General features: G+C 43.5%; 2 protein-coding genes and 1 long non-coding RNA gene across 22 annotated transcripts; all 3 read left to right on the forward strand.

Annotated features, from left to right (window-relative positions):
* Positions 1-7,760: 7,760 nt before the first annotated feature.
* Positions 7,761-15,324, forward strand: EIF5 (eukaryotic translation initiation factor 5). 5 transcript variants are annotated; one of them, XM_083837314.1, is made up of 13 exons: positions 7,761-7,889; positions 8,060-8,255; positions 9,543-9,740; positions 10,276-10,555; positions 10,813-10,894; positions 11,117-11,289; positions 11,666-11,777; positions 12,462-12,601; positions 13,089-13,247; positions 13,470-13,631; positions 13,911-14,075; positions 14,315-14,449; positions 14,929-15,324. In XM_083837314.1, exons 4-13 carry the CDS (start codon positions 10,484-10,486, stop codon positions 15,019-15,021), a joined length of 1,293 nt encoding a protein of 430 aa, XP_083693440.1. In that variant the 5' UTR covers positions 7,761-7,889; positions 8,060-8,255; positions 9,543-9,740; positions 10,276-10,483; the 3' UTR covers positions 15,022-15,324. The 5 variants fall into 5 exon arrangements, with proteins under 5 accessions (XP_083693440.1, XP_083693441.1, XP_083693437.1 ...); XM_083837315.1 differs by having other exon boundaries at positions 9,597-9,740; XM_083837311.1 differs by lacking the exon at positions 9,543-9,740.
* A 10,920-nt stretch (positions 15,325-26,244) lies between these two features.
* LOC310900834 lies at positions 26,245-33,902 on the forward strand. Its single transcript, XR_014585410.1, has 2 exons — positions 26,245-29,290; positions 33,407-33,902. It is a non-coding gene; the product is annotated as an uncharacterized lncRNA (long non-coding RNA).
* Positions 33,903-39,790: 5,888 nt separating this feature from the next.
* Positions 39,791-105,833, forward strand: MARK3 (microtubule affinity regulating kinase 3). 16 transcript variants are annotated; one of them, XM_083837316.1, is made up of 20 exons: positions 39,791-39,886; positions 50,314-50,352; positions 56,021-56,212; positions 62,124-62,177; positions 69,011-69,059; positions 69,744-69,809; positions 72,026-72,096; positions 77,551-77,607; positions 78,486-78,722; positions 78,825-78,944; positions 79,654-79,753; positions 79,981-80,093; positions 80,881-81,034; positions 82,810-83,027; positions 87,768-87,871; positions 92,520-92,684; positions 93,402-93,659; positions 96,062-96,088; positions 101,094-101,138; positions 103,353-105,833. In XM_083837316.1, exons 1-20 carry the CDS (start codon positions 39,806-39,808, stop codon positions 103,696-103,698), a joined length of 2,496 nt encoding a protein of 831 aa, XP_083693442.1. In that variant the 5' UTR covers positions 39,791-39,805; the 3' UTR covers positions 103,699-105,833. The 16 variants fall into 16 exon arrangements, with proteins under 16 accessions (XP_083693442.1, XP_083693452.1, XP_083693450.1 ...); XM_083837325.1 differs by lacking the exon at positions 39,791-39,886 and adding an exon at positions 41,849-42,470; XM_083837326.1 differs by lacking the exon at positions 101,094-101,138.
* Positions 105,834-122,107: the final 16,274 nt, after the last annotated feature.

Raw genomic sequence — 122,107 nt, forward strand, 5'->3', positions numbered from 1 at the left:
CTCTGGGCGAGGTGCTGCCAAACAACCCTGGAAACAGCTCGTGTGTTCTTCCTGAGTACCTCTGCATTCACGGAGGGCAGAGCGGCTGTGAGCAACCCTAACAAGTCCCACAGTGTGGCCAGTGCAGGGAAGATGTAGCAGATACAAAATCCAGGCAGAACTGCACGACTGCAAGTTGCCATTAATTCACGCACCCCATGACTCCATCAGGCACTGATGCAGAATAACTACCGTGCTTGAAATTGCTAATGCAAAAAGGGCTTAACTGGCACGTCAAGGGCACTAGTGAGAGAAGAACAAATTAGACTCCCTGGGGCTGAATAATGTTATACACTAGTGATCTCTCTAATACGCACACGATCATTTTGGAATCCTTAAATCAAGCCCTGAAAGAGTTACTGCACCACAGCGTTCACAAACACCACCTCATCTAACAGAGTTGTTGATACTCTAGTTTCCCAGATGAGTGTGGACAGAGATACTAGACACAAATCATGTTATTACCATTTATTTTAGATCCCTTTAACTCTATGAAAAGGCCTGTTTCAGGAAGTGTTTTTGAAGTTTGTTTCCTAAAACTATTTCTGGTTAAAAGCTCCAAAACGATCAATACGGACAAGATTTGTTTCCTAAAGAAACATAAAATAACATCCTACAGCTTCAAGACGCAACTCGGCCTCCATTATGCATTTGAACATTCATTGACCTAACTGCGTGTGTTAAGAGCTTTCAAAAACTGATTTGGAGAAACAGTTCAAGGCAGTAATATTCCTGTAAGAAACTTCTGCCTCCAGTGTGTCCCCTGGGTTATTCTCAAAAAGAAAAATCTACATAAGGTCAATAAAATCATTGATGTGGATTCACATTCAAGGGTATTTTCAGCCCGGTTTCTTAAATAAGGAAAAATAAAATGTCAGCTTTAATTAGCCATCACAGAATCCACATGGGCCGATGCCAGCCTTAATTCACTCCACCACTCTTGGAAACCATGTGTGTTATCAGCTATATTCATATTGTTACTGGTTTGAGTAATAGCCTTAGCATACATAACACCTGGCATGTGCAAACCATAGAACAAAGTTGCTGCCTCTATTTTCTTATTTTGAGTACCACACCTCTTTTTTTTTTTTTCAGTTTGGCAAATAATTTACATTAGTAATATAAATATTTGAGCTGCAAACCACCAGAGCATTCAAAGACTTTGGCACTGCATCGCAGCCATGTATTATTTGCTTCATTACAAAAGGTAATCCCTGTATTTTTATTAAGCAGCTGCACCAGCTGTACTCAAGCTCAAGGCAAAACATACCAAACAAGCAGCAAATTCTAAGTTACAGCCTACAAATTCAGCGTTATCCGCCTAAAAGCCTGCAGTGCCCTGCAAAACACCTTTGATGTTGCAATACAGACAAGTCTGCAAGGGATATAAAATCAGACTTTGGAGACAAAACTTTTCCTGTTATCTCTCTAGCTGTCTGTTTCTAAATACATGACTCTGCCCTCCTAGCCAAACAACTCCTTTGAAGGTTTAGTTCTGGAGAACATGAAGATTCTCCTTTGCCTTTAAAGCAGACCTTTCTTTGCTTTCGGCACAAGCATCAGGCATATCTTCTCCTCTACCAGATCTCCTAGCAGAAGCATGAACATAATCATTAGCTGTTCCTCAGCACTGCCTCCAAATTCCAACTCTCCCAGCAATGTGCTCATATTATTTTAAAGCAGACACTCCTCCATGCTTGAATGAACAGAACAGAACAGCAAAGGAAGATGTAATTTGTAGTGCAGACCCCTAAAAACTAGCTCAGCAGCCACATGCTTCTGAACACAAGGGAAGGGATTAAGAGCATTTAAGATCTCTAAAGTGTCCCCAGACTGGGAAGTTTCTGGAGATACAGTCTCAAAATCAGAGGCAAAAACACACTCCTCTTGGGAAAAGTGGAAAGCCAATAGGTAACTCTAAGCAGTCGTTACTCTTTTCTACTACTTAAGAGTCAACATCTGCTGGGAAATCAATACTGGTAATCACAGCACTGGTTGCCAGACCCTCAGAGACCAAAGGAAAAGGATGGGAGAGGATCTATATGTGGAGGTGATGGCAAAGCACACGACAGCTGAGGAGGACCCGAGCAATTTGTTTAATGAAATGGAAATAAAAGTGTAAATCACTAAAATGCTACTAGAAGAGAGCTTTAACTTAACTCACAAACACACAGATTTTGATGTCTGAGACCTGACTATGACAAGCAGCATGGAAATGTAAATGCAGTGGCTGCTAATGAGCATAATGAACAGGCAGGCAGCTCTGACAGCAGGTTCTCAGCTGGAAGCTATATTCCTCAAGGACTCCTTATCTTCCACATCCACTTCTTTCAGCAACCATATAAATGTTGCTGGCAGGTTTGTCAACCACAAGCATGCAGCTGCTGGATAATGCTAGTATTTGCCAGGTAGGCCTGTAGCCAAAGCTGCTACCTGGACAAACCGAGGATACTTGGCTTCTCTGACTCCTATCACCAACGCTTCCGCCTATTGCTGAGACACAGGAATAAAAGACGGCTCACTTGGTCAGGACATCCCTCTTTCACAGACTCCCAGGCCGTGCTGAATTCACCTCCTAATTGAACTTCCACCCCGTTTGCACTCCCCATTCATTTCTGTGAGTTTGCCTATGTTTATTTGCCTCTTTAAACACAGTCTGGTTTTATTTGCTCGAAAGGATACTTTATTTTGTCCTGTCCTCCAAAGAACTACTGTCTGCAAAATTCCCAACAGACTCCTCCCCCAGACAAAGGACCAGCCAAGCGCAATGCCAAAGGTAAAGGTACACTACTGAAAAATCAGGAATGGTAAAAATAACAAGCAAAGCAAAGCACTCATAAATGTGTTAACAAATAAAGGAATACCACAGTGAAAATCTATATTATCCTAGCCAACAAAGACAGCAAGACCACTCTGATAGTCATTGAGTATGCATAGCCTGATAGCTCAAACATCCATTTTTCTAATGCATTGCTGAAGGCATGCGCTGCTTAAAATCCAAAAATGTGTGCTTAACAACGTGGGGGAGCTGCCAATCCCCAGGCACTGTATTATTGCTCGTGGGTTTTGTTAGGAAATTCATACTTGCACAGAGAACGCCACTGAGGAATAGCCTGTGGTCAGGAGTCCACAACCACCCCATGACAGCCTTTAGCCCTTCTCTCAGCACACACAAATGGGTATCGCTCATCTCTTCAGGAAGCTTGCTAGTTTTTCCAGATGCATCAGTTGGTCTAAGTAAAGATATATTAGTACTGTTACTTAGGAAAGGGCATTCCGGCAAACAAACATCCAGATGGAGTCAGGATATTATCTGCCCAACTTAGATTTAGATTTAGATTTAGATTTAGATTTAGATTTAGATTTACATTTACATTTACATTTACATTTAACAATGCCCTCGGAATCCACTCCCTATTCTGTTTAATACAGCATGGTGAACTGTACTCGCTTTTGAATAGTTTTGGTATAGACAGGTAGTGCTCCTCAGCAGGTAACCCCGTGTGTGGGTCTCATACTGAGCAGCGCTAGCTGGAGAGGCAGGGGAAGGCTCGCCATCCCTTAGCACTGCTCCCCTCCCTGGTATTCATACCTCTCATTGCATCCTGATAGGAAACAATGGGATACAGAAAAAAAAAAGTCCATTTCCCTTAATGTTTACAGCTCTCAAACACTAGTTTATATTCTGCAGAGAAAGCTGGCTGCTTCTCTTTGCTGAGGTGCCTCCCTTACGCACACAGCCACACGCTGCAAGAGAAAGAGGGAGGGCAGGAGGGAGCTTCATGGTGTCTGATGAAATATGAACAACAGATTTGGGGCAGAGCCTGCCTCATGCTGCCAGCAGAACACCGAGCCCTTCTAGTGCACTCAGACCCAAACATGAGCTGGGATATTTTAGCACTTCTGCATAGATATAGAAGCAACAAAAATAACTACTGGAAAATAATGGCTGTATGTGTATATTGCTCTCATCATTTTTTTCTTCTCTGTTTACTAACTCCTGATCTACTAATGCGAATAGCTAACCATCACATTACAGAGCATGGAGAAGAAGGCATTTTATGAAGTGAGTCTGCACAAAAGATGAACAGTGTGCTTGCTGCAGGGCAGCAATTATTGCAGAGCTCCTGAGCAGTAAGAACAGAACAAACCTCTGCCCTTGTCACTGATCAGGGTCCAATTCTGCTCAAAAGCACGAATGACTGCTGAACAGTAAGGTCACAGCTATTCAATGTATTTATCTTCCAAATACCAATCCTGAAGGAATTTGGACTTGTGATTCCACAGAGGTTGCATATTCAAATCTGGCATGTAAATAATTAAACATTCTCTACACATTTCCAAGACAGGCAGAAGGCAGGGTATTGCTATTCAGGGTTCAGTGTAACTGTACATAATCTTGGCCTTCCATCTTCTGAAATTCCTATAGATACAGCAGTAGCATGTCTGAGTTGCTTTTGCATATCAGTCCTTTTCACTGTCAGGAATCAGCCACATTCGAAGGCAACCACATCGCCCTCCCCGACAGGCTGCGTTTCAGTGCCTCCCAGGGCCCTGCCGCAGGAACACGGGGAGCCCAGAGACATAAGGCACAGCAGAACCCACAGCAGGGGCAGCACCGTGTGCCTGGGCATCCTGCAGCAGCAAAAGCTGCGAAGATGGCACAACGAGGAATCACGTCCTCAGCTTCTCTAAGGCTTCCTGCCCACCTTGGAAAAAATATCAGCTCTGAACCAGCCACTGGAAGAGAACATACGCAGCTTACAGCAGAGAAAAAATATTTTTCAAGACCAAAGTTACCAGCTGAGTATTGAAAGGGGGTAATGTTTATAGCCAACCTCATCACAATGACAAACTAGCTGAAGAACAAACTGCAGACAGAATGCACGGTTGTCTGTGTGAAAATATAAACACCTGTGATTAAATGCCAATTTCTGAAGATTTACATTTTAAAGACACATTAATTCTCGAATGTTGGTTTTGCTGCCTTATCGCAGACATTAACTCTTTGTTATTTTTTAATAAAAACTAAGGCAACATAGAAATAACTTGAATAGCCCAAGGCTGAACTGAACCATAATAAAACATTCCTGTGATAAGGAAACACACTATGAGACCCACTGCTGAAAACTTCCTATTCTCAGACATTAGGCCACTTCCAAAACCTGACTTACTCATGCCATTTAAAATGTCTTTACAAGGGAGGGTTATATATAAAAACTGCTTAGTTTACATCTGTGAAATGCAAAGCACAGAAGTGGTTGTATTTTGAAGGTCACAAAAGCAATGTAAACTACGAACTTCAGGATTCGTGCAACCATGACATTTTAGAGTGGGAGGAGGATATTTTGTCTTGTCCAAGCCACCAGATACTAAAGTGAAAAAAACATAAATATTATGATTCAGTAAAAGTATCTGGGATCCAACATCAAGTATTGGTGAATTTTTCCGGTGAGAAAAACAACAACTGGGGACTAAGGAGACGATAATCCACAAGTTTAGTCTATTTTGTATAATCCGAGAGAGTATTTTCTGACTTCATCTGTATGGGACTTGTTGTTTGAAGAAGGAAGACTATCTAAAAAGGTTACTCTTAACTCAATGTCAATTTATATACTATAAAACTTTAAAAAATCCTTCTCTATACTACTAATCATAAATCTTCAGAGTTACTCATTATGTCAAATAGCACCAAATCCAGGGGCTCATTTCCCTTTTGCTGTTCAATAAAGTGGTGTTGGCAGTGGTATGCTTTAACACTTGCAATTTATTAACCTCAGAGGTGTTGTAGCATGAAACTAAAGCCGCAGAAAGGAGGCATTTAGCAAATTATACATGCTGCATATTTTTACAGCAAAGGAGTTCCTGCTGTGCTTTGCTTGCCTCCTACTTTTTATGATTATTTTCTCTCCCTCATGATAACTTCCAAGCATCACATACTTTGGAGAGATACTTCCTTATTTTGTGCTAACACTTTCTCATGTTTAAAAAAGTGTTACTTTCTATTTATCAATTACGGAATCACGGAACGGTTTGGGTTGGAAGGAACCTTAAAGATCACCCAGTTCCAACCCCCTGCCATGGGCAGGGATGCCACCCACTAGATCAGGTTGCACAGGGCCTCATCCAACCTTGCCTTGAAGGAGGCAAGGAGGCATTTAAAATATCCTGATTTTTAACTTTTTCAAATGCAGATAGTGAAGCCCAAGACAGACTTAACATGATGTTTTACAAGACAACATCCTGGCTACAAAGACTTGTTATTCCATGGGCTGAAAAGAAACATACAACCAGGGCAGAGGCCATGGTGTAGAGGATCTTGTTAGAAAGTATTGGGGGACATGAACATTTATTTCTTCCAGGTTTGTTGCTCTGCCGCTCTAGTTGAAAGAACAAGTTTTTTATTATTGTGTGTCACAGAAAGTGTCCATAACAATAGCCCAGCTTTTCTTTTATGATTTCTAGGAAAATCTCATTTATCAGTCACCTTAGTATTTAAACGCAGTATTTTTGCGTATCAGACCAAAAATGTTCAAGGCATACCTAAAGGCTCAATATAAGGGGTTTGCTCTGACCACGCCAACATGTTATCAAAGTCAGCTGGGAAAACTGTTTCAAAACTAACTTAGGGAGAAATTTAGAGTATATGACATTATATAATGTCGCTACTCATTTTTATCTTCGTTACTTCTTTTTCCCTATACACCCACATAGCCATCAAGAGGCTTCCCAACACTGTTCATTAAGCCACAGTGACAGGAACTGGAGTCTTCTTGTTCTGCCTGGCAGTATTGAAAGAGGTAAGAGAATTGATTGATCACTTGATTGGTAAAGTTTAAAAAAGCTCTTTGCCAAAATTATTTGTGTTCTGAAACATCCAAAATATGTAATCCTGTCATATTGGAGGGCTGGAGATGGAAGACATGGAAAGAACAGAGCACAAAAAAGGACCCATGTTCCTGCTTTTAAAACATATAAATCCAAACTTGCTTTATCTAGGGTGCTGATTAAGCTAAGGAGGTCTAGCAGCATTTTATATTAAGAACTGAAACTAGGTGCACACAGAATTTGAATTATCCTTTGTAAGAGACAAAGGCAGCCCCAGCACCCAGAGGTATCCAAAGCTGAGTCGCTATGACAGGGACAATAAATAGGCCTTTTCCTGCACACAAAAGCAGGCCGTACAGGAAAAACACAATGTATTCAGCATTTTAATTGTTTAAAAGTGTTTGTAACACAAATTAGCTGCTGCGATGCCAAGCATTTGGCCGCTGCCCGTCTATGACGAGCTGCACCCCCCCCAAATTTTCATTCCTACAGCATTGCAGGTCGTGCTTTCAAACAAACCACGGCCCCGGCCTGGTCAGAGCACCCTGCCACGAGGGCCGGCGGCGATTTTGTGTGGAAACCGAGGCGAGAGAAAGACCAGGGCCCTCCCCGAAGGGGTCTGTGTGTTTTTGGAGGGTGCTTGTGGGGGACACGTGTGATGGCGTCTCTCAGCACAACGAGGGGAACGGAGCACGGGAAAGGAGCCGGGGAGAGCGCGCAGCCCCCCTGCCTCAGCCCGCCGCCCGCCGCCCCTCAGCGCAGTCTCGCGAGAGCCGCCCCGCGTAGACGCGATGTCCTTTGGGGCACTGGCGGGGGGAGGGCGGGGGAAGGGCAGCGAAGCGAGGGGCGGTTTGATTGACGGCGGCCTCCACCAGTGGGCGAAGGGCACGGCCAGCCCCGAGCCAATAATTTCTCCCCGGAGCGAGCGGCGAGCCAATGGGGGGGCCGGGGGGGCGGGGCGCGCCGCTGGCTGATTGATCCCAGCTTTGGCGTTGTTCAGTCAGAGCGAGAACATTCTAGAGGTGAGTACGGGGCAGCCATTGCCGGGGTCCCGTCAGCCGCCCCCTTCTGCCTGAGCTGCGCGCCGGCCGCCGCAGCTCCCTCCCCCCTTCCCTCTTCTCCCCCCTCCTCCTCCCCCCTCTCCTCACAGGTGCCGCCGCTAACGATGCCCCTGGTTGTGTCTTGCCCGCAGATTGTCCGGCACTGCTGTCCCTGCTGATAACGCCCGCCTCAGGACGCCCGGACCCGGAGGCTGCGGCGTCCGCCTCCGCCTCCTCCGCCTCCGGCTGGATATAAGCGCCCCCACGGCCTCGTTCTCCTCGCACACTCGGCTTCGTCGCAGCCCGGGGCGAGCAGCGTTGGGTTTATGTCTTTATTGGACGAAAACGGTGAGCGTTTGGGCTGGGGAGCAGCGGGTGAGGGCGGTTGGAAGGACGAGGTCGGTGCGGGGCGGCGGGCGGGCTGGGGCGCCGCGTTGTTGACGGGGGGTGTATTTTTATGAAGAAATCTCCGGCACCCTTTTAGAAGGGAACATGGAGATACCTTCAACAACGATCGCTCGCCCCTTATATTTTTTAATTTCGTATTTTTTTTCAATTTTTGGGGCGGATTATTCCTTTGATTGTGCCCCCCCCCAGCTCCCCGCGCCATGCGACGAGACAAAATGGCGGCGGCTGGGCCGCGCCTCCCCGTGCTTGGGGGGTTGGGGGTGGGGAGTGGGGGACGCTTCTTTTGGGGGGGCTGTGCCGCAGTTACAGCCTCGCGGCGGGGGGCAGGGGGCGCCCGATCGGCAAGGGTTAGCCCTGGGGAAGGGGAGGGAGGCTGGGGGGGCGGCTAGGGAGCGTCCCCCCCTTCCTAGGGAGCGCATGCGTGGCTGGAGGTGACACCCACACCCCCCCCCCCCCGATCTTCTCTGGGGCTGACTCAGTGCTTAATTGCTGCATTTATGAGTCATCGCGGGCCTGAGCGGGGCGGGGAAACGGGGCTTTGAAGCTGGGAGGCTGTCTGCCTTCCCGCTTCTTCGGCTCTGCCCAATAAATATGGGGGGGGGGGGGGGTGCTTGGGATGAGGTGGCTTAGAGACCAGGAGAGGGAGCTTTAGTCTACAGCAGACAGACAAAAGCTGTAATATGGAAGGAGGGGAAACCACGCATTCTAAAAAGCTTATGCTCAGTCACCAAGATACCTGCTTCCTCAGTGCCTCTGCAAGCACGTGGTCAGATCACATGCTGGCTCTTTTTTAGACATCCTGGGGAAGGTAGCCTTGTGCTTGGAACAAAATTCGTGGTGCAGTTTTTGCTGAAGGGTAAAACTGCGTCAGGACTAATGCAGAATACATGGCATACACAAAGCACGCTTCTTGTGAAAGGATTTGTAAACCTGGCCAGAGGGACTCGGACTGTGTGGAATCGATAGGCACGCTCTTACACGTTAAATACTAAGGAGGCTATTTTCATGTGTCAACACATCTGCCGTTAATGATAACATGATGACGTGTCAGAATAACCATGCTGTAGTCAGGGTTGCCTGTCTAGTCACCTCAACCAGTTGTGGTTTACGTAATGCTAGATCTGATTATAGGGACACGCGTTAATTTAAATATGTAAATACTGCTTAAGGCAACTTTAATAATAGGATTCATCCTCCTTCCCCTTCCTTCCCCCCCCTTCCCCCAAGAAAAAAAATCAACTGGAAAAGCTGCTGCACTGCTCTGTACCTCTGCATTGCTAGGCTTTCTACAGTGAAGCAACTTATGTCAGACTTTATCAGGCTTATTGTTAAGTCAAAACTCAACAGAAGCTGCTATGAGAATCCATAAGTGAGAGGGAGAATTACCTAATTTTCAACTCTTTTCTACTCCGATCCAAAAAACTGGTAAGCCATGTAAAAATTATATGGGGCTACAGATTGCTGCTGCTTCATCTCACTGACATTTCTCAACATTCTGACGGGCTTCGGTTTATGTAATAGGCTCGTGCTATGATGTGAAATCTGAAACCGTTCCAGATTTTTCTCCCACTTCTCTCCCCTGCAGCCTGAAACGTACCACGTGACCCTCTCAGTGCAAGAGCCATTGGTCTTTGTAAATTGAGCAGTGTTCTTTCCCTTCGTTATTGATCATGGCACTCCTTCAGGAGTTAATTGTGCAGACAATATTCTTAAGCTGTTCAGTGGGTTCGGGGTTGTAAGAAAGGAGAGGGTGGAAAGCTCTGTGGTGTAGGTGAGGCAGAGTTACTCGGCAGTACAATTCAAGGCTATTGTCTTAAGCTTCACAAGTTGATGAAAGCCATAGCATAACGAACTCTACTTGCCCTTTCCAGAAATAGTTTCTTATGTTCCTTTGTAGTACGATTTCATTGGTGTATGTAAAGATAAATTTCACTTTTTTTCTGTTTATTAACACTTGCAGAGCTGTTGCGCAGCCACTGGTACCTGTATTGGGGAAACATAGCATACAAGCAAGAACCTTACAGCCTCAGTGGCGAAAATTTTTTCATGTCAGAGACCGAGAACTCTTGCAGTCGTTTATGTCATCCCGTCTTCTCCAGACAGAAGATACCAAAAAACTGCAATCAAAGATCTCTTCATCTTATTGATAAAGCTACTAATAAGGCAAAATGTCTGTCAACGTCAACCGCAGTGTTTCAGATCAGTTCTATCGCTACAAAATGCCCCGTCTGATTGCCAAGGTAACTTACTAACCATTAGTGGTAAGTAGGTAGGGTTTCAGGTTAGTAGCTCTTGATGTAGCAGAACTGAGATAATGACACTGAATTTAGCCAGTCATAGGGAGGGGGTGACTGCATTTTTCTGTCCAGAGTAAGTGCACATTAACTCTTCTTAAGAAGACACTTCAAAGCAGAACTTAGATGTAGTTAAATCAAGAAGTATACATGGGGTTGGGCTATTGTGGTCATTTAAACTTAAAAGCTTTTTTTTTTTTTAGGTTGAGGGCAAAGGAAATGGAATAAAGACGGTTATAGTCAACATGGTTGACGTTGCAAAGGCGCTTAATCGGCCTCCAACGTGTAAGTAGTCTGCAGTGACACAGCATTTTTTTTAAGGCTTTCACTTTTGTTTCAAGTGATAGTGTTAAATAGCTAATAAAGTATTAATATTATTTCAAGACTTGTAAGAAAAAGCGATTAAGGAAGAAATAATGATCAGGAAGGAGCAATGGCATATCTACTTGCAGTTCAATCAACAATAAAGACCCAAGGACTCCATTGATTATTACGATTTTTTTGCAGATCCTACCAAATTTTTTGGTTGTGAGCTGGGAGCACAGACCCAGTTTGATGTTAAGAATGACCGTTACATTGTCAATGGATCTCATGAGGCGAATAAGTTGCAAGACATGTTGGATGGATTCATTAAAAAATTTGTTCTCTGTCCTGAGTGTGAGAATCCTGAAACTGATCTGGTGAGTGCTCTCTTTCTGTGTTAATGGTAACAGTACAGAAGTGGTGCGTTGATGTTTGTGAAGGTGGTGCAGTGTTAAAAGCTGATTCAGATACCAATGAAGAGAAATCCAGTGACTTATCTCTGTTAGTTTAGTTAATTTCTAATTTTTAGTTAGTGAAATGAAAAGAAATCTAAAACCCATCCCAGGTTTTAGATTTACAGTTGCCCAGAACTTCGGAGCTAAATTGCGATGTTTAAACTCAACTCTGTTAGGGCTGATTAAAGCATGTAAACCTCTGGCTTAATCGTACGGAGATGATAAATAGCAGGCTTAGGTTTTAATGCATATCTGTTCTCTGAATCGTATTTTAACTGGAGTTTGTTCTCTCTTACAGCATGTCAATCCTAAGAAACAAACTATAGGTAACTCTTGCAAAGCCTGTGGCTATCGAGGCATGCTTGACACAAACCATAAACTCTGCACGTTCATTCTCAAAAACCCACCTGGTAAGTGGGTTCCTTTATTTGAGGGGAGGTGGTAAAGGGAACCTCTTTAGTGTGAGTGCTGTTAGTAGAAGAGCAAATGGTTAGTGTCCAGTAACTGTAAAACTGTTCTGGTGTACTGCTAGAGTACATTTGTGGGTTGGGATGAAGTATCTGTGTTCGTAGCTTAAATATGAGCAGTCAGTTCTCTTGTGTCCTTCTCAAGTAGCAGTATCTGCAGAATTTTTTTGCCTAAGTAGGGTGAAATTTAGTAGGAAGAGTTAATCAGCAGGTGCTCACTGCGGGTTTCCATTTAAGTCCGTGTGAAGCGGAAGGATAGTGTAGTAAACGTGAACTGTAATGGAGTTGTTTTTGCAAGCAACACTCTGTAGTAAGCATTTGGTTGCCTGCTGCAATTTAAGCTTGCTAAATTAGAAAAGTCTAACCTATTCCAGGGATCTCTGCTTCGTGAGGTCACTTGTTATATGGACTTGGACACCAGGATGAGAAACGAGACTTTCACTAGAACCAGGGGTTTTATGAGCTGTGTAGATTATCCTGTGAGTGCAGCTGGAGACGGGCACTGTGCATCACCTGCTGTGAATAAAAGAATCTGGATCAATTTACCTGGGGAATCTGCAGAGGTGTTATTGCAGGGAATCTATGGAATCGAGAAAGCTAATACACTACACTAATGTTCACTTTCAGAAAGTGGCGACACTAGTACAGGGAAGAAAGAAAAGGAGAAGAAGAATAGAAAAGGCAAGGACAAAGAGAATGGTTCTGTGTCCAGCAATGAGACACCTCCACCCCCACCACCAGAGGAGATTACTCCTCCACAGGTTGTGGTAAGTAGAAGGGAATGTGGGGAGATGAGGGTGGATAGTGTTTTGCTCTGGTTTGAAACATCAGATTCCTTGCTAGTCAACATCATATCAAAGTTGTACTATAAGGAGAAGTTAATCGCTGCAATAGAAGTATCCCTGCACATCCATTATAGTAGCTCTACCAACTCCTCAGTATGTGTGCTCCTTGCTAAGTGACAGCTGCACACTCCTCTCAGGAGACCTGGATTGTATCTAAATGATTGTAGTAGATACTGATGAGGCATGGCACGGTAACAACAGATGTCTACAGATGCACACCTAGTTACTTCTACTCTTCTCCATCAGCCCTTTCTCCATCTCTGACCAGCTGATCATAGTGTAACTTTTTCCTTCTGTAGGGAAGAGTCAGAAATACTCACAAAAATGCTCTCAGATCTGTATCTAGAGAAAACTCAACCTATTAATAAGTTTGTAGTAACACTGTATGAATCTTTTGTTGTTGTTTTAGGAGGAGGAAGATGATGATGATTGGGGTGAAGACACAACAGAAGAAGCCCAGAGGCGTAGAATGGATGAAATCAGTGACCATGCAAAGAACCTTACACTTAGTGAAGACCTGGAAAGAACAGTGGAGGAGAGAGTCAACATACTGTTTGATTTTGTGAAGGTGAATATTTATTTATTCACTGTTGAGCTGTAGTTTTGTAGAATGCTAAGAAGGAGATGAAGAGCAAGCTGCTTTTATATACACACACTGAAGTCTTCCAACTTTAGGGCTTAAACTCCTACAAAAGTACTGGTTCCACCATTGGTTGGGAAGCAAAGAGTTTATTAGTGTGTTAATGCAGGCTCCAGTGGCTTTAAAACATCTATCTGTACTATGTTCTAGAAAAAGAAGGAAGAAGGTGTCATTGATTCTTCTGACAAAGACATTGTAGCAGAAGCAGAGAGACTGGATGTGAAGGCCATGGGCCCTCTAGTTCTCACTGAAGTCCTTTTCGACGAAAAAATTCGTGAACAGATAAGGAAATACAGACGTCACTTCCTTCGTGTAAGACTTTTCTTGTTCTGCACCCAGTGTAACAACCTCATGTGTTTGAGATAACTATTCGGGTCAGTTCTGGATTGCTTTACTAGGGGAGAGATGACTTTATTGTAGTTTTTAAACCAGTACTTCCCAGCTTGGGATAAGTGCTGTGAGGAATAATACAAGCTGTTGTAGATTTTGCTGTCTCATTGAACTGTAAGCAGAAGCAGCAACTCATTCTAGAGAAGAAGCAGCATAATTTATTTGCTCTTGCTTTCCTTTTTTCCCTTCTCGCAATTCTAGTTCTGCCACAATAACAAGAAAGCTCAGAGGTACCTTCTCCATGGCTTTGAGTGTGTGGTAGCCATGCATCAGTCTCAGCTTATTTCTAAAATACCACATATTCTGAAGGAAATGTATGATGCAGATCTTCTGGAAGAAGAAGTCATCCTTGGCTGGGCAGAAAAGGTGAGTGGTAGTATGTAATGTGCCGTATATGTTAGGCACCTGCTTCTGCCATTCTGGTAAAATCTTCTGGGCAGATGTCTTCAAACAGTCATGTACTTCAGAATGATTATCTGGGAGAAATGTCTTTCAAAAATGGCTTGTTCAAGGTAGTGGGGTGAAGTTAGGCTTGGTGTATTGCAGTACGATCGCATACAGATTTGGCTTAAACACTAAAGGAATTTACATACTCGGTCTTTCAGGCCTCAAAGAAATATGTTTCAAAGGAGCTTGCCAAAGAAATCCGTGTCAAAGCAGAACCATTTATTAAATGGCTAAAGGAAGCTGAAGAAGAATCTTCCGGTAATGAAGAAGAGGATGAAGATGAAAACATAGAGGTAGGAAAGGCTCGCCTCCTGTAACTCCAGAATTACACTGCTCTGTACACTTCGGGGCACTTTGTCTTAGTATACTATAAAATAGCTCGCTTAATGTATTGCTCTGCATGTCGGCAAGTATAAAACCTTATGTCTTAGAAGAGCCAAGGGGGGGTGTTAGAAAAGCTGATTAAGGAAGAAATAGTTTTCCTCACAGATCAGACCAAGGTGAAATTTGGTAGCTACACTCAGCTGACTGCATGCATGTTTGCTCCTCTCTGTATTACTTGCTCCTGGTTGAGACCCTGCTGCTTAAAGACATGCATGTGCACCTCTAGTTGCTAAAGACAGGTGTGCTTGGGAGTACACACTAAGCATTCCTGACAGGTAAGGGGAACTCTCGACCAGGTAGATGTTAGCAACTCCTGACACTAAAGCAAAAGTGTTCTCTAGCACCCACTGCCATTAAGCACTAACAGGTACATCTCTTGTCTTCACAGGTGGTGTACTCTACAACTGCCAGTGTCCCTAAAGTTGAAACTGTGAAGCCTGCAAACAGTAAAGATGATGACATTGATATTGATGCCATTTAAAGTGATGCAAAGTAGCTTCCAGCATAATCAAACTTCTCTGCGTTTTCTGCCAGAAGTGTGACTTGTATGTGCGCAAGCTGAAATGGCTTAACATCCTGCTACTCTTTGTACTCTAAAATGTATCTTTTTACTGTGACTGGTCTTGTGTAACTAAGCCTAATACCAAGGAGTCAGCACGTCGGTGAACGGCTCTAGTTTGCGAATGGCATGTTCTATTTTGTTTTTCTAACTTGTGTTGGACACATACTTGGAGCACATTTATACAGTTGTGGAAATAAAGGATTTGGTTTTGGTCAATCTTCACTCAGGGCTCCAAACTTTGTTTCTTTTCCAAGTAAGTATACAACCTGGTGCAACTTACATCATGGGATCAACATTGCAATGGGGCTGGGTGTGATGGCTCTGTCTTGGACTGAAAAAGGAAGTTTGAGAGAAAGTTACTTAAAAAATACATGCCTGGCACAGGTGTTTACCAGAAATCACTAAATACGGGTTTCAGTGCTTGGACTAGTTACATCACTGCACTTGTGCACTGATCCAGGGGAGTGCCTGAATACCTGGCACTCTCCTAAAGTGATTTGAGGATGAGGAAAGGAAGAAGGTGAGATCAGTTCCCTTGAACACAGGAAGCCACACCGTTGACCTGCATAGCCATGGGAGTGACCTTTGCAATTCTAAAAGAACAGTCTGAGGATTAACGTTTAGGAGTAGACTAACTTTTGTACCTTTAAATAAGGAAACAAATGACTGAGCAGTAGCTTTTGACCTGGGAGAAGCATAGGTGAAGGTATGCCTGTTAAACAGCTCCCAGGGCCTGAACACTCTTGTAGCTAGCTCTTGGTGTGCCCTGACACCATGACTTTTCTCATCCATAACTCTGTTCTTCTGAAAGCAGAATTACAAGAAAAAAAGCATTTTATTCCTATGGTGAGATTTGCGGTTGTGGCATACCAAGGCCATGCAATGACCTGCTTTTTCTGTCAGCTTTAGCAGAGTTTAGGATCAGATGAAGAAAAATGTTTGCTGGCTACAATGGAACGGGCAAGAGCTTCAGGTTTTCCTCTGTAATGCAGTGGAGTGTAGGGCTGTCAGTGTACTGTTAGGTTGCGTGGGATCTGGGAATCAAATTGTCATTTAGCACTAGCACACCTGGCAAACCATGTTACAAAGATGGGCTGAAGGTGCAGTAGGTGATGCGTTCTTGTCTTCCTTTACACAGGTATTTTATTGCAATTGTACAAAATGTGACTTTAAATACAAATGCGACTAGTCGTGGGATTGATTTATTTTTTATTCTAAAAGTATATTTGTTCTTGCTGCTTAAAAACAAGGTTTGTATTTCAAAACTACATTGTTAATTCTGGCTGGATTCAAAAGGTTGTAGTAAATGGAGTTAGTATCAGGCTGGTGCTCAGTCACTAGAGAGTTCTACAGGGCTCCGTTCTAGAGCCAGTTCTCTTCAATGCTTTCATAAATGATGCTAAAGCTAGGCCTGGTACAGAGATCTTGACAAATAGGAGGGCTGGGCAGAGGGGCTCACTCATTAGGAGCAGAGGGGCGGACGCTGAGCTCTGCTCTCTGGGGACAGCGACAGGACCCGAGGGAACGGCATGGAGCTGGGACAGGGGAGGGTCAGGCTGGGGGTTAGGGAAAGGTTCTGCACCCAGAGGGTGGTCGGGCACTGGGACAGGCTCCCCAGGGCATGGGGGAACACTGCTCTCGGGCATGTGGTCTCATTTTTGGGTGGTCCCGTGTGGAGCCAGGAGTTGGACTTCATGACTCTTGTGGGTCCCTTCCAACTCAGGATATTTTGTGATCTGATCTATGATACTTCAGAGTGGAGTTTCAGCCATGGTCTTCATGCTAGCTTGTATCAATAGGCTGGACGGACCTAAGCAATGCTCAGAAAGAGGAATTCACAATTATCTCCCGGCCAGGTTGGTGAAATGGATATAGGACTTTCCTTTCGTAAGTGGTTCCCCCCGGCAGTCACTTAATGTTTCATTGGGAGGTGGGTGCTTGTACATTGGCAAATTCCCTGGGCAGAGGTTTGAGTTTGCTTTGCCTTTCTGAGCAGAATTTCTGCTTGTGAAGGAAATGAGAAGCCTCGCACATTCCCAGGGTCACTTGTCATCAGTAGTGCTGAGAAATACTGAGGCCCCTTAATTCAGACCACACGAGAGTTCTCTGCAGGATGGGCAGTGCCATCTCCGAGTTCATCAAGCCTGATTCCTAGGGAGGGTAAGTCAGCACCGTTTACCAAAGTAATCTCTCATTCCACGCTGACAGTTTGAGATGAGGCTTTGCAGATCCGGGTTGACTCCCTGTCCAGAATGTGACTGGGAGACTTGTTTGAGGCATGGTTGATGTGGGGCTGGCTGTTACCAGCTGTGATACCCTGAAGTCTCAGGGTGGTGGTAGTTTCGTTTTGGAACGGGTTTGATTGTAATTGTAGGCTGCCACCAAAGGGGATTATCTCTTTTTTCCACCCCAGACTCAGTGGCCAGCAAGTTAACCTGTTCCCTTCAGTAGGGAAATTGGGAAATACTTTTCTACGGGATTAGCGAATTGATGAAATCCTAGCAAAGCTGTATGAGGTAGGCTTGGTGCAAACAGGGTGGGAGCATTCAGCGAGTGTTCTTTCTGTGGTAGCCCACAGGGGGATCAGATTAAGCGTACAATAAAGCTGTACCCTCATACTCAGATGTGTGGTTCTACAAATGATGCACCCACCGCTAGCAGAGGGCGAGACTCCTGGTGCTGTGCTGCACTTCACATCCCATCTTCACACACGTATTGATGTTCCCATCTCAGAGGGTTAACTGGGGATTCCACCAGCTAACAAACACGGGTGTTCAGTTTGTTAGCATTCCTTTAGGGAAGGAAAAAGTCTGACTTAGGAGGTTTCTGAGCCTTTGAATTTATTGCTGCTGCTATCTGATTACAAGTAACGAGTACAAATTCAAAATGCAGCTTGGTATTCAGATGCAATCTTCTCGAAACTTCAGAGAAACTCCCGGTACCTGGAGAGGAAACCGTAGGTGTTGGGTGACCTCCCTCGCTCTGTACCATAGCGAACGCACTGATTTCGCAGGAGGAAAGTCTAGCAGCAGGTCCATTAGCTTGGCTTCATAAACCTTCATCTTCCTCCACGAGCCTGCGATCTGGAGCCTTAGCACACCTCAACAGCCTTCAGCAGCAGCCAGCACAACGGGAGCAGCTCGGCTGATGGGCTCGCTTGGGGCAGCACAGACGAAAGGAGCTCAGAGGTTTGAACCGGGGTGTGAAATCCTGATGGTTGTTGTATGTATAAGAAATAAAATTGCTTGTTTTCACTTTTAGCAGCTAGAGTTTAACATTTTTCATTAGAGGTCAGGGCCTCGCTCAGCCAGATACGGTAGCCGTGTATACCAGGGTGCTCTTTGCTCCCAAGAGTGTGTAGCTCAAGGCTTGTAGCGAGGCAGTGGCTAAAGATAAGGGAGAAGTGATTTGAAGTGGTTGCAGTGGCATAATAACACACTCAGTGCTTATATTCACCCTTGCTGTGGTAGTGGCTGTCCCAGCCAGCACAACCACAGTGCAAAGCTTCCCAAGAGGTCATCTTTACAAACAGGGTGCAGTTCGCGCCGTGGGGTCACTCGCAGGAGGCATTACAAAAGCAGAGCCAGTTGTCTCTGTGCGCTCTGTGTGACTTCTCTACCTCATGCTGTTCCCCCCACCCCAGCCCCTGTCATTCAGGGAGGTCACGGCGTTCTCTACAGGACAAGGATATCTTTGCCCTGTCTTAACATAGCAAAGCGAAAACCAAATTATCAGGCGCGTTGCCCAAACGCATTCCTGTGTCCTGGTCTTATTTTTATGCACAAGACTATCCTATCCTTCCTGCTCAGAACTTCCCTGTTCTTTGGGCTGAGACGCTCACTAGGAGATCCTAATCTCCGCCGATGTCTCCAGCTCAGTCGATACGTTGCTGTCCAGATACGCCACAGAGTTAACAAGCTGATTTATATCCGATGGGGTAATGCTTAGCACATGGGAGTGTTCCAGTTGTGCAAGTTCGACACCTTGATGTTTGAAAAGCAGAGGTATTAGAGGAGAGCAGTTGATATGGCGATCTGTAACAAAGCTGTCTTCTCATTTGTTGGCTGCCATGCAGCAATAAAGATCACGGCAGTTCTGTGTCCCCGGTGATTGGAAGTGGCAAGGACAGAAATAACAGAAGTAGCTGACCCACCAATTAGTTTTCCAAAGTGTGGCAGCTATTTTTTTTCTCAAACACTACTCAGAAAGAGCCTTGGAGGCTTGCTGCTGAGAATTGACTCCTCAGCATTCGGTAACACCACCGAGCCATGGAGCTGTAGAACAGACAACCCAGAAGGAAAGACAATAAAAAGCAGCCTGAAAACATTGCTCTTTAAAGTCTTATCTGTGAAACACTCTGTGTGTGCTTAACTTTCAGCTTAGGTTTTATAAATTTAGTGGAGTCATTGAGACTGATTACTTATGTGCTCGGCAGGCTGATTGTGTTGTCAGCATTTTGAAGACACTCACCTTGTTCCGTGGAGGTGCCAGAGTCTCCTGACGTGGAGCTGGTGAGGAGCAGTTGGAAGAGTCTGGTTACGCAGCAGACCAAATTCTCCTTGAGGTGGTAGAGAAGTGTAAAATGGCAACAAGCGATCAGAGAGAAGCAAGCTTTCCCAGGGCACCAGCACATCTCCACAGCCTCCTTCCAGCTGTTCCAACTGACATCCACCACGGACACAGCCCCAGCACTCAGGCGATGCTGCCTGTAACTCAGCAAAATTCTGCAACTCCTTTGTGTTTTTCAGTGGAAAAAAGACAACGTCTTGGGTTAGGAACTCACGTAAGAGGGGTTGTTGTTGTTAGTACAACAGGGAACCCTTCCTTCTGATGTCAGGGAAAAACATTTCATGTTAAACCATCTTTCTGCACACCAGCCTGTCTACTTGCACGTGTTTCGGAACTGCTGTTAATTAAATAGCTAAGTCTCTTTAGTGATTTGGCCTCGGCAAAAAGCCACCTGCTAGGTTTCTGTAAACAGGATGCCATTAGCTTCCAGTGACGGCCCCACGGGTCCGCACCGAGGAGCAGGAAGCCCGGCCGGCAGGGCACAGCGGGAGCAGCGAGGTGCGGGGCTGGCACAGGCACACGCACAGGGGTCCAGGACTGCCACAGCTCTGCCAGCAAGGAGGAGGACCAGGCACGGCCTCTCCCAGCTCTTTCTCGCCCTGCTCCCCTGGCAGTGCTCGGATCCAAGGTTACTTGGCTGCACGGTATCAGAGCTGGCCCTGAACACCAGCAGCTGAGCACCAGCAAGGTGAGGGGAGAGGCTGCAGAGCCTGTTCCTGCTCTCAGGGCCCCAGCATTTTCTGAGGTTGCAGCAGGAGAGTGCTGTTTTTTTTCCCACTTCTAATCTTATCTCTTTACCCTGATGTTAGATGCATTTTGTGCGCAGTATTTTCTTTCTCAAGAGGGGAAGAGATGATGCAAAGGAGAGCTCTGTTTGAGGCTGGGGTCTGAGCACATCAGCAGCACGTTGTGAATGAGGGAAGCAGCAGCACCAGGAGCTCCTCAGTGGGAAGTCTGTGTGGGTGTTTGCATTATTCTCTCTGAATTTTTGCTTGATACTTACTGATTTTCATATCGATCTGCTACTAATAAAACCCAGCTAACAGCATTGACGTCAATGGAGTTAGCCTGGATTTGTATCTGTGTCATTAAGGAAGACATCCGGCAGCTTTAGGGGAAATGTGAAGAAACGTGTATTATCCCATTCCTGCACTGACAGGGAACTGATAGTTGAAGAATCACTCTTAGGGACGAAATTACAGGTGTATAAACTGTCAACAGAGTTGAATCATACAGAAAAAGATTAAATACAGAGGCGATGGCTTTTTCACTTGATCTCTGCTGCTGGGAAAGCTGGATTTAAGGGCTTCTGCCTCCTGCCTCAGCCTGCCTGTGTCGGTGTTCTGCACCACAAGCAGGTGAGCTCGGTGGTCCCAGCTGGAAATGCCTTGGCTCAGAGTGGCCACGGTTGGGGGGCAAGCACGTGAGGGGCTGAAATGGGAAGCAGGAGCATGGCTGCAATCACAAGAGAATGCCACCCTGTGGGGGAAAGTCACGGGATTTTAAATAATCTCTTTTAGATTCTTTTTTATCACCTGATGCCTAATCCAGGAGTTTGCATTTTCCATGCTTTCTTCAGTATCAGGACGGGTAGATTTTATTTTCCATTTACTCTGGTGAAAGACTTACACGTAAGATCCACAATGCAGAAGGGGTGGTTTTAAAAGTTGTTGACTTTCAGTGAACTTTTGACAAAATCAGAAGGATCAGTTTAAACAAGACAAATGGTGTTCAGACTGAGGCTGGACGTGCATCCACTTGAGCTGCTGCCAGAAATCCAGGAATGCACCTCTTCCAGAGGAGTGAAGTCCCTGCCTAGGTGGAGTTGTACAGATAAAAGGAAGGGAAACCTTTCTGTAGTGAAAGCAACCTGGATCTTACCTAACAGATGTCACAGAGGACAAACACTTTCATACTGCAGCCAAACGGAGTAGCCAAAACTTCTATTAAGTAGTATGACTTGCTGAATTCAAGACACCAGAAATTAAAAACAAAATAATTTTAAAAATGATAAAAAGTAGTAACATATAAGCAGAACTAATCTTTTGTGCAGTTCTCAAGCTGATTAAAAATAAAGGGGGTGAGGCGGGTGACGAGTCCACCTAGTCAGCTCCCGGTCAGTCCTGATGCCAGAAGAGAGGAGAAATTCCTTTGGCTTTGACAAAACAAAAGGCATGGGAAGAGAGAGGTGCCTACAAAGCCTCCGAAGGCTCTGGAGCCAAACAGCCGGCCTTTCCCCCATAACCACTCTTGGTGAACATCCTCACTTGCATGGACCTGGAGATTCCTCCAGTTTTGCAGCACGAGGTTGGGCACGAGGGTGCAGCAGTGCTCAGGATCAGACCCTGGAGGGAGCAGGAGTGGAGGAGGCTCAAGGGTGGCCGGGCACAGCACCACGGACACAGCCGGCTCCATCCCGGTCCAGTGTGGTGGAGGAATGAAAGGTGACTTCCCATTCTGTAACTCAAACAGGCTTGTCCTGGGCGAGGGGGTGGTTTTATCTGAATCACCGAGGGGGAACGGATTGTTCCTCGTGGGAGGAGACGTGTGAGAGCAGGTACCTGTCTGTTGTAAGAGCCTTTTCTGGGGGCGTTTGGTGATGCTCGCTAGGGAGCTGCGGTGCTTCGTGAGCGCAAGGTATTAACAACTGCAGGATCTTTTTTAACGTAGTCTTTTATGATATTGTCACCTCCTTTGTTCCTTTTTTTTTTTCAGTGCTGGGGGGGTTGGGAGTGGAAGATAGAAGCGGTGGTATCATTAATACCAGAAAACCTGTTCTGCAGGAAAACCCGCAGATGTGTGCCGGATGGGGAAGGAGTGGCTGCGCTCATGACACAACCTGCCGTGCACATAGCTGGCCGGGAGGGTAATGAGGGATGGCAGTCGCCTTTCTCTGACCTCCCTTCCTTATCAGCGCACACCCACCTTCAGCCTCGGATCAAAGAGGCCAGCTGCTGTTTGGGGCCTCGCTCGGTGACCTGTGAGGAGCTGCTCCTCTCGGAGGAGCACAGTGCTTACGCTGCAGGGATGGCTCCTTGTGGCCTGCTCTGCCATTTCCCACCCCACGGGACTTGCTCTGCCGTTGTAAAAAAAGGCTCTGTCTTGGTCCAGAAATGGGCAGCGGCAGGGGATTTTGGTGTCTCTCAGTGGGACGCTTGTAGTTAACAGAGACTTCATGTTATGGAGGTCTATCCCCTGGGATGTACCTGGGAATCAGAGAAACCATTACTCCTGGGAATTTTCCATGACCTGCTTTCCCTCCCTAAATTCTGACAATACCAGTGACCCACTTCCCATTAACGTCCCCCAGGCTGGAGCAGAGGACCCAATGTGGGGGCTCAGCCGGCACCAAATCCACCCGCTCAAACCCACAAACACATGAGCCAGCACTGCCTCATCCTCGCCGACGTGCCGCGGGGAGCAGACCGCGGTGGGCGACGGAAAGGGAACCAGAAAAGGACCTGACACAGCTGGCCCCGCTGCCGCCCGTGCCCCTGGGCCCCCCGCTATGACCCAGCACCGGCACAGGGAAACCCCGCGGCCGCCAGGGGGTGCCCGTGCCCCGGAGCCGCCGCCCCAAGCCCCCCCGACCCCCCCGGGCCCGGCTGTAACCAGCGGCAACGGCGAGCAAAAAAAAAAGGCAAAATAAATTCAAAATTTCAGGAAAAAAAAAAAATCATTCCTCCATTCCTCCACAATTTTCTCACCCCTGAATATTTTCCAGCTCCGGAGCTACCGGGATCGGTTGCCTCCCTCCCAGCCCCCACCGTGCTCGCTTCCCTTTCAAGGCATTTTTTACCTATCTGAGGAATAATTGCAAATTCTCTGCTAGATGGGGAAGGGGGCTCCTGGCACCCGCTGGCAGCCTGCATGGGGAAGCAGGGTCACACCTGCTGCAGGTTCCCGAGGGGTTTGGGGAGCCTGGGGGTGGGAAGGTGGCACGGGTGCTCTGTCACCAGCACCCCAAAACGCCTCTCCGGGGGGAAAGCTGCGGGGAGTGGGGAGCTGCTTGTTCTGGCAGGCGGTGGATGGAGATAGGGGTGGTGGAAATCAGCCTCTCCTGTAAGATGTGTCATGAAACCGCTCAAGGGATTCAGCTGCCTCTGCAGCACACGCAGGCTGTACATCAGGAGGTGTTTTCTTCTGGGAGGCATAAAGCGCTGAGTGCTCCACCTGGGAAGGAACTGCTCGCTGAGCTCCAGCCTGTGTCGTGCAGGCAGCCTGGATGATCTTAAAACCCTGCTCCGTGTAACATCAGTTCACGTGCTCTGAGGGCAAAACGATGCCCTTTCTGTGGGAGGACACTTTCAGGCTGTGCACAGCTGGCTTGTTCTTGGCAGGACATCGTCACGTCCCCACAGGGCCGAGTGTGCTGTGCTGTGCTGCGGGTGCCCCAGCTCCCAAATCTTTTTCCAGGTGGCACACTGGGTGAAGGAGCAGCTGCACCAGTGGCACTTGCTTGGATGCTTCCCCACACAGCTCTCCGGTGGAGGCAAGGCAGCCCCAGTGCAACATTCAGGCACCTCACTGCTATGGCTGACCACAGAAGAGTGTCCTCAGCCTGTCCCCAAAATGGGCTCAAATAAGCAGGAATCAGTCACCGTTGCTAGCTGGTCTTGGGAAGGGATTGCTCCATACTGCACTGGTGCAGCATCACCTCCAGCACTGCGGGCAGTTTGGGGCACCACAAAATATAAAATAAGACACAGAACTATTAGAGAGTGCCCAGAGGAGGGCTACAGAGATGGTGAAGGGTCTGGAGGGGAGGATGTGTGAGGAGCGGCTGAGGTCCCTCGGTTTGTTCAGCCCCGAGCAGAGCAGGCTGAGGGGAGGCCTCATGGCGGCCTGCAGCTCCCTCACGAGGGGAGCGGAGGGGCAGGCGCTGAGCTCTGCTCTCTGGGGACAGTGACAGGACCCGAGGGAACGGCATGGAGCTGGGACAGGGGAGGGTCAGGCTGGGGGTTAGGGAAAGGTTCTGCACCCAGAGGGTGGTCGGGCACTGGGACAGGCTCCCCAGGGAAGTGGTCATGGCACCGAGCCTGACGGAGTTCAAGCAGCGTTTGGACACCGCTCTCAGACACAGGGGCTGATTTTTGGGCGGTTCTGTGCAGAGCCAGGAGTTGGACTCGATGACCCTTGTGTGTCCCTTCCGACTCAGGATGTTCTGTGACTCGGTGACCAGCAGCCCCAGGAGGCGCAGACAAGGGGCTCGCTCCTGCCTCGGCAGCGCCTGAGGAGCCCCCGGCCGCTGTGCGGTGCCGCGCGAGGCGCAGGCGAGGGCAGGGCGAGGCTGGCGGCCTGCAGCTGGGGCCTCCACACGCGGCCAGCAGGGACACGGGCGGCTGGGGGAGAGGGACAACCTTCGGGAGGCAGCTGGTGGTGTCTTTGTGGGGCTCTGGGAAACAGAGAATAATCCTTCCTCATGATAAATGAGGACAGCAGGGTGTTTTGGGTTTGGTTTTGTTTTGTTTTATTTAAATGTGTTGTTGTTCTTTTTTTCTTCTTTTTCTCATCTCTATCTTCTTTGAAAACATGCATAGCCTGCATTTCCTGGGAGGGCTTTCAGGTGACTGTCAGCCCACTGAATTTATGGCCCTGCAGGTGTCAGAGAAGCAAAACCTGATCGTCTGAATCTGATTCAGGGAATTTTAATGTATTTGAGTATCGCTGGATACCTGTGAGACCCGCTGTGTGGGAAGAGGCTGTTTTGCCCCCAGTTTCCCAGCCTTGCTCTCTGGAAGAGGTGGCTGCTCCCTGGACGCTGTGCTCCTCGGGGCCACCATCTCAGCAGCTTCACCACACCCCTGCTCCTTTGCCTCTTGCTGCCCAAGAAACTCAATACTTACATTTGAAGGGAAAACAAACAGACAAACAAAAACGCTAAAGCAGAGACCAGTTGGGTATGAAAGCTGAGAGCTGGGTCTCCAAATCCCTATTTTCATGTTTGCCTCTGAAACATTAAACCCACGTGGGGACATCAACACTCCCTTTGTCTCGGTTCTCTCTGCTACATGGGCTTTCTCCTCCCTCTCCCTCTCGGGGAGGCTGCTGCTGAAGATGGCGTGTTTCCCCCTGCCCACTCTGCCCCCACCTCCCCAGGCTTTGATCACAGCAGCTGTGGAAACCAGACTTTGAAAACGCAGTGATTTCACAGACGTGTTGATTAGGAAATGAAATTCCAAGAAGCAAATGACAACCCAGCTGTACTGCCGGGGTCTGTGAGACTGGAGCTCCCCACCAGGAAATGTATTTTCATATTTTTTGACACATCCAGGGTGTTGTATTATTAATAAAAAATGCAGACAGAACTTCTTAAGAGAAAATGACTTCCAAAGAAATTGCTTTTTTTTTCTCCCCTGTGAATCTGTAGTCTTCCTTGAAGACAACTCAGCCCTTTCTCTCTTCTGCAGAACAAAAATGCAGCATATGAACAAAAATGAAACGTACATTTATCCCAGAGCAGGGAGCATCTCTTGGGCGAGCAGAGAGACTCCAGTGATTTCTCTTCCCTAGCAGGTTGTTAATCGAGGTTTCCAATTTCATAGGAAAACGGATTTAATGGAGGACGGAAAGAGGGCTGGGGACCTTCGTGGTTAACTCTAAAGAAAAATAACCCCAGCCTTGCTAACCTATGAGGACCAGATTAAGTCTAGTCCATCCACCTGGGGGGGAAAGGACTGTCTGATGTGGTTGCCCCCACGTCAGCTGTAATGCCGCAGGAGGACTCTGAGACTTTCTGATTCAGAACTCTCCAAATCCAGCTCTGAAAAACAATCTTTTGTTTCCCTGCCGTCTGGATTAATAGCATTGTGCATTTCTGAGTGCCCCTGACACTATTTGGAGTATATCAACCCAAGGGAGGGGTGTTTTGTGGCTGATTCTTCTCACTTTTGTTCCTGTGAAAGCAGTAATTGCCCTCAGTGGGGGTTGAACATGGGCAACGTTGCACTCCAGACCTAGGACAAGTGGGATGCCGAACACAGCCTGCCGAACCCACCCATCCGAGCAACAAGCCAGGCAAGGAGGCTTTGCAGTAGTGCTGTGAATGGGGTGTGACGGGGCACATATCACAGCCAGAGAGGCTAAAGCATATAAAATGAGGGGTAATGCTGGCCCAGGCTGGAAGGATTTCATCCTACTCTTCTCCAGCTGTCATTCAGAGATATCCAAGCAGGCTGAGTCTGACCTCCAAACACAACAGAGGTAGACAACAGCCTTTATTCCTGTGGGCCTTCTTCCCCACCAGCACAGAAAGGGTGAAACTATTTCTCTCCGTTGGCTGCCTCCCTGCTCTTGGTACTGCTTGAAAATCACTCCACAAATTAAAGCCAGGGTTCAGCCCTTACAGCTGGAGCTTGTTCTGCATGAGGTGCCCCGCTGGGAAGGGATTTTTCATGAAGAGCGGCAGAAAGCCCATTTTGTGATCCCTGGTGCCCGTGCTGCGGCAGCCACCCCCTCCCTCCCGCTGTTCCCACAGATACATCCCCAAAATGTGGGCGGCCGGTCCCTCTGCAGTGTGAGAAGTGGGGGAGAAGTGACCTGGTCCCTGCAGAGGGCGGGTGACACCGCCGGCACCCCCAGCTCGCAGGTGACACCTCCAGCACCTCACTGCCGGCAGCAGGATGCCGGGGAAGGGAACATGTGCCAAAGCAGCTCGTGAAGGCACCTTTTTCCTGACAGCGTTACGTCCCCCCCAGCAAGACGCGGCTTTGACCCATGGCCACAGCGTGGCTGTGCCCATGGTGGTCTGGCCTCACACAGCGGGGCTGGGGGCAGGAGCTGGCCCTGGGGTTACAACACGGCAGAGCACTGGGCTATGGGGCTCCTGCAGGCACCATTGCTATCCGATAATTGGGCATAACACCCCAAAAAGCCAAGGTGCTGATGGATGGAGGCAGCCAGGAACCTGTGCAAGAAGGGGAAATTGCAAGCCAGGTGGTGTAATGGCTCGGCGGCAGCAGCAAGGGGAAGAGGCCGGATTCACCTGCAGAAAAAGCCACCCCGCCTCGCCCTGCTGCCTGCAGCGCGGTGGCTGCCCCAAGTGACGGCTTAATCACAACATCCTGGGGGTGATTAGAGGGTAGGAAGCACAGGTTCAGCTCAGCTTTTTATGTGTGGGGTTCCTAAACCCTCTCTACAGTGAATGCTCCAACCCATGTACACCTGGGGGACTTTGACCCACAGGAGCAGGCATTACTGAGTTTTCCAGGGGCTGCCCCCTTCCCTGCTCCCATTGCTACCACCTAAGTCACCAGCCAGTGAGGAGGCGAAGGCACGTGCATGTTTCAGTGCGTGTATCATTTTTAATGTGTTTATTTTTAGCTTGTTTCTGCGGCCGGTAGAGGATTCCACAGGAAATCCTGCAGCCAGGGGATCATGAAAAGCTCAGGTTCCCGATTGTGTTACATACGTTAACAGAGATGTGATCTATACGGTTTTTATAAAAGGCAGCTATAAATACTTCCTCCAGCTGCACCGATATCCCCTCGTCCCTCTTCCCTCCACGACACCTGTTGACACTCGTGTACCAAATTAAGATTTGCTGCTCGGAGGGGAAGGGACACCCTGGCTCCGGCCCCGCGGCGAGGCGAGGCGAGCCGTGTCGCAGCACCTGGGCTATGAGAAGAGGCTTCTCTCATCTCCTCGCTGGCCCTGTGGTGCTGCCCAGGATGCACACGGTTGGAAAAGGCACTGCTGGGAAGCTGCCACGGGGGTTACAAACTCTGAGCTCCATCCTGAGACGCCCCTCATCACCTACGCCCAGCAGACCCCAGAAAGAGCAGAGGGAGCGCTGTGGGGACCCCGTGTCGACATTTTGCCTTTCACAAGTTAGGTGGTGAAAATCCCCCTGCCAACTGTGAGACAGAGAGCCTGGTGCAGGAGGATTATCTTAGAGATGCGTTCAGTTCAAAGTTAAAGAAATTAGCAATTTAGCCCTTTGCTTGGCAGCTTGAAAACACGGGGCCTTCTGCACCTGGAGGAGGTCTTGGCTGAGGGATCGGGCTTAAGGAGGGGAAAGGAAAAGCAGCATTTGCTTCCTCCTCTCTGCTCCTCCCTACTGTCGCCCCTGTCAGGACTCCCGGCAGCCCTTTCAGCTGCAATGTTCTCCAGCAATGCGAGCAGGTCTGTGTAAGACTGGCACCTTGCTGACTCACGCGCCGTGTCGCAGCACGCCGCTCCCCGCAGCCCTTGTGCAAGCTCACCGGGGCGGCGGGCGGCCGCAGGAACCCTCTCTGCCTCGTGGTTTGAAGCCACTGGAAGGACACAGGCCACGTCTGGGCGGCTCTGTTCCAGTGCTGTCCGTGGCTGCGGCTTGGTTTGGTTTTTCAGCCTGCCAATATTTCAACGTGCACACCGCAAATGGAGCATGGACGTCCCGGTCCCCCAAGGGAGAGGTGGATGTGGTACTCCGGACAGAGACTGGGCACTGGTGAGTCTATGGGAAACGTCTGCTCCCTTGGAGGCTTGAGCCCATCCTGCCTTGTGCTAGCATCTCACAAAGAAACCAGAGGCACTGAGCAGCACGATTCAGCCTCAGGTGCTGCCTTGTGACTTTAGGGCCAGATCATCGGCTGGGACAAGTCAGCGTAGCTGCACCGAAGGCAGCGAGGATGAGCAGGTATTTTCCTGGTGTCTTGCCAGTCCTTGATTCCTGTCCAGGGCTCCACACCTACCCCAGCCTACCTCCTGGTGCAAAAGTGCTCGGTTTGAGTCATCCGGAGGATCCGCAGCCTGGCTCATTAACTGTAATGAAAAACAAAGTTAATAAAACTCTTCTCGTTCGTGCCCGCCAAGGATTCGTCTCCCAGCATATAGCTGCTCTGCGGTGGAGTGACAACATATTGGGGCTGACTCTCAGCTCCAGGACTCCGCATTTAGACTAGTGTAAAATCACAGTAACACAGGCATCAGACTCATTATTTATGATACAGTTTTAAATTATACAGTTTTGCCCCCTCAGTCCGTAGCTAGAAATCACCACTTCCCACATGCAGCATATGCAAAGTTTTATTTTTAAAAACGTACTTCCATCTTTTGAAAGAGTAAAGGCAGAGCACAAAAAGATGAATTAATATGACCTGTTATTAAGTTATGAAATGCTTACAAGCCCACAAAACCATTCAGCATCCTTAGGAAAGAACTGAATTGCAGGGCCAGGAAGCTGCTGTGTGGCAAGTGGCACAGGTACCAGCATCCACCTGCAGGTAGCCAGGAGTGTCTCGCCGTGGAGCCAGCACGGGGGACGTCAGGAAAAGCTTGGGAGGAGCCAGCCAGATGTTTGCTGGGACCAACAGGGCAGGACGACCCACACGAGGTGTTGTAGTGGCTGCGCCACACGGCCATGAGGACTGAAGCTGCATGAGCACTCCCTGGCCTTTGGGGAGAGCTGTGGGATGAAGAGAGAAAGAGAAGTGGGTGTCCAGGAACAGAGGGGAAAGGTCTGGGGTGGGGGTGGGATGGACGAGGAGGAGGAAGTTGGGATACGGAGGTGGGTGGGAGGCAGAGGTGGGCCTCAGAGGACGTAGGACAGAAGGAGGGCACCTAGTCCCCATTAGGAAGCGTCTCCTGCAACAGCCGGGCCGAACAAGCTCTTCCCATCTGCACTTCCCTGCCACCAGCTGAAGCCTGCTGATCCCGAACCCTGCATTGGTCCGCAACCCAAGAACCTTGCGTTGGGGCCCGACTCTGCCCCAGCCCCATCACCATGCTGTTTGCTTCCCTGCAGCCCAGGAGTGCCCCTGCAGACGTGCAGGCAGCCTTGAGAAGGCTGAGGTTACCAAGTCAGCCGCTCCGGAGTTAGGAAACGCAGAAGGAAGGCTGCCTCTGCACGTTTCTCATTTCGTTATTTCCCCAAGGCTCCCCACCCAGGCTCCTCGCCACGCTCCAAATGGACGGCTCCCACCTGCAGAACCACAGCTAAGCAAAAATCCTGCTCAGAGAGAGACCTGAAGTAGCCCCGTGTGAGCCCTAAAGCAGTTTAACTGCTGAGCTTAGGGTAAATCAGCCCACTCCGCTGCGCTAATGCATGCACATTGCTCCTGGTAGAGGCACCAGCTCCGGCTCAGCACCGCCGGCGTATCCCAACGAGCAGCTCCGTGACTCTGCAAGCTGCCCAGAGTGCTGGCTCTGCCCGGCGTTTACGGCTGGTTGCACAAACGTCCCCTGGGCTTCGGTGTCCCAGAGCTTCACAGTCACTGCTGGGCTGAGCCTGGCTACGACTGGGTGAGGCAGCACAGCCGGGGAACAGGAATGAGGCGAGATTTGGGTCAAAAACTGTCCCTGTGCCCTGGAGTCAGGCTGCAGTCCCATGTGCACCCCCTCTCCCCTGCTCCCTGGCCTCACCAACTCCCGCAGCAAAGCAAAGGGGATTCCTCTGGAAATGCAGTGGGATCTGTAATTAAAGCCTGGATCCTTATGCGCGAGCACAGCGAGGCCACATGCCGGCTGATTTACTTTGTAGCTTGAAGAGCGTTCCTTTAATGTAGGAGGGTTGTTGTTGGTTTGTTTTTTTTTTTAACATGCACAAGCAACATAAATAGGACTTCATCTTTTATGTATTTCCTTGTGCCTTCCAGACCCAGAGCTCCTCTACATCATTCTCTGTTTTGATAGATGCACTTACTAGAAAAAGATGTAAGGATATTTTCATTGCAGTACATCATATTCACATGCATAAAATATTAAGAGCAGTAGAGCTGAGCCCAAAAACAATGCGGTACTTTAGAAAATAGTATTAGTCTTTTCCTCAGGTATTAGAGAAAGTGATAAATCCTCCTCCGTTATGCATTACAGCCTCCACAGGTTCCCAAGGGGTGCGTGTGTGACACAGGTAGCGGGAGGGTCTGTTATAAAGGCAACAAGAAGGTTACATATGCACACAGAGAGGGATATAAATATATTTGTGTGTGTATATGTTCTTACACGGCGTTTGTCAGCAGTGCTGCTCTCTGCAGAGGACAGCATGCATTTCCAAAGTCCTGCCCCAGTCTGCACTGCGTCTTCCCATGGAGGATGTGGGAACCTGGAGGACACATGGGGCCACAGGACACGGCAGCGTATGGCACACCGCACACACGCAGCAAATGTATGGAAAGAGTACGTTTTCTCTGCCTTGGAACAAATATTTTGAAGTTTAGTTTAAGCTCCCTTCTTCTCTACCGAAGGGCTTACAGCCCAGGTCCTCGAACGTCCTCCAAACGTCCCCTCTCCTCTCACTGCAGTTGGACCTCGGCCCCAGGTGAGCTCAGGCTTGGTCTCAGGTGGTTGCAGCTGATGCCTCAGTCCTTCAGCAACATCTCCTGGGGCCAAGCGCCCTGGCAGGTCATCTGAAGGTTGCTGAGGCAGTTAGTACCAGAAAATAAGAACTCAAAGGTAAAACGTCAAGGATCATACCCAATGTAGAACCTCTCGGTTCACCCTTCCTTACGAGAGGGGTGAAGTTACTCAAAAGGAAAATCTTCCCAGGATTAGTGTCTGGGTGTTTTTCCATCCACCAGCTCTTTCCCCGTTCCTCAGGCCCGTGTGCTTTTCCAGTCTGTCAGATCTTCCCCTGTGTCCCGCAGGTTCCTTCCCTCCCTGCTCTCCCCCAGCCGGTCCCTGTGCCGCTGAAGCTGTGCTGCTCCCAGCCTGTGGCAAGCACCGCGCGGGGCAGGCGATGCCCATCGCCCACCTTGGCTGGAACCCTTCCACCTGCTATTGTAGATGCACAAAAGTGCTTTCAATGGGAGTTGTTTGAAAAATCAGAACAAACATTTGCTGAATCTTCAAAAATCTGCAAGTCCTTTTCATTCTGCTGACTTCCAGAGAGAGGAATCTCTCCTTTGTTCAGAAAGCCTTACAAAAGGCTTATATGAAAAATTACGGGTGGCTCTTCTTCGTGGGTGTTTTGGTTCTCTCTTCTTCCTTTTTTCCACCTTGCTACTGAAAAAAGAAAGGTAACTATAAAAGGTTTCTAAAGCATTAAAAGTCATACCTCTGAATTTCTCACCAACATTACTTCCCTTTTCAAAATCAGCTCCAAAAATCTGAAACTGTTATGAAAGTTTTTAGAAAAATTTAAAGGGACGACTCCTTGACATCCAGGTGGCTCAAGCTACAGTAGGCACAGAAGAAAGTCAAACCAGAACCAAAATACGAAAACTCGTTTATAGGCAGAGAATGTGAGTGGGAAAAACATTAAGGGTGTTAACAGTCATATTAACGCCATGTGCAGCATCTCCTGTAAACGGGTAGGGGAACGTTGCTGTTGGCAGTCTTGGGCAATGCTGGGAAGTATTTACGGGCTCAACGGGATCCTATGCTTGTAAGGGTAAGTCCTGCCGGCAAGACTTATTGCTCTGTTGTAGAGAGGTGATGGAGAAGGTAGGTGGCAAAGGGGACATAAAGGCACCCCCGTAACAGCCCTTGTGGGACACAGGGAGCCCTCGGCTGGCTGCGGCACCCTGGGGCGCCCCAACCCTGCCCCCAGCAGCCTGTGGCTGCTCCTGCGGGAAAGGGGTTTTTGTGAATGGTGAAAGGAGACTTTGGTCAAGAAAGTCCCAGGGGAAGCACCAGGCTAAAACAGGGAAGGGCAAAGGTGGAGGGAAGGAAAGCAATGAATGGTAATTAACACAATATGTTTGTGAGTGCGTTTGCCTGTAAATCATGTGATTCTGTAGAAAAAGAAACAATACAAGATGTATAGAAAATGAGAAAACTCCTCGGCTCTACGCCACAGGCTGAATTTTCTCCACAGGGAATACCTGCAGCATGCACGGACTTCACTGCCAAAAGGAACGACTCATTTATCAGGTTTATATAGCGCCGGGCACTTCGGGCAAGTCATACAGAGCCATGTGATTCATGCAAACCGCAGAGCGAACCCTGAGACTGTGTCATCAGTGAAGAAAAGCTAAGCTGCGACTGGCACTCCCGGCCAGGAATAAGCAGGGTCTCTGCCCTGACTGTCTGGGGATGACGACGTCCCAGGGCTCCAAGCCCAGAGCTCGCCAGGCTCACGGCAGCGGCGGCAGCGAGGAATGCAGCCATCGTCAGCGCCGTCCGACACGAGACCACAGTGCTTGAGTTGATTATTTGTGTTTGTTTCAACAGGGACAGTCCTAATTTTCAATTGCTGGTTTTTATTTCAATAATCAGAAAGCACTCCTTCTAATTCATTTTCCTCTTTTCTTCTGTGCATCTTGAAAACAGCACTGTGCTCAGATGATAAAACATCCTCTTGCTCTCCAAAAGTGTTTTTATGTTCTTGTGTGATGTGAATTCTAATCAGGACTGTGGCAACAGCATTAATCTGATATTTTCCCAATTCCATTTGAAGCTGTTGACCTTCTATCAGATATTTTCAAATCAGCAGCTCTTTTTTTCCTATGAAACAAGCCCAAAGATAATATGTATTTCTCACCTCCTTGGTGCTCTGAAACTGAAAAAAAAAAAAAAAAAGTGATGAGGTTACTACACATCTACTGTAACAGCAGGGCTGTTGCATCGTTCATCGTTTCGCAGGTCGCTGTCAGCATTTGACGAGAAGGGAAGGCAAAAGGTGGTTTAGTACTGGAAGAGCAAAGGTGCTGAGAAGCTGGGACCATACACAAAATCCACCTGTGCTGTGCAGCCCTCTAGCTGGTCTGCTACAAATCATTTTTTAAAACTCATTTGTGCACTTAAAAAAGACGTTTTGTAGTCTTGGTGCTATATCATGATAGAGAAACTCAAGACAAACAGGCAAAGTAAATCCTCCTGTGATTTTGTAAAGGTTGTTCACGACTGTAACATTAATTCATCGTTCAGAAAACCTTCCCTTCAGTGGAATACATAATGTGCCTGCCTTTGTCAGGCGATTATTGGGGATGTATCCCCAACACACCAACGCCGCGCTGCAGCTGTGTGCGGTCACCGATAACTTTCTGGACACCAGGGAAGCTCCAAAGGAAAGTAATTGTTGTGGAAGTTTATGAAGAAGGTAGATAGAAAGATGTAAGTATTTATAGGCCTGTCTCCCTGACACGAGTCCCAGCAGTACAATGGAATGACTCACATGGATCCCGATTAACAAAGAGGGAAATATAATTAATGCCAATCAACAGGATTTTATGGGAAGGGACCCTTTCAAACTGACTTGTTATCTTTTACTGAGCAGATTGCAAGATTGAGCGATAAAGTTAACGAAGCTGATGGGAAAAAAAAAAACAAAACTTCGACTTCTTTAAGGCCCTTGACTTGTGGCAGCAGAACACGTTGAGTGAGAAAGCATAACGATGGGAACGCCGTGTGGCACGTACCCAACACCTAACCGATGGCCTTACACCACCACTGTGATGCTCCTGGAGGGGCACTGGGGACACCCCAGGTGGCAGACACTGCTCTCTGCTCGGCTCAGCTTCCTCCCCAGCCAGGTTTTGAACCCTCTGTCCTTGCAGCCCTTCCCTTTGCTCAACCCCTGCCACCAGCTGGCTTTCCTCCGAGTTATTTTCCCCCCAGCCCTTCCCCACCCCAGGATGCTGGTGCGTTGAGTGAACATTCAAGGTGGCAATTACTTATGAAACCATTTTTTTATTGGCAGAAAAAATACCATATGGTGTTGTAACCCAGCACAGCTGATTCTTGGTCGGCACCAATTCACATTTTTATCAAGGTTCTTGATCTGCACCAATTCATGAGTTTATCAAAGACCATAAAGGAACAGAAAGGATTACTGATAAGCCTTGCAGATGACCACAAGATGGAGAGAAGTGGAAATTAAAAGATGTGTCAGTGGGGCAAAGTAAAACAGTTTGAAAAACTGTGTTCAGGTGAGCGATACACATTTGAGTATGACCAAAAATCACACTTGTAGGAAAAATAAAGCACACTTTGAAGGCAGGAGACTCCGTGTGTGTTGAGGGGAAGGGTCAGAGATACTGAAAGGGCACTTGAGTCACGGCCAAACGTATGTTTCCAGAGTTCAGTTACTGTATCCAAAAGGGCTAAATGGGTTCTTTGACTGGGGCATCAGCAAAATAAGTTATATCACGTCTGTATTTGGGCTTTGTGTTTTTACAGCTGGAATACCATGTTCATGTCTGGTATCCACAGCACAGACGGACTGATAAGGTGGAGACGAATCAGTGAAAGCACGCATGCTAATGCTTACAAAACTGAATAGGGTGAATTTTGGTGACAGACCTCAGGATTTAAATCTCTTCAGTTTCTTAAAGAGATGGCTATGGGGTGAGCCCAGTCCTGGTTGGGAGTGAACGTCTGATCATCCAAGAGACAGATGTAGGAGAGATCCAGTAGCTGGAAGCTGCCGTTAGGTATATTCCAAGCAGAAGCAAACGTTTCTAAAGGTGAGGGTGTACAACGACAGGAACAGTTTTCCCAGATTGCTCATGGCTTCCTTGCCCCTGGCAATATGCAAATGAAGATGAAAGATTTTTTTTTTCCCTGAAAGATAAGATCTAAATCAAATGCAAGTTACTTCAGGGAAATCTGGAGAGGGACTTCAGGGCTTGGTTCTGCCAAAGCTTTGCAGATAGCTCGAGCAAGAACCTGAGACTTCATCCAGGTCACCTTCAGAGACCACTGCGCTCAGCCCAAGTTCCTACCTCAAAGCACACTGTCACATAAACAGTCCGGGCTTACAAGTGGGTGTGCTTGTGCACTTAACTCTGTGCAGACACACTTAGAGGTCTCTGGAGAAGTGTGTAATCAGCAGGGATGGCAGCTGAGAGGCTCCCGGACCATTGATTCTCATGAAGGTGCGTGTGGTTATCACAGGCGCGAGCTGCTGGTTGGACGCCCGATGCTCTGGGCTGGAGACAGAGAAGGAAGCTGTGCCTAACATCTTCTTGGCAAGTCTCTCCTGGCAAAAACAGCTCTTGGGGCTTATGGTGGGCCCTGGGAATTTCAGCTGAGCTGCGTACTTTAAATTAGCCTGTCGACAATTTTAGACGTTCCTTTTTGAACAAGCGTGGGCAATACCTTTTTTAGATAACCTGTGCCCAGAAAGCCTGGAATTTATCTCACTGCTACCAAACAATTGCTTCCCACTAACACTCAGGCACACCAATTATTAATTTGCGCTTGAAAACATTACATGTACTAGAGTCATCTATTCTTTTCCCATCATTGTGAATGGAGTCTTTGATTCAGTACTAACCACACAGGAAACGGTGTAGGAGGAACAGTAACATGCCTGACTCAGATCGCAAGGCATCCGAAAGGATTTGTGTTTAAGATGCAGCTCTGTTGGGGTCATGCACTAGTAGGAATAGAAGAGGGTTGTTATAAAACACCTATTTTAGCTTCATAGAGTCGAGTTCAGAGCATGACTGCCAACTGACTCCTTGTCCTTGTGTTTCCTTTGTAACCTGCAAGGCATCAGGTTTATGGAAAGCTAGGGAGATATTTTTTATTCTCTCACTTTTTTCAACACTGACCTTGTGCCAACCTGCCAGAACAGGCAGGGAATAGTGCAGTTCATGCACTTGACAGCAATCCCATCGTGAAAGTTCACACCTTGGGTACCGTGCCATATAGCTCTGCAGGCAAAGCTTGGCCTGGCAGGTAAGGAATTACATGGAGCTTGTGATCCAGGAACCACCACTGCTTGCTCCTGTTTCCTCATATTCGCAGCCCGGTGCCTGATCTCTCTGATATCTGAGGTACGCAGAGCAATTGTGCTGCCCCAGCCGTTCTGCTGTCCCCAGGGACTCAGTCTTTCCCTGTATGGAAAGGCAAGCTTGGAAGTCAAAACTGCATGGAAGAAGTCTAAGGAATAAGTCAATACACAAAATCTCATCCCACCTTTCAGCTCTCTTTATCTGCTGGTGTGACAGTGTGGACGTGAAGGTGAGGAGGCAAATCTTTTCTCTTTCCATTGTTTTCTCTGCTGTCAAAAACACATTTCACCCTGGCCTTGCAGTGGGTTGCACTTGGGCCTCATTATGATTGAGTGTGGACTATTGATTGAGGTTGTAGACAGTAATCAGTGCTTTTCTATCAATAGCTTTGTCACCACCATTTTCAAAATCACACATTTCTCCTTCCTATTATAAAACACTGTTAAGATTTTCTTTGCAAGTTACAATTTTGAAAACACATACAAATAATGCTTTTAGCTTTAAAGGCAACTCCGATAATGAAGCAGTCCTGAAAATCATCCGCTAGATGGAATAATCTTAGAATTTCTAAGAAACAAACAAATAAACAAACAAACAAGGCATCAGAATAAGAATGCATAATAGCGGCTACATTCCTGTGGCTTTTAAAATGTGTTTTTTAAAGGCTTGAAGAAGCACCAAAAAGTCACATCAGATTAATAATTGTCAGTCTAAACTGGTATTTTTGTATAACCAAAACTGATTTAACATTTCGGAAGATTCCCAGGTGGTGTATACTGTCACAGCCGCAGTGCAGGACAAGGCAGCTATAACAATTACATTAGCTGATTTTCCACTTGCCTCCACCAGCTGATGTCTTTCAGTCCCCAGCTTCTAAAGTGAGGTGAGGGGAATATAAATATCTCAGTCAGTTCTCCATATGTAATCGCTTTTCCAGAATTAACACTGAAAAAAAACCATACATTTGAATACATTTAAATAAATCCTTGCATTTTGTCCAGCAGTTGTAATCAATTCCATCATTTTTGCTCTGATCACAATGTTAAAGTAAGGATCTACTATGCACATGCAGTGTAGTATTGAGAGATTCTTTGTGACTAGCAGTGACTTTTAATGTTCAGAAGAAAAAAAAAATCTAAATGCTTCCACATAATGATGTTGTTTTGTATCATATTGTTTTCTTTTGTTTTCCATGTGTGGCGATAGCCAAAAATGTGACATAAAATGGCACCTTAACTAGCAAAGCTGCTTCCTGTGTGTCTTTGAGTCATATTCTCCAACTTTACTGACAAAAACAAGTTTTTACAACTGTTAGCATGATAGAGTCACTACAGCTCAAAGCAAAATTTGCAGCCTATTCTGGGTAATATATAACATACAAGCATTGTCATCTAAGTCCCACTTACGAAACCACTGTCACTATCACTAGCACAAGAACCAGAAAAAACAATTTGACTATTAGATCTCTTTCTGAGCTTTCTGAATGTTTAGATAGGAAAAAAAAAATCACTTTTTGATTTGTGAATATTTATGGGCAACAAAAAAACAGGAATCCCACGCAATCTTATTATTTTTTTTTTACTATGTCCAAATTTCTAAGATATTAATACACTTTGAAATGAACTCATCTGTCTAAACACGAGAGGCAGAATATAGCAACAATGAAATAAAAACTAAAGTAGCTGTTATGTAATTTGTCATTTCCCGGGCAGGTTTTGCTACATGGGACAACCAACACTAATCAATGTTGCCATTTATCGGCCATAAAACAGCAAAATGAACTGCTGTTATTTTTGTGGTCTCAAGCATTTTCTTCAAAAGTTCTTACTTCAAAATCACTTTGCCAGTCGGAAACATGACCCTGAAAGAAACAAACATTCCTTCCCCCTCAGCCTCTCTTCCCTCACCACCCCCTCCACAGCCCCTTTTTATTTGGACAGCGAGCCTTAAATGTGGGCTCTACCGAAAGCAACAGCAGAACTCCTACTGCATCGATGGGTCTAGGACTTTCACCTAACTCTCCAGAATTATACAGCATAAAATCTGATCTGTGTCCATGGAATGGCAACACAAGTGGATATAGCACCATACTTTAATGTCTCTTAGTTTATGTTTGTATGTACAAACAGCTCCAGTGAATTCAGTTCACACTCTGAAAATCACTCCCAGGCTTTGCTGCTTGCAGTTCAGCATTCCCATGCTAGCTACAGTTCCCAAAAATGCAGGATGAGAGCATTCATCTGGTTAACAAACAAAGTAAATCTCTGCCTATTTTTACCTTTTCCTGACTCTGCCATAAGTCAATTACCATTTTTTTTATAAACAAATTCTAGAGAACACATTCTACTGGCAACCGAAAAGAAAGCGATGAAGAAGCAGCCCTGTGGCAAACACGGAGAGTCAGGAGATCTGGATACTTTTCCTGGCTTTGCTTCAGGCTTTGTGCCTGACCTTGGCACACCAGATAGAGGCAACTCCCTCTCCGTTCCCAGCGCAAAGGGTCCTGCCTGCTGCGGAAGGAGAGCGGCTCCACCATGGATGTGTACAAGCCGAGTATATATGCACACAGACGTATACATGTGCATATGTATGAACACAGATCGTTTGCACAAGAGGTAAGTATTCTTCAAATTACCCCAAATTCCTGTCACTGACACAGAGCAAGGAGTTAACTTAGCTTGGGGGCAAGCAAGGAAGATACGACTCTGTGTAAATCCCGAGTTTCTCCTTCCTCAGTTGAGGTGGTGTGGAGTTTTCTGGTCCTGATGATAGAGTAACAGGCATGCAACTTATTTATCGGGTAGTGTTCAAGGGCTATATTTCCTTGCTAGTGTCTCTAAAAGTGAGGAAAATATTACCTACATCGTAGGATGGATTTCAAGGCCAAGCTGGTAAATATTTATAAGAAGCATAAAGTTTGTCAGATAAACTATGCTTTAGAAAGACAAAATGTTATCGCTATACTGCCAGATCTCCAGAGATGCCAAGTTTCTACAAATCCCACCCAATCCAGCATTTTTTTCTGCAGTTTTTTTCTGCCTTTTTTCCAGAAAAAAAAAAAAGAAAAAAAAAAAAGAAAAATAGATGTTGTTTCTAAATGAGCTATACACCGAATACACAAAAGTTACTTTCTTTTCTCATTTTTTATTCATAATTGTACCTTCTCATAACATGCTCTTTCTTCCTTGTAAACTTGGAAATGACTGTGCAGAGGAACTGCTGGGCAGATGAAGCATGTTTTGATAGCACAGGCTTCCACCCTCCTCCAGCCAACGAGCCATTAAACCCGCAGTATTTCTCTGGAGCCTGTCTGCGCCAGGTTAGATCCGCTAACACCAGCCGCAACCCTTCCCCGCGTGTGAGCTCCCTTCTTTATCACACTTGTGCACACCCTCTTTGGGGCCGGCGGTGATCAACAACAAGGATAGGCTTTGGCAGTTGGAGGCTTGAGGACCAAATCTTGGCCGTGCTGTTTGCTCTGAGCACCGTGATAGAGCGGACGAGTTTCCAGAGGGAGAGCGGTCCTGGGTATGAGCAGCAGGGCCCGTCCCCACGTCCCTTGGCCAGGCGAGGACTCGCTCCTCAGGGAGGTGTTATGGTCCTTCACGCTGCACACGTCTTCCTCACACACTGCCTCTCCTTCTGCCCTGCTCCTCACAGAATCACAGCATGGCCGAGGTTGGAAGGGACCTCTGGAGGTCATCCAGTCCAACCTCCCTGCCGAGCAGGATCACCTAGAGCACACTGCACAGGGTGGCACCCAGGCGGGTTGTGAATATCTCCAGAGCAGGAGTCTCACACAGGAGAGAGACACAACCCGTGGGCAACCTGTCCCAGTGCTCTGTCACCTCACAGTACAGAAGTGCCCCTCAGATGCCTTATGACCGGACGAGGGGGAATGGGCTAAAGTTGCGCCAGGGGAGGTTTAGGTTGGATGTTAGGAAGACCTGCTTTATCAAAAGGGTTGTTAGGCATTGGAATGGGCTGCCCAGGGAAGTGGTTGAGTCACCATCCCTGGAGGTCTTTAAAAGACGTTTAGATGTAGAGCTTAGCGATATGGTTTAGTGGAGGACTTGGTAGTGTTAGGTCAGAGGTTGGACTAGGAGGTCTCTTCCAACCTAGATGATCCTAGATGATTCTGCGATTCTGTGATATTGAGCCAGGACCTCCTGTTTGTGCCCGCTGCCTCTCGTCTTGTGGCTGGGCACAACTGAAGTGAGACGGACTCCATCCTTCCGACACCCCCCCCCCCCCCAGATATTTTTATACACGAACCAGGTCTCCCCTCAGCGCTCCCTTCCCCACCCCAAACAGCCCCATCTCCCTCATCCCAAGGGGACGGGCTGGGATGGCGATGGCGGCCCGGGGAGGGGCAGGACCCGTCCCCCCGCGGCGGCACGGCACCGCACCGCCCCGCCCCGCTCCCTGCCGCCCCGGGGGGGGGAGCCCGGGCTGCCGGCGGCCCCGCTCCGCCCCGCCGCGGCGCGGCCCCTAGCAACACGCCGCCGGCGCCGGCCTCCCCGCGGCGGCCGGGCGCGGGGCGGGCCCTTCCGGTTCATGTCGGAGCTGGGCTCGGCGCGGAGGAAGCCGGGCGGCCATCTTGGCTCGGCGGGGAGCGGCGGGGGGCAGGCAGGGAGAGGCGGGCAGGGAGGAAGGCAGGCGGGCGGGCGGGCAGGGAGAGGCGGGCACCCACCGCCCGTCCGCGGGGCGCTGAGGCTGGGCCGGCATGCGAGCGGCGGCCGCGCGGTGAAGAGGGGCTGCGGGGGGGCGGAGGGTGGGGAAGGAGGAGGAGGAGGAGGAGAAGGGGACCCCCTCCGGCTTGCTCGGGAGCCCCCCGGCCGCCCCTTCCCCAGCGAGCCGCTGCCTCGCCTCGTTCTTCCCGTCCCGTCCCCTCCCCGGCGCCCCATGAGGCGCCGCCGCTGAGCCCCGCGGAGCCCGGCCCGGCCGTCGGATGAGCCCGGGGGAGGCGGAGGAGGGGATCCCGGGGGGGATCTAGCTCGGCCGCCGCCACGCCGCCCCCCGGTCCTTCATGCTGGCTGCCCGCGACCACCGGCTCCCAGCAGCAGCAGCAGCAGCAGCCGCAGAAGCCCGGCCCGGCCCCAGTGCGTGCGCGCCGCCCCGGCAGCGCTGCCTCCCGAGCCCAGGAAAATGTCCACTCGGACCCCGCTGCCCACGGTGAACGAGCGCGACACCGAGAACGTGAGTGCCCGGGGCAGCGCCCCGCCGGCCCCGCTTCGTTCCGGGGAGGTCGCTGAGGGGGGTGGCGGGGAGGGGGTGTGGGGGAGCCCGGCCGGTGGCCCCACGGACCCGCGGTAGGCAGCTGGCAGCCCCTCGGTTTGGGTCGGGTGGGCTGGGTGACCTACATGAGGGGCCTCGTCCCTGCTTCGTCTGCAGGGCGCTGGGTGGGAATGACGCCGGGCGGCTCGTTGTCACCTGTTCGGGTGGCAGTAAAAGGTGCCTTTTATCGAAATCAGCTCCCTGTCAGGGAGCCTTCCCCCCCCCCCCTTTTTAAATTTATTTTTCTAGACGAAGATAAGGTGTAGGAATCACCGTTTGTTTACCAGGCTGAGCCAAACGCTGTATTAACAATCACACAGGTCGCATGCTAAAAAGGAAGGGGGGGGGGAACAGTTGTACCGCATGAGCAGGCAGCCAAAAATGAAGCCCAGTGGGAGCCTCCCTTTCTGCACACAGAACCGTGTGGCTCCTGTGCTAAAACTCCCTCCATCCAGTACGTCCTAGCTCACCGTTTATCCCTTTATTGCTTGGGGAAAATGCGATTGCCTATGCAGAAGGGAGTTGTCAGTCACCGTGGTCGAAAACGAGTTGATCGGTGAACTTGGCGGTTAGCTTTCTGTAAAGGCTGTCTGGTATTTTTTTTTTACAAGTCAGATGCTTAACTTGACTTGGGGGGGCGATTTTTGTGAGGTCCTGCGTATGTTTTTGTCTGACATAAAAAGTGTGAACGTTGGTTGAAGATCAGGAAAAACTGTTGGATTGCTCAGACCATAAACAGTCCAAGGAAAGTGATGGTAGCCCCATTGTTTAAAACAAGACCAGACAAAGCGTTGGAAAACATGCTGCATGGAACAATTACTGCATTACGAGGGATTTGGATTTTATTGACATAATAGGCACTTCTAACTTCTGTGATCTTTATTTGTTTTAGCACTAGATTCAACCTGCAGGCTAAGGGCTGCATTGAACAAAAAGCCAGCTAAGCATTTTTGGTTGTAAAATCTCAATGAGCTTCCTGCCTTGTGGAAGAAAATAATTAAAGTACTATGTGGCTCTTCCTATGCCATGGGGAGAGGTGATGCAGCATACTTCAGAAAATACTTTACAGAGTTTATTCAGATAATTATTTTAGTCTAGAAGCAAACCTGGCTGAGGTCTTCAGGCTCCACGTAAATGCATGAAGGCCACCCAGTAAATCATTTTTAAAACTGTTCAGATCAGGTTCTCCAGCGTAGTTAGCTCTGACTCCACGACAGGTAACTCAGTGGTAGAAAGGCTTAGCATGTGCTTGAGGAAATACATGGCTCATGAGCTGTGTGTTCTCCCACTTGAAGTTAGGTTTTACATATCCTCCACTTAAGGCACCTTGTTCGCACTTCAGAATATTGGTCTAGCACTTCTCTTTGGTAATCTCCATAATTTAACATACAGGGATTTTCTTGCTTGCAGATGAATCGCCTTAGGTTTTGATTAAGGCATATCTTTCAACTGCAGTAATTTGGGCTGCTGGCCACAGGAATACCTGTAGGTATTGATATTGACAGAGAGTGATTAATCTGAGTAATTGCCAGATCTGTTGAATAAACGCCACGGTACAGTGCTGTATCCCTCAGAAAGCAGGCTCTCCTGTTTTGACCATCAGCTATCTACAAATTCACCAAAATGTATCCTGTCCTGCCTTGTTTACATTGAAATCCACGCTTTGTCTGAATTACTGGTACAGCTGGAAATGGATACAAAATTACCCCAGGTCTATTTTTTTTAAAATACAAAATGTAACACTCTTGATGCTTCCAGTAATTGTTCTTCCACCCCAGAGCTTGATGTGCTCTGTTGGCAGGTAAATTGAGCCCTTGACATTCTCTCACTTGAGAAGTTAGTTAACGCTCCTACGGCTCTTTGAAGCTCAGGTGGGAAGAGGCTTATGAAGTGCCAAAGTATTCAGCCAGCCTTTGGGCCGTGGTCAGGGAGCCCCTGAATGCCTTCTCGCTGTTTGGAAGGTTACAGCTGCTGACAAAGCCTTGGCTGGTGTTGAATCTGATTCAAGTGTACTGATCATAGTTTATCCATGCCTATACTTGCAGTTTTGAAAATGAAGTTAGCCTCCAGAATGATGGTGAACATAAATTATCGTTGCCTATGCTTGCACTTAACCACGTTCAGCAGTTGGCAGTTCCTGTGAAGTAGTCATGGTCTAATTGTCAGTACTTTTATTTTTTTTTTCTTTTAAAGCAGTGTATACCACTCCTTATCGAGACGCTTCATGCATACGCTGCTGAAGTGGAAATACTGTCACAGTGACTTTCCCCAAAAGCCACTAGCAGCTATCAAGCCATTAGTGCCTTTGAGATTAACGAATTTGGCTACGAGTCACCTGGTTTTGAGAGGCAAGGCATCCCAGATGATCTGTGATCATAGGAACTTCACACTTGGACAGTTGGAAGCTGGCTGTTTGCCTGCAAATGAGCTGGCTCCTCACCACAAAGGTGGAACAACTCCTCGCTGGTGTTGTCGCTTCCAGCAATGGCTGCCAGCAGCTTAGGGGACAGAAGCGAAGGAGAGGATCAGATCTTCTCTGTCATCTGCAGCATTACATCGTGCGTGTAGGAGAAGCAACAGAAGCAGCAGAGACCTCCTTTGTCCAAAACCAGGAGTGAAGGTAGATGCAGAAGAAGGACCTTTAGGTGACAGAAGAGTGAGTAAACCTGTTTTACTAGTGATGAGGAAAAGAGGAGATTGATGGAAGAGGAAGGAGTTTGGAAACACAATGAAAATAGGTGGTGGAAAACAAAAGATAAGAGGAGGCACAGAGGAACATATGCATGGCAGGATGGAGGACAACCGGTGACAAAGAAATAGGAGCAGAAGGAACAAGGTTTTGGACCATAGGACAAATATTCATTAAAGAAAAAGTCCAGGAGTGGCAAGGTGATAGAGAACTGTAGATAGAAAGAATGAAAGACAAGTGGTATGGAGGTTGGTTTATTTTTTATTTTTTAAGAGCATGAAATAAAAAAGAAAAAACGTAGGCTAAAGAGTTTAATTTTCATTTGTGTTCATTGCACAGCTGTTTTTCTGGGAGGGGAAAGGTAACTGCTTTGAATGTTAGTTCTAGACCAATCTGAATTGAAAATGTAAGTAATTTGAGTAAAAGCGAGACTGAAATACACTCTTATCTCCGTGACTGTGCCTAATGTGAAAAATTTGCTATTGAAGAATGCCAGTGTGATGGCAACTGTGCTTGTACAAGCCCATACAAAAGGATTCTGTGCACTGAAAGTATCTCATTTAATTTTTTTATTTAAAAAAATAGTGAAGATTAGATTCAAAAATTTACTTTTAAGATACTGCAAAGGTTAGCATTACCTCTTTATTACCAATTAGATATGAAATGCATTAGAGCATTTGCAGACGGTACACAAGCTTGCATTATTCTATATATTATTTATCAGACTTCTCCTGTTACAAATAGATCTGTAATCAGAATGTTTTCTTCCATAAGTGATTTTTTTTTTTTGTAAGAAGGGGGTGAGGAAGTGTGCCTGTGGCCAAGAGTTGTGGTAGACTTTCTTTTACAGAGACAGCTACCTTGTCTCTTATTTTCCACCAGTTACAAAAGTTCTGTTTTGAATTAAATTAAGTGAAGGTGACAAGATAACTAGAATTCAAATGTTTTAGGAATTAGTCTGGGATGTATTTTTTTTTCTATTTTTATCGTCTATATTTTCTTTTTAACATTTTCAGAGAGCAGGAAATGGTTTTTGTGCCTTTCTTAGTGCCTGCGATACCTGATAGGCTCAGCGCTGCGGTGGTTGTACTCAAAAAATACCTGATCAGGTGGTGCGATACTGCACTTCGCTGACTGCTAGCATTTTCACGTCTTGAAGGGGGATGGTTCGTTCTTCAGCTCTGCTAAACAATCTGTGCTGTATCATTTAATCATTCAGTTTCACTGTCAGCTTGACCAGTGTAAGGCTGCTGCAGGGATCAGTCTTGGCTGCCTCTTCCCACCTGTGGTTTGTGCCGGCAGTAATTATCATGTAGCTGTACAACAGGTCTGGTCAGCTCTGTGATCTGACTAAAACTAAGCCTCCAAAAAAAGGGGTTTTATCCCCATTCCGTGTGGCTGCAAACGCTGACACAAAAGAGAAGATGGGATTTTCCAGTTCAGGTGGGAAAGGCCAGAAACATTATTTGGGTTTTGTTTGCTTTAAGCCAATGGTAGTACAGCACCTAAAGGCTAAGATAACTTAAAATAGGGGTTTTCAAAAGAGATGACTGCAGTGGTGCGCCTTTCACAATTTGTGTTCGTGTCTTTCTGGGAACTAACTTATTTTTTTTTTAAATGTTATTTCAATAGCTAAGAAAACTAAGCTATGGAACCTTACCCCAGAAGGAGCTCAGACTTGGTGTTCTTATGTTTTATCAGCACCGCTCAATGTGACTCATGTTTTGACCTTAGAAGAAGCGGTCTGCACAACAGAATACAACTACAGAAATTACTGAACGAAAATAAACAAGAGGAAATATGGTTTTTAGTACACTAAACTTGGTAGACTTCTTTCTAGGCTTTCTTACCAAATAGCTTAATATCCTTTACCTGCCCGATTCTCTATTTTAATTCTAGTTGAGAAACGCTCCTGTTGATGTAAGCAGACAGTTCCCATGAGCTGCACATCTCAGGTGACTTAAGCCTAAGGAATTCTAAGAGTAGAGGCATTTGTCTTTCTAGATCTCCATTTCATCTGATACAGAAGTAGCGTGTGTCTGCAACTTCCTCTTCTCAGTCAAGTAATGCTGCCTCGTGGGTGTCAGCCAGATCAGAAATGGAGGTCACCTTTTTTTTTTGGCTTGTGGCCTGTCCAGGTTGGCTCCACTTAATGCAGAGATCACCTGCCCCTAAAAATCGTCAGAGTATGTGTGGGGAGCAGGTGCCTACTGCTGTTAAAAGATAGACCTGAAAGGTATTGAGTATGCCTGTGATAACACTGCAGTGAGCCTCCCGGATTCAGCCCTTAGGTATGTAACAGTTCTTGGCCCATACAGCAGCAGCTTGTTGAGCTCTGTGTGTGTGTGTACATATAAACAAAAATTAACTTTCAAATGAAATTTGTTCCTGCAGGGATAAAGCCTAAGCAAAGTTTTCTATCTGCAAGCTCAATGTGGTCTTTGAAAACCAACCGTGAGGTTTTTTTTTTGTTGTTTAGCATGTAATTACTGACAATGATGATTCTGGAAACAACTTAGTTGGCAGTATTGTTGATGAAGGATAGAATATGGTTGGCTCTTCAGCTATTATTCCCCAGGCTGGTGTCAATAAATATCCGTTTTAATCAGCAGTAAAGAAACTTTGGCTTGAAAGATATGGTAAATGTCAGATCTTGATAATGTGAAGCAACAAAAGAGCTTTTAGAAAGCTTTTCAAACCAGCCCCAGACTTATCTTTTTGACTGTATAAGCAGGATTTCTTCACTGTTGTGTGGTTCAGCACTAATCACAGAATTGCAAATTCCCTCTTTCATACGCTGCATAGAGTATGAACCGAACAATATCGAATGCATCAACGCAGCGTGTGGCAGGGAGAGGTGCAAAGGACTCCGCACGTCGGCGAAGGGAGCGTCTTGCCTTTTCCAGAGGCTGTCAGCACTCATCCGCCGGCCCTGTCCCTGCCGGGTCTGTAGGGTCAGCTCTGTCTCTTAGCCCTTCGTGCGGGTTTTGGGGCCATACAAGCTGAATGCAAGCCTCTCGTTAGTAGCATTCCCGCTGTAAAGCAGCAGTCTCTTGTACAGCAGTCCCTGCTGTCAGCCTCCGCCAGGCTGCCCCGTGCAGGGAGGTGGATTGCTGTGCTCGGCTGGGTTTGTAGCTGCCTGGTCCTGACACATTTCTCCCTTTTTTTCCCTCTTTCTTTCCTTCCCTCCTCCCCCTCACGCAGGGAATTGGGAATGTGTGCCAAGAGGTACGGTCTGTGTGTGCTAAAGACGGTATTTACTCTCCAGGTTCTCCCTTTAAGCTGGTTGTTTGACAAATATGACCCAATTAAAGCGGCCGCTCATTTTCATGAAGTGTCATACCAGTTAAATAAACGAGGACAACGGGCTGAGAACTGTGCAGTGAATCCTTCCCCTTCTGACAATGGAAGCATCCAAATTAGCGTTTTCTCTCCTTTACCAGCTCTAATGCATTCACAGAAGGTCTGTTTATCTCTCTTGCTGAGTTCTGACCCTCTCGATTGTTCCACTTGATCCCAGCAACCGTAATGGTTATCACTTCAGTGAATAAATCTGCCTTTGTGGATCGGTAACTGGAGTGCCACGTCGGGTAGTATTTTCCTTTGTAAGACAGCATTTAAAATTTCATGAGATGGAAGCCATGACTGTTCCTCCTTAAGACTGATTATGTAGCAAGCCAGTTTAAAAGCTGTCTTTTAATGATATGTGCTGGAACCAAAGAATTGGTTACACAAACATAAGCAGACAAAATCCACCTCCATTGGTGTCCTGCTTCATGCTCTGGTCAATGGTAGGAGGGAAGTAAAAAACAGGATGAGCATAAAATATCCTTACCTAGTTATCTTTCTACTACATTATTTTCCTGCATTTCCTATCTTCTATAATATTTTACAATAAACCATGATTTAGGGATTCCCTTAGCAGTGATTTGTATTTAGACAATTGTGGCTAAACGTTTGCTGTGAACCCTCTTAGTGGTTACTAGAAATTCAAGTCTTTGTTTTGACTTTCCAGTAGAATTCCTTCATAAGCAGTTGCAGGATGCCTTACTGTGCTTTTTCATGGTTATATCTGCACAATAAGACACTCCCTCTGTGAATATTTTTAGGGCTAACCTCTTTTCTCTTACACTGAGTAGTACTCAGCAGTCTGTATGTTCTTAAATATTTCAGTGATAAATGCAAAGTAAAATACAGTACACTATTAGGATGGGCTGCAGTGAAATTAGTCTTCAAATATTTAATTTAAAATATATTGGTGTTTTAAAAACCTGTGATTTATGTCCTGATATGTTTTTCTATAAATGAGTGCTATGAAAGGTGTGGGGGGTGAGAAATTCCCATGTATTTATATGTTGTGTCCAAGTTCAGGTAATGAAGAGATGTGCTCTGTTTCAAATGTTCATCATGTCCTGGAGTGTTTAGATTATTAACATTGTAAGGGATAGGCTTTAAAAGTTGTTTTTTTTCTTCCTTAGTATAAGTAAAAACGCTGAATCCGATGAGACTATCATGGTTCTTGCTAGTCTGACAGCTCTCCAGGAAATTCTATAATAGCATTTCACAGCATTTCATACAAATGTGATAACAGCTAAGGTAATGAACATTCCTAGAGATTTTGGTAAGATTAATTTTTCATAGTTCAGTGGGTTGATCAGAAAGTAATTTTCACTATTGTGTACTGCTTTAAAAATATTGATGCTATTTGTCCTCCCTGATTTAGAAAGAACGCTTCCTATTTACTATCAATAAACATGGATTTTTGCATGTCTCCGCCATTCTAATTTCTTAATGTTTTTCAGCTCTTCACATGGATATCAGAGGGTCTCTTCCAGGTGTTTTCTCAGCTGTTGGCACCACCTTAAATATTAGAAGAACTTTGACACTAGTCATCCCCTGTCCTGTGTTTCTAATGCTCTGGATGTTAAGAAACCTCTAAACGTGCAGTTACTGGATAAAGCTAACACCTGCCAAAGAGATCTCGGTTACCAGCACCTTCATACCTCATTTGCTTTTTTACTTTCTTTTCTTTTCTTTTTCTTTCTCTTCATGCTAATCATTATCTGGCTATGAAAGGATGTCGGCTCATCATTGGGGGAAGGCTTTTGCGAAAAGGTGGGTTTTGTGTTGTGTTCCAAATGTAGTTGGTCTTAGGCTCAGCCCCTCCCTCGCAGTAAGGTCTCTCGCCAGTGGAGATGTTTTACCTCATTTCCGAGTCCTTCAGGGTTGAGTAATACAGGGTGGGGTTGGGGTGGGGGGGATGGGGGAGAATGCGTGTTTCTGAGAGAGGTTATTTCATTGGCTTGAAGTTTTCTAGCTTTTTTTTTTTTTTGACAACCCTCCTACTATGTGCAAAAAAAAAAGTCTTTGAAGTCTTTAAAAGATTTTAAAATTGAACATGATGCATACCAAGATACAGAAGAACATGCTGTCTTGCTGTGAATGGAATTCAGAAGACTCTTCTTTTTTTTTAAAAAAAAAAAAAAAAAAAAAGGTGACACTGGCTAGCCCAGGGCCACACAATGTATGCAGTTTCCTCGCTTCAGTTCCCATCTGCAGCGTAGTAGTCTCTCCTGCATTGACTATTGCATGAAGAGAGGTATTTTGGGAATCCCTCAGGCACGGTGTCACAAGTGTTATGCTTACAATGAATGCACATCCAAGAGATGCCGCTCATCTACCACAACGTATAAAAATGTATTACAAATAAAAACATGCTTGTTTAGGCTTTTAAGAAAAAAACCCTTTCTCGTTCAAGGCTATAGGAATAGTCTCGTTCAAGGCCATACGAATGTGGACCAGGGAAAAAAGTACGAGGCTGAGCAGAATCTAGGCGTTGGTGGGTTGAGGGAGGCAAAATCTGCAGCGTTGAGGGTCTGCTTAGGAAAAGACAAATGACCTGCATCTCGATGAAGAGAGCAGAGGATGCTATTGCTATTTCTTTAGGGCGAGGTAGGAACTGTTAATCTGTGGTGGCGGTTTTGCTGCCTCAAAGTAGCTGCTGAGGAAGCTACCCTGGGAAGTAGCCAAGTACAGCCAAATGCTGTACAAGCCAGTGCCTGACTTGAACATTTCCTGGACCATCTATATTTGTACTTTTTGCCTACACCATTTAAGTTTTCTTCCCATCTACCTACCGTGGCTTCTCAAAAATGATTTGGGTGGGAGCAGCACTTTTGCTGGGTTTTGAGTTTATGCCTTTTAGTACTGTATGCTACCAAGCCCTCTTCTTCCTTCATTTCCATAAGTTAAAAAAAAATAAATAAAAATCCATGTTGAAACTTGGAGGCTGTTTTCTGCAGTTTTTAGGAAGTTTGTGTTCTGTTCAACATAATGATTCTGTATTTGACAGAGGAAGGACTTGCTGATGGATTTACTTAATGTGAAGTGAAATAAAAGTCCAAATTAGATATTCCTGTAAATGGACAGATTTCTACAGAGCTGAATGCAGCTATGAGCAAGTCACTTGGAGAGAACTGAACTGCTTAGGAACACACAGCTTGATATTCAAAAAACACAGCTGAAAAAGGTCATATTCTTGAAAAGAAATAATCAGAGTTGGGGTGGAAATGCAAACCTCCATACAAGGAGATTGTGTTAAATTTATCAACACTAGTCCAAATAAGCTCACAGCTGTTAATTCTTCCCTTTAAGTGCAAAGCTAGAAAGCATGAAAAAAATGATAGGACACAAGAATTCATTCCTCAACAGAGGACAGTGAAGCTCTCTAGATGTGTTAATTAGCATGTTTTGCTACATAGAGTATGTTAGGGTAGGAATATGTTAGTGTAGGAAAATTCTGTGATGCCTTTTACCATGTGTATTGTTTATGCAGGGTAGAACATGAATAAGATCAGTCCTGAATGGTCTCTGCACAGATTCCCCGGTTGGGAATATGTTGTACTCGCTGCCCGTGTCTGAACTGCACCATAAGGTAGCTCAGGTCTGACAGTTGTTAGTTCAAGCACAAGACAGCACACACACAGATCTTGTATTCTGGTTTTTGTGTGGTTTAAAAGCTGCTTTCTTGTTGAATCCACATGCTGGGGAGCTTAAGCTAGTAAGTAGTAAGCCCTGCGTGGAGGTAGGCTGGCTCTTGCTAAAGGCAGTGTGCGTGCCTGTACTGCATGGCCGGGTGTGGAAGGGCTCTTACCTGAGCAGTTCTGCTGAACTTCCCTTTCTAAGGCAGGTTATCGGCTCAAGGTAGTGCCATGTAAAGCAGTACGGCTGTATTCCTGGGGTGCTGTACTTGCAAAAAGTGAGCCTTCCTCTAATATATCCAAGAAATATCCTCATGGCCGTGTACAGGACATCATGCTACATGATTGCTGGGGGTAGCAACATAGGAAGACGTTCACATCCAGCATCAGCAGTTGCTGCTTTTTTTTCTAGCTGGTCTGAATAACTTGACACTTGAAGGTACCAAAGGAGCTGACAGAGAAGTTGTCTGCATTGCCTGTTGCAAGGTTTGTTAGAAGTCACAGTTCAGGGAAGCACAGAGGGTTGGCGCTGATTTGCCACTGCATGGAGGGATGAAGAGGATGGCCTGAGCAACTAGCGCCAGCCTGGCATTAATGGCATGCAGAACAGTGACGTTGTTGGGACAGGATTTCACTGGCTTCAGTAGTTCCTTCGGCTGGGCAGTTGGTCTTGTCGATCCTCTCCTTGAGAATGCTCGACTGGTAAGCACTTACCCAGTTGTCGTAGGTCTCGAGATAGTATTGAAAACAAGGAATTGTTATCAAGCGCTTGCATTTCTACTGGATCTTGTTATGGATGCGCTTTTTGTTCCTGTGCCTTTTATCAGTGGTTTAGAAGACATGCATACTGCTGCTCGAAAAACTAGGATAGAGATTGCTAGAATATTAAATAGGGCAGGATGGGCCGATCACCAGGAGCACATCATAAGCTGCGTGTAAGGAAGCTCTGTATTTCACTACAGCCCAATGTAAGATCATTCCTGGTATCTCACATGTATGAAAGTTGTGCTAAGGGACTGGGAAGCAATAACTCTTTTTAAGAGTTGGGGTTAGTTTGGGGTGATCAGATACAGATACCCTTCAGCAGAGCGTTGAACAGAAGATGTAATCTGTGTTTAATCCTCTTGCAACTGCTGTCGGTATGGCTTGTCCAAGTTCTAGCACAAATCCTACAGAAAGACGCTGGGAAAATTAGAAAGGGTTCTGAAAAGAACTACAAGGAATGTTTCCTAGTTGTTAATTATTCTTACAGCAGTCTGTTTAGGGAGTTCAGTATATATATACATATATGTATATATATATATATATATATATCTTATTAAAGTGAAGGGGTCTTGTGACCAGAGTAATTAAGTGCTATATTTGAAGTAGAAATCTGGTAACAATGTAGTAATGAGGCCATAAGGAGAAGCTAAAGCCATATTGATACTAAAACATTATACGCACCACAGTTTTTGTTCTCTTTTTTAATAGTAACTATTGAAACAATTTTCCAGGAGTTGCCATAGCCTTCCCATCCGTAGTATTTCTTAAATGAAATGAATGTCTTTTTAAAAATAATTTGATCACAGCTGTTGCACTCAAATTAACAAACCAAGGAACTTAAGATGCCAGAGTGTATGGTCACAAGGTTACATCAGGTTATTAAATATTGTGAACTTGCCAAGTGTCATGCAAGCGTGTGTTTTTTTCACTCGTGCTGTACCGTGGTTGTTAGCTCTTCAGTTATGATCTCTCATCCCTTTTGCTGCAGTGATTTTTCAGACTGAGTGCTGCCGTGTGCCATAGTTGTGGCTGTCCCTGTTGGGTTGCAGCAAGAGCAGCAGTAGGTAGGAGAGCTACAGCTAGCACAGAAAGGAGTTGGAAGGATAGGTGACTGGATGGGGCCCTTTGGGGCTGAAATAAGCACCATGGGAAGTGTTAGAAAGAACAGAAGGGAGTGCGGGACACATGGAGGTAACACTGTGCTGCTGAGTGTGATACAGGCCTCGTGGAAAGGGAGAAAGCTATTGCAGTGTTTGGGAGATAAAAGGAAAAGCTACAGTACAATACAGACAGTGTACTTAGTCGTATAGAAAATGTAGGTTTTGTTTAAGAAACAGGACAGCGTGCTTAGACAACTTGAGAGGAAAAAACGCCTCTAAATGCTGTTATTGAACATTCCTTTCTTGTAGGCTAATGTATCTGCTCTATTTTTTTTCTTGAATTCCCAAAGTTGTAGAAAAAACATGGAACAAAATATACTTTGTTCTGCCAGTGGATAACAAGATAGGTATCTCCAATACAAGCTCAATATAATCTTACCCTGGGTTATGTGTTTGAAGACCCTCTTCTCTAAAGGTGGTGCTTTACAGAAAAGTCGAAGCCACCTATAATATATTACAATTAAATAGGTAGCTGGGCACATTGATGCAAATTCTTGTTGCATATTGATGTAACAGATACCTAATAATAATGATTTTCTAAATAAAGGGGTATTTGATACTAAGGCACTGAAACAAATAGCATCTTAACTAGGCCTCAAAACACTTAGGACTATTTTGAAGGAACCTTGAAGTTTTGTCTTCTAAACTAAGCTGTGTTCTTGGGTAGAGTTCAGACAGAAAATAGGGCTGCTTTGGCACTTGGGTTGTAGAAAAGGTTTAATTGAGGCTAATGCTTTAACTACTTGATGAATGCTGTTGCTTCAGAGAACTGTATAATCAACGAAAAGAACGAGCAGAGAGAGCTAGAAAACTTAACATTTTAAAAGGGAAGAATTAAAGAGGAATATCCTCTGCTTTTTATCCCGAACCTCCTCTGGGTGTCTTCAGGCAGACCGCATGATGCGGGAATTCTGGGGTGGCTGTAAATTTAGCATGTCATCTCTGGGTAGCCGAACACTTGCTCCACATTTGCAGACTACTGAGCATTTCTGAGCAATGCTTTAATTAGTGAACGTGGCGTGGAGACCTCACGCACGAGTTGAGAGCTAAGGGACACGAGGGGGACCTGCTCTTTCACAAACAGGCTCCCTACCAGGCAGTGAAAAGGTACTTTGCTGTTACCCTAGCCATGTGATCTAATGAATAAATAAAGAATGTTATGGATATCTACCCAATCTTTTTACAATTAATAGCTGTTCACAGAAACTAAGTGGAAGGATTCAGAGAAACTAAGTGGAAGGAACTTAACAGTTTCCAGGCAGCATCTCAGGTCTCCCTAACTGATGCTCAGCCTGTTGATATCTGAGGTTCCTTTATATTGGGTGAGATTTCTTCCCTTGTTCTCAGGCTGTCTTGAGTATTTTCAGTCATGAAGTTTTGAAGGAACGAGAATCCCAGCACAAGAGAAAAAAAAAAAACTCTCAGGAATTTTTATTTTATCAGTAGTGCTAAAGTGTCCAATAAGGTTCATAACCTTTTACTGTCTGCTTTTGGCAAAGCTTTGTTGATGTCTCCTTTCACAAAGCTTTCCTGCTCTAGTTAGGCAAGGTAATTCAAACAGGAGATAACATCACACACCTTGGTGTTCCCTGACTCTGATTCTGCAGTCCGTGTGTTTTGCCTAAAAATGCTTCCCTGTTCCTGCAGCTCAGCTGAAATTGCACTTGCTCTTTCCCAGGTTATGGAATAAATAGCGTTATGAAGTGAGAGCCTCCTTGTCCACGTTACAGCAAAGTTCAGTGAGAATCTCAAGTTTGAGCTGGGTCCTTCGAAGGGTTCTTCAAAGGAGTTGTTAATCTCTTCGCATGTTGTATGCTTCTCATTATTGATGTCTTTTTCTTTATTTCTCAGCCTTATCTGCGTATGTTTTTATTGCAGCACACGTCCCATGGAGATGGACGGCAGGAAGTTTCCTCTCGAACTGGGCGGTCCGGAGCTCGTTGCAGGAATTCTATAGCTTCCTGTGCCGATGAGCAGCCGCATATTGGAAATTACAGACTCCTCAAAACGATTGGAAAGGGGAATTTTGCAAAAGTAAAGCTGGCAAGGCACATCCTTACAGGCAGAGAGGTAAAGTGGTGTGAATGTAAACAACAGTGAATTGTAGTGGGTTTGAATATTCACTCAGAATGGTGTTGTCCAAGTCTGTGAACATTTAGCACTTCTTACTAGAGATACTGTCACTGATGCAGGAAAAAAAAATCTAAAAAGAAAATCCAGTTTTCTATTTCTAATGACCCCAAAACAACTCCTCTTGAAAAAGGTCTCAGATTTGTGTTTCTGACAAGTCCCTGCACTTCTGAATTGTGTTCAAGTTTGCTACTAGAATTCTCTGCTAAATCCTTCATTCCTGAAAAAGGGCTAAATATACAGCAATTAAATAAGCTTGCTGGAAAGATTGCTTCTTGGTGTTGCTACACGGCTGTATTGGAGGCGAAAGCAAGAATGGCAATTACTACACCTTCTTGATTATTCTTGATCTAAGTAGCCTAACCACAGTATTTCCTGGACAGAGCCATGCATCTCCCAGGAGTTCTGCTGGTGTCGCAGTGCGGGGCTGCCTTGGGAAGACGTTCCAGTTTGTTTGGAGCTGGTTTGCAGGTCTGCTGCTCTGTTGTGTGGTGCAGACAAGCTTTCTCTTTTATCCCTTCATAGTGTCTAACTCAGCCCCATAATTAGTTTCTGCATGCTGTTATAATGTAATTAATAACTTGGACCTAGTGATGGTTCTGATTTGGTGAGCCATATCGTTGTTTGCTTGTTAGAGCAAGGTGTAGCTTGGTGCTATTCTTAATAGCAACACTACATACTGAAAAAGAAGGAGAAACTCCTTGTTGACCTATTCTTGACAAGCGTGTCTAATTAATTAAATGTTTGTTGATATCAGCAAAAATCTTTAAAGAAAGCTAAGTAGTTGACTACAGCACTTTAGGGGAATTTCTTTTTCCAGGGTTAATATGGAATCCATAGGAGGAACTGAGGAGGTATCATTTTGCAAGAGTTGCTGAGAGGGATTGTTGATTTTATTTTGTTAAGCTGTCAGTTCTGGTGATCAGCAGTCGTTTTCTGGTGTTAAAGCTAGTGCTCTTTTCTAGACAAAGTCTACAGTTAACTGCTTTCCACTTAAATTTCCTCTTTTTACTGATACTTAACACAGGAAATACTTGGTTAGTATTTCTTCGCTGTTATTATAGGTATGGGTGTGAGAGAGAATCATGTGGCCTGTTTGGGGCTTTGCAAAAATTTTGTTATGGCTTCTTTTCTTTGTGCACAACTGTGTGTTGACCTCTGTTTTGTTATTGCTTGAAATTTCAACAAATCAAGTTATGGTGTAAAATCTTTGACAAAACTTGGAAAGATTTAGATACTAAGTTTCTGTAATTCTCATGGGATAGATGCCATTCAATCAATTAAGAGCATAAATACTTCCAAGGATCTGGCCATTGGTCCAGGTTTCCTTTGGAGGAAACAAACTATTTTTACAGGAATATCTTGAAGATATTTTAAACAATTTTTGTAGGAGAGATGTGCAAAAGTTTCTTTTCCTACTAGCTGAACTATTGATAGTTTTCATATTTTAGATGTGTGTGACTGGGATTGTTCACAACATGCTAGATAACTATTTCCTTGGTGTCATTAATTTATTCTTGCCCTTACAGAAATATTTATCTGAGCCATCTTTGGATTGCGCTCACATTTTTTCATAGCTGGCACACTGATGTGTGGTTTGGTTGTGATCATCAACAGCACCTTGTACTTTGCTGAATCTCTCTTTCTTTGCTGGTTTTCATCTCCAAGGTTGTTTGTATCACTTTTCCATTGTATGTGACAGTGCCTCTTAATTATTAAGTTTGTTGAAAGAGTTACGGTTTGACTTGCCGTGTCAAGGCCACTGATACAGATATTAAACAAGATCGGTCACAAGTCTGATCCTTGAAAAACTCCTACTCATTTATTTCTAGCCTGATATCTCTTTACCCAGTTGTGGTTTTTGTTAATTAATTGATCTGTGCACATTTCAGCTTATCTAGTTCAATAATTTCTGTGTCCTCCTAAATGAGGTTTTACAATAGTCAAGATAACCATACCTGGTGTGTTTCCATCAAGCGCAATTAACAGTAGGAAATTATGTTGCATTTAACCCTCTCTCTTTCCCTGTTTTTCCCTGCAAGCTTTGAGCTCAAGAATTTGATGAGAAATGGCTCTGCTACAAAGCTTGTAGGCGCTTTATTCACTTCTCCCTTAAAAAATAAATTATCAGATATTTTCTAAACCTATGCTGCCGTTTTGTACTTGATAATGTTAGAAACCTTTGCAGCAGGAATGCTTTTTTTTTTTTTAACCACCCTTACTTCTGGGATAATTCTCTCCGTCTGGCCTCAGACAGCACTCATCTTCCTGAATTTGTGACTTCCTGCCTTATACACTCATTCCTGCTGCCTATCCTGTCTTTGTTCCTGTTCCTTTTTCCACCTTATATATGGAAACCTAAAATAAAATATTTAGTTTCGGGAGTCACACGTGAATAAGTTTTCCTCTCTACTGTATCCTTGCTGTATTTTAACCCTGCTTATCTTATCTTATTGTTATCTGGGTGTCTATTCCTAGTGTCCTTTTAAGAGTCCAGTTCCATTTCACTTTATGACAGTTCCCTTTTTTGTTATATCTCCGCACTGATTAACTTCTAAATCATGCATCAGATCAGCACTTCTCCGTCGCTTCTTGGGGGAAGGGTGTGTTTGTTCAAGCATTCTTCTAGCGTAGTTACTCATCTCCTTACCTCTGGAGTCCTCCCGTACAAATTTTCCTTTTGCTTGAGATAACAGCTTTCATGTTTCCAACTGGAGTAAATTCCAGGATTTTCTTCCATCGCCATCTTCAGGACCTATCTGCAGAAAGAGAGCCTACCCTCAAATTACAGGGAGAAATGTGCAGCCCTGTGGGGGATGAGCAGAACATCAGTCCAAGCTGGGGGGGTTGAATTGTCTGGCCAAGGAGTCAATGTCCCGTTCACAGCAGAGGTACAGAGGGAGGGTTAGCTTCCCTGCATTAGAGCTGGTGCCTGGAAATACGCTCCTTTGAGATCCTTTGTCAAGGAGGGTATTATTTGTAGTCTGTCTGCCCTTTTAAAATCGAGAATCTTCATTGTAAATCTGCTTTTGTTAATTCTTTGACTTTAAGCCATGTATTTTCTGTTGTAACTTATCTGAGGTTATTTCCTCTGACAAATTTTCCATACTTGCCAAAATTAATCTAAAAGATAAAACTACCTTTTGCTGTTTCCAAGGTGGTTGGAATTGCAGCCAAAAACATATGGATGCTTCTGTGCAGTAAAGGCAGTACTGAGTTAATAGCCAGGAGGTGAAAGTTTTCTACTAAGACAAAATTCTTCCAGGATCCAAGCCTGACTCCAAGGAATCCATTGTCATCTTTTTTGTCTTCCCTTGGAAAAACAGTGAAATTTAAGAGGGAGAAAATAATCTGAATGGTAGCAGTTTGGTCGATTTGCTCAATGTCTCAGCTTTTTTTGACCACTTTAATTAACGTAGGAGGAATTTTTTTTAAGTCACGTTATTGTCAATGGCGAAAGCAAAGTCAGTTTTAATTCTGCTAATAATCTCTCGCAGAATATTATGGCTCCTGCAACAATGTAATGGTGTAGGTGGACTTTCATTCCTCCAACATTGGCCGGTGCACACAATGCTTGAAATCGTTCCAAATTTGCTTTGTGTAAAGAGAGCAAAGTCTCTGCTTTAGAAGGCAATTTGATGCTTCACTAGCTGTGCTGAGTAAAACAGGATTTTATTTCTCAAGCTCATCGGGAATATTCTTGAGGGCAGCCTCCCTTTGTTTGTGGTTTGGAGGCCTTATCAAGGGGCCTGAAATTGTCCCGTTCTGGTGAGCTCAAGCTCTCAAAGTCCGTGTTAACACACTGGACTACCCAGTGTTCAAGTGGATAGGAGTTCTCAAAATTCATCCTGCCTTTAAGGCTATAATTAGTGGACTGAACAGCCCTGTGTATCTGCCTTTCAGAAAATTGAGGTGTGTTCCTTCCCTGTATCTCCAGGGCTGAATTTGTCTGCCAGTGTCAGAGAGCTCTCGGTTCATCCGGCACTGACGCACAGAGCGAGAGGTGAGGTGTGTTTCTCTGAAACCAAGTGCCCCAAGACTCTGGGGGTTAAAACAAGCTTAAATCTTACAAAGACTGATGAGAATAGTAGCGCTTAGAACACAAATGCAACTTTTGAGTGAAGTTTACTTCAGCAAACAGCCATGTTTAGTGACATCGATAGTCTTGGGACACCAGATGCCTATCAAATACCATTATCTGCTGTTGAAAAAGGCAGTGGTCTACATCTAGTCTGAGTCTGAGAAATTGCAGAAAGTAAATAACTGTTAACCTCCGTAAGAACAGTTCAGCAGGCATAAAGGTAGAGATAAAAATCTTTCTTGGTTTCGTGTACAGCTGCTAATATAAAAATACCTGTTGCTTAATGTGTATGTCTTTCGTTTGTATTTTTGAAGGGATTTCTCAAGATTTTGTAATGGAATTTTGCCTTGGGAAATAGTCATCTGTAATTTCAGTAACATACCTTAGAAGAAAATATTCTCCAAAGCAAAAGTATTCTTAAATAGTTTCTTGGTAATATTTTACCATATCTTGAATCTAGAGGGCTGAAACTGAATCTTGAATTTCAGTTTCAGAGAAAAAAAAAAAAAAAAAACCAACACATATATATCTATCATGTAAGTCTGTGACACACCCAGGCACCGAACACTGTTCACCTCTTACCCTTTCTGTCATGAGGGCCCATCCATGTGTTTTGCACTTGAACGTAGGGAAATAAATTTGTTTTGGTATAAGATTTTTTATATTCCATATGTTACCAAGCCCACGGTAATGAAATGACAAAGATGGCACAAAGCGATGCAGCAAAATGGGAGCTGTGGCATAGGAAGGAGCAGTGTCTGCTATTTGAGCCAAAAATTCAAGGGGAATTGAGAGCCCTTTCTTTGTACCAGTGAAGTATGATAATCAGCGGAGTTGCAGCATCTTGTCTTTTTGAGAGGCACCATCTCCTTGGCTTCTGTGGAGTTTCTTCTGGTATGTTTAGCCTCTAATTTAGAAAGGAAAAATACCAATTGGCAAGTAATTCTAGAAAGATTCCTTCTTCCTGTTTTAACTCAGCCTGTATCCAAATTATACTGCACTGGGGCTCATCTCTGCCTATTCATTGTCTCAAATTTTCAGGCTCTGACTAGTTACCATGGTACTGAATTTCTTTTGATTATTTTGTGAAATTTTCATTCTGTTACTTAGCATTTCTGTGAAGTATTTACCAAGAAGGTGAGATTCAGTAAAGGAACAAACTTCACAAATTGTTGCAGTACAACCAATGGGTTTTTGATGACACAAAAGTGATATTTCCTTTCATATCCATCAGGGAGCAAACTGATACAAATATTCAGTGGGTTTCCAAAGGTGAACTTAGTTCTTGCAAAATTTATGTTGCATTACTTTCAATTTGCTCTGAAGTCCTTGCTTTTAGAAGCATCTTCGTAAACTGCCAATGCACAGTTAGTACCATGTAATCTGAAGTGTAATTATACTGTGTAAATATCATCTGTAGGCACCCTGCTCTCTGTCAGGGTACTGTCTGGTATTGGAATTTCCGCTGTAATATGTGATGATTTTATTGTGAAGCAAAAGACTAAGTGAGCTTCTCTTGTCTTAATTGTCTCAAAGTACCATTTTTTCCCACTCTCCTTTTTAATTTGTTGAAATAGAAATAAATTATAATTTAGTCATTAATTCCAACTGCTTTCAGCTTAAAACTGAATACAGGTACATAATTTTCTGAAGAACCTTGAGTGTATTTGTGTAATTCTCATGCTTTCCATTTGTTACTGGATTTGTCCATTTTGTTGTAATGCTACAATTATTCATATGGAAAATACTGATTATGAATTCTTTCTTTAGGTTGCCATAAAAATAATTGACAAAACACAGCTGAATCCAACTAGTCTACAAAAGGTAGGTTTTTGCATTTAACCTTTCAACTTGTATTATAACTTGTTTCCTTTTACCACCTCCGATTAATTGTGAATGCCTATGCTGTAGAATCTGAAGCACTGCACAACTTTCACACATCTGACTACTGTATTTAATAATGGCATTTTTAACGGATATTTTTGATGACTTTGCAGTTGTTCAAGATGCACGTACTGTTTTATAGATGAGCTCATACAGAGTTGCAAAGAGAAGACGGTGGTGTTAGCCGCTTCCTTTCTCACAAATGTAGTCTAACTGTAGCGAGGATGTTCGTGGTTTGGTGTCATGCCTCTGTGTCTCCTTCATGCTGGTCATTTTGTAGAGCTTAAAAACAGAAAGCGTATGTTCTGTCCTCTTAAACAGGCCTTGAAAACATTGCCTCTGGACTGAAGGCCAAGCAGTGTCTATGGCTTTCACATAATTTTCAGCAGAAATGGTGTTACAGTTTTATGGAATAGCTTGAAGCATGGCTATTCTGGTTTCTTCCTTCTAGTCTCAAATGTTTAATGTGCCATTACAGTTGTATCGCCTTATCTATTTTAGTAAGTAGTGATAAATCCTACTCTTTCATCAAGCAAGCCAATCTGCTTTGGAGTGGCTGCAGGAAATACATTTAAATGTCACTTTTACCTAGGACTTTTTTAACTCTGTCCTTTTAAGTGCTGCAGTCAGTCTTTTTGTTTACTTTTGAGTACTTTGATTAAAAAAAAAAAAAGTTCCTTGCAGTATTTCTGTTTGAAGGAGAGAATACCCAGAACTTAACTGCAAACAATATTAAATTGCATAACCAGAGCAAACTGGAGAATATACACATTCGAGTTTTATGCAAATACTGAAAAGATTGTGTGGCAAGATGGTTTTATCAAAATTAATGGTGCAAAAGTAAATTGGAAAAATACACAGGTCCTTGCATTGTATGGTTTGGTTGAGAGGCAGAGAACAGCCTACAGAAGAAAGCCACCATCATTTTAGCAAGAAGCAACGTCATTACCTTTTACTGCCCCTGTAGGCTACATGAAAGTAGATAACGTGGTTACAGTTTTCTCAGATTTTTTTCAGCTTAATTCTTGACATTATTATTAATTTCTGGCTAAGCAGAGAAGAAATGAAATGCAAATGAGGTCATATGATGATTTACATAAAGTGGGTTTGTGCAGCAGATCTGGGCAAATTGGAGTACCTAAAAAGTTATATTAACTTCTGGGTGCATTTGGAAAAGAAAAGCTGTGATGGTAAGGGGAGGGGTCACTGAGCATTGGAGGAAATGGTCAGAGAAAAGTAAAGAGAATGTGTTTTGAGAGAAAAAAAAAATTCTTACTCCTTCAAATGGTGTTATCTGGAGACTGTGTCTTAACGCTGTTAGCTTGAGCTAATAGTCAGGTACAAAGCCAACCTTTCACCAGTCGCTGGAGTTCAGTCGGCACTGGTTGGAAGTGTGTTTGTTGACCCTTTGGTTCCTGGTTTCAGCCTGTTTGGTCTCCACTCTCATCTCCGTCTTGGTTGTTGTTTCATTTTTATTTACAATTTATAAAATTAGATTGTAAGGTGTGATTTCTAAGTCAGCGTTTCCTACCATTAGGGTCTTTAAATGGGAGTCTAGAAGAATAGTACCAAATAGTGGGGTAGAAATCCAGTCAGAGTTGGGGAGTGAGATTGCTAATGTGTTCGCTTCTCTAAGCTCACTGGCTATATAAGCACTTAAAAAGGTTTAGCAAGATATCTCAGTGTTCTCAGAAGTGGAAAACCATTTTCTTAATTTTAAGCAGCCGCTTATAGTAAACAGTACATACCCAATGCATTACTTATCGATTTTGCTTCATCAAAGCTTTTTTTGAAAGCGCTCGCCCGCTTCCCCCCAGTGCTATCAGCGCTGCTGTAGTCTCAGCACATTTGAAGCAAGCTGCACGCATGACCTGTAGATTCAGGGCAAGCGGAGATGAAGTGCTTCTCATCAGGGCTGCTGGAGGGAGTGATGAAATATGTGAGGTATGGTGGGGAGGGAAGGGCTGTGCCGAGAAGAGGGTGTGGTGTAGTGTCTGCATACCCTACTCATCCTCAGGTGGTGAAACGAGCGGTGATTAAGGTTTCTGATCCTGATTTCTGTCTTACGTCTTCCACGCCGATACTCCAGCTGCCAGAGGGGAGTTACCCTTGCGAAGGGGCGCCGTACTCTCTGGAGCGGTACTTTGCAGTGAGCTGCGGGTGGCTGCAGCTTTGATGGATATGTTTTCAAAGTGCGGTTCTTCACAGCACTGAGGGGCTCTGTGCTGCTGGGGGAGTCAGTGGTAGCCACATGCAGCTACTCCTCGCTCTAGGTTTCGTAGCTTATTACAGCTCTGCTGCTTTTGCTTAGCGAAGAGGAAACTGTGTTACTTTCCTGCCTTAAAAGAAAAGAGAATTCTCAGAGCTTTTTTCCCATGCTAGTGTTGTTAGTCATCATTATTCTCCCAAAATGTACTTTGTACCCAATCGCAGTGAATATCGGTCTCGCTCGAAATGAGTGTTGATGTTACAGTAGCTCACTTCCTTCTAGACCAAAAAAAAAACTGTTTGTTTTCTTTCTTTCTTTTGAATCAGCAATGCCATTATACGCAAGATTTTTTTTTTCCTAAGCCCATGTAATAGCACTAAATAACTTCTCATTTTCCTTTTTTAGAACTTGGCTTCTCAGCCAGATTTTTTTGTTCGTTTTGTGCAGATGTTTTGCCACTTGTTTGGACCTTTTTGTAAAATCTTTTTAGAGTTCTTAACTACAAATTTGAATATGCACCATGTTCTTTCTGACTTTTGATCGGTCTGTTTTAAAAAGTGCGAGGAAGGTATGAAAATTTAAAAGGGACAGACTTTTTTGTTTATAGCATGTATTTTGTGCGTTTTCAAGTTGTGCATTATTTGGTGCAAACTTGCATTGTGTAAAGGCTTCCTGATTGAGACTGCTAACTATATATAGGGCCTGTTTCGGTGAGCAGTTATCAGGAGGAGCCTAACACACAGTTAAAGCTTGAGCTGGCTTGGGAGAACATCTTGTGAAAAGCCTCCCTGCTTTGAGGGGAAGGAGGCCAGGAAATGTGCTCTGCATCTGACTAGCGTACTGACTTGCTTTTTAGCAAACTTTTTGTCAGTGTTTTTTGAAATCCTTTGTTACTGAAACTCTTGCAATAGCTAATGCAGGAACACTTTGTAATCTGTCTTTCAGCTTATTCAAAGAGTTGGCTTGAAAGCTGGTTCCCTATTTCCCCAATCCGTGTTGTTTTAGATGTATCAGCATAATAAAGTTCAAGTAAAATTGGTTCAAGATTATTACTCAGTATGTGTCTGTGTTTCCATTGCTACTTTTCTTTTTGCTCTGTTTGTCCACTGGCAGTATTAAATTCTTTCCCTGTATCTAACACGACTTACAGTCAAAGGACGAGACCACAACAAAGCTGAAAGACATTTGTTTGGCAGACTTAGGATGTTTGTCTTTCCCTAGAAACATTTGCAGAGCTCCTGTTGACGGAAAATGAGCTATTCAACAAGTTGGGAGTAGTTTTCAATCTCTGTATTAGAAATTAAACTGATAAGCACTGTTTACAGTTGATAGTCTGCCTCTATGGTCACATTTTGACAAGTTCCTGAAACTAAGAAAATTATTTTCTGAGTAGAGAACCTTATGTTACGTCTTACAATGTTACAGATTCTTCTGTGTTCCTGTGTCAGAAAACCTCAGATGTGTGGGCTTTTGCCATAACTTGCTATCTATAATGAATTGTGCTGTGGGCTTTAGGAAGTGTGGTAATAATTAATGCTTCATTTATTGGAGGTTGATGCAAATAGCATTTAGGGGGGGATTAAATCTAGAAAACCGTTCAGTATAATATGTGAAAGTTGTATCATGTTTTACGTTCTGTTCCTCTATCAGAAATAGAATATAATACAATGTCAGACATTTGCAGATGTCCCTGCTGAAGTTGCTGTCTGTGTCAAAATGCCAAATATAACACTTAAAGTGTCTACAGAACACAATCTGAAGTGCATTTATATAACTAAAATTATAATAAAACATTTGGTGGAGTTTGTATCCTATTCTCAAGTATTTCTATTTTGAACTTCGCCTAAGACAAAAATAACTATTTTTAAAGAGCTTGTTTCTAGTCACCAACTGCAAATAGCTCATATGTAGACGCCACTTTTTGATAGGCTTCATCTGGGTTAGTAGTCCTGTGGAACAATGATATATTTACAACAGCCCAAAATGTGATATGAGCCTGCCTTTATCACATTAGAGCATCAAACTGTACATTGCAGCGGAGGAAGTAGCTGGCTCCAGCCAAGTCAGCGTTCTCTATAAAAAGATTAGATTAATGAGTGTATTTGTTTACATGATGATACCATGAATTTTGGCCTCATCTTTACTGTCTTGTTCTGTATTGCCTTTGTTTGATTGTTCTTGTTTGGTGGGACTAATTATGATTTTGGTCATTGCTGACATTGCCATTCTTAATCCGCTGAACATACCTTTGTAGGTAGGTGAGGTGACGATAAATAGGCTGATGGCTGAACAACAGCCAAGGGCTGCATCTGTGCAGCAGTGGGGTTGCACTTGATCAGTCTGACCCAACAGACTTCGATCTGGGGGTCGGAAGGGAGTCCAGAGGAAACTGACAGTCAGTCGTGAGCAAATTCTGCAAGCTGTCTTCAAAACAGGCTGACCAGAGGCTTTTAGTTATACAAGCTGCAATAAAAAATACGAAGTATTCAGGGTATATTACAGGCCAGACAATCTGAACCGAATGAAAAAAATAAGAAAAAGATATAATTATAAATTCAACTGCATTTAAATGTCTTATGTTTAGAGAGCTATGGTTAAGTGCTCTACCTCATTGAAGTACATATGAAAAAAGCTACAGAAACAATGTAATTAAAAAAAAGGCAATTTCCTTATCTGAGGGGGGAAAAGAAAACATGCCCACAATTTGTGAAACTGTCTTCCATGGCCAAAAATGTAATTGATCGATCAGTCTTGATTCCGTTTAGGCAGTTTATCATCTAGCAAAGTGTCAGGCATAGATCTAGATAATGAATATACTGTAATTAAAACTATTTAAAAACTGTTTAGTTTTATTCTGTGTTCAGGTATTGTGCCTTTCACAGCTGTGGCATAGGGGAGAAAGCCTTTTAGGCATTTTAATGAGTATTGCTATCCAAATGGTAGCCTTACAGAACCATTAGAAAGCAAAGAACTGTTGGAAATGGTCTCCATATCGTGATTTTATTTTTTGCTGCAGCTTGTTTTATTAAAAGGCAGAAGGGTGGAATGGTTCTGTTTTCTTGGCTTTGTTTGTCTTTTGTTTCCCGTGTTTTACTTTTTTTTTTATTTTGAGTAACTACACCTACAGATTTTCTGAGTCATTATTAATAAATGTAGCCATTAAACATATTCACTTTATATGAAATCTGACCTGAGGAGAATCTTACAGCAGCATCTTTTGCTTTCTTACTGTTAATAACAATGCTGTTATGTCTTTCTTTACAAATCCTTTCTTTTTTTCCTTGTCTGCACTCGTGTGGAGTTGTGTACTTTCTTTCTGCTTCAGTCTCTTTACATTATGTTCAGTACGACCTGTTACGTTACTGGTATTCCTGTAGACGTTGGTGTTAGGTTTATAATAAAACCACTTGATTACTCCCTCATTTGGAAGCATGCTGTTAGAAAATAATCAAGGCTTAAGAATGTCAACCATCTGGAGGCTTAGGCTCTCATGGGGGGAAACTATAGAGGGAGAAAAATCTCACACGTGACTACCATATAGCATGCTACCTCAGAAGTTCCTTTTTTTTTTTTTTTTTGTAAAGAGTGGCTGTAGGAAGATAAGGGAATCTGAACACAACAGTATTTGCACTTCAAGGTGTTCAAGTACAAGTATACAGGCCTGTTGTGTAGGAAAGTGGGTGGTGAAGAGGGTGGCAGCAGGCTGATCCCTTTGAGATTGTACCCTCAAGCGGTGGTGTGTCTTCTGTCTGCTGGGGATTGTTTGCTCAGGAAAAGACTGTGTTTTGCCCCGTTATTTTTGGCTAATGTTCAGTGTACTGCATCAGCAGTCTTGGAGGCTAGATGTCTGGCGCTGAAAGTTGTTGAAGCTGTGGTGACAAGTCCAGAGCTAGATGGTTTTGTGCCTCGGTCGTCTTGAAGGAATGCTTCTGAAGGCCCAAGAAGAAACCTTGCCTGACCATCTGTGCTTAAAACTTGTTTGTTGCTGGTTTAGTTGAATAATGCAATTTTTGTGCGATAAAAGCAGCTGATTTTTCACCTCTCAGTTCCTGTCGTATAGGACAGTGTTTCTGTGGTGTCCTCTGGAAGGCTAGGCTCTGACAAAGGGCTGAAGAGCCCATGCCACTAACACAGTGCAGTGGTCTTCAAACAGTGCTCTGGAGGGGCGTTCATAAAACTTTGAAACCAGGATTTTCTATAAAGGTGTGAAAGGGTATATGAGATGTGATGTACAGTGGCCATCAAGAAGCTGCGTGGGCTCATAATGGTCTTCTGGCCCCAAAAGTGTGAGAACCACAGAGCTGAGATCACTTGTCTCCTGGGCTATCTGGAGCACTTTTGTGGGTGTTTGCAGGTTTTTGAGGGTTTGGCGGAAGCTTTAAAGAAGCAAGCACTTAACTGTTCTCTCCAATAAGTTGTTATTTTATGAACTTCCTTGAAATGCTAATAAAGTTTGCCCTTTATGTTTAAAATTAAGCAAGTACATCAAAATGATCAGGCTTACAAAGAAAGAGTGTTACCTATTATTTTCATTAACTTATTTCATGTTTTATGTTTATTTCAGCTCTTTAGAGAAGTAAGAATAATGAAGATCTTAAATCATCCAAATATAGGTACCTTGTTTATTTCTCTTTATATTCAAATCCAGTGAAATGTTACCTCTTTTTTCCACCGTTAAAAATGTTATGTGATAATTATAAGCTAATCTTAAAATAGGGGGGTAATTTACTGTAAAATAGCAGTAAGAAATACCTAGTCATAGCTGTGTGTTTAAAAACAAAAAAATGTTTTAGGCCCTCTACACAAAATAGTTATTTTCATAGCTGATTGCTCAAAAGGAGCAGAGTTATCACAATGCTGATTTTTACTGGATTCAGGCTCTCATTAAAAGAATTTTGTACCAAAACAAGAAATGGTCAAGAAATTGATCTGGATTGTGAAGTTTAAACAATGTACTATTGTTAGGGTACTGTCAGCCAACTGACTGATAACTTATTTGTTGCCATGTATGCCAGTACAGTGTGTAAAAATGGCCATTACTGACGCTCAAATTTATGGAAGTTTTGTTTAATCTAGTTGCTTTCCCCATATAATCACATCAAATGATTGTATTTTATGAGTTGAGTAAATATGCTATTGTATTTTCCATTTAGGACAGAAAAAGATGGTTTAGAGTAATGATCTGGTACTGTCAAGAATCAAGAAAATTGTGTGTTTTTTTTTTCCTGACAGAATTCCTTATAGAGTTGATAATTCTGCAACCAGCTAACTGATTAATAAGTTGCTTTCTTTTCCAGTGAAGTTATTTGAAGTCATTGAAACTGAAAAAACTCTCTATTTAATAATGGAATATGCGAGCGGGGGTAAGTACCTCTCTACTGTGATGGCAAATGTAAATAAATTGCCAAGTGGCAGAAAGCACTTTTTTTCTTTGAAGTTTTATTTTCCCGTTTATCAAATATTAATGTCATGGTAGGGTAAATTTTTTAAGCAAAGTCTTTAATATTCTTAAGTACTCGTTCAGGCTACGTAATTATAACTTGTAAAACTTCATTCCAAACTTAATGCGATTTAGTAACATTTGCTTTGTTTTTACAACTTAAATGTAACTGGAATCTTTGTTCAGCCTTTGATTGTTTCTGTCAGTAATAAATGTCAACCTTTTAAATTTATTGTATTAAGCTCCCTAGGACTGGTATCTTGTCTTATATAAGATGCTTGGTTAAAAATAAATAAATAAAAAGAGAAACACTTCTGTATTTTTAACTGTTGCTTTCAAAAGCACGAGTACTGAAACTTCTGTTTTTTTAAAAGTTGATGACATTTGACATACCGTAGTCACAGACCTTCTACTGTCAAGAGTTATTAGGCTTAGCCTTATGTCCATTTTAGGAGGGAGGTTGTGGAGGAACTTTAACATTTATTCCTGATTGCAGAGGAGGAAGAAAAAAAGACTGCATCATGCAGTGTCAGATAGTTTCACCAGGGCTAGAATTAAGATATTGGGGATTAAGTTACTCTTTGCTGGCTAAAACCTAATAGCCCTCTGTTTGTCAATGTGACTCTTTAGCATCAGCATCTGGGAATCTCCAGTAGTTGAGGATTTTCTTTAGCTGTGGGAGGGAAATACAGAGTTTTTTCTCAGTTAATAGTTTCAGCATTGAATTCTAACTCTGTTAGATTGTGTGAAGTTAATTCTTAAATCAGGTAAAGATCCTCTAACTGCCTCAGTTGTCTTCTAGTGGGTCCCTAAATGCTCCACCAAGCTTTGTCTAACCAGAAACAAGGCTGGTGAAACGCTGTTAGGATATTGGCTAGTGCATGTTTGTGAAGGCGTCTCCGTGCAGTTTGTTGGTGCTAGACTTAAAAGTGAAGTCTTATTGCCATCTAGTGATTGGCTTCCACAAGGTAGAAGGGCCAACAGCGCTCTAAAGATTTTAGAACCATGGAGAAACGTGTGCAGGTCTGCAGGGCCGTGAGCAGCGCCCTGTGCATGTGCAGTGTTGTGCAAGACAGGCATGGCCAGTGATCTGAGTGACGGCGATTGTTTTCCTTTTTTCCTCCTTGAGATACTGGTCACACGTGAACTGTATGAATTCTGTGGTTGGAGGATGAGAGAAACTGTATTCCTAGAACTGCAACATTTGCATAAGTTGCCTATATTTCTTTCTCTGGTATCGTTTTCCCCTGAATTAGAAAGGAGTGTTCAGCTTTGCTCCTTCAAATTTTCTCAAGAAACAGCTGTGAAATACACCTGAGAGAATTTTCTGAGATGGGTATTAAATAATGTGCTACAGGGGCAAGCAAGACTATTTTGTAGAAGATCCTGACACTCTCTCAGATAGCTCAGTTGTTGATTTTCCTGCTGTATGACTCCACCTTTTTTTTATTTAAAAGCAAACAAAAACCAAAACATCAAAAAAACACAGCTCTTTAGTACTACTTTATTCTCCTTTAGACATCTGAACCATACACCATTGGGCTTGTTCAGAAGTGGTGTTTCTCTGTGTGTCTTACCTATCTGATGCTTGTGGGATGGATTATCTCAGTGTCCTACTGGCCTCATTATTGAGAACTTCATTGCAGATACCTCCTCCAAGCCTAGGTTAGAACTAAGATTTCTGTGTTGGTTAGAACACTTGTATGCACACGTACAAAGAAAAATTCTGGTGCTGATATAACAATATTACAGATATCATCAAATGCTTTCATGTATGAGGCTTATTTTTGTGGTGCAAAAGATACCCTTGTGAGAAAGTCTGTGAAGGTACAGGTCATCTTTATTTACAAAACAGAAGTACTGCTGCTCAGTTTCTGTCCTAAATAATTGGAAGGAAATGTTTCTGTCTATATCCAGTCTTTCATTAAGCCTTACTGTTTCCTTGTGTAAGAGAGAATGTTGTAGTAAATTGTTTGTATTCACATCACTTATGCCTTGTTCTCTTGAGCTAACCTGTAATCTTAAACTTGAGATCAACCTGAAGTGTAATCATTCCAGTGAAGTTGCTGTGGGTAGCTGCTAGAGAGGAATCTCTACATTCTGACACCGGCATTAACGTGTCTCGTTATTGACTCGCAGGGGAGGTGTTTGACTATCTGGTTGCACATGGAAGAATGAAGGAAAAGGAGGCTAGAGCTAAATTTAGACAGGTATGTATAACATTCCTATACATCAGCTTCCTACTCCCCCACACCCGTTTTTAGTGGTGAAATGGGTAAAACAGCTGTCCTTTGTGTTTGACTTCTAGCAGTGTTCAGCATGGTGTGTGGACTTCTAGCACTGAGTAAGAGGAAACTTGGTTATAGTAGTGCTTTGAAGGGGTTAGTAGCCCAGTCAGCAGTGCTAGCTTCCTTAGTGTTTGTGCCAGGGTGTCCAGAGTGCCAGAACACAATGACTGCTTGATTTGGACATGGATTCTGTTTCAAAATTCATTTCCTCCGGGTTGATTTCATATATTCTACGTTCAGCTTGTCTGTAAGCTTTTGGAAGTTGTTCAAGTGTAACGTGCTACAAACCAGGTCAGCAGCAAACACGGGCAGTGCCTGGAAGAGGCACCCGTTTACAACCATGCACTTGCACAAAGAGATGCAGTTAAACAGCTGTTCTAAAAAAATAATAATAATAATAATAATATCTAGGCTTTTTTGTTTTCTTTATGATGGATAAACCGGACTTGCAAAAATGTTGGAATTTCAGTGATCTGTAAAAAGCATTTCTATTCTACAGTAAAGCAGTATTGAACATATGCACATAATTTTGCATAACCAGTTAAAAATCCAAGTCTCTGCTCTTGCAGCATTTGAAGTTTCATTTGCAGATCTATTTGGTCTTATATACTTTGGTTTCTGCTCATGTGCAGAAACTTGTGAATGCTTATGTTATTTCCATCACATTGGATAATTTAAATGATATTTCTTCTCACAACATTAAAATTATGCTTCTGTTTAATGACACTTTAAAATAACGAATATGGACAAGAGTGTTTGCTTGAACTATATGTGGGGGTTTTCAACTGGTAAATTGTGGCAATGACACGGCAGTTTCACTGCTGGAGGGAAAAGCTACGGTAGCTTCACATCTTAAAGCACAGCCATACAAAAATAGAAGTAATTTGATATTAAGTATGAAACTTCCAGGAAATTAATTACTTTCACAAAATGCCATATAAAGAAAACTTTTACAGTTCTCTAGAGTGGATAGTGTGACCATAAGAAATAATCTGGGAACTAGGAAACTGTCACAACTGTTTTGTTAGTAAGATTTGCTAAAGCAATATAAATAATAAACTCAAAAGTAGCAGTGAAAGTAAGGAGAAAAATAGAAACCCATTTAATCCAAAATAAGAATGCAACAAAAGCATTTCTGTAAAAGCCTTGTTTCTTTTTCTCTCTTCATTTTAAATCTTGTACATACGTTCTTTAATCTTTTGCAAAAATAATCATAAAAATAAGAACAAAAAACAAGGCCCCAGAAAAAGCAGCTGCAGACTTTATATTCCCAGGAGAAGTGATTTGTGTGTACTAGAGTAATACACAGCTTCAGAGTAAGGAATTTTTTTTTCTTCTTTAATAAAATCTTATGTCTCTTTATATCTTATGTTCTGTCAACTCTAGAGTGCTTTCGTTTGCGATTAAGAATTTCTTAAGTGCTTCTGTGCTGTGTGTTGGAATAGATTTGATCAATTGTACTGGGTTTTAAAGCAGTCATTTCCAGTTTAGCTGTCTTTTTCTAAATCCCAGACCATAACCTTTCTTTTTGTAATGTCACCTGAAATACTTCAGAATAGTTCGAGAGGATTTGCTGTTCTCTCTACCGTGAACGTTGAAAACTACCATTGGTGTGGTTCTTTGCTCTCTGTGCTACCTTTCTTTTATCAGGAATTGTGTGGAAAAAGATCTTGTAGTAATTCTGCTGCACATTTGTTCAGCAATTGCCTTTTTTGTCGAAGGATTCAACTCGCCTTTACGTGAAAACTTGTGGAAACATGTCAGACTTACTTTACAAGTACACTTAGTGTTTCATTTTATGGAATAATATGTGTGGTACAGGATATATGTAACTTTAAAACAAACTTTTTCAAAAACAAACATGAAGGAAAAGAATTTAAAAGATAGTTAACTGCTAAGCTGGATGTTTGACCCATCAAATGTTTTACTTCAGATTCCCTGCTTTATTCCCCTACTTCAGTAGGGTAAATGCTGTTCATAAAGATATATAGATGGCTGCTCTTCAATCTACTGAAATATGTTTTAAGTTTCTTTTTATAAGTCTGGTTTCCTTTCAGAAACCTGGAGGAATTAGCTACCTATCCTTCCTGAATAGCTGACTTGCTGGTTACTAAATTTATCCAATTTTAGAGGATCTTGATCTCAAAGATAAGTGGTTCTTGAGAGCATCAAAAGCGTGAGTGTCTGGGTTATTACTAGGGTTCTCTTTTTTCCCAAGGAAAGGAGCTATAGCATAAGCTCATCGTAGTTTGCTAGAGAAATGAGCATGCGTGTGGGACAGAAATCAGAAAACTTTGATCAGAGCTTGACATTTATTCAACACCAGGACTCTGTGGGACAGATCAAACCTAGTTCTTACTAGGTTTATGGGTCATGAAACTATTCACTTTGCTGTAGTCTCACAATAGCTTCATGTAGCTTTTAGCTGTTGCTGGAGGGATAACACTCTGTGTAGAACTTTTATCTGATTCAATGCAGCTGTTCTTATGTTAGACTAGTACATAATAGGGATTTTTTTTTTTAATTCACTAGCTAGTTTAACAGGCAGGAGCCTTTTTAAGCTGCAGAAACAGTTGTGCCTTGCTATTGAGCTTAGTACTTACAATAGGTTATATTACTATATTTTCAGATCCTGTTTCTTCTTTCAGTCGATGTGATTTCTGCATAAAACATCTGTGTTTTATCTGAGGAGGTATTTTAGCGTCTCCCTCTCTATCAGGCAAAGATGAATTTGCTAATTTGCCTGTCTTCACTTGTTTAAAAATATACATATAATTTTTTTGTCCATTCTGTTATGCATATTCAGGGCTTTTAGCAGGGGAAAAAACCCTGTAGAAGACAGCGATCAAATTATTCCAGTCATGCTTGACAAGGGACACTAAAAATACAGCCATGCTCTGCAGTTCTCCATTTCAGTCTTCTTTTATGCAGCCTTATATGAGAAATTCAAATCCAGAATGTTTTGCATTCTTAATGTCACCTAGCTTTTCTTTCCCTAGCAGACTTCCAAGCAGTTCTGGTTCGATCTTACCATCCTTACTCCGTACGGAAGTCTGCCCATCTGGATGAGAATGAATGCAAAAATGGGGAGCCAAGTCTCAGGGGGGATGAAGGGGAGCTCTCCCACCAACAAAAATTGCAAATGAATTACTTCCCTCTCCTCCTTCACTGCTGCAGATTAGATCTGGCTTCCTTCGGTCTTCCTACTTTTTCCCTGTGGAAGCAGATTGTAGAATTTTTAGTACTGGTAGATATTAGGACAAGTCTTAAATGTATATTTTTAAAAATCCACAAAATAAATCTTACTATTGTATGTTCCAGTTAAGAAAAGAAATGCTCAGTGTAGCACTGTGGAAGGGACCTGGAGAGGTCATTTATCTCTCCTTTTGTTGTTTTGTTCTATCAGTTAATCCTTATGAAGAATAGTTTGTCTACTTAGAGGTAGCTTGTTCTATCATGTTCTTAAAATCCTGTGATTATACAAATTTTTGAAATCCCTCCAAAGAAATGTATTTAAATGCTCCTATTGTTACAGCTAGAAGTCGTCTTTTTCTCCCCCTGTTCTCCCCACCTGCCCAAGTGTCAGCAAATTTCTCACACTCACATAGGTTGGAGCAAGGGGGCTGTCAACAGAAGGAGTGATGGAAGGTGGAAGGCAAGGAACTCGATTCAGTGAAGCCATGCTTTATGCTGTGTTTTTTTCATTCAGTTTTGACTGCTGTTAATCTTTCTTACACATATTGCATTATTTCCCTTCCATTTAGATTTGACTCGCTTCTGCAGTCCCTGTGCTATCCTTTTGCAATGCAGAGTAGTTCAGAAGCGTCCCCAGAGAAAACAACTGATTGATAATCTGCTAGACTTTCCGCTCTTAGGTAGTCAAAGTAAAAGCAGTTCAGAAGCGCGCAGCGTAGTGCCGTGTCTCTGCAGTCCTGAATAAAGCATGAGGTCTTTGTCACGCCGTCAGCCTGGGAAGCACCTGGGAAAGCGGGCTGGTGGCTGGAGCTGAGTGACGGCGGTGGGGAGGAAAGGAAGGAAAGCCACGAGGATGGTACAAGCGGTGCCATGGGAGAGCTTCGGCAGTTTCAGTAACTGTGAAAAGCTGAGCTGGGAGTCTGAAGGAGGGAGTCAGTACATAAAGGAACAAGTGAAAGCAGAATGAAAGTGTAGGGAATAGAAATATTTCAACTTGTCATTGAATACTTGGCTCCTAAGGTGGCATTTTGCATATATGCATGACTCAGGGGCACAGAGATTAAGACAATGTTGGTTGCTCAAGTTTTAGATGCGAAGTGACTGGTAGGTCAGTTCTTTGACCTACCAAGAACCTTACCTTCACTTATTCTAAATACTAAAAAAGAAGCATTGCTTCCTACAGGGACAGGAGGATTCGTATGCTAAGCTGGGATACCGAGTTACTTTTTGTAATATTAATGAGATCTCATCTTTCTGGACTAGAAATGTTAATCTTGAACAAAGAATGGAAACATATTTAAGTGTAGTTATTACAGTAAATTATTTTTCTGTGCAGTTAAGACTTTTGAAAAGTCAGGACATCTGCTGCCTCAGTTCTGACCACGTGTGCATCACAATAAAATGTATTTGACAGCATTTGCGATCATGTAGCAATATGGCCTTACTCGGCTTTTCTATACATGCTAACTTCCCTGGTAATGCTCGTAACTCCAGAGCAGTATACTAGGCCACCTGTGTAAGCAGCTTATATAGCTTGCTATATAAAGCAGAAAGAAAAATAAGGTAGTTGGAAATTATGATGGAAGAAATTATTCTGTTACACGTGAGAGAGACAGAAGTTTTTTCCATTGAGATTGCTCCTCTTGTGCAGTATACAAATACAATACAGCATATGCACTGTAGGCCTTTTGTCAGATGCACAGTCATGTCTCACCACATAACTGAAGTTTCAACAAATGAGCTTTTCCCCCAGTAATTTCTTCTGTAGCCAGGCCGTTTCTTAGCCTTTTCTCTTTTTCATGCCATGCTGTGGCATGAAAAATCACCTTTGCATAAGGACTGGAAAACTTCAGTCCAGTTGGAAAGCTTTTGTAGCTGTATACAGTATTGGAATGGAAATACTTCAGTAACCTTTCTGAAAGTCATTGCTTCTACTGGTCTATAATTAGCCACACTGGAGAGAGCAAAATGCTCTTTCAGATGTAGTAGAAACCAAGTAGATTGAATAACAAGCACCTAAGTTATTTAGCAGCTTTCTCCCAAATATGCTGGTCCCTGTAGTAGTTTGTAGCTCTGAGTGGATAAGTACCTGTCAGCTTCAGTAATAAATGTTGAACTTCTTAGTTAAAACTTTGTTTCTTTGAGATGTCACTTATATAATTGCGCTTGTTTTCTATCCAGATAGTATCTGCAGTGCAGTATTGCCATCAAAAGCATATTGTTCATAGAGATCTCAAGGTGAGTAGGGAAAAGTGTGTGATGTGTGTGTGTGTCTGTCAATCAGTTTATGTACTTGTGGGTGGGATCTTTATTGTACCTATAAAATGTAGCATATATTAAGCTGTTTGGTTTTTCTGTTTTTTTTTTTTCTTGCATTATAGCAAGTTTTGATGAATGTTTAAGGTATAGAACAATTTAAAATTAAAGGAAAAGGATTTGTAAGGCTTCTCAATATTGAAATGTAATGATTTCTGAAAGATAATCTTTTAGCCTCTGATCAGATTTAAATCTGATACAGGTCAGTATTAGCTGAGAGGATTATTATTATTATTTTTTTTTTTAAGTGCTTTGATACAGGTGTGACAAGTTTTGGTCTTGAAAAGAATTAAATATCGGTTGTGATGAAAAAACTGTGCCAAGTTGCAAAGAAGCCATATTACAAAGTGGTATATCCCTTCTTTAAACTGTGCCTTTTGTATTAATAATGTTGCTACATATCCTGCTCAAAAAAAAAATAGTGAAAAATGTTTAAAGGTTGTGTGTATCACCAAACTTCTGAAGGAATGTCATGTAAAGTATGGATAGTGAGCGTTCTTGTTTTTAGCTTAATAGATGAAAATGTAAGTTACAGCACCTCAGGATGAATTTCTGTGGAGAAAATGGATGGTAATAACACAGTTTTCAGTTATCATAACAGCTACAATAGACTAAAGCCATTGTACGGACTTTTTTTTAAACAGGATATATGAATGACAGACATATCAAAATACCTTGCAAGGAAGAGAATTTTAACAGATGTTTCAGCTTTTTGCATCCTAAGAATGAGTAAAAACAGGCAGTAGCTTTTTTAATCAAGTGTTTTAAATTAATTTTATGAACCATTCTTTCTCTTCCAGGCTGAAAATCTATTACTAGATGCAGATATGAACATTAAAATAGCTGACTTTGGTTTTAGCAATGAGTTTACAGTTGGAAATAAACTGGACACCTTTTGTGGCAGCCCACCATATGCTGCTCCAGAACTTTTTCAAGGGAAGAAATATGATGGACCTGAAGTAGATGTTTGGAGTTTAGGTGTTATTCTTTATACCCTTGTGAGTGGATCTCTTCCTTTTGATGGACAGAACTTAAAGGTGAGTCTGCGTAGAAAGTGTTGCCTTTCAGAGGGCATGTTTACCTAATGTTTTAGTTATGTGCTGCTTACAATTTACCGTACTTCTTACTCTTTTACCAAGGAACTTAGAGAAAGAGTGCTAAGGGGAAAATACAGGATTCCTTTCTACATGTCCACAGACTGTGAAAACCTCCTCAAACGTTTCCTGGTGCTAAACCCAACGAAAAGAGGCACTCTAGAGGTAATGGCACAAATAAACTGCCTCAGTAAGCTAGGCATTGTATTTTTCAAACTTTATTTTTGAGCTGATCAATAGGTTATTGTCATGCTGTTCATGAATAGTTTATTTGGAGTGGGTTCCAAGGGGATTGAGTAAAGGGCATGACTTCTGTTTTTTAAGGTTTCATTTGCAGGGATTGCAAGACATCTAACCCCACAGTTACTTCCAGAATGAATGAGACATTACACAGTGTGCATCATGCAGTTTTTCATGATAGCTAGTTTTTGGATTCCTGCATTAATGGGTGATCTACCAGGACTTAACATAAGTGATCTGGAAGTATTCAGTACTAGGCTATGCTGTAGTTGCTTTCTGTCTGCATTTTGTACTGTCATGGAGAAGAAAGGTGAAAATAATACTGGCTTCTGTATGCTTCCATAGTTTGGTATGAACCTACTAGCTAGACTTGTCAGAGAGGTAGCACAGCTTCTGGTCTGTGTTGTTGGGCTTTTCACTCTTCAGCTTTGTGCAGCTGATTGGAAAGTAGCTTGCCTTGATGTGCATGGTTCTTTCTCCTCACTGGAGCAAAGCAAAACTTAGAGTAGGGACCCATTCTGAAAAAGAAAAATGAGAAAAAGCATTACTGTTGATAGATCGGGGAGTTGTTTTTTCCACAGCTCATTTTCTTTGCTAATAAGTATATTATAATAAGAAATGTTTTTCTTTATAGCAAATTATGAAGGACAGGTGGATCAATGCAGGGCATGAGGAGGATGAACTCAAACCTTTTGTTGAACCAGAACTAGACATCTCGGACCAGAAAAGAATAGGTAATTGAGGATTTTTCAGAATATGATATATTTTTTTATTTCTTTCCACCACTCTGTATTTGTTTCCCATTTGGGAGAAGTAACTAATCTTTTAATATTGATGTTTCATCAAGATTTTGTTCTCACACTTAACTGTTTCGTTCTTTACATGTTCCATTCTTTCTCTTGAACTTAAACACGTAAGCATCGAAGTGTTTGTTCCTTACAGAGTATGTATTTGTTTTTAGATATTATGGTAGGAATGGGATATTCTCAAGAAGAAATTCAAGAATCCCTTAGTAAAATGAAGTATGATGAAATCACAGCTACGTACTTACTGCTAGGAAGGAAATCATCAGAGGTAAATATCACTCTTCCAAATGCAAAGAAACAAAGGAATCGGTGTCCATAGCAAAATCAGAAGCAAAAATTAAGTCAGTAACTATAGGCATAAAATTCCTGCAATGCACACAAGTCCAGTACAGTGGAAATCACTTTATTCTGATCATCAGTGTCAACTGAACTGTCCAAATGATGTTGTGTGTGTTCTCAGCATGAGCTGATTCAGTAAACACTTGTCTTTAGGCTCCCAAGAACTGTTCTGCTTGGTGAGCAGGTATTCCTCTTAAGGATTGTATGACAGTTACTATATTCTCTAGTCTATGAGCTCAAGCGTAAATGTGCTAGTTACAAATATTTTAAGAGAACTGAAGAATAGGACTGATCACCCTAAAAACATTCTTGCATTGTAGATTACTTTTCCATGTGATGCTGAGAGGGCTAGGCATCAGTAAATTGCTCTTGGTTCCTCTGCTGGAGGAGTTGGTATGGTAGCTTGCTACTGAGTGTATCCTCTCTTCCTGTTAAAATCTTACAGAACTGAGGAGAGAGGATGGGAGGTATAAAGATTGGTTTTCTGTATCTGACCGTCCTTTCAGGAGCTTCAAATTCTGCTGTGCTTCACATAAAGCTTCAAATAAGACTGTTACAAAGAATTTAAGAGAATTTGGAGTTGGCTTAGTGAGGCACTGATGCTCGGGCTCCTAAGCAACTTCATGCTATCACAAAATTTCTTACATAGTAGAGGCATGTTGGTGGATGTTTAATCTGTTTTGTCTGAACTCCTTGTTTTAATATTTGTATTGTAGTTGGATGCAAGTGATTCAAGCTCCAGCAGCAATCTTTCACTTGCCAAAGTTAGGCCAAGTAGTGATCTAAATAATAGCACTGGACAATCTCCTCATCACAAAGTTCAGAGAAGCATATCTTCTAGCCAGAAGCAGCGGCGGTACAGCGATCACGGTGAGCGATTCTCATTTTTGGTGTTGTGGCATATGGTGACTGCTGGTCATGGTTGGTTTCTGAAATTGTCTCAGTCCCCCGAAGGTAAGGAGAAGGATGACAGTGTAGTTCACAGCACAGTGATTAAATAATTTATTGAATAACTAATATTTTTTAAAATCAGTTTTGTTAGAAAGCCTTCCAAAATAGCTTCTAGAGGAATGCTGAATATGTCAACTTAATTTTCTGTTTTGCCTTGTGTCTTCCCTTGCATTCCTGACCATTCTGGGAGCCTTGTTACACAAACTGAAGAGAATCTTGCAACAGCCTTTTTAATGAAAAGCTCAGCACTCCTCCCCCATACGCTTGTATGTCTGTTCAGCTTTTGTTTTTTGTTGACACTAGTAGGTCAGCTTGCATATAAAACTTGTAGAAATGCCAGTTTGCCAATATTTCTTGTATCCTGTTTCCTGAGGATAGCATCATTTGATTGTCCTGCAAAAATTAAATTTCTAAAGATCCGTGACTCAGACAAACTTAGAATGCTTCTGCTTTGTGAGTGTGCAAGACTGTGCTTAGGGTTTTCTAAATATCTTAAACATCTTCCTGCCTAGACACTACCTCATAAAAAGAGTCTCTGTTTGGTCTACTTGTAAATAACCCTAGTGCATTCAGAGGTTGCTTTTCTTGGGGAGTCTCTTGGGATGACAGTTACTGTGTTTTGTGATACTGTCTTTTATTTTTACATATATGTAATGTATGTGTGTGTACACATACATACATGTTCTTCATTAGCTGTTATTGAAAATACTAACTAGAAGGTTAATGCATCTTGATGTATCCTCTTCTGAGGAAATGCAATTGGGAAAACAGAAGAAAACAAAATCCTGACATCCGCACAGGCTTTTTTTCCTAGTATCTAGGAACCTATTTATGCAAGTGGGAGTTTGGGGCTGTTGAATGGCTGCATCACTCTCAGGTGTGTCAGAACAGTTTTCTGCTCCTCCCAGTTGCTCCTGCCATGCCTGGGGAGGTTTGTAGCAAACTGAAGCCATTTCTGGGCTGTTGTAAAAATGCCGCATGGAGGCCATTAGTACTGCTGGTGGTACAGGGCTGCATCTCCAGGTACATGTCTCAAAAATCCATTTTTATCAGATGTTAGCTTGTGTGTGCCAGGTTTGTGCTAGCGAAGGGTCATCAGATTTGAATGAGTCAATTACTTGTTAAGTGTCTTTAAGGTGACTCTTCAGTGTTGTTTTTTTTTACCAAGCTAAAACAGTGTCAATACTCAAACACCAAAAGACTCCATAAAATTCTTAATTCTTCCATTGAAATCAAATAATATCTTCACCTAATAAATTCAAATAGTTGTTTGTTATGGCCCTTCCTGCCTTTAGCACACTGAACAGAAGTGTTTCATATCTTTGAATTGTAATATAAGGGAAGGCCTTGCTAGAGGTGACTGAATTTTAAATTTGTCAGATTTTATCTAAAATTAAAAAAAAAAAAAATGTGGGAAGGAAGGGGGAAAAACTTGCTTCAGGTTCCCCTTCAAAGAGCAAAGGCGAACATTAAGATACAATTGTTTAATTTCTTTTTCTTTTCACAGTATTTTACTGTCTTCTAAAATGTGTATATTTAATAATTTAAAGAATAACTTTTTTCAGTGTTGATTCCCAGTGTTTATCATTTTGATCCTTACATGTGTGTGAATAAATTTCCATAGTAGGGAAAAATATCAACTGGACTTTTGAGAAGAAAAATCCATTTTCTGTTTCTTTTGTTTGATTTTTAAGCTGGACCATCCATCCCCCCAGTAGTGGCATATCCCAAAAGAAGCCAGACTAGCACTACAGACAGTGACCTCAAAGAGGAAGGAATTCAATCAAGAAAATCTAGCAGTAGTGCTGTTGCTGGAAGAGGAATTGCACCAGCTAGCCCAATGCTTGGAAATGCCAGCAATCCAAATAAGGCTGATATTCCTGAACGTAAGAAAGGTTCGGCTGTTCCTAGTGTAAGTAGAAGCACTTATTTATCAAAACCATTAAACACTTATTTTGAAGGGGGGGAAGTGCTAAACCTGCGATTTATCAGTGGTGTTGGCTTTACTTTTCATCTAATGTAAATGTTGGTATCTCATACTCTTCATAGTCTTGCCTTTTTCTTCCCTCATCAGTCAGCTACGCAAGTTATCTGTTAATATTCCTGAAGTAGTTAGTAGGTGTATTAGTAATTAGCACTAGCAGCTGTTAGTGAGCAGTAGTAGTTTGCTTATTAAAATAAAAACAAAACCACAAACATTTAAATAAAAAAAAAAGGAGGAAAAGAAATTTAACCAGGCTGTCTCCTGAAACTTAGTATGCGTTATATTATTTTTGATATCCCCAATTACTCTTTTGTGGCCTTTTGTACAGAAGAATGAAGTCCCTGTTTGTATTATCTTATTTCTTAGTTTCATATGTTTAAGGAGCCAGTTCATCTTTGTTCTCAAACAGGCTGTTCCAACTCATAGTTACGTATATAGGGATTTTCAAATAGATGTGGCTCTAAAAACTTCAAAGGGTGTCTTTCAACCTTTGCTTAAAAGCACAGTGTCTGACTTTATCCTTATGGGCTTTCCTCTATCACCAAACAACAACAACAAAAACCACACTAAGATGCATAACTAATGAATTTACAGGGTCAAGTATTAGGTGGAAGGGAAAAATCTGGAAAATCCTTGTTCAGTTTGGCTTTAACTTGTATACTTTGTGGTGCCTCTCCACGTGGCAAAGTTGGAAATGTGTTTTCATATAATAACTCTTGAGTTCTGTAACTTTTAGTTTCTAAAACTTTGAGATTTTTGTATTGGAAGATTTTCTTCTTTTCAGAAGTAACTTCCCAGTCCTTTATTCAATTCACTATGGAGTGATTTTCTAAGCTGTTATCCCACAAAGGTGTCTTATTTGGTCATATACTCAGCATCATTAGTTACAACAAAGGAGAACAGAACTTTGTGAGCTCAGAGATTTTTTGACAGTATGAAGTGATAGAAATGAAGTAAGATTTTCTTGTTTTACTTCATTTTGGCTGCATATTGTCAATTGGATCAGTGGCTGAAAGTGACTTGGCTGGAGGATTTCAGTCAAAGATTCCTTAGGAAGACATGTCTTCTACTGCATCAGCTCTTTATAAATGTGAACGAGAGCTCATGATTTGGGTGGATCTTCTGATTTTTCTGGTCCCCTGCCCTTCTTGGTTTTTGATCAGTCCAGAAACTGTTCAGATTCTGTTTCTTCTTACGTGGCAGTTTTAGGCTATCAAGTCCCCAAATGGTAGAATTTTCAAACTGGACCTCGCTCAGTATTATCTGATGCCTTAATCAAGAGCTTTGCCTCACAGTTGCAATATGTTTTACATTTAGCCTCTATTTAGCATATTTTGATCTGCTCTGTTACAGTACTCCCAAATCATGGGGATTTATTCTAGTTGTTTTATTTCCAATTTCATACTACTGTAATGGAAGCAAAATTTGAGCTCACAACAACGGGATACTTACCTCTTCTGATTCTGTGCGCAGCTCTGATCTTTTACGAGCAGTACTACAAAGTGAACAAAACTGAACATGTAGCCAGACTTTTGATGTCACTTGGTGGTTAAAATTGTCTCTATTTATAGCTCTTCATGTCACTATGCAAGCACCTTTTTACTTTTTTTTTCCTTCTTTCCCCCTCCTCTGTTAGGGATTAGTCTTTTCCTTACTGCCTTGTGGGGATGGAGGGGAGCACTGATTTTTTTACACAATTTCTAAAACTGATTAGAGAGTTCTGTTTCTTATAATATTAGTATGAATCTAGAAGGAAGAAGGGTGTTAGAGCTACCATATTGTCCTGATGTAGAAAAAAAGGTATTCTGAGGTGGAGAGAGGTGGTGTTCTTACTAAGCATTTATGTCCTAAAATCAGTAATATGATCAGAAAATCACTGAAGAGACAGCAAAATACCATGTTTAAAAGTAATTACTACTTTGACAGATACTGCAAAAGTAGTAGAACTGGTCTGCACTAGAGCTTCGTGTTCTCTTTTGAATTGTTAGGACCTTTAGCCAGTTGCGTGCTACTCATTTAACAACAAAGCTTACAAGCATGCACTTAAGGATAAGAATTATGCTTGTAGAGCTGATAACTAAGTCTGGTATTGGAGTTTGAGACTCCAAGCTGTACTTCTGAAGATGAAAGAGCATGTGAACTCTTGCAAACTAAATAGTTCTGCAAGCTGAACAAATGTGTGTGAAAGAGCTTCAGGTTTACTCGGCAAATAACAAGTTAATAATGAAGTCCTGCTGCAGAGGATGCATAGTTAGCAGCAACTAATAATTCCTTGTTTATTACTCTCAGCTTCAGGTTTTTCCTCAGTGCTTGTAATAAGGCTGTCCCAGAACTCTTAGCGTAGAAAAATGGAGAGAAAGAATGGATGGCATGTTTGGAAAATGATTTGGGCCAAAAACCATAGTAGTGCTCTTAAGTACGTAGATTGATTCGTTGTTTTAAGTCAGAAGCTGATTCTTTGAAAATTTTTCATCAGTCCTCATCTTGCTGTCTCCTAATGTGAAAATCGCCCGCCTAAACAGTAAGCATAAAACTTACTCTAGGAAGAGAGGAGGACTTTGTACCACAAATTCATCCTTTATGCTGTGATGGGACTTTGTATATGTGCTCAGAAGTCTTAAAATGCACCTTTGCACTGTCATCACCTCCTGAAAAGAAGGCACCCAATGCCATGAGGATGAACTTAGCTCAATTCTGTCTTGTCATTCCATCAGTGTGTGTGATGCTGTTGACACCAGTTTCAGGCGTCCTGTTCTGTGCACCTGTGCAAGTTAGTCATGTCCAGAGATCAGTAATCTACAGACTGGCTGAACAAAAAAAAAAAAAAGTCACAGCTGAAGAGCTGCCTAAATCAAATCATGAAAGGTTGTACTCTAAAAAGTGTAAAGGCTCCTATACCTAAAGACTGTATTCTTGCTAAAACTGAAATTTGAAAGCTTGAAATGCCTAGATCTCCTATCATAACCTCTGAAATCTGAGCCAGACAACAAAAACTATTCTGATACTTCTGTCTTAGAACACAGGCAAAGACTAGAAAAAGAGCTGGGTAAGTGCTCAGTTCTGCTAATCTAAAATATTCTTTATGCTCTTAGTACTTTTTAATGCCAGGAGATTGCGCAGTTCACTTTTTCATTTCTGTTTGTACGTTCATGTAAAGACATTTAACAAGTTGTCTGTCTTTTAAATAGACGAGATGACTTCATTCCTAAATCCGCAACTTAGGAATTGCGCTACTTGAGACTCACTGACTGTATAGTCAATATTTTGCCTTAAGGCAGCAAAAGCTGTGTGTATAGAAGGCACAGGAGGAGCATTTTCTTGTTGTCAAGAATATTCCACTTAACAGTTTTATTTCAGGTTTGGAAACAAAAAAGGTTTGGGTACCCTCCTTCTGTGCTTGAACTACCTTTTCCCTTTTTTTATCCTTCCTCCCACGATGCTGTAATGTAACCAGTTTGTGACATGTTTTCTTAATGCTATTTTTAAAGTCCATTGAATTTTCCTTGCCTATCATAGCAGTAATTCTTCAAAGAACTCCAAAAGGTTAGTTGAGCATGAAGTCCCCTGCCTGACTCTTAGTGGCCATCCTTACTCAACATGTGCTTATCCAGGTGCTGACCAGTCATTCCCTTAAGCTAGCCTCCAAGATGTTCCCCAGCAGTGATGTTTAAAGTTAATATCCTATTTTGCTTCCTGCTTTGCCCCGTGATCCTTTTCTTTAAAGAAAATTTCTAAAGGTTTTTTCTACTTTCCAACCATATGCAGTTTATTGTGTTATGTTCTTGGGGTGGGGAAAAAATATACGGCTTGCCAGCTTTTACTTCCTCTACAACCTGGGGGTGCATGTTTATCTGGACCACCATACTTTCCCTACAGTAATTGCATCTAACATTTTATAATTCTGTTATCTGTGAATTACCTAGCTTCTCAGTCGTTCCTGGAAAATTGACCGCCAACTTGGGCATATCTCCACCCTCTTTCTCTGTAAAGACAGAGGCAAAGTAATTCTATTTCTTTTTTCCCCTATAAAATAAGGTCTGTAGCTTAAATTCCCCTGGTTCTCTTGTCCTCAATGTCTTATGCTCGTATTTACATGTATATTTTTATAATGTCTTATTAAAATTCTCTGCTATTTGTCTCTTTAATTTGACTTACTCTTCCTTGTTTTTCAAAACTTGTCGAGTGTTCTATAGTATTTTAATATTTAAAAGTCTGTGTTTACTTTCCCACTGAATTTTACCATATCTGTTTCTTAAGCCTTCACTTTTGCTATCTTGTTTAAGGATATGATCATAACTTAAAGGGAAATTCCACAATCTACAAGTGGTTAAAGTATTTCAAAAATAGGCTATAAAGAAAGACTCTCTCAGGTGAATGATGTACATGCTGAGAATTTGTAATTCAGAACATTGGTAATTAAAAACTTTAAGCTATACTAATTTTGAGCCATCAACATGAAATACAAGAACAACTTGATTTCTTTTTTTTTATTGCATTATTCTTTAAAAATACTGGAAGGTGTTCATATATTAACTAGTTATTGAATTATTGCAAGTTTTATAACTGTGTAGAAGTAGCATGAAGTAAAACAGCCTTAAATTATATGTAGTCTTAACACTAGAAAAGCCTTTTTGCAGGGAGTAACAAGCCTATGTTTTTTAATTGTAGAATAATACTGCCCCTGGAGCAATGACACGGCGCAACACATATGTTTGTAGTGAAAGAACCACTGCTGATAGGCATTCAGTGATACAAAATGGCAAGGAGAACAGGTATATGAAATGTCTTCATATGGTGTACGTCCCTTGTCTTCACTTTTCCAAAATATTGTAATGCCTAATTTAAAAATCAATAATATTCTAGAGTAATTCCTAAAGGTGAGTACAGATCTTTGGTTATGGATCACCTGTAAGTATGTTTGTTGTTTTTTTTTCTATGCTTAATTCATGCAGTCTTTATACACAGAATGAAGATCCTAATGCTTGGTTAAATACATCTCATATTTGTACAGCCATCATCTTAAGTGAGTGATTAACTCCTGTGGTCAAACAACATAAACTTGCAGAAGAGGCTTATTTAGTATCAAGCTACAAAGTATATCTCTGCTGGGCCATTCTGTTTTTACGTTTCACTCTAAACTGTGCTTGCAGTTGTGATTATTTGGAAGTTATTTTTTTTAAAGCGAAGATGAAATAGTGATAGGCCATTATCTTGAACTGTTAACGTTCAGTAGTGATATTCTTGGAGTCTAATTGCTTCCCAGTATTTACAGAACTCATCTTGAGAAGGAAAGCATTGATGTCTCCATATTCTGAGTGGAAACAGAGAGGAACAATATGTTTACTGTTACTTTATTGAAAGCCTGACTGGAGCATGCAGTGAAACTGGAGTCATCTAACTCAAGTGTTAGCACCACAGCCACCACTAGTGCCATCCTTTCCTGCGTACCAAGGACTGAGGGGAGCTGCAGAATGTAGATATTACAGTGAACATAGACATTATCTGTAGAGTAACGCTTGTGGAGAATACCACCAAATTTCCTGGGTGGCAGAAGTGTTTTAAGTTACAGCCAACTATTCTTCACAGAATTTTTGCTAGTGTCAAAAGCTGGTAACAATTGAGTAGTTGACTGTTGCCAGGAGAGCACTAACATAGCTAGTACTTAACAAAAATGCTTAAGCGTGGAGGAGTGTATAACTTCTCCTCTATTCTCCAGAGTTTTCCCTGCCCCTTCCTAATTTTAGGATATATAATAAAATGTGGGAAGAAAATACTTTTTTTCTTCTAGCATATATTGAATTTGGTGAAAGATTTGCAATTTTTTGCACATATTTTTTTTCTCTTTCTTTCGAAAGCATATTAGGAAGAGTGATGAAGTTGTGATGTTGAATGGAAAGTTTGTCCCTTGTTTGACCTCTGGAGCCTAGGGTAAAGAACATGATTTTGACCCTCTCTCTTCCTCCTAGCTTTGAAGAGTGCCAAAAGTCTTAGCTGGCCAGCTGGGCCCACAGTCAACTGTCTTGTGAAGTACAGCACAGCTATTTGGTACTGTCTCTTAGTGTGTCTGTCTCAGACTTCATTGGTTAGTCCTTGTTAATGTTACCAAGTTTGTTTAGATTGAAGTTAACCATCCTTTATTTTATTTGAAATGTTAATAGCTTTTTTCTTTCCCAACGCATTTTGAAAATGAATCTTTGTCCAGAATAGTTTTGATCAGATTTGATTACTTGATTTCTTGGTTTGTTAATAACATTTTTGTTCATCAACTAATATCTTTGCAATATCTTGACAATTTCTTTATTATATTCCTTCCAAGTTATTATTTACTAGGAATGCTTGAGAATCAGGTATGCTCTTAATTTAGGAATAACGTCATACTGCTAAGGAGTTGTTTTTTGGAGTTGTTTTTTTCCCCAGCCTTGACTTTCTCAGCAAACTACTGTCTCTCTAGTTTGTCATATAATGGTTTGAAGCTCAGAATTTACATTGTGTACTTGGCAACTGTGTTCTATTTTAGTTCCATAATTGGTTATCCTTATGTAACTTACCTTTTATTGTCAATACAATAAATGGTATCAAAACATCATTTGCTCATCCTGCAAACTCTACCTCTGTTTGGATCACTTAAAATGTTCGAGCATTTATATTTTGGCTATCAGGAAAAAAATTTACAGCTTTTATCTCATGTTTTTGCTTACTACTTTCTTGACTCTTTATAGAGGGTTAAAGAAGATAAGGAGACTGTATTGCTAATTGTTTTAGAGTTGGAGACTTCTCATTGTCTGAAATGCTTCAATGTTAAACTGCACGTTCATTTTGGCACAGTTTCAGAGTTCTTGTAGAGGTTTGCAGAATTAAATCTGAATGAATCTGAATTAAATCTGAATTTTGTTGCTGTAACTGGGCAAAGGCTTGACTGATCGCATGAAATGCAGACCTTTAATGCAGGTTAAGCAAACATGCCTATTGATGGGACTGGCTCTTCAGAATGAATTCTGCCTTTCTTCAGGTGTGTTTTTGTAATATCAATATTTTTCTCTCAACTTGGTAAAGAGTAACTTTAGAAACTTGTAATTTTTTTTCTCTGTGAAGCAAGATCTGAAGTAGATTCTAGGCTTAGTAAAAATCCAAGGTCTTGTTAAAATTGCTTTCTGTGCTTTTGAAATGTCTGTTGGTAGCAAATGTTAAAGGCAGGAGTAATTACTTTAAATGGTTTGTTGCAGATTGGATTTTTGATTTTCTGTAGCTAGATGCTAACAGTGACCCAATTAAAACTTGGGAGACGCTTTAAAAGGCAGGATGCACAGACTTAGTCTCCAGTCTTTCTGTAGAAAAGGTAAAATGTTGTTCTGTTTTTATTTTACACACTGAATTCTGAGAAGGCACTGGTTTTGGAGGTATGGAAACTTTCAAGAATCGGTAGTCAGTCAGTGGAGCTGATGTTCAAGAAAGCAATCTTGAAGACCCCATGCCAGACTGATAGAAAAGGGTTTTTAATTTCACATCCCTACTTCAACACATTGTGTGGCCAACACAGGTATTCTGCTGGAGATGACTCTTGGCTCTCCTCCAAAGCCTAAGCATTAATTAATGCACTTGGGGACTCATTAAATGCTCTTCATAATGATAGGCAATTGCTTTAAATCATTTGTAACACAAATGATTTACAACAGCCTCAGATTTCAATAAGCCTTGGTGCTAATTGATGAATTTTAGCTTCCTGTTTCTACATTCCTGGCTGGTAATCCAAGGAAGTTGATCTCCAGCAAAGCTTCAGAGAAAGAACTTTCATAATTTAGTATGTGCTCTGGTACCTTATTGATACCTTTAGTTACCACATCGTTGGAGGTAGATGACTAAAGGTGTCTAAGGCGAAGTAAAACCTGTGTCTAATGTGTTGTAAATCTAGATTCTTTCTCTTTTGTCCTTTGCAACAGACTGGTAGGAAAGGAGCTATAATTGTGAAATGCTTGAGTGGCTAGTGACCAGATATCTGAGGATTACTTCACTTTGGGGTGTTGTTTTTGGGATGAATGTTCATTTCCTTGGAATTTCTTAATACCTTGCTACAATGTAGAAGCTGGATAATTTTGCAAACCTGGTTTTAGCGGTGATTGTAGCTGGCATCTTGCTGGATTCAGCAGTGTAAAGAGATGCAGGCATGACTCACATGAAGTTGTTGTGTTTTAACTTCTTCAGGACCTACAAAAGGGAGCACATTTTGTTAACTATTTTAGCAAGGAGTTCTGATGTCTGAATTCTGGGGTATTTTCTACTAGTAATTTGAGAGCTAGGTCCAAGAAATGGGTCAGCTGATAATCGTAGCTGAACTAGCATTCTCCTCTCCAAAGCCTGATGGATCAGAATGGCAACGACAGGACTTGAATATGAGTATGTATAGCCATGAAGGAACTTGTAAGTGAACATACAGTGTTATGAAATGCACTGACAATTATTGATTTCTTAACCTCAAACAACATTTTGGAGTTATAACTGACTTACTCTTAAAGCAAACTTAAGATGTATGATGTATCATGTGGCCTCTCAGGTTTCTCCCATCCCCTTTATTACTAGATAATATGAAGGCTGCAAAGAGTGTTTTGGCGCAAAGTAAGAAAAACATTTGATATTTCTATTTTACCATATTATAAAGCTGACAGATTACTGGCCAGCACTGTAGACCTTCCTTCAAATCCTGAACTTTAACTTGAAGAATTCAGGGTTCATAGCCAACCAATGAGATGCTCTTCAACAGTCGTACCTTCTCCTTCAGAGAACAACAAGAGCTACTCGTTTCTTCCTATACGTGCAGGTTGATTAATAGTAGCTTTTTTGTTTGGACATCTCTGGACTTGTTAAATGTCATGATACTGTTCTTGGTTGTGCCCATGAAGTGTCTGAGTTGTTAGATGTAGGTCCCGATGCGAATGCTTGTCCGACTTGCATTGATTTCTCTAAACATGGATACTTTCTGGAAGCAGATTATTTCACTGCAGTAATGGAGCTATCTTTGGTCAATTTTGGAAAGTGCATTCATTGTTGTGTTTTTTTAATGCATTTCTTTAATGTTGAGACTGATACAAATTACATTAGTACTTTATACTTGTGCATGAGCTCAGAGCAGTGGTTATTCAGGTTCTGTACATTTCCCCAGCTAAGGAGGGTGGCACTGCTAACTAATGCTATTGATACGAGAATTATCACTTCACAGATGTCAAGTGCTATACGTAGTAAGGATGCTTTCTGAGAGGAGCTTAGAGTAGTTACTGCTGTTTACATATAAGATGGCCAATGGAGTTCATGTTCTTTCACAAACTGGTTAATAGAAGGAAAAGTTTGCTTTTTTTTCTATGCAGTAGCTTGTTGTTGGTCCATCACGCTCTTCTTTCTGCCTCTGCCTGAACCCAAACCCCCTCACAGCCTGACAGAAATGTTCGCTTACGCAGCTAGCCCTGCTTCAGTTTGTACTACATCCTTCTCCAGTGTTCGGCTGCGACATCAGAAGTCGATGTCCATGTCAGCCTCTGTGCACACGAAGATGATGTTGCCTCCAATAGACAATGGCGCAGATAACTTCAGGCCTATGTAAGAACCTGAAATCGTTGTGAAACTAACTTATACCCACTGCTTCTTAACTTTGTGCTGTGGAATTTTAGTTCTAGAGTGTTCTAGTATATATTGCCCACAAGATGTGTGTTTCCTCATTTCCAGTCTTGTTACATTTGTCTTGTGGTGTGTCAGGCTGTCTGTGACATAATCCTGCAATAATGAACGTTAATTTTTTTTTAGCGGTAGGAGTATTGGACATTCCCTATTGTCAAAGTTTGTTGGGAGACTGTAATCTGTGTATTCTGAAGGACTTCACTACTTGGAACCGTTCGCATGTAGAGAATTTTCCGTAGGATATTTTCAAATTAGCAAGTTTTTCAAAGATGGATAGAGTGTGGAGGGAGAGGTACTAAAGTTATGCATTGCTTCTCTTTCCTGGAAGGAAACTTTACTCACCTGTTCTTTTATCAGTCTTCTCAGTGAAACACTGTATGCCTAGTTTATCTGGTCTTTTCCAGGATACTTGTGTTGCATTTTTCTGCCTATGTAGGTTTCTGTTTCGACAGCCTTTTAATCCTAACTTACAAATTTTGATTCCATACAGTGCTGTAATAGTGTTGATATTTCCAACCCTGGCCTATAAGAAAGTGTCTGCTTATGCTTTACTGTAGAACTTAGTGTTTTGTGTTTCCTGCAAAACTGTTATGCTTCCGTAAAGAAGTTCTAGCGTTGTCTTTTTGTTTTCTGCTCTAGCACTATTCCCGATCAAAGAACTCCCGTTGCTTCAACTCACAGCATAAGCAGTGCAACCACACCTGACCGTATTCGTTTCCCCAGAGGAACGGCTAGTCGGAGCACTTTCCACGGCCAGCTCAGAGAGCGTCGCACTGCTACCTACAACGGACCCCCGGCCTCCCCCAGTCTGTCCCACGAAGCGACGCCGCTCTCTCAGACTCGAACCAGGGGTTCCACTAATCTATTTAGCAAACTAACTTCGAAACTAACAAGAAGGTAAGTCATTTAGAGCAGTGATGCTGTCCAGGAATGTTTTCTTTTTGTCAGATAGTAGAAATTACCAAGTAGTTCATTAGATTGTTTTGCCCACATTCCCTGGTCAACAGCTTAGCCGTATATCTGCAACTTAAAATGCACCTGCCTATGTTTTTTTCAGTTCTTTTTAGTTACAGAAAGCCATTTAGTTTTATACCAGTTGATTCGATTGCTAAAATCTGAGACAGCTTGGTCTGTGCTGATTATTCTGGGCTCATAGTCATCACGTCTGGGGTACAAATGTTGCTGGGATGAAATACTGCAGCTCAATTCAAAAGCTGCTCACTCTGTCCGTATGGTCTTTCAGTAGAATGTATAAACTAGGATCCCAGTCTTGATATTTAATGTGATAGAAGCTCAGGCTGTTTCTCCCATCCTCAGGTTATTGATGGTTCCTCACGGGTAGAAATAGCACAGGTGAAAGGATAGGGGCAAGAGACAACAATTCCTTCTGGCAGCAGCACTAGCGTAGGTCATCTTAAAGTAATGGCAGTACTACAGTTTCTATCTAGGCAGCAGTCTGGTCAGGCCTTGAAAGATTTAATCCTATTTTGACATTTAGTTCATGTGCAGATTCTGGTTTTGGTGTGAAGATGTGTTGGGCTAGCCAAGGCTTGGCTTAAGCAGCTGCTTATTCCTGATAGTTTTTATTCTAATTGGATTCTTGGTTTCAAATCTGTATGATTTCATTAGTTCCCACAAACACTAAAATAGTCGGGGTGAGACTACAAGGGGGGAAAAAACACCTATTTTCCTTACATATTTATAACCTGTGGGTTCGTATATCACATACATATATCACTCAGATATCCACAATTTGTGTTTGCAGAAGTTTCTTTATCTTTGTTTTAAGATAATCTCCATACTTTTGTACCCTCCTCATCATGTGAAACTTTTTGAAATACATCATTCTGATCCTGGTATGCTTGCATTTATTTTAGGCTTATCATATTGGCATCAAGCCATTTCCCTCCTGTACATTCTGTGACTGTACATTGCCTCTCCCCCCAGCATCGTCTTTCTAGTCTCCCATTTCTACAAAATAATATTAAGCCAAACTCCCAATTTTTCACAACTGGCTGATTTCAATTTAGGGAATTAATTTATTTTAAAAAAAAAAAGGCAAGGGGAAGTTCGAGTTCTGTGAAAAATTAAAACAGGACAGCCTAGCACTTTGGTAAATGTTTTATGCTACTCAGCATTCTCAGCAAGCGCTTCTCTGGGAAATAATGCACTGTAGGAAGTTACTTTTTTTTTCTCTTTAGAGATAAAAGATGAAATTCATTTTTTTTCTACAAAGCCTTATGCTTTTTGTCAAGTGAAGTCTTAATCAGATGCATCCTTTTGGCACATCTTTCCCTCTATACTTTTGTTTGTAATACCCTTACTTAATTTTCCATCTGACATTCCAAATGTGGACACTCAAACTGTGAACATGCAAGCTTTTTACTTGTGCTGCTGGAACACAGTATTTATCATTCAGTGTGACGCACTTGTTTAGACAGCAGTCAAACTTCTATCGTTACTTCTGATTTTCAACTTCTGCAGTGCAGTGTGGTTTGCTTTAAAAAGTTTTTCCCCCAGTACTTTTGCAATAGTTTAAATTCCATCTGGACTTGATTAAATAACCATGCAATTATAACACAATAGCACTGCTACAGATGGTTAAGTTTGCATTTGGAGGACCTCTTGCAGTTGGTGCTCTGTTATAGTAGGTACAATGTACTCGGGAAATGGACAGTCCCATCAAAGTATACACAGTTACATTTCTTCTCTTAAATTAAAAACAAACAAAACAAAAAAACATTATTTGATTCTAGTTTCCTCTATGGGTGATCAAAATCATTCTGCTTATTAACTACGTAGTTCTGGTGTAGGCAACAGTTACAGCTTCTCTCACTAAATTAGCTAAGTATTTAAGGCAGTTTTTAGCACAACATGGATGACAGTGTTAGGAAGGAAGGAAGAAATCTAACTTTGAAGGTACTCAAGGTCTAATAGTAGTTGGAATTACTGATTTTACTTTCTGTACGAATTAAGTGAGGAAAATCCAAACAAGTTTTTCTGTGACCTTGCACATTTTTAGTTTTAAGGGATTTTGAAACCAGTACGTATGTTAACATATAATAACTACTGGTGATGTATTTCCTAGAAAAAATAAGTTTGGAAGTATTCATGCTAAAAAAAAAAAAGTTCAAAGTCTTCAGACCTTAAATCATGTGCCTAATTTTGGAATGTATTGAAGTGTAATTTCAGTGTGCGTTTAAATAAGGTCTTTTTGCATGCTTCACTCTAAATGGATTTTTTAATTTATTTTGTACAAAACTTTTTGTTAATTATTATTTTGGCTTAATTTCTTTTAGAAACATGTCATTCAGGTTTATCAAAAGGTAGGATTTATTTATATTTAAAAAAAGCGGCTCCTGCAATTAACAACAGATTTGGCTTTCTAGCCTTGGTTTTCTGAAAACTAAACTTTCTGCTGAAAACTAAATACTTTCTTTCTTGAGAGGAAAGCATAGAATAAATCCATTAACTCATGATGATTTCTAAGAATCTGTGGCACCTGTATAACAAGATGCTAAGCATGCCTTGTGAATTCTTCTTTCTTTGATAGAGTTGGTAGTACCAAAGTAATTCTGTTCTTCGTACTAATACACTTAGCATGCTTATGTTTGAAAAATGAGGTGTTTGATAACAATGATGAAAATATAAACAAAACATAATGTTACAAGCAAATAAAGGTAAGTAATGCTAAACTTACATTCTCTGTTTTATGGTATTAAAAAAAAGTCATTGTGAAGCATTGTCTGTAGTTGATACAGTAGAAAGCAAACTGAACATGGCTGTGAATCTAACAAAAAACATGGCTGTGAATTGTTTTATATGGAAGATTGAAGATCAAATAACTTTTAAAATGGGATGCATTTGCTGAAGTGAATTGCAGCTGAAGTACAAGTAGAGCACTTCAGTTACAAGCAAAGTATAATGTTTATACTAATGTATTAACAAAAAGAAAAAGCTGAGAAGTGTAATTCACATTTCAAGCCCAAAGGATTGAATTTAGCCTTACAATTTGGGAATGCTATATCTTTTTAATCCATTATGAAGCATTAAAGTTGGTTATACAATTTTGATCTGCATGTGGATTTTCCAGCAGAATCTTCATTATGTATCAGCAATATTCAGTTATGTTGAATCATTCCTTGGAGCTCCTTAAAGGATGATGCTTCCAATTTCCAAATATTGATCAAAAACAGGTAATCAGTGCCAAAAAAGTAATCTGTTTATCTTTCAAACTGTAAGGCTTTGTACTACTCATTTGAAATTAGTCAGACCATTTCAAGGAAGCATTTAGTATTAGGAAGACCTGAGATACGTTAATAGCTGCTTAAATTTGGGTTTATTCTGTTCATAGTCTAAAGGTACTCCCCCTGGCTAAACAAGTAAATCTCATTCCACTTTAATAATTATCAGGGCACTTCCAAAAATGACAATGTTTAGAACTGATGTTGGTTGGGTTGGCTGGCACTGTCACAGCTAGCTTGAGAAAAGGAACATGCATGAACTGACAGTTAAGGAAAGGAAAGATCCAACACAGTATAGAGATGAAACTGAGCAGAGGCAATAGTTCTAACCCATCACGCATAAAGAGCTACAGGGCACATACCACTTGGTAAAAGGGAGCTTTTGTCTCTGTAGTTGCATTCATTTTAAAACAAAGTATTGTGATCTGCGAAACCGCCACAACTGGATGTGTGTAAGTTTGCTATTCTGTTGCTCTGAAGAAATATGAAAAATGCTAAAATGAAAAATGTTCAGATTTAAACTGGAACGCTACTCTTCAACTTTGAGATTTAAAAAAGAACAGTAACTTCTAATTATTTTTAAAAAAATCTTTAGTTGGCCAGAAATTTTAGGCTATAGTGGAAATACATTCAATGGAAGCTGCAGCAGCTGTCTTTTCAATAAGAGATTTGCAGAGTCTTATACCACCTACACAGAACCAGACTGTGCTTTTTAAATTCTGTTTTACATGTGCATTGTATCCCTCTGCACCTGATGCTGTTTGTAGGTACAAAATTAAATTGAAAATGTTATTTGTTAGCATTTTTTTCCTCTTTCATATGCTATGAATCTCACCTAAACTCACTATCTTTGATACTGCAAGAACTACTGTAACCCACATGTGTACAGTACTGCAGCATCATTCCTGAGGAGCTGAATAAAAGTAGATATATAGTCATTCCTTCTTAAACAACTGAGTCCTACTAGTGTACCTGCTACACAGAGCTACTATATACATATACATGTGTGTATATATCCATATATGTGTGTATATACATATGTGTATATATATTTGTATACGTGTGTGTATATATGTATGTGTATATATACATATATAAAACCTTGTACTATGCACTGTGCTTGCCAATATGCATATTGTGGAAAGCTAACTTTTTTTCTGACAGCAAAAATCACTTTCTGTGTTCTAGATTTTACCGCAGCATCTTTTGTCCATTTCCGTAAATTAGCGTGATTTTAATCTTGCCCTTTTTGCTGTTTTTCTATATCATTTTAGACAGTTCTCTTTTATGTTTAGTTGGATTTTTAACAAAGAGCATACAAAGATGTAAAGAACAGAAAACACAGCATAACTCAGGATAGATATATGGAAACATTCTTATTTTTGAAAGCCTTTCAGAAACTCTATAGCAAAAAAATAATAATTTAAAAATAAAGGAGTGTTACAGGCATTGCCTGACAAATGAGAACGTAACTTTTCTATATATTTGTTCCATTCTCAAGACGAAGGAGCATCTTGGTCCATAAAATTAATTTATGTAACAATACAAGCAAAACCAGAAAATTTACAACGTAACACAGCAACTTGTGGTTTCTACAGAAGTGACAATTGTGTTAGCAGTGAGGAGCCCTAAGGGCTGCATCTGAGCTGCAGACCCACCAAAACAATACTGGCAGCACAGGAAGTTAATGTTCCCAAGGCATGAGTGCTGTGCTGTAACCATTTCCTTCGTGAAGGAGGGAACATCTACAGAGATGGGCACCGCTCTCTGGCTGGTGTTTCATATTTGAGAGTGAGTGTCACCGAGTACAAGTGCCTGGTGCTAAATGAGTGGAACACTGAGGCACGGAAAAACTTAATAAAGTAAGATTTTTCAAAAAGGTTCCCATGAAATAGTGTTATTATTTAAAGGTGGCATGTGTTTTTTAACTAATGATCTTTCTTTAATTCAGACTACAGTGTTTCAGAACCTGAACCATTCAACCTAAAAACGTCTGAGAACATAACTTCCTCAATCTTTACTGGACAGGTGCCAGTAACAGTAAGGCTATTTGTCATTGGGAATTCTGGTTATCATCCCATTTTCTACAACCTTTGGCAAGTTTAAAATCAAAATAAATTGAAGTAAAATGATCTGTAAATGCTTGCAGCTCTTAAAGATATTGCCTCCACTTTGTAGGAACACAATGTCACTTTAAAGTTCAAGTACTCTTAATTTCTCTGTCGTGCAGTGTCATGCACACTTGTTTGCTTTCCCTAGTAAAAAGAGCCTCTCTTTCCAGTATCTGGAAGGTGTGGTGGATTTGTTCAGTTGATACAAATAATAATTCTTTCCCTGCCAACCTTCTCCTAATACAGTCTTACAAAATTCTTGTAAAAGATGAGTTTGTGGATTGTACGTGCAGACCTAATCAATCTTTTTGTTACATTCTCTGGTATCCACCATAGCAGAGTAGCACATGATCTTAATATGCATACCTAAATGATCATCAGTGCTATTGATGTTTTAAACTCTTAACATGGGTTTCAGAAATCAGACAGAAGTACTGGCTGCAGTCAAGTAAATAAGGAAATTGGGAAGGCTGCAGCCTTTGAGTCGGTCATCCTTCTGTGTTACTGCGGGGAACAACTGGAAGTTTCCCCCTTTAAGAAGGTTGAATTTTAACACTTGAATATAAAAATGTGATGAAAATGACTGCCAATAAAGCACATTTGGAAGTGCTAGATTTATTTGGGGACTCGTCAGTTGTTTTCTTCTCACCATCTTCCTTATGTATCCCTTTTGCATGTAACAGCATTTTATTAGTCAATGGAAAACGTTTCCTAGCAGAGGAACCAGCATCTTACCCTGTGCTGTGCAGTACCTCACAGAATAGGGTTCTGGCTGGATGTTCTTGTGATGAGCAACATGATGAGTGACCTAGCTTTTCTTTTTTTTTCTTTTTTTTTTTTAACCTATATTTATATTGCAGTATGGATTTTGAACTCCATCTCCTGCACAGCAAATGTTGTCACTGCGTTCTGCAGTGCACTCTTGCAGTGTCTGCTCCATTGCAACAAGACTGTACAGAGCAAGAGTGCTCTTTCCACTGATCTTAAAGGCCTGTTTCCTCACCACAACACCTTAAAAGGAAGAAAATGAGGAAATTAAGCCTTGTGACACCTCACGCAACCTAATACAAATATGATGTGCATCAAAAAATAAGCTTGTTGTCCTACATTCTTGTCCCTAGATGCCTGATAGCCAAAGTGTTTTAATATATTTACTTTACTGGGTGAAGCCCTGTACTAACTCGGAGTAGCATCGATAAGAGTTTTATAAAGATGGCTTCCCTACAAGCAGAATTAACACTGAGATGTAGAGACATTGTACTGCAATAATAGGAACGTAGAGGAAGATGATGATTTTCCCCGTAATTCTCTGTGATAACTGGGTAGTGGTATGTTAGTGATCAGCAACTTTAAGCAGTACAAAAAGAAAGCTTAGGCTTTCTTTTGGATGTAGAAGATGCATCAGCATGGGAATTAATAGCTATCACAGCATGAGAAATCTCAGATTTACCTCTAAACTTCTGTTAAAATATATATGTATGTTGTTCTTTTGTTTTAAACGGTATGGTATTGTTTAAACATCTAATACTTTGGTATTTGGTGTGTGTGCAAGCATCGTGATTTTTTTTTTTAAATAAATAGCTTAATGATTAGGAGCTATGTATCATTTAGCAGGAATTTATTAAATGATAAAGTAATTTTAATATGTTGCAATTTTAGTTTAATGTTTTATACTTTTAGTTATTCAGCTTTTTTAATGAGTTTTACCACGTTTTTATGTAAGCATACAATGTGAAATGTAGCTAAGGGTCTTTTTAAAAACTGTAGTTAATAGGCTTTGTTTCACTTTGGCAAGATGCTATGTTCTGAATTTGTTCTAATCTAGTAAGTTCATTACATCTTTGTTGCTTTGTATTTTAACACAACTTTGGTATGATTACAGTGTCTTTGAGCAACTATTCAGATATTGTATATTGTAGTGTAAGATTTGTCTTCTCTTTCCCACTTCCTTTTGCTTCTGCATTCTTTTCAATGAGGCTCCCAACTGAATATGAGAGGAACGGGAGATTTGAGGGCTCAAGGTGAGGGTAAAATTTTTGTTTAAAATGTTACTTAGGTGAGTTTGAACCTTTCTCCCCTTGATTATGTGGCACAGTGGCTTCAGGCAGCAGCTTTTGTTTTGTTTAAGGCTTTGAAACTAAACAAAGAAGCATTTTTGTCTGCGAAACAGCTATTAAAGCATTGACTGGCTTGTTTCTAAACTTTCATCTTTCATGTTGCCTTTTCCCTTGTGTTTTTTTTGCATTTTAGTATTTATAATTTGCTGTTGTCTTGTAGATCTGTAGGTAAATGGTGTCTAGTGAGACTGCAGATGTGTGGGATAACCGCTGAAGGACATTAAAATATATTTTTCATTTCCAAAATCACAAATGGCTGAGCTATTTTTCATGTTAAACTCTTCCTCAAATCTTCATATCAAAAAACACTAGAAATCAACAGATTTGTGTTCATTCCACCGTTTTCAAGTAGAAAAGGCTTTCTGAAATATAATGAGCATTGAATAAAAGTTGGCGTTCCTCCCTCTATCCCTTTTGCCAGTTCTTGCAGCTTTATTAAATTAAAACCTTAAAAGAAAATACTCTTTAATTTGCTTGCTGATGTTTGTAACATCTGGCAAACCACATAGCTGGATTTGACAGCATAATCCTATGATTCTCACAGTTACTGAAAGTCTTTCTAATAGAATGTAAAATTATGAAATGTGTTATCTTTGTGATAGATTTATTTTGTTCTGACTTTGCTATTGCTTTTTGTGTAACTTTTTCATAGTTGTTTGCTTAATGCTGGGAGAAGGAAGGGATCATGTAACCAAAAATTCATTGCCAAATATTTTAAGAAAGAGTTTGACTTAATAATTGTAAACTGAACTTTGAAGTTCAACATGAGGCCTAAACTGCATGGTGTAGGGTCAGTTAGGTTATGTGTTTTCAGAAAATACTAAAGCATCATTGTCAGTATATTAAAATCTCTTGCCCTGGGAACAAGTAAATTTGAAGAGATGACTGACAGCATGTAGACATTCCTAAAGTAAATCTGTCATTTTTTATCCTAAAGGTCCAAATGTAGCTCCTTACTCTTTAGCTGCACAACCACTGATTTTAATGAAAGTGGAAGGATCATTATGAACTAGAAATTTCTGGAACGTTTCTTTTTCATTATCCTGAATAACCTTATTTCTCCTTACCAAGGGAAAAGATTAAAAAAAAAAGGCAGATTTGGGAGATTCAGCCTCAATATTTTGTGTTTTCTTAAAACTGCAGCAGTAATAGGAAAGTAGGAACCCTTTTACCTAGGTTCTTTGCTAACAATGTCAAGATGTTTAATAGTGACTTCCAACTTTCCCTCCTGCATTTCAAACTCCAAGGTGCTTAGTTGCGTGACTTCTAGCAGTGAAAGACTTCGTCACTTTATTACCAATAACTAATGTAGGTAAACAAATCACTGACAAATTTAAAGACAGAGTATCTCCACCCTGTTGAAAGTAACCCCAGTATCCTACAATACAGTGGTTCTTCAGCGAACCTCTCAAACGCCTATCTGTGAAAATAGTGATTTCAGAGTGAAACCCATGTAGCCCAGAACTGGGTGGCAAGTGTTGGGCCTGGGTCAACAGGCAGGTGACCCGGCACAGGGCCCCGAGCTCCATTTTCCTTCCTGCTGGTTGCCTCTGCGGAGGCACGCCATGGCCCTTCCAGCCCTTGGTCCCCAGCCTCCTGCACAGGAGGAGATGCTTGTTGCCGTTGTGTTTGTGTGGGTACTTCCCATGGCCCAGCACTCCTGTGGGGCGGGCTGGGCGCCATTTTGTCACAATATTTTGTCACACATCACCAAGCAGCTGTTTGAAGTTCCAGAAACTTCTAGAACCAAGCTGATGCCAGGTGCCCCAGGCCACATGGCCCAAGAATAGGGCTTTGAGCAGCACCCAGCTTAAAACTGAATCGTAGGTGATGTGTGTAGTTTTACCACAGTAAGGTAACTTCCCTCATGCTCCTGACTCCAATGACTTCCAGTTGTTTCACAAGTCAAACCTAACCTTTGTTTCAGTCCCAAACGCTAATGCTTTATCTTCACTGTGTGTTTGTGTAGCTGTGAGGAAAACGGGGCGCTGCTCACAGCCAGAGCCCCTAGACACTGCTTTTGTACAAGTAGTGTGTGTTGAGTGTGAGTTTGCTTCACTAACACAGAACTTGGAGGAAGTCTCTTGCCCTGCTAACTAATAAATTGCTGTCTTTCAGCCGCAATGTAGCTGTGGATCAGAAGGATGAAAACAAGGAAGCCAAGCCTCGCTCGCTGCGTTTTACGTGGAGCATGAAAACCACCAGCTCCATGGATCCCAATGACATGATGAGGGAAATCCGAAAGGTCCTGGATGCCAATAATTGTGACTATGAACAGAGAGAGCGTTTCTTGCTTTTCTGCGTCCATGGAGATGGGCATGCGGAAAACCTTGTACAGTGGGAGATGGAGGTGTGTAAACTGCCAAGACTGTCCCTGAATGGAGTTCGCTTTAAGCGGATATCGGGAACATCCATAGCTTTTAAAAACATTGCTTCCAAAATTGCCAATGAGTTAAAGCTGTAACAAGAAAAATAGTTAAGTTGTAAATTAGTTAGCAAGTGTTTTTGAGAATTCCAATGGAAATGTATAGAATAACATTTAGGCAATAACTTCTGCATCCTTCTGAATAGTGATATTAAAAAAAAAGCTGCTGAGCTGGGAGGGAGAGTTGGACTTTTTTATAAGTGCACTACAGCATTAAAGTTGCCTACTATGTAAAATATTACCCCTTCTGCTTTATTTCCATTGCTCCTAAGTCTTTGACAACAAATTGAAACACAGAATATATTCATTTAAATATGCCTCCTGTTTGTGTGGACGTGTGAATGTACAGTATGTGTGTATAATATATAAAGTATTATATGTAAACAATTCATTTACAACATCGAGCTGTACCAGTACCTCTTTTTGGGCTAATTTTGGTGCTAAAAATTGAAATGGCCAAGGAGGAAACACTTGAGTTAATATTTAAAATAACTGAAGAGATAACCAGTAAACGCAGGTTTACAGTTCACTGCTGTGTTAAGGAAAAAAAAAAAGTGTGTGAAGGGTTTGGATTTACGGTTGTGAACATTATTAGTCCTGTTTTCTAAGTAGAGCTCATGAGATTATTAAAAGTTCACTTTTACTGAGTAAGTCTTGCATTATATTTTGCCCACCTATTTATTATTTAAGTCTGAATCAAAATTTTAAAATGTAGTTGATTTGTGCATTAAAATTTGGGTAAATGCTTCCATTCCTCTGCTTCTGCTAAACTACTAAAATTGTATCTTTGTCCTTTTGGTTTATGAGTATTGATTGCAGCTAAGAGCCTTTCTCCGTTGCTCCACAGTTCCTCTGCAGAACGATGCAGTGCGCTAAACATTGACTAGTGACTTTTTCTTTCAGACCAAGTTCTCCACGTTAGACTAGGTCAGGCTGATACAAAGCACAAAAGGACTCTCAAACAACCACCATGTTTTGATGCAAGTCACCACGTCCGAGTCAGTGCCGTTCTGAGGTATTGCTGCAGGTGCGGCAGTACTTTGCTTTCTGGGTGTCTGCAGTATTGAAACCCAAAAGTGGGAATCTAATTTTGCTACTGATCTCCTCCGTTGTAACATCCAGCGTACTAAACTACAGCCATAGGCAGCAGCAGTTGAAACTTTCCTTGCAGCTCTCTTCCAGCGTGCTTCCACTTGGCTCTGGTTGTATTGCTTTTGATGGCTTTATGCCAGCTGTGTCTAGATTCTGCTGAGGAGTCCGTTGTCACTTTTGTGACTTACAGTGTGGAAACCTACCCCGATGAACTCTGATGGCCAACTAGCTTTCTGTAGGACACGAAGCTACTATCGGATGGTCCCCACTTCTTAACCATCACTGTGGTGAGCTGGATTTGATTTTTGCAGACTAGAATCAAGAGATTTCTTCAGGCTTTGTTTCCTAGTGATAATCAATTTATTTCATGAAGGACTTCTGTAGATAATATCCCGCATTATCTACTTGACTTTTTGTATTGATGTTTTATGGCTATATTTCAGTGAGGCACTTAAGCATGTACTTCACATGTGCTTTAAACTGGAGCCGAAATTTGCATTTTAAATTTGCAGTGAGCTAATAGTTATTCATAGTACACAGTTCAGATTTGACACGAGGTGAAAATGCAAACCCCTTAATATTTTGCAAGTTAGTTCTTGTGACCTGTAGTCTGTGAAGGCAGCAGACTTCCCCCCTCTTTCCCTAAGCATTGATATTGATTATGCTAGTTTAAAGGGTAATCATAGTTGTTAAATGTAGTAAATATTCCTGAATTTGCATTTTATTCTCTGTATATTCTGTATCCTGCCATGGCTTTAGAACTCCAGGTGTTCAGTTGGAGTTCAGTTGGCTTTCAGTGCTCTGCCCGTGCCTGTGCTGCTCGGTATGGTTTTTGCCATGAAAACTCCATTTTGTAATAGCAATAAGACATTTCAGGGCAGTCATTGTACTTTCTCAGGTGAAGAGTCACCTATCGTTTCACTTCCTACATTTTAAGCACTCCTCCAAATGTATTTTTTTCACCTGGCAGTGCACTTTGTTGTCTGAACTGAAAAAGTATTCTGATAAATGATGTAAATCTGTATTTGATGGAAGTTCCAAAAGGTTTCATATTAAATGTTTTCTGAAATACTCCATTCCTACTTCACCTGTTAAGTATGTAATTGTTTCTAAAAAGTGCACCAGTATCATACTTTGGATATTTAAAGTTTGTACTTAAGTATTTTTCTTAAGGTGTTTTCGAAAGGTTCTTTCAGAGTAAATCTGTATTTAAGGTATTAAAAAAAAATGACTTAATATGATCAGAAACAGTTTTCAACAGATTCCTTCCCAAATACCTTGTAAAATTACCAAGTTGCAAGAATATACCCTTGTTTCTTTATCATACTGCACGCTTACTGTTCAAGCCTCTAGGAGCTGCCCGGAAAGGAAACTGCTTCCTTCAGATCTGCAAACTTCTTCAAATCTTCAGCTTCTTCCAAGAATGCAGGCCTTTTTGTTTATTCATCTGCTTTGAGGATCAGTGTAGGTCTATCAGTGCTGCTGATGATACAGCTTTGCAGCACTACAGCTGTTTTCTCTCTGCATAAGAGATGAGTTTTAAAATTAATCGGTGGCCAGCACGTGGTAAGGATGTAGCAGTGGGTCTAGGCATTTTAAGATGCATGTCTAGCAGCCCAAAAGTGTTTTTTTGTAATAACATGACTGGTGTCCTGGAATGTGGTCTGAATGTAGTGTTGGGGTGAGGGGAGGGCTTATAATGAGCTTGTGAATGAAGTTTTGCATGGCTAAAACCCACGTCATCTGATTCTGAAGATGTCTCTTGGTTAATCGGTAGAGAAAAATGTCTTCAGAGTTATGGGAGAGGCTGACTGCTTTAAATGAAAGTGTTTTTTATAGATATGTACATGGAAAAACTGAACACTGAAGAGGAATAAATAGGTTCAGATAAACTTTTCCTCATATAAATTCTGTCTATACTTAGGCTTTTTAAAATGCCTTGGTTTATTTTACTTGTCATGGAATAGACATAAGACAAGGTTTAAGGTCTTGGACCATGCTGAGAAACAGGGAGAGGTAGTTCAAAGGAACGGCTAGTGCTGCTGATCTAGGGGGTAGGTTAAGGAAACAGCTAGTGCTGCTGGTCTAAGTGCATTGCACATGACTTTTATTCAAGCTACAGCATCTGGTCCAATCTTTGTAGATTGAAAGGTTTTACTAGAGATTTGGGCAAGGTTCATATTTTTTCTCTTGCATTATGGTCAAGTTTCGAGATCAAATATAGTAAGATATTGGATCACAGATTTTTTAATTGTAATATTTTCTGTCAAAATAATCTAGATTTAAATATAAAATAAAATCAGGACCTAAAATTAATATCACATCTTTGTTACAGAAATAAAGCCAGAAGTTCGGGCCTTCCAGTCATACGGGAAGATTGCAGCAGATCTGGAGTTTAAATACAGATCTCCCCACTTCAGTTATAAGCTCAAATGTACGGGGACCTATTGGGATAACATGTAGAGGCTTTAATCACCTTTCCCACAGCTGCTGTGTCATACAACGTGTTACAGATTGCAATTTAATTGGGACTACAGTCAACCCAGATAACCCTTTTCTCTGTTAAAGACATCAGCTAGAGCGGCAGCACATGCACGGCTTTGGGTCAAGACCCGCTTGCTCTGGCTGGTTTCGGTTCAAGTGCTCACTCAGTACCAGGCTGGGTATGGGCAGAGGCCAGCAGCAAGCTACCGTAGTGGTCTCTGTGTTTCAAAGGTGGTTGAGGGTTTCTTGCAGCACACTCTCTTGGTCAGCTATCCAAGACCAGGTCTTTTTCTTAACTTGAAGAGTTAAATATTCAGAGTATCTTGACAGTAGATGATTATTTTCTACTATTTAGGGGGTTCTTACTGATGTAAAATTGTTCTCTAATTCACATTGCAGATGTTTAGGAAGCATTAAATAGTTTTGAAAAGCTGATCCCACTGTACATTAATATTTAAGCATGTAGATTTGCAATTTCCTGTGTTTCGTCAGCATGATCTCTTTATAAGCTTTCATAGAAGGGCCCTGGTGCTTTCCTATCAGGCTAAGTTTCACGTTATTAGAAATCACTAGTACTGCCAACTAAGCCCCCAGCCTGAAGTTCTGATAACGTGTGGTTGTGACAGTTCCGTGTTTGACCAGAAATTTTCCCTTCAGTAGTAAATTGTTTTGTTGACTTCACCACTGACCATTGCTTTGAAGGCTCTGTTGCTTCAAAGAACAAACTGTCAGCCAGCAGGAAGATGCATAAGTTTTGGATGAAAGCTCAACGTAATAAGAATTTTTTAAAAGTTATACTGCTTCATACCAAAGGCCCATCAGTGTCCAGTGGTACAGCAGTAGTAAATGCTTAAGGAGGGGAAGAAAGAAGACATACAGCAGTCCTTCTGTGCGTGCACTCCTTGCTACCACTTAAACTCACTCAAATAACTCTGGTTTTCATTTTCCTATTTCTTCTGGTCTGCCACCAGGTACTGCCTCCAAGCAGAAGGGCTAGATAAAATTAGCAAAACCATGAAGAAATGGTCTTTTCTGAAGCTGAAACAGTCTTGCATTTGAAGCAAAAAAAATTTTAAAGATTCCTAACCCCTCTTTTTCAGCCAAAGCTTTGCTGTGAACAGTGGGCTTTTCATTCCAGCAATAACTGAAAACAGAAAATGTGTCAATACTGACTGACTCCTGTAAGTATTTGTGTACAGAAGCTATTTTCAGGGTATTAATTGCCAGCTGTGAGTTCATAGTCACCTGCAAGTGCCGTTAACGCCCTGTAGCGGATGTGACTTAGCAGGTAAGATCGTTATAGCAGGAGAAAACAGAACTGCTTTTGCTTGTCTTTTGCTACATGTGTTGGGTGCTCAGAACTGCGTGATCCGAGACTCAGCCGTGAGGTTCGTGTGAAGTGCCCGTGGCTGTGGTTGCTGTGGGAACCGTGGCGCTGAATTTCAAGGCATGGAAACGCCGCCGTTCTCAGCCGCCGCTTTAATACCGGTCTGTTGTTGTTTGATATCTGTTAGGAAATTCGGGGCATAAAGTATTCATGCGTTTTTATATTCATATAAAAACCAAAGTATTCACGCGCTTCGTATTTCCTTGTAGTCGCTGATAGGATCACCCTGAATGTATGGGGTGAATAAAATCGGCTCTTCAACCCTCCTATTAAGAAAAATAATTCTTTATAAATGAAGAAGCAAACCTCTGCCGCTGGCGCAGCCCCTGGCTTTTCCATCACCCGCTCCGCTGTTTGCCCGGAGGCCCCGCTGGGCATGCCGAGCCCCCAGCCCTGTCGCAGGGGCTGCAGGAGGGCAGGTTGCAGTGCCGGCAGCGGCCGCAGGGTGCCCCTCCAGGGCCGGGGCTCGCCGGGAGCAGCCCCGGGGCCGGCCGGCTCCGCAGGGCACCGGCGCAGCAAAAACCCCCGGCTCGCTTTTCTCCAGTTTCCCCAAAAAGCGACCCTGCCGAGCGGGGCAGGCGTAACACCCAACAGCTAAACGCCTTTCCGGCTTTTTGGAGTCCTCGTTTTCCTGCTGGCAGATGTAATTAATGAAGCTGCTCTGCTCTTCATCCTTTGGTAATCGCCCTCATCAAGGCTGTAAGTTGCAGCCAGCCCTTTCGAAAATAACCCGGGATCGCTTGCCATTTATATTGCGCTGTGTTAAGTAACTCCGTAAAGCCTTACGCCTGGCATTTTCCATGCCTGGAGTCTGTTTTAATCTTCAAACAAATCTTGTCACTCGTGCTTTGAGCAAGCAAGAAATGAAACTTCCTTATTTGCTCAGGAGTTCTTCATATTACATATTTTGCTGAGGCTTTTGCTTTTATTGTAACCAAAGTTTGCAGTCGGGGGATTAGCAGTGACTGGTGCTAATGTTTATGGCCCTGATGTTTGGATTCCGGGAGTGGAAGTGTAGAAGCTGCTTCTTGCAGCTGATCTCAGGCTTCGTGTTCTTTCTGCAGAAAGGACTCCTTGCTGCAGATAGAGCCAGGAGGAGCGCACCGAGCCCTTGTGTGCCTCGTGAGGCTGCTCTGTACCGGAGTCACGGCATTGGTGAGCAGCGCTCGGCGCTTTGGGCACAGGCACGCACGAGGAGCGGTGAGCAGAGCTTTGTTCTCAGCAAGTTCTGCTCCTCGTCACCGAGAGACGTGGCAGCAGCCACCAGGAGCAAATGTGTTTGGTCAAATACGTGTACTTCAATGGTTTTATCTAACTGACCCCTTTGTCACCGCCATCTGAAATTTACTGCTGTCTTCTCATCTTTGGGAGAGATGAGCATTGGCTGAACCCTCCTGGCTGAATGCTTCTTCTAATTAAAGTCTAGATTCAAGTAACAGTCAATTTTTGAGGTTTCCTCTGCTGTCAGAGCTCTGTGAATCTCTCCAGACAGGATAAGCGCTGTTCTAGCTGGGGAAAGAGTACAAGTGCTCCAGGGCCCACTTAAGTGTCTCAACACAAGTCTGTGGTACAGAGCTTGGCAAACGGGAAGGCGTCTCCTCAGTGTTAAATTGCTGCAGCAAATCCTTCCACCTGGAGGACGGCTGAGCTCAAGGAAGCACCAGACTGTAATGAATTGTTGAATTCAGAGCAGTCCTGTGATGAAGAGGAGCAGGAGTCATCCCATCTAGATGACTTTTGCCCCTCAGCACTTTCCAGATTTCCTATTAGGGAAGAGAACGCTGCACCAGCAAGTGCTTCCATTTTTCTCCTCCGTGGCCCTTTGGATCTGCACAGGGAAGACATTGCAATTGCAAGTAGTTTTCACAAGTTGTGAAGGGAAAGAGAGCAGGTGCTGTCTGGTGGTGGAAGAGGAGCTCCGTGAGCACCACCTGAAGTGGCCTGGGGTCATATGGATTGTGAGGCCCAGCTGCAAACCTCCCTGCACTGTCTCAGAGTGGTGCAAACAGCTCTTGGGGTAAAGCTGCAGCTTGCAGGGGCTGCACAGGAAGGCCCCTTCCTCCTCTGAGCTCTCAGGTCTCACAGGGCTTGCAGGGACTTCTACACAGATCTGTTTGACAAACCCAGTTGAAGCCAGCTTGCAGGTCCACAAGTTACAGGGAGGACAGATCCAGCAGACGGGTACACGTGCTCACACGGTGCATGGCTGCATAAAGCTTATTTCTCCAGGAAACTGGGCAATAAAAGCCCATGATGGTTCACAGCAGAGACCAGATCCCACAGTTGAGGCAGCTCTCCTTAAGCGGTTGCTTTTCAGGTCAGAGCTGCACTCGGGGTGAATTCTGGTAAAATAGGGATGGATTCAGCTGAGCGCAAGAGAGCTGAGGTCTCATTTGTGTACCTAATGATGCTGGTAACTTAAAATATTTATAGCAAAGGAAAACATAAAATGGGAAGGACGAGAACTAACATGTAGGGGGAAACACAGTGTTTAAACCATCTGTTACCTGCATCCAGCATCTCTCATTAACTTATTGTTACCTTTATCCTCCCCTTCTGCCCTATGACAGCATGTGAGAACAACAAATATTACAGTCTTACCCTTGCATGTCACTTGGATGATGCCATTTTCCAGTTTTCTGTATGTCTTGGAAGCAGCAGCATTCAGCATTTGGACTGCAAGGCTGAGCTTCATTCATTTAGCGGCTGAGTTAGGGGAAGGGAGGGGATGAAAACAAGTCCTAAATTTGGAATGAGCCAAACATAGACATGTTGCTAATGGAAAACCAAAAACTTGGAAGTAAAGCTCTGGATCAGCATGATGCTGCATTGAAATTGGTGGTTTGCTGACTGTACCTGTTGCACTCAGGGCTGTAACTGGCCCTTTTATCTTTACTGACTGCTTAGACACATGTCCTGGCTGGGGGTGCATGGGTGCTACTGGCAGTCACCTCTCATGCAATGTCATCTGGTGGCAGAGAAACAGAGATTTGTACTGAGAAATTCACTGGTGATATGGCAACCCTGTGAGTATGGTGTTGCAGAGGATGAAGACAAATGAGGCCAAATTGTGATCTCCCAAAGAGGTCTGATTCCTCTTCCCCCCCCTCACTCCCAGGATGGTGCAGGGCGCTGTTATGGGGCTCTCCTTTCTCCTGCCACCACTGCTTGACCTTTGGAGCCTGGAGACAGAAAAAGGTAATTTCTTGCCCTTACCATGTCTAGGCTGCACTGGCCTGCTCCAATGGCTACAGAAGCCCCACAGCCCAAGAGGTGGGAGACCCCGATTCAGCCTGACAGTGGCTTCCCCCCGAACGCAGAAACCCTTCAGCTGTTAGTGCAGAGACATAAACAAGTGGGGGTGCTGGCCTATCTCTGCTATGAGTTCAGTAGTGTTTTTCCAACACAAACCTTTTTAAAAAGACCAGCTCAAATTTACACGTATTTTTTAGAATAATATCCACTTCTTTGTCGTACCATTTGGTGGGGCTGGGATGTCTCAAGCCATGCCTTCTGCCCAGCCTGAGCACCCTGCAGCCTGCTGGGGGGCAAATCCAGGAGCTTCCACTTCTCAGCATCCCCAGCAGTGTCTTGGAAACAGCGCAGTAACTCCGTCTTTTCAAATGAAATTACCACTGGAAACAGCTCTGAAGATTACAGCAAACTGAGCCTACAAAGTCCTTGCTCGTCACTGTAACTTGCCCTCCCTTAGCTACCCTGTGGACAAGCAGGCAGGCTGGAGACATCTCCAACGTGTGGGTCACGCTGGCAGTGACCTCTTGTGTGGTATTGGCTTTGTCGAACTGGCTGTGCTAGAGGAAGATTTTCTGGCTGCCTCTCACACTGCTTCAGCACGCAGTGAAGGGGACAGGCTCCATAGGCGTCTGTAAGTGCAGTGCAGGAGAGGTGGCTTCTCCAGCCCTGTCTGTGACTGCCTAAGCTGCAGCACCCGACACACGTGCTAGTGCCAGGCTGAAGGCAAAACAAAGCCTCAGGCTCCTCTCCGAGGGATGCAGAATGATGGCCGGCCTGGCTCCTGCCTTGACACATCAGGGCTGAGGCATGGGCAGCTTCTGCAGCAAAGGTGCTCTTCATGTAGCTTAGGAGGACCTCAGGCCACTCTCTGGCACCCTGAAGAATGTCTTGTGCTGCTGTAGAAACCTTCAGTGTGCACACAAAGAGAGCATGGCCATCAGCAAACCGAAGCTCCCAAACCAGTGCTTCAGATTGTAGTGCAGCAAGTTGTCTGCCCTGCCATGTAGTTGTACAATTTGCTGTTGAGTCTAAAAGGCACGTGGCCTCCTTTACCCACATTTCTGGGGCATGTGGCAAAGGAAACTAGGTGTTAAGCCAAGTAGGAGCTAGAATGCAGCCCTGCTCAGCCTTGATGCCATCAGAGACAAAAAGGCCTGCCAGCAATCCCACTCAACAGCTGCGGTGTGGAAAATCCCAGAGTGGGCTGAGATTCAGGAAAAGGTACTAAATCCCATCTCTGAGAGTGATGGGGTCTCTAAGTAGGCCATCTCGCTCCAGAGAATCCACACAGACTGTGTGATCCCAGTACATGGAGGACAAGGGGGTGCCAAGAGGCAGAGTGCAGCCTGAAGCCTGTCTACACTGTGCAATTAGTCATTTACTTCTGTGTGCGGTTTTGGGTACCACATGGTAAGAAGTACATAAAACTATTAGAGAGTGCCCAAAGGAGGGCTACAGAGATGGTGAAGGGTCTGGAGGGGAGGATGTACGAGAAGCGGCTGAGGTCCCTTGGTTTGTTCAGCCCAGAGCAGAGCAGGCTGAGGGGAGGCCTCATGGCGGCCTGCAGCTCCCTCACGAGGGGAGCGGAGGGGCAGGCGCTGAGCTCTGCTCTCTGGGGACAGCGACAGGACCCGAGGGGACGGCATGGAGCTGGGACAGGGGAGGGTCAGGCGGGGGGTTAGGGAAAGGTTCTGCACCCAGAGGGTGGTCGGGCACTGGGACAGGCTCCCCACGGTCACAGCACCGAACCTGTCAGAGTGCAAGCAGTGTCTGGACACCACTGTCAGACACAGGGTCTGGTTTTTGGGTGGTCCTGTGTGGAGCCAGGAGTTGGACTCAATGACACTTGTGGTCCCTTCCAACTCGGCACATTCTGTGATTCCATCTTCAGAACCAGGAGACCGCACAGAAATGGAGCAGAGTCCCAAAGAGGACAGGCTGCAGCACTGACCTCCCTGAGGGAGAGACCCACTTCCGTGCTATTTTTTGTGTTACAACCCAAGCATATTCACCAGTATTCGCTGCTGCTGCCTTCCTGCCCCCAGGAACCAGCCTGGGCTGTGGGAGAAGACCCACAAGAAGGAAGTTCCCACTCCTGGCACATCCTTCTCTAGTTGTACTTTTCCACAGACAAGCACCCTACTCTGCTGCCATCTTCCTCTCTGTCACAGTGGCCGTGGCAGGTGGCAGTGGAGGAATGCTGCCTAACCATAGCAAAAGCCTCTTCCTATCTCAGCCGGTTTCATTTCTCTTTTTTGGCCTGAGGCCAGGCTGGGTTGGGGCCAGGACGTTTCCTAGCCCATATTTCTCGTCTAGTTGCTAGACTAACTTCTCCTTTTGCTGGCTGTTCTGCTCGCTGCTACGTGGCCTTGCTTTGGAAGGCCCTTCCATGCTGGCCAGGCTAGGGACTGTGTGAAAGAGGAAGGGCAGGGCCTGGCTGCGCACATGGGGACTGGTGCTGCTTGTGCAAGTTTGTCACAAGGCAGGAAGAGCAGGAGTCAAACTTTCCTAAGGCTAAGTCTCTTCCTGGCTGTCTCAGACTTCTGGATGAGTCTGGCTGACGTGGAGGATAGCAAAAGCTCTCTGTTGGTAGATATAAGCAGAGGAGTTTGTGAGAAGATCCCAAATTTTCTTCTCAGTGAAGTAAAGCAGTAACTTCTCACAGTGTTGTGAGAATTTTGCTGAAATTGTTTCTCTCCTGGAGAAGAGAAGGGAAAGGGGATCATAGCATCCAAGGACGCCCAGGAGGACCATCAAGCCTGCATTACAGTCATGGAGCTCAGAGAAGAACTTGGAGGAGTGACATTTTTTTTTTCATCTTCCATGGGAATGATTCATCGACCCCATGATTATCTGTCCTGTGGGCAAGCTGCTGCTATGCTTTTCAGAGGCCATAAATATTCAGTCAGCTCAGGCAGACGCTTGGCCAGCCATGTCTCTGGGGAGCCAGAAAATCTCTTGAATCCTCACCATAAGGATCTGATATCTGTCTGAAGCAGTGCTGAAAAGCGCTGTTCTCTTTGACAGCTCTGGCTATCGCCACAATGTGGCCGCCTGTGTCAGAGCTGTCCTGCATGCATCCAGGAGAGGAGAGCAAGGAGATGAGACCCAGGAATAGTGTCTGAAGCTGGGGGACGTGTCCTAAAGTCTCCCTGCCTGGGTAACTGTGACCATCTCACCACCACTGCAAAAGGAAACAAGTTTTTTTTACAAATCTCTTACCCAACAGCAACCGAGAAAAAACGTAGTGTTGGCTCTTGCTTGGGCTGTCACACACTTGAATTCGATGTTTTCTCCCTTGGCAGAGAAGGAGCGAAGCCGCCCTCCAGTTTGGCGCTAGCCGAGAGCATCGCCGCTTCCCCTCCTGCCTGGTCCCCAGAGCGGTTCCTGGGGTGCCAGCTGGGCTGCCCCGTGCCACACACTGCGGGTGGCGTCCCCAGATGATCTGAGGGAAGGAGCACTTGTCACCAGGAAGCACAGGTCTCGCGGATGCCTTTTGAAGGCACTTGGGAGCGGGCAGGGCTGAAGTACCGAGTTCCTGGAGCAGGAACGTGCCGGAAGCCTGGAGGAAAAGCGGTCGTGGAGATAATAATGGCAGTGACAATCACGAGAGAGGGGACTGAGCTCAACACAAAGACAACCCGTCAACCAAAGCAGACATCTGTTTCCGTGGAAAAAGTCTTCTGTTGCTGTGATGAGCCTGTGCCCCTCCTTGCCTTCAGGGAGCTGGGAGGAGGAGAAAAGAGGGAAAAGGAAGGACAGGGGTAGCCCAACGCACTGCTGGCCAGGCCTGGCTGACGGCAAAGCCCCATGCCTTGGTGTGCACATACGGAAAAGGGCTTCTGGTCCATGGGCAAGGTTTACTGAGAGGTAACCCCGCCTACTGTTTGCAGACAGCACTATGGCTTCTGTGAACGCCTGAGCCAAGCTGAACCTTATCAGGGTGGCAGGGTGAACACATCAGCCGAAACCCTAATGCACTGAAGGAAGCATCACAGCAGGCTTGCAGGTTTTGCAAGCCCCCTTGGTGGGGGTTGCTCCAGAGAAGCACCACCCAGGCGGTAGGAAGGGGGAATCAGTTCCTGGGACCCATCACCTCTGCCGCGGGCTGCCCCGTTTGTAGCAATGCCCTGCTGCGCTCCAGAGCTGAGCCCTTCACAAACTGAGAGCATCCCCAAACACACCCGAGCTCCTGACACGCTCGCCAAGGGTTGCTGCCTCCAGCCTGCACGAACACCAGGACAGCCCAGAGTTTAAACTATATCCTTTAATAGGAACACCGGACGGCTGCTTCTAGCGCAGGCAGAAAGGAGCATTCCCCATTCAAAGCCTGCACGCGGGAAGCGAGAGGACCGAGGGGGAACCGAAATGCCCTGATTTGGAAGTCTCTACTAGAAAGGCGGCCGTTCCGTGCGCCTGGGCCAAGGGAGATATTTTTACTCAGCGTCTGCTCAGTGTAGAGACGCCAGCCCGCGCTCCTGGCCCCGATGAACGTGACTTTGACCTACGGCAAGCGCGGGAGCTACTGCCAGCTCCTCAGCACCAATCCTGCTTGGGGCCGGGGCTCGCTGGCGATGCCACATGGGGGGCTGCATCCCTCGCCCTGCACCTCGAGGGGCTGCCCTGCTCCGTGCAGCTCACCCCACGTCCTGCACACGCTGGGGCTGGGAAGGGAGATGCTGAAGCATAAACAGGCGGTGTGTTTAAAAATAAGCTGAGAAAACAGCGAAGCAGGAGGGCATCGCTCTCGTTTCCATGAGAACGAGGGAAGGAAGCTGCCAGGAGAGCCTGGCTCCGGCTGCGGGTTTCCTACGGCACTGTCACGCGCTGATGGGCTTTCTCCTTGGCTCGTGCCTGCTTTTACCCCCTTTCCTTATTCGGGCTGCTGAGGATGGAGCCTGGCTGCCATCCCCATACACTGCAAATGCTCCTGCCAGCCCCGAGCCCCTCTGCTGCCAGTGCCAGCACCCGGACACGAGGGGTCCCACGGCCCCCAACAGCCAAAGCCTCAAGGGCAAAGCAGAGTCCCTGAAACTGGGGGCTAGGAGAGGGCCACATCTGCTCTGGGGTGTTAGTGCTGGGAAAGTGAGAGGCTGCACCAAGCTGGGTGGTAGGGTGACGTGCCCTGTGGTGGTCTCCCCACATCGGCGGGAGGTGGCCTTAAGGGGGAGCAGCGTCCCCAGCCGGGGAGGAGCAAGTGGACCGTGGGGCTCTTCACCTTTGGTAACTTGCTTTTTTACAGTCTTCTCAGTTCCCACGAGACATTCGGCAGGCATGCCATTTCTGAAGGGCAGGCAGCAGGGAGAGGAAAGGTTGAGCTCTCTGGAGACCTGCGTACTTTATTTTTACTTTTGTTTTTGTTTCTTTAATCTGGAGGAAGGAACAGACTAAAAGTGGCATAAATAAAAATCCAGCTAGTTGGGACAAAAATACTTGGTCAAAATCCCTGCCCAGGGCTGTGAGTGAGTTTGTGCTTGAGAGATGTTCAGCTAAGGGGGGGATTCTGCGTGTCAAACCTGGATTCTATATTTTCTATAGTCCTTCGGGAGAAGAGCAGTGACCAGACTCCAAAGCTCACCTCCAAAGCTGAGTGGGAGGGCAGAGGCCCACGTCCAAGAGGGAGGCACCAAGAGCCACCCTTCCTGCCCAGCCCCAGCAGAGCTGCTTCCTCCACTGCAAACAGGGATAAAGATGCTCCTGGAGGGCTGGTTAAAAGCCTGCGTGCTGCTTTGCAAAAACTGCAACTTTATACAGACCCATAGTAACGTTATTACTGAGCCCAGCATCAGCTGAAGGAGTGGTCTTGTTTTCTTTTCCAAGCCAGAGGCTGGGGTTTCACAGTTGTCGATGTCCCCAGCCCCAGCCCTGGGGGTTTCCTTCCCCTGGGTCAGGGTCACATCCCCCAGTGAGCAGCTGCTGCTAGTGGGGGCTCTGTGGGGTTCTGCCTTGGAAAGGAAAGGAAAGAAATTACTGCCAAGCTGTCGGAGCTTCTCAAATATACTTTAGCTGCATGCTTTGTGCAGAGTGGAAACGACAAGGCTTAAAATAAATATATATTTAATCTCCATCTTATTTTGCAAATATCCTGCAGTCTGAGTCTGGCTTGATAAGAGTCTTTCACCGCAGTTTACCTCTCTGAGAGGCTCACTTCTGAGGCCCAAAATATCCCCAGGAAGGGCTCGCTGGTAAGCTGCAGCCACTCGGACACGGCCGTCGTGTCCCAGCCTTGTCGCAGCCAGCGCTCGGGGGCTTTCTCGGGGGGGGAAGAAAGGCAAGAAGGGACATGCTGGGCAACAGCACGTGGAGGATTATGCGCCAAGTTCAAAGATTAGTGGTTCTTTTATTGGGTTTTCCCCTAAGCTCAATATTAACTGATGCCGAATGGCCCGCACAGAAGTCAGAAGCAAAGATTAATCAAGGCTTAGCGGTGGGGGCTTGTGTTTGGGAGGGTGATGGGGCTGAGAGTGCAGCAAGAGACAAAGTGCCCCCCCCCCTTCCTTTTCTGGCACCCAGGAACATACTTCTTAGCATCTTACCAGCAGGCACAAGTCGTTTCATCCTGCTTCCTGGTGTTCTGAGCCTTTTTAATAACCGTTCAGCCTCGAATAGCTCTTGGTTTTATAAGTGCATTTCATCGTTTCTCTGTATCTTCTTGATGTGCATAATGCAAAACCCTTTTAGGTAAACTGACACGTGTTTTCAGTGATCCCTTCTCTGGGTTAGCTTTAACTTAAAGTGAATAAACAGAGCTGAAAGGCAAATCAGCAGGGCGTTTTAAACAAATCTAGAGGATGACTCTCTGGAGGAGCTGTTCCCTGCGTAGGCTTCACTCTTGAACTAAATTGTATGAAAAATCTCAATGTGGCCACACCAATGGCAAGAGAAATGGAGATGATGGAGAGAGAGAAGGAGGGTGTACAGGTACAGCAGGAAATAATGGCTGAAAGAGCACATAGGCTAAATACGAACATGTGTCATTGCTGTTTTTAACACTGATTATATAAAAGTATTTGGAAAAGGCACACTGACCATCTGCTGCCCGTGCCCCTTCAGGGGCTCCAGCTGACCAGCCACTCGCTGACCTTTCTCATAACCACTGCTTGAAGCCTGTTTTTTTTTTTTTTTTGATTCCTTGTCAGGAAAACGAACACACAAACAAAACAACTAAAACTTCCATCTGCTTAAAAAAAAATACAAAAACCGGCGGGCATTTTGGGAGAGCTTCCTTTGACGATGCTGCCCCCAGTGCAGTTTTGCGACGCAGCCTGTCATCGTCACCATCACTCTGGTGTCCAAGCAGAAGGGTTTTTCTCGACAACCCTCCACTCTCCGGCATTGCCACTGTGGTTATACCTGCAGGTATCTGCAGGAGTCACGGAGAGCCTGGGACCAGCGCTGCACAGAGCCTCCTTCTCGTGGCCTTTGGAGGAGGCAGCACACAGCTCTGCCACCGTCCCTGCCCCTCAGGGTGCTGCTGGCTTTCACCCAGCTCTTATTTTCACGAGCAGAAGCAACGTTTGTGAGACCAGGCGATCCCCTCCCCGTGGTGATGCCGTCCTTGTCACCTTGCTCAGCCCGGGCAGTGGCACACGCTGCTGCCCCCCACGGCAGGCAGCTCCCCCCATGCTCAGCTGCATGGGCCCGTCCTGCTGACAAGCCTCTCTGCAAACCACGGGGCTCATTGCAAAATAGGTAAACAAATAAATAATCAGCCCAGCGAACGACCAAACCAAACCACCAAGTACCAGAAAACACCCAGCTTACAGCCTGCGGCTGGACGCGTGCCCTGCTCGCTGGCAGCGTGGTTATGGTGGCCTGGCACCCAGACGTGCCCTGCGCCCCGCTTACAGCACCCCACGGGGGGATTAAGTCAAAGTGAGTGCTTCAGCAAGATAAACAGGGGCTAGAGGACACCTCGGCAGCCTTATTCTGCTCAGGACCTTATGACAAGTCCTCAAACCTCTCCCGAGGTTTTCTTAGGATTTGGGAAATAGGATTTGGGAGAGGATCTGGGGTTTCTTAGCAGTGGGACAAAGCTGAGCCATTGATTCCTGGTGGCCCTTCCTGCCCCCTGGGGTGGGTGCAAGGCCCAGGGCCCCAGCAGCCACCCCGCTGCAGGAGCCCCATGCCACCCCCGGGCAGGGGACATCCCAGAGGGGCTCCCTCCAGCTCTGCTTTAGGACTCTTGGTGATGCTATGCCTTAAAAAAAAAAAAAAAGCCAGCCCTTACCCTGCCGTGGCGAGGAGCAGACTCTCTGGGGCCATGGGCGTTCGCGCCCGTTGCAATCCTCTTCCCATGCAGGTTCCCACGGGTATCTCTGGAGTCAGCTCTCCCCGGACAAGTCCCAACTCGGAGGCTGTTGCACAGCAGCGAGCTGACCCGATGCCATCCCTTCGCCAAGGACGACCCGCACGGTCCCGCCAGCCTCCCGCTGTCCGTCCTCCGTTACAGGAGGGCTCTGCCGAGCAGCTGGCCCTGCCGCCAGCCTCAGGCACCATTTGGGGTGGTTTGGGGGCTCTCCGAGCACTCGGGGTGCTCCAAACAGGAGGCAAAATGTCCAGTGTGCGCGCTAAGCACCCCTGCCAGACCCGGGTAATGAACACGGATTTTCGGTTGCATTACATTCACTTACCTGCCAGGGTTTCACTCATTCCTGAGTAATCCAGGAAAGTTTCACTAGGCTGAAGTTTTTGCCTTTCAACAAAAACCTCGATGTTTCCATTCATCTGGGGTCTAACAGGTACCCTTGCTATCCACTTTCCCAGGTGTTGGGCATGAGACATTTTGCCACTGGAAATTTTATATGGGCTCTCACGCTCTTGCTCACTGCTTGGAGGAGGAAAACAAACATCTTTGCTAGGTTTGGATGTGTCTCTGTTTATTTTTACCCTGTCTGCTAAGTGCAGATTTTCCTCATTAATCGCTAATTCCAGCCTGAGACCATGCTGCCTATTTACTTATCAGCCCCGCACGGCAGGGAGCAGACGTGTCTTCCCACCTGATGCTCTCAGCCTGGCTCTGGGTAGCATTTGTACAAAAAAAAAAAAAAAAATAAAGACGATCTTTTAAAACGCAGGGAAAACCCAGCATACTGACACACAAAACACCTCTGAAATCCAAGCGCAGAGCCAGCCGTGGCGTTTCCCCGCTGGGCTGTGCCGCTACACGGAGCTGGCTGGGAGGTTTCGAACGCGTAATTTCTGCCTGGGGAGATAAATCCCAACATGTCAAAACCAGGGGAAGAGGGTCAAGTGATGCAAGAGCTTGTTCCGAACAGGCTCATCACGACGTCTGGGGCTGTGGGGTGTCCTCCTCCAGTGCAGGACTTGGCTCCCCCCTCACTGGGACAAATAAACCCGCACGGGGTGGCAGAGACGTGCCCTGCCCCGCTGCCAGAGGGCTGGATCCACTGTCCGTGTGGGCTGTGCCCAGTTAGGAACTGGGATTTTTTTTTTTTTTAGGAGACAGGGGAAGGCAGAGAAGCCAGAGGAAGGCAGAGCAGCCAAAGGAGCCTGCTGACTGCTCCTTACCCGGGGCGAAAAGCAAAGCAAGCAGGAGATGAAAAGGCTGCGACGCCGTCTCCGTTCCCGGCAGCGTGCCCTGCCCAGCACGCCACCACATTGCCGCGGCTGGGTGGGGAGAAATCACTCCAACAGCCCAGCTCCAGCTCGGCCGCATTGCGTAAAATACGGGAACGCGCCGAGGGCAGGCTGGAGCCTACACCGCCTCCCTCCCAGGTGGGTGCCGGGGCCGTTAGGCAACAGCACCCTCGTTTTCCTGCTTAGCTTAATGATGGATTAATTACACTGGGCAAAATGGAAAGCTGGAGGCAAGCGCTGCCCTGTCCCCGGCTGCGGCTGGCACATGGGCAGGGGCGGCCAACAGATCAAGCCACCTCGCTCCAGCCCTTGTTTTCAGGAGACAGAGGCTTCATCCGCTTCAGCCACATCGGTGCAGAAGCCCGGAGCCCCCCTGCAGCCCTGGGACCTCCCTGTGGAGCCGCCGTCCCCTGTCCCCTGCTCGGCTTGGGGCACGAGGGAGGCTGCGGGCAGCTCGGCCTCTTCCCGCAGGGCCGGGAGCTTCCCGTGGTGTGGCAGCACGCCCAGGCCGGCGCCGCGGTGCTGAGCTCGCAGCCTCCTCGTCACCATCCTCCAAGTGGCTTAGTCCACAAGCGGGTAAAAGACCAGGAACGATTTCCCAGTAGATGGCATAAAAATGTTAAAAGAAGC

This window comes from Anser anser, assembly GCF_964211835.1.
Source record: "Anser anser genome assembly, chromosome: 5".
NCBI lineage: Eukaryota > Metazoa > Chordata > Aves > Anseriformes > Anatidae > Anser > Anser anser.

Coding starts and splice junctions, on each gene's coding strand:
- EIF5 (XM_083837314.1), top strand. CDS start 10,484: ATGTCTGTCAACGTCAACCGCAGTGTTTCAGATCAGTTCTATCGCTAC. Junction 10,895..11,116: donor GCTTAATCGGCCTCCAACGT/GTAAGTAGTCTG, acceptor ATTTTTTTGCAG/ATCCTACCAAATTTTTTGGT. Junction 14,450..14,928: donor ATGAAGATGAAAACATAGAG/GTAGGAAAGGCT, acceptor TTGTCTTCACAG/GTGGTGTACTCTACAACTGC.
- MARK3 (XM_083837316.1), top strand. CDS start 39,806: ATGGATGTGTACAAGCCGAGTATATATGCACACAGACGTATACATGTG. Junction 83,028..87,767: donor AAGGTTCGGCTGTTCCTAGT/GTAAGTAGAAGC, acceptor TTTTAATTGTAG/AATAATACTGCCCCTGGAGC. Junction 87,872..92,519: donor CAAAATGGCAAGGAGAACAG/GTATATGAAATG, acceptor ACCCCCTCACAG/CCTGACAGAAATGTTCGCTT.